The following is a 144,179-nucleotide window of genomic DNA, read 5'->3' as shown; positions in this document are numbered from 1 at the left end:
TAGGCATCGCAGGGTCATCCACTAGTTGTAAGGTTTAACTAAATATTGTTGGTATGCTTCCTAGTTTAACCTGGCCATTTGCCTAATTGCTTCCTCTTTTTCCTCTGTTGCCTGCCTCCACTATTGTTTGAGCTATTTGAAATTTGGAAGAAAACCTGGTACAATCTCTGCCACCAGGTTGACATTGTGTAAATTCTCATTGATTTTTCCAATAACATTGTTTGTTGCTGCTGCTGCGACCGTGGTTGCCTTTTCTACTTGTCTAAGCCGAGAATCCAAGTCTGGAAATAAAATTTCTTTATGTGATTCATCCAATTTATGTAAATCAGCCTTCCTCCCATCCTCTGAATTCTTCCAGGTGATGAAGTCGGAAACTCTTTTCAAGACTTCATCATATTCAAGTCTCATGTCAATGACTTGACTCGTTAACTTGTCACTAGTCTTGCAATAAGGACTCAACTGTGAGACCTTCTGGCATAGAAGTTATTTTTGGTGCATTAGATGGGAGTTAAGGCTAAGCACTTCAATTATAAACTGATCAATTTTTGGACTTTCCTTATACTTATCTATTATTTCTTGTATCTGTGCTTCCTTTTCTGTTAAGTTGGCTTGATGTTTTATTTTCATCTACTCGAATTCTTGTTGGAACTTGGCTATTTACAATTTCGCTTTTCGGTTAGATTTGTATTTCTCTAACTGTTCTTCCAACAAAAAAAAATTATTTTCCTCTGTTGTTTTATCAATTATCATTGTAGCATAGGCTCCTGCGAACTGCCACAGTCTAGTAAGGTTCTCATATGGATCGATGGGTAAATCTTTCCAAACAATATCCATTGATTCATTATCGGGAGTAGTAGCCACTATAGCATCCAACTTCCTCTTCTTTATTTTCCTTTTAACGGCAACTTTGTGGGTTGGGCTATAGAAAACATCTAAAGGAGGAATCTCCTCAATTCTCAAAACAATTTCAGAGGTAGGAGTGGCAAGAATGTGCTCTACCTCTTGAGTACTTACAATTTTCTCTGTTGTAATTTCTTGAGTTTATTTGTGTTGTAGAGTCCATAGCTCAGGTGCTTGTCCCCCTGTATGGATATTTTTATTAAAATGTTTCTATTTTTTCTCTAAATCAATCATTGGGGATTTTGTTGACTGGGTGCAGGTGGAGTGAATTTCAGCATTTTTTAGCTAAGGTTTGGTCAGCTGCCTTTTTTGTAGATCTAGCTGTATCCTTCTCTAAATCCTTACCTTTACTTCCCCCATTATTTGATTGTTTCTCAGAGTTCTTTGACTCCCTAGTAGACTTATCTTGGGACTCTACTTCTGAATCATCTTTAGAAGTTTCTTTGGATCTCTCTTCTAGGCTTACGTTGGTAGTTGTCTCCCTTATTAGTTCAAACTGTAATTGGTCCAATGGGACCTTTACCAATCTCCTTTCTCTATATTCATGAAAGGCTTCAAGCTCTTCTGGGTCAAAAAGTAGTGATGCCATGTGTTTCACATCTATGAATGCTTCCTTTTGTAGGAAGACGTCATCAAATGCATCTTCCTCATGAGTGAATGCCTTCGTGTTCACCAGGGTAGTGAAGGCATTGGCGGTGCCATTTGGGTCACACTGCCTTCTTAGGAATTTAGGTAATTTTAGAGATTTCATGATCTCTACTTCTTTGCATGCATGCCCAAAATTGTGCAGTGCTAGTGCTCCACACTACAATGAAAATGTAGGCCAAATGACCTTTTTTTGCTCCTTTAATCCTTTCCTCATCCCACCCTCACTCGCTATTTGGTAGGTTATCCTTCTAGCCGTGAATTTGTTGGGGACATAGTATGGGAGGGCAGATAGTGAGGAAATGCTCCCAAATACTCTGATATATTTGAATGTCTCCTCCCCAAACTATTTGGCCATTGGGAGGATATCTACTTCATCTTCCTTAGAAAACCTAGGGGAATTTTGGTTGTAAACCTGTTTATGGATATGAAGCATGACTCCATGATAAATTTTGTAAAAATGGGGTTGAAACTGAGACTCCCACATGTCCTTATGAGATATATGAATGGGAAGTGGATCCTTCACAGTCCACTTCCATCACATAGGCACTCATAAAAAATGGAGGGTAAACCCTCGAAGAGATACTCCTTTTCCTCCTATAATCGATTATTGCCTTTGTTAAATTATCAGACAAAATTTCAGCCTAATTCATTATGGTTGCATTTATGGCTGCATCTACTAATGGTAGACATTCTGGGGAAAATTTAGTGCTATCGAGCTTGTTGAATATCCTACATAGTATGGCTGCTGAAAAACTATGAGGGGGAGAAATAGATGTAGTAGAGTACATACCCATTTTGTCCTTCTTGATCTTGCCCTCATTTTTTGACTAGGTTCACATGACATCTGTTGGGTCCTCGTTCTATTTGGAAAATTTCTCAAGGAGTTGTTTATTGTAGAGCTTTTGTGGCTCTGGTAGGTTGTACATAAGTCGTAGGTTGTCTGGCGAGAAATATCCCATAACCTCTTGGCTACTATTCTTAAATTCTCTGATTGAGATATTGACTTGATCAATTATCCATTTGACCATATCTATATAAGGGATTATATTTAGTCGTGTGACTATGCGATGTATAAACAAGCACACTGTCTCAAAAATGGAGGCATTTGAGGAAACGTTACCGTAAGTTGTGACCTTTGTTTCTAAAAGTCTTGGTTTCTCTTCTTCTAATAAATCATACATGGTTCCCAAGTAGAGGTTCCTCCTTCTCTATTGCACATAGTATGTGTGAATAAAGGAGTCATTTCTGATTTCTCAGACACAACTGCCTTGGCCTTATTTGCCATTGCTCTCAAAGACTCCTTCTATGGCTTTTTCCCGACAAAGGAGAAAAACAACAACTATCAGATATATAGAGATAAGAATTAACATAAGATGGAATAATACAGATAACTTGAAAAGGTGATAAGAAAGGAGTTTTATTTGAACACAAGTGAGAAGATATTATATCACGTTGAATGAATTTTCACACATAAATGCCATTAACCTTTATTAAATGGCCACTAATGGTTCGTTATTTCTTAGCATTATTGCTCATTAATGTCTGCATCGTAATTCGGGAAGAAAGCTTCTAGGGTGGCGAGCCTTTAAATTGTGAAAATGTCGATTTTTTGATTGCGATGTAATATCACATATCGCATATCACATGATGTTTGTAAACTTTCCTTAGCATTTCTTTTGTTTCTACGAGATGTGAAATGTGAGTCACTTACTATCATTTCCACAATATATCTTATTTGTCAGGTTTTCTTGTGTAAAGCCCTTTTTATTAAGCAGCAAACCTAAATACTCGTTTGTAACGTATCTCGGGAGTGGGTCTGGGTCTCAATCGCATTTCGCAATCTCGTTGGATGGTAAGTTTGTGGTGTTCTTTTTAATGTCGGAAACATGATGCCATAAGGGAGATGATGTTATCGTAATTTTGCATCTTGCACATTTTAAGGTAACTCATTAAGGTGTGCCTTCAAAAAATAGCGATATGCGATGTGGGCCTTAGTTTTAATGAGAAATGCCTTAGGACTTAGTTTATATAAGAAATGTAATAGTTTTGAAGTGTTTAGTGTGGAGTCCTCTTTTGATCACTTTTCGCTAGTTTTGGTGGATTAGCAAGGCTTTCAATCATGCTTGATCGTGTGATATGCGGGAAAGGCAGACATTTACTAGTTTTTTGAAAAGGTGTTTGATTGATATCTTGTTTTATTCCAAAATTTAATAAGGAAGATGCCTAAATGCTAAACTTATTTTTGGAAGGATTTTTCTTAAAGGGTCCCCATTTATTAATGTAATATTGACTACTACTATTAACAAATGGGGGGTTTTTGAATAGCACAACAGGAAGAAAGGGAGAAAAGAAGAAAAACAACAATCACAGGAGGGGAAACTTCTCCAAAGATAGTTGAGGGAGATTTTACAGAGCTATAGGAGCCTAGTCCACAATCCAAATTGAACTCCTACTAGATGTTCATTGAAGGAGGCAGAGTGATCCCAAATAAATTTACAATCCCTCTCTTCTTTGAACCTAAGAAAGAAACAAGAAGGACACATTGATGGATGCAGATTTATATATCAAAGAAAGTGAAAGATGTGGACCTTATGGAAGGAAAAATACTAAACATGGGAAAGGAGTTGAGTGAATTGAGAGATAGAGAGTACACCATGAGGACACAACTACAGGCAAAAAACACATAGTTGAGGAGGAAATTGTAAGAAAAGGAAACCTAATTAGCCACCATGGAAAACCTCTCTATAGAGGCAATTCAATGTAGAGTGCCATCCAAATCCTATGCACTTTACCTCAAGGACCAATGGATGCAATTCCAAATTAAGAATTGGCACAGTAGAGGACAATGCCATTCTAGGATTACAGGATATTCATTGATTGGTGTGAAAAGAATAACCTTAATCGAGGTGGCTCTAGAGACACTCAGAGGTCAAAGAGGACTCATAATAGGTCAAAATTCAAAGTGGCCAGATAGCTCTCAAAATAGCACTAGATTGAAGTGCTCATTGCCCTGATTCCAATGGTGCAAAAAACACTCCAATTCAAGCTCGTATGAGGAAGTTAGAGAAAGTTAAAGTTGTGGTCAAAGTTGGCAATGGGCCAGGTTTAAGTGTTCTAAAATTTCGCTGACACTGGGGCATGAAAACTTAGCTCTAGACACCAAGCGAAATTGTCGAAGGGTTAATTTTTCTAAGAACCCCTAAATTCGGAAAAAATCAATATATATATATATATATATATATAGCTAATATCAAATAAGTGAAAAATCATATGGTTGTTAAAATATGTGCCTAGGTGGGGGTCGGCAAGGTTTGAACCCCCGATCTTCCTACCGCTATTCAAAGATTTCTGCCAACGGACCAAACGATACTCATTGTTATTTCCACCTCCTCACATATACTTAAGTCTTTCATTATTTTCACATGGAACTGGCGGAATGATGATAGAATGGAAGCATGCCAAGCCTATGGAATTGTGAGTTGCAGGAGGGCAGAAAATAGAGGCAATGTCATAATCATGTGGCACAGATTTCGAGATAGGAATATTCTGAAGGAATATTTTCAGAACATTTTGACCCTTTTTTCATAAAGAATGCAATGGTGAAGTTGGATTTGCCATCTGAGCAACACATTTGCAGGTCCCCCATAACAAAGAATCTTGAGGAATCTTTAGATTCCCTTGGTACCTAAAATTCACCACAATCAAAATGAAACCATGTTCATACTCAAAAGTCTCAGAATTCTACAAGGATCACAATGGTGAGATCAGATTTGTTGTTTGAGGAGAATGTTTCTGGGAAAACTAGTATTCCTAAAGAATGCTAACCCTCTAGGTTTGGCAGCTACCCTAAAAACAACAGTTTAAAGCAATTGAATGATTTCTTCTATGTGCAACAGATAAGAGAAAGATAATGGAACCAACCTAGAACTTTCGTTTAATCCCTTGCTTGATCTCTCTCCCCTTTAACAAAGCTTGCAACTCCTTCCTGTGCTTAACACGCTTGGAGAGTACCTACACAAGTACAGAAACAAAGAACCGTCAAAGCATCGTGATCTCTTACAACATAAACATTACAGAATCAGATATATAATGAACAAATGATAACATTCAAAATTGCACAATGATATGGAAGAAAACTTGAAGAGCTTTATTAATAGAAGGGAGATTTACAACCCAATTTTCTGATTTAGCATCATCCTCCCAGCTTCAATCCTTCTTCACCTTATGAAATAGCAATATCACTCCAACAATACAATGCTCTTTCCTCAATTACAAACTGTCAGCACTTCCTTGCAATTCACAATATTCCAGCCTCTAGATCTCTTGGATGAGGGATCCATTTATAGATGTTTGCAAGGGTGTGAGTCATCCATGGGGTTTGATTAGTGTCATTCCACTTGTTACAATGGGTTCCACAAGAGAATGGATTGGAGATTTCTTAGATCCCTTATTCATCCTTGGGCGAATTCAAAGAAGCAAGTGGCATAGCAGAAAGTTCTAGAAGATTTCATGAACAATCAACTAACAAATGCCCCGGAAATTTGTCCATCCTTGCCCATCACACCCTATAGAATGCCTAAACAGTATGCATCACACCCTGGTAGTGTAGCACTCAGTATGCATCGCAATTTGCTAGTGGAGCAGTCAATATCATTCAATTTAGGCAGTTTCTGGATGGTTTCTCATAAGGATCATTTGGGGAATGATGTATTTAGATGAATATGTTCCTTTAGGGTATGAAACAACTCTTTTAGGGGTTGATGAGCCCTAATACATTGACATATAAGTTTGGGGCTGATGTGACCAAATATGTCTATAACAGTTGCCCCCTAAAGCATGAGGTCATAAATATTCATGTCGGGTGAAATTCTTTATCATGAGGATCCGAAGTTTCGAACTGGAAGGTGACCTGCATAAGTTACAGTACAATATATTATCATAATATGATTTCCATGAACTAGCTAAGGGAGGCATTCCCATGTTGAGCTTTATAAACTTCATTTCATGTACATAGATTAGACAGTCGTCTGTAGATACAAATTTTTGATTCTACAGATATAGAGTCACAATCCATGGTTAGGATGACCATCTGTGTAGATTCTTTGTACATTTGATGTTTTTATATCCCTGAATATATCATAGCTCGGATGGATGAAACTAGATCGGGGTCTTCAAACTCGTTCAGTCTTTGCTTGATGTGCAAGTCAATCCATGTGAAGAGATGTTCTGAAGTTGAACATGGAAAGACATCGCCTAATTACCAGCCAATGGTGTGAGCTATTAACAGACACGAGAGGAATCACCGATAATGATAATGACCCTCAAGGTACGACAATACAATTCATGTGGTGCGAATACATGATCCGATGTCGAACACCACGCACAATCTTTCGGTCAAAGGACATTGATGTCAACCTGTCGCCGGAAGTGAGAAACTTGCCATTGATGTATGCAAGCTCCAAAGCACTAAAAGGGTTGTTTCTAAGTCAACTTCTTGGATAATGAGTTGATGTTGACAAGAAGCGACTTGTCGTAGGAGGGCCTTGATGTATCGCACATCTACGACATGAAACGAAGGAAATAATTTTCTTGAGGTGAAAAATGAACTGACAACACAAGGTTCAGGAATAGAGGTCATGAAAAAAATGAAGGGTGGAGGTATTGCAGTGGATGAGACATTAACTGGATGGTGGTTTCTCAACTGAATGACTTCTCTTGAACATGTCGCGACACTAAGATGAATTGATAGCTTTAACCCCAAAAGATGGATGGTATGAAAGACCAATGGTGAGATGACCGGTGAACAGAATAACCCAACCCAACTCAATAATGGTGACGAAGTGAAAGTGTCATGTTCAAGAGCGACTTGCTACCATAAATTCTTCAAGTTTCTTCCCCTTTTTCCCCAATCATTGTTGACCAATACCCCTTTACTTTTTTCAAGCTTGAGGAGGATAACATATGCTTGTTCTATAATTTGTCCTTCAGGCAAACCTGTCGTTATTTAATGTTTTAACTAGTCTAGCAATAATGAAACTCGGTCTCATCTAGATGGGCAAGTTTGTCGCTATTGTTTTAACGAGTCTAATGACAAGGATAACTTGATCCTTTTCATGTTTAGAGAGTTTGAAAAAGGGACGAAAAGAAAACTCCATAAGTTGTTTTTCGTAAAATAATCCCTCAGGTTTGAAAAAGGATAAAATAATACAGGAGGGATGACATTTCCAATACTTTAATGAGCTGGAAAAGACAAGTGCTCGACAATCTTTTCATATTTAACGAGTCTGAAAAAGGTTTAAAGGGGACTCTATTTTGAGGAACGAGTGGTGTCTAGGGCAGCAACTGGTTTCGGTGATGTTGGAACTTCTCAAAACATGTTGATTTATGTGGAGAGGCTGGCTAATAAGACCACTCATTGCAGTTGTTCCTCAAAAAAGGGTAAGACAACCAAGTGAAAGTGTATGATCGGCCAAAGAGATGGTGGTGATGAGATGAAAACAACCAAGGCTCAAAAGGCTGATAGAATGGCAATCACAAAGGTTGGAAAATGGGTTAATTTTTAGACAAGCCTGAACCATAGGGAACTATGCTTGGATTCAGTTTCATTTTTACACAAGCTTGAAATGAACAAACTATGCTTGGATTCAGTTTCATTTTTACACAAGCTCAAAATGAAAAAAATATGCTTGGATTCAATTTCATTTTTACACAAGCTCAAAATGAAAAAACTATGCTTGAAAAATGGTTCACATGCCCCCAGCATGATAAAAGGGAGAGTCTCTTGTAGTTAGATGGAAGTCACTGCGGTGAGGTAGGATGGTTATCCAACACCTCTTTGGTTTCATCTAGATAGAAAAAGGTGAATGGTATGATAGACCAATCAAATAACCTACAGGGAAGCTTATCTTTACCATTAGGTGCATTCCCCCCAAGCTTCATTACATTCACCAGACTACTCATGGCTATCAGGTGGATGGAATGAAGGTTCAGGTGATAGACTCAACTTGGAACTTGGGAGTGGGGATGATACCGTTAGTGTAAATGGACCATTTAGGGATGATGATTGACTTAGAGATATGTTTGGGTCAGGAAATGAAAGCTGGTCAACGGTGACAATTTTTCCTTCATGCGAGAAACACATCACATAGAAGAGTGTTGAAACAATAGCTTCCATGTTATAAACATAGTCACACCCAAGAAGTAAATTGTATTCTAAAGGTCCTGGGACTCCCATCACATTTAGATGAGCGGTCTTTCCTCTCAAACTGATAGGTAACTTTGGAAGGATCCCTAATGGTCGACTGGTTCCTCTGTTAAAGCCTAACATATTCTGTGTAACAAGGAGAAGCGGTGGCAAACCTAGCACTTTACAACAGGGAAATTTTAAGAACCCCCCCTAAATTTATAAATATAATAAATGGGCGAATCTCCATGGTATATAGGAAAAATGGAAGGCGATTTTGCCAATAATATAATATGTATATATAATTTTTTGGCGAATCTCTCACCAGGCATGGCGAATATTTTACTCAATTATAAAATCTTGTAAGATCTTGGCGAGTCTTTCACTAAATAATAAAACTTTGTAAAGTCCTAGTGAATCTTAGCATATGTTACATGCTGGTTTAATTCGCCCATTTAAATAGGCTACATTCCAGGTGAATACCATGGGTCAATACCATGTGCCATTTTGGTGAATACCATGGGTCAATACCATGTGCCATTTTTATTTTTATTAATTCTAATATTAGGGTTAATAATGGTTTTTTGCATGGTATTAATAACAATTTAGTCCATGGTATTTGTCCCATAGTATTTTGGCCATAGGTTTCACCTAAATATAACCCATTTTTTGAGTGTTCGTAAATATAAGGTGACTTATGGAGTAAATATAAAAAAATGTTTTATTTGTTTACCATACCTCTCGTTTATTTATATTTTTATTAATTTACCATACCTCTTTTACATATATGGTATTTGGCCCATAGGATTCACTTAAATAAAACCTCTTTCTTGAGCCTTCATAAATAGAACGAGGGTTATGGACTAAATATAAAAAGAGGTTTTATTTATTTACGATACATCTAGTTTATTTATATTTTTATTTATTTACCATACCTTTTGAGTAAGTATAAAAAGACGTTTTATTTATTTACCATACCTCCACTTTACTTATATTTTTATTTGTTTACACCCTTACATGTATATAAGGTGACTTATGGAGTAAATATAAAAAATGTTTTATTTATTTACCATACCTCTCATTTATTTATATTTTTATTAATTTACCATACCTCTTTTAAAATATGGTATTTGGCCCATAGGATTCACTTAAATAAAACCTATTCTTGAAAATGGGTGAATGGATTCACTTAAATAAAACCTATTCTTGAAAATGGGCGAATGGAAGTTTGTAAGTCCTAATTTCAAGGGCTAAATTTACCTTTTTTACCCTCTCCCTTAAAATAAGGTGGGCTATTTGAGGTGATTTGTAAAAATGTACTATGATACAAAATATTCGCCCACTAAAAATTTAAAACCCCTTAATTTCCCCAAAGGGCGAACATTCGCACCTAAAATTATCCTTGCTTTCCAAGAAGTTGAGGAAAGGATACTCACTTATGCCCCTTCATCTATAATAATGCCAGAAACAATCATTTTACAAACTTATACTATGATCTGGAAAGGCACATAATAAGGAAGGCGGGATCCTACCAGTCGATTCCAATCGAAGGAAGTGATTAGACTACTTGAAGGGGGTACCAAGAAACAGGAGAATTAACCCTTTGTGCTACGAGAACTAGAGGACTTTCCTTTTGTCTTGATGGAACAAGTGGATTGCCCCCAAGCTAATTAGAATCCGAATTAACAAAAAGAACTTGAACGGTATCATTTTCACTCTCTTCGGGAAAGGTACGATTAGCTGAAGGTGAAATTAGGTCAACTGTTACCTCGACCTATTTATTTTGGTCAGGTATAGACTCAATGGATGCACTTTTAGAGAGAGTGGTTTTGACCGACGGTTGATTTAAGTCAGTCGGTTCTTCAGCTAGTGAAGAACTTATGGAGAGTTTCCTGTAACCAAATGGAAGTCGTTGTGGTGAAGTAGGACGATTATCCAACACTCTTCTGGCTTCATCTAAAAAGGGACAAAGGTGAAGGGAATGATTGCCTTCACATAACCTAGATGGAATCTTGACTTTTCCTTTCTATCCATGAAATTTATTATCACTAGTTGATGGTGTGTTACCAACATGATCTCCAGAGGTTGATGACACGAGATGGTGCAAATGGGAAGACCATTATGTCAAGATCCAAGGAAAGAAAGGACAATTTCGATGAAAATGGTCTCTTGCACAAATTATGCATGGAAATTTGGGTTTGGGAAACTTAATAGACAGATTTTCAATAGATGTTGCATTCAGAGCAATGGTTGCTTGGTTGCCCCCTTGCTGAATTGACTTCTTCTTCTTCTCCTGCCCTTTCTTCTTCTTCTTAGCCACCTGGTTACTAGTATCAATATTTTCACCAAGCGAAGAGGAATAAGGGGAAGGAGAAACAAATGAGAAAGAAGGCGAAGGGTCAAATTCAAGATCAACTTGAGGTTGATTTTGTCCAGTTGAGGCTGTACTCAATTGAGGAGAAATCATGACATTTTGAACCGCAGAGGTTGAAAACAGCCATACTGGCAAGCCAATGGTAAGTCCCTGAAGAGATAATGTAGCCATATAAGGAGCACTAATATTTCCGAAAGAAGGAAAAGGACTAGGATTCCCATCGAAAGGGATTCCTTGATTAGTGGACTCCGAATTTGTCGCCATATGTTTCAACCTAAGATCAAATAAGGGATAGGGAGGTTATTCTGAATTCATTTAATTTTAATGACGCTTTGAAACAACTTTGCTTTTTTAGTTTTTAAGAGTCGAGAGAAAGCTAAAGATGACTCTAGTCTCCTTCAATTTTTAATGAGCCTGAAAGGACTAGTACTCAGATGGACCTTTTATTTTAAAGAGTTGAAAAGGAACGAAAGTGACTACTTTGGAAAATATAGATAGAGGGATTACCAAACCAATCAAAAAACTGCAATATACACCTTGGTGATATATAAAAAAGAAATTACCAAGGACTTATGTACAACAGTCAATCTTCCTGAATGCTATGTTCAGTGCATTGCAATCGATAAGGAAACAGACTCAGTTTCCTATAGATAAAGGATATAAGCCTATTGTGGTCTCCCAATATATATGCGACGGTCTGGGGAGTACAATTCCATGCTAGTACTTGTCATATCAAGGAGGAGGAATCACCCAACCTTCCACCAAAATGATAGCCACTAGTTTTAACGATGTTGGAACACGTCTCTAGCCTAGACCTCTAGATATGTTGCGTTAAGTTCCAAAGCATTGTTATGTTCATTGAAATTTATTTTAAAGTTGATCTTGTTTAGAGTTTTCCTTTCAATGGTTCAATGCGCGATGATGATCTGAAATTCCTAAGATGCAATCTACAATGATAAACAATCTTTGTTTATTTGAGCAATGAAAATCCTAGCTACTAGGGAAAGCAAATAACTGTGCTTTTGAGCAAAGAGCAAAGAGCACCCACCAGTGCATTTCCCTAAATCATATTTTTGCACACAAACCAAAAAAATAATTCTAAATGCAAATACATGTATTTGTTTTCGTTCTCCTTAATGTGAAAAATGCCAAAAGGAAAACTCAATGCAGCAAAGATCTGAAATATTTCTCTCAAAATGAATTTCTTTTCAAAAGAGAAAGGAAGACTCAAAATGACACTTTTCAATTTTGAATAAAAATGCTTTCGACACTTCTAATATAAACAAATAAAATCAAAACAATGAAGAAAAGTTGAATCGATTATCAAGGGAAGGAAGAATTCACGACACTTCTTTTTTCGATAGAAAACAATAATTACAACACTTTTTGTACCAAAGCGACAAATCGATTTAAACAAATTTTTGACAAAGGATTGTAAATGATGAAAAAACACACAAAAAACAGTCACTAATCCTAATGTAATTGAGGCTGATCTAAGTGATTCAAGTAAGTTTCAGTAAAGAGGCACTGTTCATTTGCATCAAAACAACCAAACAAAACTGAAAACAAGGTCAAAAACCCTCAATTTTTGGAATGGAAAAAGAGTTCAGTCAATCATCCAACCTTGTCTTCATAGAAACAGAGATGCATCACACTTACTACACTTGGGAGGTGCGATGTATGCTGAGTCACAGTGGAAGACAGTGCGATGGTCTAGGGAGCGCAACTCAAATGGGTTTTGGCTCAAAAGTGGCGTTGCTTTCAATGAGTTAAGGTGGGTTTTGATGAACAATAAAGAGGAAAGTGTGATGGAATGTTTTGAGAGGTTACTGAGCTACCAAAAAGGGCATGTAGATGTGCTTGTTAGTCAAACGTTGAATTCATAAACTAAACTAGAGATTGACTGAAGCAGCATTCATCTACTATGCAATTGCAAAGCAAGAGCAGTTCGAAGGCTACCTGGCTGACTTTAGACTCTGTCTCTAGGTTATAAAACTAACAATAACAACAAATAAACATCTGTTCATTCCCTAGCAGAGTTGGAAATTTGTTTCTGGGAAAAAAAGTACTCCTAAAGAATGCTAGCCCTCTAGGTTTGGTAGCTACCCTAGAAACAACAGTTTAAAGCAATTCAACGATTTCTTCTATGTGCAACAGATAAGAGAAAGATAATGGAACCAACCTAGAACTTCCACTTAATCCCTTTTTTGGTCTCTCTCCCCTTTGACAAAGCCTGCAACTCCTCCCCATACTTAAAATGCTTGGAGAATACCTGCACAAGTACAAAAACAAAGAACTGTCAAAGCATTGTGATCTATTACAACATAAACATTACAAAATTAGATATATAATGAACAAATGATAGCATTCACAAATGATAACATTCACAATTGCATAATCATATGGAAGAAAACTTGAAGACCTTTATTAATAGAAGGGAGAATTATAACCTAGTTGTCTGATCTAGCATCATCCTCCTAGCTTCAATCCATCTTCACCTCATCAAATAGCAAGATCACTCCAACAATACAATGCTCTTTCCTCAATTACAAACTATTAGCGCTTCCTTGAAATTCACAATATTCCAGCCTCTAGATCTCTTGGATAAGGGATCCATTTATAAATGTTTTCAAGGGTGTGAGTCATCCCTGGGGTTTGATTAGTGTCATTCCACTTGTTACAATGGGTTCCACAAGAGAAGGGATTGGAGATTTCTTAGATCCCTTATTCATCCTTGGACGAATTGAGAGAAGCAAGTGGCATAGGAGAAATTTTTGGAATATTTCATGAATAATCAACTGACAAATGTCTCGGAAATTTGTCCATCCTCACCCATCGCACCCTATAGAAGGCCTAAACAGTATACATCATACCCTGGCAGTATACCACTCAATATGCATCGCACTTTGCCAGTGGAACAGTCAGTATGGTTCAATTTAGGCATTTTCTGGATGGTTTCTCAGATGGATCTTTTGGGGAATGATGTATTTAGATGACTATGTTCCTTTAGGGTATGAAACAACTCTTTTAGGGTTTGATGAGCCCTACTACATTGAAATATAAGTTTGGGGTTGATGTGTCCAAATATTTCTATAACAAAGAAGATCTCCAATCATCCCATGGAGTGGAATCTTTGGAGAATCACAGGAAATATAAAAGATTCCTAAAGGCCCAAATTTTGATAGTGTCATAATTTGATGAATGGATAGTCGATTTTACACTACCTGATGCCAAAAATTCAGTGGTGCAATTAGTTTTTGCAGCTAATCCTTTCATTTTTTGGTCCAATTTAGAAGTGACAATACATGAAGCAGTCATGTTATGTTTCCTTTCATTATTGCAGAGATGATGTATTATTATTGAGATCAATGTTTGCTACTATGTTGAGGGGTCATTATATAGGTCATATTTCATTAACTTTTCATGTTGTTTATTGTTTTTGAGATCCCTTTGTAACTATGTTGAAGGGGATACTCATTGCCACATTATGTGAGATATTGTGAGTTTTTCATTCTAAAGGAAGCACATTTTGAGTGAGAATTCCAGTAGGGAGAAAGTCTCGTGGAGAGATAAGCCACTCTTATTGAGGGAATATGAACTTTTTATGCCAAAGAATATTCCATGTACATCATTCATCATTTCCATCATTATATGAAGTGGCCTCCACCATCTTCACACCGCACCCGGAGACTTAGCCTACACTAAGTGAACTTCGTTATCAAATGTATCGTGTTCTTTATTTTCCTACTTTTGTCGGGTTTCCTCTTGTTTAAGCATGCAAATGTGGTTCTTTTATGCTATTTTAAATGAAATTCTAAAAACATCACAAAAGTAAAAGATCTTGGATAATTCTGTAGCTGAAGGATCTCGGATCAAGTTTGGTATTAAAATGGTCTTCTCGTTGATGTGAATTATGTAACAGCCCCAAAATAAAAACATGTAATTTATTAGATTAGTCATGTGATTTATAATCAACACGCAATTTATCAACTAATTAACATCAAATTTAAAAAATGAGTAGAGAAACTTACCTGTGGTGAAGATGTTTCTCACTTGTGATTTCGGGTTGAACGCTAGTTGAATTCTGCTAACTACAACAAAGGTTTGGGGATGAATCTCCACCCAACCATAGGCTCAATTGCACAAAATCTTGCTACAATTGGTTGCCCCCGAGTCCTCAATCAATGTACTACTCCCAGGGAATCCTTTGTCTCACAACACTGTTCTCCCAAGAGAATGGATGATGGAATCATGGAATCATGGAATGCCTCTCATCTTCCTCACCATCTATTAAATAGAGCAAACGTTGGAAGGGGAACCACATGCACTCACTCCATGTGTCAACATGCAACTTTATTTCTTTCTTGTTTTATTTCTATTTATATTTATTTATAGCTTTATTATTGCTATTTACAATTTTATTATTATTTATTATTTATTTACTATTACAATTATTTATTTATTGTTTATTATTTATTTTTTTGTATTTTAATATTATATTATATTATTTATTACTTATTACTTTTTATTATTATTTATTATTTATTATTAAGGGACATTACATACTCCCCCACTTTAAGGAACTTCGTCCCAAAGTTAAGTTGAATTATTTAACATTTTATTTTGTTATTTATTACTTCATGTTTTACTGATGCCCTCTGCTGAACTAGTATAACCAGTGGGCATCGAAAGTTTCACAACACCCGGGAAATACCAAGGAATCTCTGTCCTTTTTCCCACTTTCGGAACCAGACATAAGCCTCTTCAGTCTGTATCCTAGTCTAAGGCTGGCCCCAAGGCTCGCGCCTGAATCATACCTCATCTACCCCAAGGCAGGCATCCGGTACGGTACTCAATGACTCTGGGCATCTCACAAGGTTGGCCCACTCCCTCCACAACTCACTAAGGTGCACAACCCCAGGCATTGAAGTCCTTACACCCCCACCTGAATTCGGCATCCCAATCCAATAACACGCACCTAGCCTAGAACATCAGGCACTTGGCCTCCTCAAGATGGTCCCATAGCCCTTCAAGAGCTACACAAGACAAAGGAACCACTAGCATATGTATTGTTGATTGAGTTTGTACCCAGCCCATATGGTGTTACTTATTCTCCCTCATGCATATGGGCTCGCAGGAGATCATCAAATAAACCAGCCCTTTCGGCCCATTTTTGGAGTCCTATCAATCATCACACCTCAACATGCAACCGATGCATTAGCTATACCATCATAGTATCATAGAAAATAATCCACATGCCAAGTCTTGTACATTCATCATTGTTAATTGCAAAATTATGAATAATAACAAATTGCATGCTCATGCATGTAATAAATTTGTATGTAACTATCACATGCTTCACCTCATGAAATACCATCATTAGTTAGAACGTCAACATATTAGCATCACAGGCATATCATGAATTCACATAATAAATGAACCACATGTCAATAAACCTCATATTATAGCATCATAATTCCTATGCCATGTTATGCATATCATATCCGTCATGAGTATTCAACATTAAATACCTGTCATCACATAGTAAATGAATATGTCAATATACCTCGACATAACATCATAATGACTATGCATATCATCATCATCATAAGGATACATCATCACTATAAGAAGCACATGTGCATCATTATCCTCCTACCATTATATCACGAAACCTCATGTAACATTTACTCAACATCATAACAGTTAATTAAACTAAACTGAAATCATAGTGTATGATTTAGATGTATCATAAAGTTTAAACAATAAAATATGATTTAGATGCTCCATAAAAGTATCTGTCTTAGCTAAGTAAGCACACCTAATTAGTTCAACACATCTTAATCATCAAGGATTTGTTGTCATCATTAGAAGATCATATTTAGAGAGTTGTGTTCTTGCAATAATAGACTAGAGAAATGCCAAGCAACTGTTATCGCTAAAGGAAAATCCAACCCAAATAAATAGTGAATAATATGATCAGCCTTCAAGGAATGTTATCTCTATGTTTTTAAATCAGATTAAAATCATAAAATAATGAACATATGCAAGTGGGCAAATTCAACAATTTTGCCACATAAACAACAATCATCTAAAGGTAATAAGTTATCAGAGTTTATACCATTGTGAATTGGAATAGATTTCACTATTTTAGAGCACTTCAAATGGTGACGATATTACAAACGTCAACATCAATTATCCAAAAACTGTGTTGTAAAATGAACTGGTGGTGAGTACTTTAAGAAAATACACCAGTATTAAAGATTTTCTCCTCCACAAAAACATGTCAATATAACATATCAATAGTGCTCAAAATTTTTAGGTAAAATCCCATCCAATGTGGATCGAATCATGTCAGTTGGTGTCTTCTTCAATCACAAGAAATGAATGTTTAGGATGTGAAATTCAGTTGTTTTAAATGACCATAATTCAAGATATGTTTAACATCATAGCATGGTATCACAGGATTCTCAAGGCAAAATTCATGTGAAAATAAGCTGATAGACAGAAAATATAACAATATTTTAGAGAATTATACATCGTCAATTATGGGTAGATTATCACCATCCACGAGTTTATTACGTGTGACCATAAATCTAAGCAAGAATTTAGAATTTATAGCCCATGAGGATGTAGGAAAGCATGCACCTCAACTACCCTTTTAATGATTCGTAAATAAAACCAAATCATTCACAAAAAAACTCTCATACAGTGATTCAACAGGTCTAAGCAAACATCTCTAGGATTGTGAGAACAAACTATATGACCTTGACTTTTTTTCTATTCCTTAGACTCAGATGTTGCAGTCCTTAAAGAAACAAACAGTCACTTGAACCAATCAATTGTTAGTATCCATTAAAAGGTCATTCAAGCATTATAGGGTCTGTTTGATTCTTAATGGTGTTTGGATGGAAGATGTTGCTGAAAAGTATGAGCTAGAACATGAACATCCATTCAAAAATAAATTACTGAGCTCAATGATGAACAAGACCAGTATTCACCATATGTAACAATATGTAACAACAATAAATTAATTCTAATGAAAATCAAACATTTAATCAAACAAAACTCTTTCAAATCTTAAGCCAAACAATAAAATGATTTCATTCCTCGACAAACAGCAACACTGAATGGCTTCAATATACACCAAGAAAACACCCATATAAGACTCTCAAAACATTTTATCTTTGTTAGCACAATAGAATATCAAGAATTTTACCAACTAATACCAAGAGTCTCTGTCGAGATGCATCAATTCAATGTTCAGTGTTTCCTGTAATAGATAAGATATAGCACGCATTATGGGCTTTCAATTTCATTACGACAGTTGTTATAATACATACCTATCGCTTGTTAGTTCAAATAATGATTAAATGAAGTCGAAGGAACTGTAGCATGACTAAAAACAATATGATAAGTTCTACCAAGCCAGAAATGGCTAATTCATTATGGAATTCTAAACATTAAATCACCCTTAAACTTTAATACATAAAACTAATCCAAACACAACAGTGCCTTTGGGACTACGTTAACAGAAACTGAAGCAAGAACAGAACAAGATATGGGTATAGGGTTTCAGGAAATACAAGACATGAACATCTTGCTCCCTTTGTCCATCAAATATTATTAAGATAAAATTGATTAGAAGCACACTGATGTAGTGTCAATACAGGAATTGGCCCAAGAAACAAGTCTTTTGGATTCGAGGACTGGAACACTCCACTCATTCTCAATCTAGCCCCAAGAGGTCCTGAGTTTGATTCTCGGAATGCCCTAGAATGACAAGAAAATAATCATAATGTTGAAAAATAACAAGACCCAAATATACGCAAATATGCAAAAATAAACACCAAAAGGGGCAGATATCAATACTGGTCAAGTATAGAACTTTTGATACATTAAATGATTTTATGAAGCCTTGAAGCTCTTAGCATTTTATAGATTGAGATGCATTAAAACAGAGTATTAATGCCTTCAAACTTTCCAGGCATTCATACAGGACATAAAGCCTTCAAACCCATTAACCAGGCTAATATGGTCAATTCCAGAGAAGATCTATGTGGAGCAGTTTGTTCAAGGCCAAAACTTGACAAAACAGTGGATCTAACATCTCAGAGAACAAATCTTTCCAAGGACTGCACTGATTAAACATGGAAAACAGAACAGGAAGAAAGCTTCAAACAATTTTACCATTCAAAACACTTTAGAAGCGTTAATAAAAGCTTCTACAGACAAACCACCAATCTAGGCACAAAGAAGACAAATCCTCATATAGCTTTGGACAAAAAGAGTGGAGACAAACAAAGATCCGATAAGATTAAGGATTCAAGAAAGAAATCTTGGCTTACAAATTTTATGACCAAGGTTTATAAATATAAATAAAGAAAATTTATCTACTATCTTAAAAGTAATTGTATTACAGACGATGTCACTACTGGATTGGCTCATGGCAACCGGAGGGGGTATGCCTGAAAGGCATGAAGCCTAAATTCCTGGGGAAAAAATGCTAAAAACCTGTGATAAAGTTGGTGCTTCTGTTAAACACACATGGGCAACAAGAGAATATGAAGGATAAAACATGAGAGTATGATTTTTATTAACAAGAGATATACATTTATAGTACATTATGTGACTGTTGGGTTCCACATCCCAAGGTCTCTTGGATTCCATTTGTCTATTCAGCTTCCACACTAACCCATTGGGGATTAGGTGTCCAACATTCCCCCCCTTAATCCGAAGGGCTATGTATGAGTCCAAGACGAGAGCTTTAATACAAAATGTGCAAAAATGCATGACAGCACTAGGCTGAATGTGCTCTCCGATATGTTGGTTTATAGGGTGGTGGTTTAAGGATGACCACCAACACTGGAATGCTTAGTGCAATACCCGAAACTCTTCCAAAATTGGCAAGAAGCTGAAGTCTTCTGCTAGAGGAAGTGCTCCTATTTTTTTGAAGAAGGAAACCTTCAACCATGAAAGGGAGGTCTCACCCCGAATAAAAGGGAGAACTTCAACTTGAAAAGGGAAGTCTCAACTGTGATGGTTTAAGGATGACCAACAACTCTGGAATGCTTAATGCAATTCCTGGAACTCTTCCAAATCAGGCAAGAAGATGAAGTCTTCTGCTAGAGGAAGTGTCCTCAATTTCGTTCCTGGAATTCTTCCGAAACTGGCAAGAAGCTGAAGTCTTTTGCTAGAGGAAGTGTCCCAGATTACCAACTGAAGGCATGTTCACGGGAATCTTTGTCTCTGGCTACAACTTTAAAACTGGTGTGGTAGGTTGTGGCTCAGGCTCGCTTGATGTGACTTTGAAGCTTGTAGATGACCATCATTTCCCCCCCTGTCAGATACAAGGTGAGATGATGGAGAAAAGTCAACTACAAGGCTGTTCAATACTCTAGAAGAAGTTCTGACATGTGATTGGAATATCTTCTTGGCTGTTGATGCCCATTGCCAAGAAGTGATCCATCCAAGATGAATCCTTGTTCTTGTAGGATGTTTGTTTTTGAAGCATCTGTTTGAATAATGACTGGTTTTATGACAGTGCTTACATGGATGAATATCAAAATAATGATCTTTCAGATGGCCAACTCGGTCACAGTGTTAGCACTTCATAATCTGTTGTTGTTGTTGTTGCTGTGGAAGAGGGGCAGAATATGGAATAGCTGGATGTGAGTTGTCATGAGGAGCAGGTGAACTATCATGAATGAATCCAGCACTCTAAAACTGAATGGGCTTTGAGTAGTCTGGAATATGAAAGGACAAGTCTTTGTCATATCCAAGACCAGTTCTGTGCTTGTTGTGGACAAGCTGTTCCCAAGGTCTGATGATGGGCTTGGGAAGTGCAGATTGAGTTTCTGCATCTGCATGTACAACTACTGCTTTATTGGGTACTAAATCTGAACCAAATGTAACATTATTGACTTGCTTTTGATCGGTTGCAGTCTCAATGTTCTGAACAGAAACATGTTCAAAATGATGATTCCTGTTTTTTAATTCTTCTTGCTGGAATTGAGATTCTAGTTGCAAAAACTTGATCTTTTCCTGTGGATTATGTAGGTAGGTCTGAATGTCTCAGAGAGTGTCTTTGTTGATGTTTACCATCCCATCAATAGTGGAAAGTATTAGGGTGTTCAGTAGCTCTAATATATCATCAAATTTGGTCATTATGTTAACAAAAATAAACTCCTCTCAACGATCTCTTCTTTACACCATTATATATACAACCTTTATGGAATTCAGTGTATACAACTAACATATAATAAAAATGACCATGCTCACGGTCTTCACAGAATTTTCAACAGAGATCCAACGATATCTTCAGTGTTCAATCAACCAAAGCACAAACTACACACAAATGCACGACAGTAATGACACTCGTTCAATGTAGTAATGACCCAGTTGCAAGAGCTCTGCACTAGTTAAAGGATCACTCCACACGTTCAACACAAGTATCAATGCACATTAATGAATGCACCATACACTGCTACTAGATGGAGGAAGATTAATAGGAAGAGAACTCACTTTTGATCCTTATAGCACCTGTGGGAAATTACCATTACAAAGTTGGACAAGGAAACAAGTTCTTTGCATTACCAACTAAGTCAAGAACGCAATGAATGATGTCTTCTGGAGTACAAGTTCAAAAAATTACCATTGTTGTAACTGCCAGTGGCATTTTTCTATCAACTTTCTTCTCATTTGCAAGAAGTTTGCCAATGGATTGACATTGTTGATACCTTCAGGCTTCAGGAACAACAAGTTCTAGCGTTTATTAAGTGATACATTAAGAATCTTGCTACCAAATTGTTAGAAGAACGCCAGGCCAAATTTAAGAAAAACATGGAAGCAGCTGCCAAATGGCTGGTTTCTAAGTTGAGCGACCTCCATTTTTTTTCGGAGAGAGCATTCATGATGACGGCTCTATGGTTTTTTCATACTACAAGGAAGGGGCTACTGATCTGACATTTTTGTACTTCGCTGATGGCTTGAAGGAGGTCACGTGTTAAACACAGCTTCTGAGTGAGGCGTTGTTGTCATTAAAAGACAATCTTTAACTACCCAGAGCCTTGAAGCGGCGAGAGGAGACTCGAACCTGGGACGCCCGCATCAAGATGCTTCAGAGTCTTATGCCAGGTCTGGACATGCCCACGCTGTTGCAAGAGGTGGCTGACTATATTCAGGCATTCAAGATGCAGGATGTTGCCTTCGCGTGCAATGGTAACATGCCTCCTCTATGCAATGGATACCCCTGCGACCTTCAGCCCACTATTGAATATATGAACTTAACACTAGCGATGAATGGGAATTCTCCTCAGTGGTTCGAGCCGCCTCAATTTATTCAGCATGCAGTGATTTTACCAAAGTACATGGGTTCCAGTGCGATGAGATATTTAATTTAATATGCTTCTGTCAATGCGATAACAGTCGGCCTCCCTGTGTAGCTCGACTTTCTAGATTTTATGCTCATACAACTCTTAATCCATCGCTCTTCCTGATGGAAGACTCTATCTCATAATCGATCTTTACTAGCTTCATTAATCTGGATCGGTGACTGGAAGGGACGGATTCTTGGCCCTTGATAGAATTCTGTTTGCAGTTTGATCCCCATGCTGGAGATGTTCTCAGCCCTAGATGCCACGATTCTGGAATTCGTTGCTCCAAGGGACAATAACAATCCTTAGCAGCTGCTCCTTCTGAAATGAGAATAACATTCGACCTAGTTCATCTCCAATACAACACTCACAAAACCAAACACCAAAGCTGACCACACTTCAAACAGTGATTCAACATTGGAGGAATGTAACGTTTGACGATTTCAGGATTGTGGGTGTGCCAAAAAGGTATAAAGATATCCGAATGGTGCACAGAATTTTAAGAGGAACCCAGTGATCAAACTATGATTCAATGTAACACATAGGTTAGAACAACATGTAGATGGACCCCCAATTGACCTCATATAGTATATGCACAGAGAAACAACCACATTAATTAACAATAATACAGTAACATGAAAATTGGTGTAGAGAAGCATTAAACACAACATTCAACAGAAGACTGAAGCAACCAGCGGACTTTGGTATGGCAGTTCAACGTACGGACAGTGAGTCAGAGACAAAAAATAGAGACCTGTGGATTTTAGAGGTCAGGAATGTCAGGGATGGTAGGATAATGGCTAAAATTGGTCTTTCTTCAATGCATAATACAACTCCAATAACAAAAATAGTCGCTCATATCAAGAATTACACATGGATGTCACCAGGTACTAGGATGTTCAAAACATTTAGAATTCCTTTAACCAGCGTATAGAGACACAACGCAAGGAAAAATCAATTTTCCATTCCAACACATGGATATATATGACTTCAAATGTTTTCTATTCACGTGAATTTTGCTTAGACTTTAAGCTCAACGCCAACACATGAGTCAATCAACCAGCAATATAACTACACCGAGAGTTCACAACCCACATAACATTAATGGTCAATGCATAGGTTTGGTAAAAGAAACACAACAAAAGTCCACAAGAAAATAGTGACTTAAATATGAGCAGGCTAGAATTCGCTCGCTCTGATACCATGTTAAACACACATGGGCAGCAAGAGAATCTGAAGGATAAAACATGAGAGTACGATTTTTATTAACAAGAGTTATACATTTATAGTACATTATGTGACCGTTGGGTTCCACATCCCAAGGTCTCTTGGACTCCTTTTGTCTATTTGGCTTCCACACTAACCCATTGAGGATTAGGTTTCCAATAGTTTCCTTCAAATGTGGAATTAATTTCTTGAAATCAGAAAAGCTAAATTGTAGATTGATGATTTAAATTGTCAAATCAGCTCGAAAAAACATAAATCCGTGAAATTCTCCGCTTGTTTTTCTTCCAAACTAATTTTAGAATGGCAAGTTTGGTGCCCTATAAATGGCGGATTTTCACTTTAATATCAACAAATTAAGGTGAATTTCTAATATTAGTGCTGGTCTTATTAATTCCGGTACTTTGCCTTGGGAAATGGAGTCAAGAAAAGAATAAAATTAGTAAGGTGAATCTGTCAAATCTCACTAATTCGAACAAAACACTCAATTCCAAATTGAAAACTATGAAAGCATTTAGAAGATGAATTTTTGCACACGTAAACAATAGTGCACAGTCAAACTATGTGATTTCCATTATCTTGAATGAAAATACGAGTACAATGTCCAATCAATAACAAAATTGAATCAAATTTTCTCTTAAAAAACCAAGAAGGGTTACTAACAAGCTCTAAGTAGTTAAATCCAATCATTCATCCATGCAATAGTATGGATCTCTGTGAAACCTAGTGTACATGTGCTACCTTCAAGTCAGAGAGTAAGTGTAGTAGAAAATGGAGTGGAAAATGAGGAGGAAAATAATGAAGGAAATACCAGAGTTCAGAAAGTAATGGAGCCCCCCTATAATTTTTGAATCTATATTAATAGACTAGTCCTCACCAAGTGATGTACCTTGCTTGGCTTTTTTTTCTTTCCTTTTTTAATTAGTACATCCATGCATCTAAATTTATTTAATATATATATATATATATCTATATATATATATATATATATATATATATATATATATATATATATATATATATATATATATATATATATATATATATATATATATATATATATATATATATATATATATCTATCTATCTATCTATCTATCTATCTATCTATCTATCTATCTATATATATATATATATATATATATATATATATATATATATATATATATATATATATATATATATATATATATATATATATATATATATATATATATATATATATAAAGGTTAGATTTGTATTTATTTCTCTCAAATTTAGTTTGACTAAATTTTTCTTGATCATCACAAACAAAATAATTGGAAAAAATAACTTAATATTTTTCTCAAAAATTTTACTTAGAGGTCACACAGAGTTGAAACCTGCTCTGATATCATATGTCACAACCCCGAAATAAAAACATGTAATTTATTAGATTAATCATGCGATTTATAATCAACACATAATTCATCAACTAATTAACATCAAATTTCAAAAATGAGTAGAGACACTTACCTGTGGCAATGATGTTTGTCACTTGTGATTTCGGGTTGAATGCTAGTTGAATTCTGCTAATAGAAACAAAGTTTTGGGGACAACTCTCTGCCCAACCATAGGCTCAATTGCACAAAATCTTACTACAACTGGCCACCCCCGAGCCCTCAATCAACATACTACTGCCAGGGAATCCTTTGTCTCACAACACTATTCTCCCAACAGAATGGATGATGGAATGATGGAATGATGGAATGCCTCTCATCTTCCTCACCATCTATTAAATAGAGCAAACATTGGAAGGGGAACCACATTCACACACTCCATGTGTCAACATGCAACTTTATTGCTTTCTTGTTTCATTTCTTTTGTTTTTACTTTCTGATAGCTTTACTGATTTTTACTGCTTTCTTGTTTTATTTCTATTTCTATTAATTTAGAGTTTTAGTATTGTTATTTATTATTTTATTATTATTTATTATTTAGTATTTATTTACTATTACTATTTTTTTATTTATTTATTATTATTTATTTTCTTGTATTTTAATATTATATTATATTATTTATTATTAAGGGACATTACAAATTGCGAGCGTGAATGATTGAATGTCCAACAACGGAGGATGAAAAAGAAATGTATGAGGCCTTTCTCAAGAATTTCAAAATGGTGGAAATAATTTATGAATTTAATGAGAAGAGAATAGAGGAATAGGAGAAAGAGGGAGCAGAGGATGATCCTCCATCTCCATCTACCCCCTCAAGTGAACATTCATTGCCTTCATTTTCTTCATCGTCTTCTCATCATTCAAATGAGGACAACAACCAGAACCTTCAAGTAGAGAACGCCAAAGTGAAGAGGCTTCTATGAGAATATAAAGAGGAGAAATATAGATTGCAGCTTCAGTTACGAGCCACAAAAGAGGTCATTGAGAACTTGAAGTGCATGAAGGCTCAAAGAAGCCATCATCACCTTTTTCAGAATCAATAGTTGAGGTAAGGAATGTTGATTGTTCTTTATTTCACCTTCACATGATGTTATTTCTGTTGGAAATGTGAAGGTACCCATTACAAGAACTCACATGAGACTCCTTACGAAGATGGGGTATAAAGGAGGAGGACGTGGTGTTAATGGCCAAGGCATGACTCAGCCATTGGAGGTAGTCCAAAGACCTCAATTCGTAGGTTCGGATACACTAAAGGAGAAATCTCGAAGTTGTTAGAAGATTCTGAGACATCATTGAAACCATCGAGGAAATATAATGATGGGAATATATCACCATCATCCTGTTGAGGGCCCTGAAATCGAGTCAACAACAAGGGGGATACCCACCCGGTCCGGAACCTGGTTGGCAGCTCCTTGCCCGTTTGGTGTAGCGGGTCCGACTGGGGATAATGGGACCAGCTTCCAAATCTTAAAAGATGTGTGTGTGTGTGTGTGTAGATTTTGATGATGCTAATTTAGAGATAATTTTAAGCTAATTTAATTCTAAACTCTAAACTGACTCTATGCTACTGTAATCTAACAAAAAACAACACATCTAATCTATACTAACCCGGGGTAGAATTCTTTCATTATGCGATCTAAAAAGATTTCATACAATAACTGGTAATAAAGATCATTCAGCTATCATAAGCATATAAATCAATTAAGATAAACCATTCTGCATAAGAAGTTAGGCAAAACAGTTGTGAACAGCATATCGCAGAACAGTTTATTCATATGTCAAGCACAAATAAATGACTCCACCGTACAAAAGTGCCAAATGGTAACCCACACATTCATACATTAACATATAAACAACTCAGCTGTATATCACTCTCAGAATATAAGCAGAAATTAATCAAGAGATAAAAGTACCATTTATGACTGATTTCACTCACAAACTTCAAGCAATAACGATTTATCTCTACTTACTTCTAACATCTACTAAGAGTACAGAAGTGCAACATCAGTAGCAGACATTAAAATGCAAACATAAATAAATCTCGATCCATCCATTCATCAGACACCCCCTCCAAGGGTGCAAAAGTGCATGTTCTGAGGACAAGTTTTTTGACAAATTTCCGGACCCTTCTCCAAATGCCATGAGAAGGGTTAAATGCTACTAACTAACTAATCTTAATTACACAAATTTAAGGAACGGCTTCAAATGACCGCCCTTTTACTAAAACAAATTTATTTCTAAAAATTGAATCTAATTTCTAACCGTTTCTGTATCTGCTCCTTAGTGTTGTAAGAAATGCAAGGTTCGCCTGGAAAGAGTCGGCTAGTTGTCTTTTTCTTCTTCTCGAGCAATAAAAGTAGAAATAACAAAAGCTGGCACCTCTTTCTGACAAACTAGAAGATATTTTTGAAAATCTTCCTCTGGCTGGGTGTATTTGCTGTGTGTATACTTAGTATAACCCAGATTTCTTTCAAACTGATTGTGTTGTTGCTATTTCGGTTTCCGGCCGTGCGAATGACTCAATGAGTTAGGGATTTCATTGCCTGAACAATCCTCCGTATTGAAAATTGCTTTCGTTCTTTGTTCCAGGCTTTTCTGGAGCGTCCTCCCTCTTTAGCGTTTTTCTTTTTGCTTTACCCAGTCTGAGCTCCAGGATTTTTTGCAAACATGCTGCTTTTGTGCGCCTTTGACTCTGAGTCTTGGATAGTCTATTTTCATCAGTGTCTGTTGAGTGATACTTTCGAATCCACGGCTCTGCTACATGCGGCATCCATTTGCGAAGGCATCTCCTCTCTGTTCTTCAAGTATTGGCGCTTTCCCCTTTTCCTTAGATGTTTCCTGCATATGGATTTATATTAGTTGCTGCCTTGCAGTTTACGCAAAGGAAAAGAGAAATGACGAAAAGATTGACATGAAAGCTTTAAGTTCTAATGAATGCATAATCATGACACTCATAATGACTTGACTCTTTGAAAAACGCAACACGATCATCCTTGGATACTCAGACGTGCAATCATTAATTTCCCTTAAGGTGCGCGCTCAATTTTGGGTTTACAGATCATGCCGAAGAAACTTTGCGATGAGTGGTTTCTGCGATTCACATCACAGCAATTAATAGTCTCATTCATCGCAGATCGCAAATCGCAAGATCGCATTTTGTAAGATCGCAGATCGCAGATCGCAAGATCACATTTTTCATTTGATCATTGCACGCTGCTTATGCGACGTTGCGATATGCGACGTCGCATATCGGCCATCGATGATTCCTTATGTTTTCTATTTAATAGCACTTCCAACATGTGCGATGCGATGAATGTCGCATCGCTTCTTTGTAGCTTATTTATGCGCATAGGAAAACGCTTCACTCTCTCTTTGTGATGCGATATATCTTTTAGGGAGTTAAATACAAAAATTTTGATAAAAAATATTTTTGGGATTTTTTGTTAAGGGTCCCCCTTTGCTTGATGTTATTGCTAATACCAAACAAAGAGGGGGGTTGTTGGTGACCACAACAATGGCGATTCACTGTGAAGAACCAGTTATCTCTGCTTTTCTATTGACATTTCCACTTCCGAAACAGAAAAAATTTTCATATGTCTAAATTTTGTTATGGACAGATAGAGTAGATTACCCCTTATCCTGTCAATGATACTTTGTCTCAACCTTTCTTTTATTCCAATTGTCTGCTTCCTTAGGCTTAGTTCTTACATTCATACCAGACATTACTCGGTCCTTTTTAAAGATAAAATAAAGTCTTCTCTACGTACTGGCTTTAAAATATGCTCATTTGTCGTAGGTAGAGCCTCTGCTGCCCGCAAGCGTCCATAGCCTCGACAAGGTTACCATGTTATCCAGCATTGATCCTTTTTCCTGCTTGCGGTTATTTACAACATTTCAGAGAAAAATCCTTTTTGAAACTTTTTCCTTTTTTATTCTCTAAAGAACAATGTCTTGGTTTGGTGGCCAAATTATGACACAATCATTCACTTGATTTACACTTTTGCTGAACAAGCTGGCTCGTGATGAGACCCCTTGTCTTTTGATTGCAACAATCTTTGAGTCGTTTCCCTGTTTTGGTAGACAGTATTGGCAAAGTCAGCAAGTTATAATATCTGTGATCATGATAAGTCGGCTCGTGATGAGACCTCTTATTCTTTGAGATATAGTGTTTTCTCGGATTGTTTCTCCGAATGCTGCGGTTTCCTTTAGCAGGGAGGAAGTCATTGTTTTTCCTTAAGAAAGCTCTGGACGACAATAATAGAGTTTGAAAACAACAGCTTTACAGAGAATATTTATTTTATTATTGATGACACCTTTCATTGTGCTAACATAAAACAATTTTTTACCAAAGGTTGTTTTCATCAAAGTTTTTTCTGAGGTTGAAACTAGTATCAAATCCAGGTTAAAGTTAACTCTATTTGTCAATAATAAAACTCAGATTTTTCGAAAAGTTTTGCTATTTGTACAAGTGAAATCAAAATCTGATAGAGAGTTGGTGTGCTCTTTCATGAATCCTTTTCAATGATCATTTACAACCGGTTTTATTTATAAGAAAGAGAAAAACGAAATAAAAGAAACTAAAACTATCCTACAAAAATAGAAGAATGATCTTCTATGGAAAATACATTTTAAGAATCTGTCTATTCACAGGCAAAGAATCTCTTCTACCTGCCAAATCCTGCAACACAAATGTCGATGGGCCTATGACTTCTACAATCTGAAAAGGACCAAGCCACAGCTTCTGAAATTTCGTATGTTTGCCCTTTTCTTCATGAGCCTTATCCCATTTCAAAACTAAATCTCCCATCTGAAAGGTTTTTCTGGTCATTATGCTTGAGTCAAAAGAGGATTTTGTTAGCGCTTGGTGGTGAGCATGGGTTTTCTTAGCTTGTTCTCATCGTTCTTCTAGTTTGATTATCTCCATTTGTCTCAATTGTAAAGAGGAAGTAGATACTTCATCAATGTGTTGTACTAAAGAAAAAGAGGGAATGACTAAGTGAGTTGGAAGAACCACTTCTTTCCCATAAACTAAATTAAAGGGAGAAGTGCCGATTGAAGCTTTCTTCATGATTCTATCTACCCATAAAGCATTTACCAGCGCTTTGTGCCAATTCTTTTGGTTTTGGTCGACTGTTCTTTTGATAATCCTGATTAGGTTTTTGTTTGTTGATTCAGCCAACCCATTACCTTGCGGATAGTAGTTGGTTGAATACTTCAGTTTGAACCCTCTTTTAAGTGCGAACTCAGTCATTGTATTTCCAGAAAAGTATGATGCATTATCAAACATTAAGGCCGTTGGCAATCCAAACCTAGTGATGATAAATTGATCTATGAATTCAATAATGTTTTCAGAATTAACTGTCTTGAGAGGAACTGCTTCTACCCATTTAGTAAAATAATCTGTCGCCGTGAGGATATACCTATGTTGCTTAGAAGAGTGAGGAACGATCTCACCTATTATGTCCAAGCCCCATTGGCTGAATGGTTGCTCAATGTTAACCGGCTGTAGTGGCATGGACGATTTCTTTTGTTTCCCTGCAACAGTTTGGCAGATTTGGCATTTCCTTACGTAATTGTATGAGTCTTTGAACAACGTGGGCCAATAATATCCTGCACGTAAGATCTTATGCACAGTAGCTTCTCCAGCATAGTGTCCACTTGCTGGTCCATCGTGGAGTTCCTGCAAAACCTTTTCGGCTTCAGTTTTCTCAAGACACCTAAGCAGTACAGAATCGTAATTCCTTTTAAATAGAACATCATTTATGAGCTCGTATTGTTTAGCTTTCAATATCAGAGCTCTTTTCTTGGTCTGATCCAGATGTGATGGAGCATACCCGTTCTTAAGATAATAAATGGTGTCCGCATATAATGATTCTACGTCGTTTAGGCTTACCTCATACGTGTGTACCTCTTCAGATGAGTTCTCAGGAATTTGCGATGCTCCAGCTAACATCTTGCAGAAGCCTTGACCTCTTACGATGTTTGCTGGCTTGATCTCAAGATCGTATTCTTGTAAAGCAGTAATCCAATTTGCTCTCTTTTCGCCCACATCCTTCTGTACCAACAGGTTTCTTACCGCTGGAAACGGTACTACGACTTTGGTATGGGCCTTAAGTAAGAAAGGTCTGAAATATTTGATCGTTTCGAAAACAGTATATGCCTGTTTCTCCACGTCTGAATAATTGAGCTCAACACCTTGTAAGTTCGAGCTAAAGAATGCGATTGGAGCTTCTGCCTTCTCTTGATTTGTTTGAGTTAAAATCGCAGCATAAGATTTCTCTGAGGCAAAAGTGTATAAGATAAAAGATTCTGAAAAATTTGGGGTAGCTAAAGATGGAGCGTTGATGATAGCTTGTTTGATCGAGTTGAATGCTTCGTGCTCATCTTGACCCCATTTAAAATTTGAATTCTTTTTTATCATATTTTGTAAAGGAGAAATAATACGTGAAAAATCTGGGACAAACCTTTTTACAAAATTGATTTGTCCAAGGAAAGATTGCATGGCTTTTTTGTTATGGGGCATGGATATTTCGGAAATTTCTTTGATTCTGTCAGGTTCAATGTGAATACCAGATTTCGACACTATGAATCCAAATAATTTCCCTTCACTTAATGCAAAAAAAGATTTCTTTGGGTTAAGTGAAATCCCATACCTTAAGCATCTTTGAAATATTTGTTTCAAATCTTTGAGATGGTCGCTTCGCTTCTTGGAGTACACTGTTATATCATCCAGGTAAATCACTACCGATTTATTGACTAAACCTTTAAACGCGATGTCCATGGCTCTCTGAAAGGTAGTGCTGGCATTGATCAGACCAAATGGCATCTTCTGATATGCGTATGTGACCCATTTGGTTCGGAATGTGGTTTTCAACTGATCATCAGGATGTACCAGCACTTGATTGTATCCTGAAAATCCATCCAGGAAAGACATTAATTCTGAGCCCGCTACTGCCTGTAGTATTTGCTCCATAGGTGGGAGGGGAAGATTATCTTTCTGACAGGCTTTGTTGAGATTCCGGAAATCAATACAGATTCTAATATCTCCGTTTTTCTTTCTAACGGGCACCATATTGGATACCCATTTGGAGTGTCTGACGGGGAAAATTATTCTGGCTCTCAACAATTTATTTAGCTCAGTCTTTATCTGATTTTCTAAGTTGGGGTGGATTTTTCTGAGCTTCTGCTGGACAGGTTTTTCATTGTCAATCATAGGGATAGTGTGTTGAATGACAGGAGTGTTGTATGTCTTCAGCTCATCGTAATTCCATGCAAAATCGTTTTTGTATTGTCTCAGAAGACGTATATATGCTGATTTTTCTTCAGGGGCTAGGCCGTGGCCCAGGTTAACGTTTTGCGGCTTCTGATCGATTCCTAGGTTCACTAATTCATAATTCAGAGTTGAACTGTAGAGTTTAGAATTGGCAGATCTTTTAAAACGACTTTTCAAATCATATAAATCTTCTAACTTAACCACCGATTTAGGTATAGCATTATCAGTGCTATTTTGCTGAATTTGGTGATCATGTTGGTCTTCGTCAATTATTTGATTTGAGTAGGATCCTTCAGAAGTGAGGAAATTTAAAATGTCAGGATCATCGTTGAATACTCTCCAGTTGGTGATGTTGTCAGGGATGGATGGCCTAAAGATTAATTCTATTGAGAACCTATCGGGACTAAAATCTTCGGAGGGAATAAGTCTAGAGGCTACATTAGCTAACAGGTTTGCGCTCGCATTTTGGAGTCTTGGGATTGACGAAATATTGAATGCTATGAAATGTGAAGTTAGATCTTGTACTAAAGATTGATAGTGCTTTAAATGACTTGACAGGCAGTGTATGGTGTTACGTACCTGTTTGACGACAATTTCAGAATCTCCAAAGACTTGAAGATACTTAACATTCAACCCAATTGCTTTGTATAGGCCTTGCACCAAGGCTTCGTACTCCGCTGTATTGTTTGTGCAATCGAACTCAAGTCTGCATGTAAGCATGATCTTGTTTCCGTCTGGGCTAATCAAAACGCATCCTACTCCTGCTCCCTCGTTAGATTTAGAGCCATCAAAATATAATTTCCAAAATAAAGATGTATTTACAGAGTTATCTAAAAAATTAAAACACTTTGAATCATCAGTTTGGGAAAAAATTTCAACTTGCGACAAAATTGAATTTTCTAAGTAAGGTGAGGTGTGAGCATTGAATTTGCCGAGGAAAGAATCTACCGAGTAATTGCCTATGATACTACTATTGTATGCTATTGCTTCATTCTCTCCTTCCAATTCTGTCACTATGTAATTTTGGTGCAACTCTCATTCAACCTTTGTTTGATTGGGTTTACCGTTGTAGGGTAACCACATGTGCGACCAGTCGGTTGAGAAATATCCGTGGAGTTTTTCGGACCAATCCCTGCTAAGAATTAAACCATAGAATTCAGGGATATCAGCTACTAGAATGTCGATAACCTGACATACTTTTGGGTTAGACGACAATCTTATGGTCACCTGGTTAAGTTCACCAATCACTTCGACTTGAGATCAATCAAGTTGAACTATGCGCACTGCGGATTTCTGTGGCTGAACATTCAATTTGGCACATATTGATCTGGGTAAAATATTCGTTGAAGCACCAGAATCAACCAAGCAATTGTGCACGTTTTTATTGAAAATTTCATAAGTGAGAAGAAAAGGAGGAGTATGGGATCTTGATCTTCCTCCAATCAATGCAATTTCATTCGGATCAATCTTATTGATCATGTTGGTTGGAGGTCTTCCCATGTTGTGGGAAGCTACAGCTGTAGGTAAGGATGTAGTAGGCACGGCATGTAATTCTTTCATCATTATTTTCTGTTGATGTTTCAATTTGCTCAATTCGTAAAGAGTGATATTAGCTCTAGTCTTTTTCATGTCATTGATAATGTTATACTCCATTTCATCCGACACTATCAGTGTTCTTGATGGAGGTGCTTGATCTGATTGGACAGGGCTAAATTGGGTCGCTCTAGCAGTTGTTTTCTTTGTTGCGACCTTATCTTTTGTTGCAGGGCTTGCGCCCTTCTGTTTAGGGGTAGTTTGGGGAGGATCAAGTTGATTTTTGCTTCGTGTGCTAACCGGAAATGCTTCTTGATCCTCTTCTTGTGGGAGGATGAAATCCCACATTCCTTGTAGTTCCACAACTTCTTCATCATCGGTCTGCCCTTCAGTGGTATTCTCTTCTTCTTCTTCTTCTTCAGATTCGACGTTTGAGACAGCATTGGGTGGTTTCACCTCCATGGGAGGATTTCTTTTAAAAGATCTGTAGGGCTTTTTTGAAGAATTTTTTGCTACTTGTTTTCTTATGTCAATCATCTCATTGGACATGGCCTTTAACACCTTTTGTAATCCTTCCATATCGAAAGGATCTTTCGTTTGCTTCTTCTTGGTGTCTTCTTTGAAAGAGATTTTCTTAGATTTGCGTTCTTCTATTGCAGATCTCTTTTCTAGGGAAACTACGCGTTTTTCTACTGCTAACGCCTCAGTTAAGTTTTCAACTAAGGTCGTCTTGTTTGCCCTATCTACGAAGATAGCCAAGTTTGATGGTAAGGCCGTGATGTACCATTCACATCTTACTTCCTCGCTGGGTTGAGAAGCAGCGAGAATTTTGTTGAGGATTTTATTGAACCGTAAATTGAAATCTTTAATGGGTTCTCTAGCCTCAGCTTTAAGATTAGATAGGTCATTGATCAATGTCGCTGTTGATCTATCATCGCCAAACTTGGTGAGGAATTGACTTTGAAAAATGTCCCAACTTGTGATGGACCCGGAAGGTAACGAAAAGTACCATGACCCGGCTGTTCCTTGCATTGTATAAGGAAAAAGTCGGATGACAGCATCTTCGTTAGTAACTCCGTTGAGATTAACAGAAAGCATGAAATTATTGATATGCTCTTCAGCTAGCATGCCTGTTTCTGGATTGAATTTAGGTAGCCATTTCTCAGGATGGGCCGGTATTGGGCTTAGGGGTGGAGGCATTAAAACCGCCCCAGGATTGTTCCATGGAGACTGGGCCATCATTGAGCTACTAGTTAATGAAAGTGCAGAAGATAGTCCCTGATGCTGAGAAGGTGAAGATATTATGATCTTTGATGATTGAAGAGGAAGGGTTGTGGAAGATGGATGAGTGATTTGGGGTGAGGATGTGGGTGGTTGACTTCGCGGTGAGGGGGTTGAAATGGACGAAGTAGATGAAAGAGTCTCACGGTCAGACTCTGGTGGTGTTTTCCTTGCTCTTTTCCTAGTAGGGAGAGGGAGTTCACTTGGTTGAATACCAAATTTTTCACTCTTCAATCTGGTAAGGGGATGAGCAGGATTGTACTGCGAAGTCACGTTGCTGTTAGATTTATCAGACCTATGAGAAAAATAGAGAATCCCTGGAGTTTACGAATCAAAGTTTGAATTTCAGGGGGTTCAATGATGAGTTGGTCTGATATATTAGAGTAGGTAGCAGCGGTGGATATTCGAGCGACTTCTAACTCCGGGTTTAACCGTACTGGAGAAGTCGGGGGAGTTGATGAGGGTGATTTACTCTCAGAATGGCATTTAGATTTTGACTTAGTTGCCATTCATAGTTCGTGCCCTCCTTCTAGTGCCAAATATGTTGAGGGCCCCGAAATCGGGTCAACAACAAGGGGGATACCCACCCGGTCCGGAACCTGGTTGGCGGCTCCTTGCCCGTTTGGTGTAGTGGGTCCGACTGGGGATAATGGGACCAGCTTCCCAATCTTAAAAGATGTGTGTGTGTGTGTGTAGATTTTGATGATGCTAATTTAGAGATAATTTTAAGCTAATTTAATTCTAAACTTTAAACTGACTCTATGCTACTGTAATCTAACAAAAAACAGCACATCTAATCTATACTAACCCGGGGTAGAATTCTTTCATTATGCGATCTAAAAAGATTTCATACAATAACTGGTAATAAAGATCATTCAGCTATCATAAGAATATAAATCAATTAAGATAAACCATTCTGCATAAGAAGTTAGGCAAAACAGTTGTGAACAGCATATCGCGTAACAGTTTATTCATATGTCAAGCACAAATAAATGACTCCACCGTACAAAAGTTCCAAATGGTAACCCACACATTCATACATTAACATATAAACAACTCAGTTGTATATCACTCTCAGAATATAAGCAGAAATTAATCAAGAGATAAAAGTACCATTTATGACTGATTTCACTCACAAACTTCAAGCAATAATGATTTATCTCTACTTACTTCTAACATCTACTAAGAGTACAGAAGTGCAACATCAGTAGCATACATTAAAATGCAAACATAAATAAATCTCGATCCATCCATTCATCAAAAACCCCCTCCGAGGGTGCAAAAGTGCATGTTCTGAGGACACGTTTTTTGACAAATTTCCGGACCCTTCTCCAAATGCAATGAGAAGGGTTAAATACTACTAACTAACTAATCTTAATTACACAAATTTAGGGAACGTCTTCAAATGACCGCCCTTTTACTAAAACAAATTTATTTCTAAAAATTGAATCTAATTTCTAACCGTTTCTGTATCTGCTCCTTAGTGCTGTAAGCAATGCAAGGTTCGCCTCGAAAGAGTCGGCTGGTTGTCTTTTTCTTTTGCTCGAGCAATAAAAGTAGAAATAACAAAATTTGGCACCTCTTTCTGACAAACTAGAAGATATTTTTGAAAATCTTCCTCTGGTTGGGTGTATTTGCTGTGTGTATACTTAGTATAACCCAGATTTCTTTCAAACTGATTGTGTTGTTGCTATTTCGGTTTCCGACCGTGTGAATGACTCAATGAGTTCGGGATTTCGTTTCCTGAACAATCCTCCGTATTGAAAATTGCTTTCGTTCTTTGTTCCAGGCTTTTCTGGAGCGTCCTCCCTCTTTAGCGTTTTTCTTTTTGCTTTACCCAGTCTGAGCTCCAGGATCTTTTGCAAACATGCTGCTTTTGTGCGCCTTTGACTCTGAGTCTTGGATAGTCTATTTTCATCAGTGTCTGTTGAGTGATACTTTGGAATCCACGGCTCTGCTGCATGCGGCATCCATTTGCGAAGGCATCTCCTCTCTGTTCTTCAAGTATTGGCGCTTTCCCCTTTTCCTTAGATGTTTCCTGCATATAGATTTATATTAGTTGCTGCCTTGTAGTTTACACAAAGGAAAAGAGAAATGACGAAAAGATTGACATGAAAGCTTTAAGTTCTAATGAATGCATAATCATGACACTCATAATGACTTGACTCTTTGAAAAACGCAACACGATCATCCTTGGATACTCATGCGTGCAATCATTAATTTCCCTTAAGGTGCGCGCTCAATTTTGGGTTTACAGATCATGCCGAAGAAACTTTGCGATGAGTGGTTTCTGCGATTCGCATCACAACAATTAATAGTCTCATTCATCGCAGATTGCAAATCGCAAGATCGCATTTTGTAAGATCGCAGATCGCAAGATCGCATTTTTCATTTGATCACTGTGCGCTGCTTATGCGACGTTGCGATATGCGACGTCGCATATCGGCCATCGGCGATTCCTTATGTTTTCTATTTAAGAGCACTTCCAACATGTGTGATGCGATGAATGTCGCATCGCTTCTTTGTGTAGGAATTTACAGGGTAAGTTCCTTAGAAAGAATACCAAAAGGACACCGCTCACAACCAGATCTCAAATCAATACACCAGTATTTTTGACATGGTTAAAACCCTCAAAGTGCAAGGAGGGAAACAGTCCACGGCCTGTCCCAACGTGGGTACTATAGGCAATTTATTAATCAAAGAATGAAAATTTACATAAGCTTCTCTCATGCACGGATTACCCGAACAATGACCCTCCATGCGCTTTAAATAGAACTCATGGACCAATCGGGTGTCAAGCCATGGATCAAGTGTCGGTAATACCGAGGTGAGAGTGAACCGTCGGATCACTACATATCGTGACCGTCGGATTGTAAGTTACAAAATGTACAACGGTAAAGAAACACACTTTACCTAACTCTATACTAGACCAAGTTGAACTTAACTATATCCTATGTGTCGGAATATCCTAACATACCCCCTTAAGAACAACTTGGGATAGGATTGAAGGATTTACAAATATGACACAATAGGAGAAGGAAGGAGGCACTAGAGCCTATCCCCCCTTAGTGACAACTTCCTGAACTCCAAGCATATATCGAAGTTTAGTGAACTTCGCCTCTGTGAGAGCCTTTGTGAAGATGTCTGCAACCTGATCATCTGTTGGACAATATTGCACTTCAAGAACATGGTCATGAATGAGCTTTCTGATGAAGTGCATGTGTAGTTCAATGTGTTTGCTGCGCTGATGCTGGACTGGATCTTTGCATAGCTGAATGGCACTTTGATTATCACACCAAAGTGTGGTTGGATGCTGCTGCTCAAAGCCAAACTCTGATAGGATCTGACGAAGCCACAAGGCTTCCTTACTAGCTTCCACAGCACCACGATACTCTGCTTCTGCTGACGAAAGAGAAATGGCAGCCTGTTTCTTGCAAGCCCATGTAATAGGTCCTGAACCAAGAGTGAAGACATAACCGGCAGTAGACTTCCGATCATCAGGGTCACCAGCCCAATCAGAATCAGTGAAACCAACTAACAGAGGAGCTGCTTTGGCACTGTAATGAATCCCAAACTGTACTGTACCTCGAACATAACGAAGTATTCTTTTAGCTGCTTTCCAATGACTTTCACGGGGGTTTTGCATAAAACGAGAAACAAGGCCAACAGCAAAGGAAAGATCAGGACGAGTATGGGTTAAATACAAGAGTTTTCCGACAAGTTGACGGTATAAGGTAGCATCAACTTCAGGAGAAGTACAAGAGACTGAAAGTTTGACTCCAGACTGAAAGGGAGAAGGGGCTGGCTTACAGTCTTCCATGTGAAAATGACGAAGAATATCACAAGCATACTTGGACTGGGAAAGGAAAATACCCTCTTGGGATTGCAAGACTTGAAGACCGAGAAAATAGTGTAAGTGTCCTAAGTCTGTCATTTCAAATTTCTTTTTAAGGCTGGACTTCACATGGTTTATAAGGTTGGGATCACTACCAGTAAGAATAAGATCATCAACATAAAGAACAAGGATGATAAGAGAGTTGCCCACTTTCTTGGTGTAGACAGTATTGTCAGAATGACACCTAGAAAAGCCAGATTCTAAAAGAAAGCTATCCATTTTGGCATACCAAGCCCGAGGAGCTTGCTTGAGGCCATAAAGGGATTTCTTAAGTCGACAAACAAGGCTGGAGTCTGTTTGTATGAAGCCAATGGGTTGTTCCATATAGATTTCTTCCTGCAAGTCCCCATGCAAGAAGGCAGATTTAACATCCATCTGATGGACTTCCCATTTTAAAGAGGCAGCAAGGGAAAGAAAAAGGCGGATAGAGTTCATTTTGGCAACAGGGGAGAAGGTTTCAGTGTAGTCAATGCCTTCAACCTGTGAAAAGCCCTTAGCAACGAGACGAGCTTTATGTTTATCAACTTTCCCATCTGGTCCATACTTGGTTCTGTAAACCCATTTACATCTAACAAGTTTGCGTCCCTTTGGTAGAGGAACAAGATCCCATGTATCATTTGTCATCAATGAATGATATTCTTCATTCATAGCTGCTTCCCAATGTGGATGGCCTGAAGCTTCTGCAAAAGTGTCAGGATCATGATTTACTGGAGCTTGAGCCAGTAAAGAAGAGGCTCTTTCAAACTGAGAACGTGTACGTCGCTGATCTGTAGGATCACCGGCAAGATCACCTGCTGCATCCCGAGTAGCACGGACCCATCTTGGAAGTTGAGGATCCTGAGAAGGTGGGGGAGGATTATCATCCTCACTTTCATCATCTGAAGAAGAAATGTTTTCAAAAGTAGAAGAGATAGGAAGAGGTGGCACATCCGCCGGACTAGGCTCGCAGGCCGATTTATTTTCATCAAATTTTACATCTCTTCTAATGATAACATTTTTGGACTTAAATGGAATAAGTCTATAACCTTTTACATCTTCAGAATATCCAACAAAAGTACATTTCTCACTCTTAGGTTCTAAAGCTTTATGCTTTTCATCTGGAATATGGGCCCATGCTTCACTTCCAAACACACGAAAGTGACTTACATCTGGTTTAATGGAACTCCAAGCTTCTTCTGGAGTGATATTCTCTAGAACCTTAGTAGGAGTGCGATTGATTATATAATTTGCACAATTAATTGCTTCGGCCCAAAAACTAAGACTGAGTCCTTTAGATTGCAGCATACAATTAGCCATTTCCTTTAAGGTGCGATTTTTCCTTTCAGCTACACCATTTTGTTGTGGAGTGTATGGAACAGTATGTTGCATTTGAATTCCATTTTCAGTGCAAAAGTTGATGAATGTGTTTTTAACATATTCTCCACCATTATCAGTTCTTAGCTTAAGAATTTGATGTCCAGATTGTTTTTCAACAAAGGCTTTGAAGGCCAAAAAGGTGTTAAATACTTCGCTCTTGAGTTTTAAGAAGTATACCCAAGTGCGTCTGGAGAAATCATCAATGAAAGTTAAGAAGTACTTGCAGCCAGAGAATGAAGCAACAGGAAGAGGACCACATAAATCACTGTGCACAAGCTGTAAAGGGGCTGAGGCGTGCCAAGAGGCACGTTTTTCAAAACTGTCCCGATGATGTTTTCCGAGTACACATCCGGAACAAACACCATCTCTGCAAGATACCATAGGAAGACCTGTCACCATATTTTCTTTACATAGATGCTGAAGGGAGCGATAGTTTAAGTGACCAAATCGCTCATGCCAAAGTTTGCTCACTTCATCATTATGAGCAATAAATACTGAGGGAAGATGTGATGACCCCAAGTTGTGAAACTTATACAACCTTTTGGAATCATCAGCAAGACCAGTAGCTAGAATCTGTTTAGGATCTTTTAGATCCTTGATTACAACATCATGAGGTGAAAATTCAACAATTTTACCTTCACCTGAATGAGTTATCTGATAGACAGATAGAAGGTTGCAGGATAAGGTTGGAACACATAATACATCATTAAACTGACCATTGTCTAGATGAACAGTTCCAGTCCCTACAACATTAAGAGATCTATCATCACCAACATATATATTTTTGGTGTTACAATCATTTAAAGAAGAAAACATGGCTTGGTTTTTGGCCATGTGACAAGAGGCTCCAGAATCAATGAGCCACTCATGAGAATGAGAAGAAGAAGAAGATACATTTAATGCATAACCAGACTGAGATGATTGAAAATGACATGCAGAAAGTGCCATTCCGGAAGTTGAAGTTGAAGTTGAAGTAGGCTCCACATGGATGTTATGTTTCTTCATTGCGGCTTCCAAGGCTTCCATCTTCTTAAAGCATTTAGATTCTAAGTGGCCATCTCGATTACAAAAGTTACAATGTCTATCAGTCTTCTTCCATTTGTTTTTATTGGTCTTATCATTTTGCTGAAATGATCTTTCATTTTGAGGCTGAGATGGTTTAGGACCATTCTTTTGAGGATATGACTTCTTAGGATTCTTTGAATTTGGTTGCTGCTGGGCGGCTAACGCTTTCGTGGAAGAGTTTCCAAGATTAAGAAGACCAAGGTGTAAGAGTTTTTCTTGTTCTCTTATTAAGGAATCACAAAAGGAGTCAAAGGAAGGGGCCTTGTAGTCTTGTCCTTGACAAATGAAAGCTTCCCTTGTAGAATGGAAGGTGGAAACAAATACAGAGTAGGCTGGTCCCAACTTAGTAAGGATGGAATAAATAAGGTTACCATCTTCTTTCTTAACTTTAACACCTTCCAAAAGATATCTAAGGGTCTTGAATTTGGACAAGAAATATTCAATGCAAGAAAAATTATTAGGATCCAAAGTAAGCAGCTCATTTTCAAGTTGATGGGCTCTAATTTCATTTTTAATCCCAAAAACTTTAGCGAGTTTTTCTAATGCTTCATGAGGAGTCTCAAGTTCTGCAATGTGGAATCTAAGATCAGGAGAAATAGACATCCCTATCAAACCACGTGCTTGATCTTGTCTATTTTCCCATTTTGCAGCCTTGTCTTCATCTTTTGGTTTCTTCTCTTGGTCTATGGCTATTCTGTAGAGACCTTTACTTCTAAGTAAATCTTCCATGTAGGCTACCCATTGGAAGTAGTTAGTGCTGTCAAGAATGACTTGGCATGGACTTTCCATTTTTTTTTTGGAAAAAACTGAAGCTGAAGATGCTGAAAGTAAGTGTTCCAATGGATAGATCTCGAAAAAATAGGCGGTTTTAAAAAAAAACAGCTTTGAAAAAGGCTTCCGGATGAAGAAGTTATGGCTTTTTGAAAAAAAAATTTGTTGAAGTTGCCGACAAAGTGCGCGAATGTGCGGGAATGAAAAAATCCGCCCCCACAAAATGGAGACTTGAACCCAAGACCTCTACTCTCTTAAAATAGTTTTGAACCAATTAATCTATACAAAAAATCTGATAGAGAGAGAGAGAGAGAGAGAGAGAGAGAGAGAGGGGGGGGGGGGGCCTTGATTTGCGTGCTTGCCTTGAGAAAGCTCTTTTTCCCTACAAAACACAAAACACAAAACCCAACACGAATATGCAAAGAAAAACGAACCTTGCGGCTCGAAGTTAGCTTTAGCCAAAAAACTAGAAATTTAAAAAAAAATCTCAAAGTTAGCTTTAGCCGAAATACTAAATATTTTTCTCAATGTTTCTGATTTTCCGAGATCACACTAAGGTGCAGGGAAAAGAGCATACGCATGAGAAAAATCCTTCCTTTCTGTTTCTGATTTGCCCAGATCGCACAGAGTCGCAGGGCAAAGAGCATACGCAGAAATGAAAGGTATAGATCCGGTTAAAAAAGAGGTAAATAAACTGAGACCGAAATAAGCAGAGAGAAAATAACAGTAAACTGCAAAAAACACTGTATACCTCCCGATCTGAAAAATGACGCAGCTAGGGCTACCGGAAACCTTTTCGTGTGAAACGAAAGGGGTTCCTCACTGGAACAGATGCTCCGAACGCAACAGAGCAGTCCTCTCGGCCCGAAAGCAGTCAGAAACAACAGATCTAGGAAACGACAGCCGCATGCAGTTCTACCGGCTTCAGATTTGGATCACCAACGGACGCGGCCCTCAAATAGCTCTGATACCATGTAGGAATTTACAGGGTAAGTTCCTCAGAAAGAATACCAAAAGGACACCGCTCACAACCAAATCTCAAATCAATACACCAGTATTTTTGACGTGGTTAAAACCCTCAAAGTGCAAGGAGGGAAACAGTCCACGGCCTGTCCCAACGTGGGTACTACAGGCAATTTATTAATCAAAGAATGAAAATTTACATAAGCTTCTCTCATGCACGGATTACCCGAACAATGACCCTCCATGCGCTTTAAATAGAACTCATGGACCAATCGGGTGTCAAGCCAGGGATCAAGTGTCGGTAATACCGAGGTGAGAGTGAACCGTCGGATCACTACATATCGTGACCGTCGAATTGTAAGTTACAAAATGTACAACGGTAAAGAAACACACTTTACCTAACTCTAACCTAACTCTATACTAGACCAAGTTGAACTTAACTATATCCTATGTGTCGGAATATCCTAAGACTTTGCAGCTTATTTATGCACATAGGAAAATGCTTCACTCTCTCTTTGCGATGCGATATAGCTTTTAGGGAGTTAAATACAAAAATTTTGATAAAAAATATTTTTGGGATTTTTTGTTAAGGGTCCCCCTTTGCTTGATGTTATTGCTAATACCAAACAAAGAGGGGGGTTGTTGGTGACCACAACACATCCCATGACAGTGCACATTGCAAAGGAAGAGCTAAGGCAAGATCTCATCGCTATAATTGCACTAGAGACAACTAGGAAAGGTATAACAAGTCTGAGTATTCTAAATTTCATTTCAATTAAAATCATGTGGTTAATGACAAATGTAAATCATGGCATTGAAGAACATGTAGTTTTTGTTCTTTACATAACCATGTGATTGTTGAGAGCTGGAAGAGAATGGAAACATGAAAGAGGATGATGCGTGAAAGGCCTTCTCCACATCAGAGAAAGAAGTAGGTTAAGAATATCTGGAGGAAGAATACTTATTTCAGTCATTTCAATATATGTGGTCATCAAAGAACCACATTTTGGAGGATCCATCCAGAGTAGCGCCTTAAAGACAAAGTGCCCGTGCATGAACTAGTTGAGAAACATGATCGACAAGCGGATATGCCAGAGGGGGATGACCCATTCACTTTTATAAGTGAGAGATCGTTTTTCTAGATGTGTTAGATTGTCATGGATGTATTTTTGTAAATCATTTGTTTCAATTTACATTATAAAAGTGATGATGTGTTTTCCATCACTTATTGAAGCAACAATGATGTTTTGGCCTTGTATTTATAGTTGGGGTACTATTTACATTTTGATGTAAACTTGACCACATAGTATGTTTTATAAACTCATGACAAGTATGGGATGCTTGGGTCATAGTTGGTCATATAAATAAGCATCTAATTTGCAAAATATTGTACTACAGGTTTGTAGAGGATGCATGTGTCAGCTCATCACTATGGCTCTGAAGAACAAATTTTAAGAAGAAGGAAGGGTGATCTGTGAGGACACTTGTGTTTCAAACAATGTACATGATAGTTGCATATTATGTTCATTCTTTTGGTGGACCAAAGGCTCCTCGGTAGGGAGGAATGATCCAGGTGTCTCTAGAGACACTCAGATGTCAAAGAGAATTCAAAATAGGTCAAAATTCAAAGTGTTCATATGTCTCTCAAACCAAGACTAGATCAAAGTGCTCATCACCCTGCTGCCAATGGTGTGAATGACACTCAAATCTAAGTTCATGTGAGGAAGTTAGAGAAAGTCAAATTTGTGGTCAAAATTGGAAATGGGTTAGGTTTAAGTGTTCTATAATTTGACTATCATTGGGGCATCAAAACTTAGCTCCCAAGAGTGGGCGAGATTATTGAAGGGTTAATTTGTCTATGAACCCTTAAATTCGGAGAAAATAAAAATATATATAGCTAATATCAAAACAAATGACTGTTGAGATAACAAATGTAACTATTTCATGCCATAATAGTTAGTGCCAACACTTAATTTAAGTGAAAAATCATATGATTGTTAAAATATGCTGCTAGGTGGGCATTGGCAGGGTTGGAACCCCCAACCTTCCCACAGCTATACAAAGCTTTCCGCCAACGGAACAAATGATCCTCATTTTTATTTTTGCCCCCTCACAAATACTTAAGCCTCGCATTATTTGCACATGGAACTGGCAGAACAGAGACAAAATGGAAGCATGCCATGCTTATGGAACCATGAGTTGTAGGAGGGCAGTACTAGGAGCCAATGCCATAATCATGTGGCAAAGATTCTGAGAACGGAAAATTCTGAAGGAATATTCTAAAAATATTTTGACATTTATTTTCTTAGGGAACGAGATGTTGAAGTCGGATTTGCCGTCTTAGCAGCACAATTGCCGGTCCCCCATAACAGAGAATCTTGAGGAATCTTTAGATTCTCTTGGAGGCTGAAATTTGCCAGATTCAGATGCATCCAGTTCATACTCAAAAGTCTTAGAATTCCACAAGGATCACAATGGTAAGCTTAGATTTTTTGTTTGAGTAGCAGATCTCCATTCAGCCCATGGATAAGAATCTTTTGAGAATCATGGTGAATCTAAAAGATTCCTAAAGACCTAGATTTTGATGGTGTCGAAATTTGATGAGTGGATAGTTGATTTTACACAACTCAACGCTAGAAACTCAATGGTGCAGTCAATTTTTGTACCTGAGCCTTTCATTGTTCGACCAACTTTAGAGGTGAAGGTACATGAAGTAGTCATGTTATGTTTCCTTTCATTTTGTTGAGATGATGTATTATTCTTGAGATTCAGGTTTGATACTATGTCGAGGGATCTTTATTTAGGTGAGACGTCATTAGCTTTTTATGCTATGTGTTGTTGTTGAGATCCCTATGTAACTATGTTGAAGGGGATACTCATTACCACATTATGTGAGATCTTGTGAGTTTGTCATGCTAAAGGAAGCCCATTCTAAGTGAGAATTCCTATAGGGATAATGTCTTGTGGAGAGACAAGCCACTCTTGTTGATTGCATATGACCTTGTTATGACAAAGAATAGTCCATGTACATCATCATCATTTCCAACATTATATGAATAAACCTCAACCATCTTGACACCGAGCCCGGAGATGTAGCCCACACTATGTGAACTTCGTTATCAAATGTATCTTTTTCTTGATTTGACTATTGTTGTCAGGTTTCCTCTTGTTTTATCATGTACATGTCATTATTTTATGATATTTTAAATGAAATTCTAACAACATCACAAAAGTAAAAGATCTTGGATAATTCTGATAGCTAAAGAATCCCAGATCAACGCTTGAAGACAAGGCCAAACTATTTGAATTCTACCTACATAACCTTGCCTTAGTAGACCTAAATTTTGGGACCCAAATGAAAAGTTCGGAGACTTTCAACTAATGGCTCTTTCATCATGGTTGAGTCATGAGGATGCTAAGGCTGAGGAGGTGAAGGGAATAGTAGAAAAAGGGGAAATGAACCCCTCTACATCAGATTAGAGAAAATAAATTCAAGTGTTGTAATTAGTAACCACATCATCATTTCCAATGATGCTCAACTTTCACCAAGATACTTGGCTACCCAAGAAAAATCCATCTCCCATTTTGAGGACACTCTAAGAATATTAGGGACTAAGAGACAAGAAGCATGCCAAAGAAGATGGAATTACTTGCCACATAGTCTCAGGATCAGGGACTATCACTCTCCTAAGAGATTGAGGAATGCATTAGAGAAAACATCCCTATATTGAAATGCCATGCAAAGACTGAAGGTCAATTGGATTGGGCTTAAGCTCATTCCACCTTTCCTGTTAGGTTTGCTGGAAGGTAGGAATGAAGAATAGTAAAGAAAACAGTGAGAGGAGATAGAGAAAAATGCATGGTTCTATTCTTAGGAAGAGACACCATCCACAGAAGCTTGGGACGTTGTGGAGGCCATTAGGACTATGAAGGTCATGGATATAGATGACTAGGTTACTCAAAGGATGAGCAAAAATTTCAGTAGGGGGGTGATGATGAGGCTCATCAACAGGTAAACTATATGGGCCACAATGCCACTCTCCAGCTTATTAAATTGCCTTTTCTCACATTTGTTTATAGATTTTATTATATATTTCTTAGTGAGAAGAGTAAAATTGAGCTACTATGTCCTATGGCCTAATGTACGTTAAATGCAGGAAATTGGAGCAGTTTTGGTTTGACTTGAGTGCAGGGACTTAGTGTAGGCAATCAAGGAGAGATTATAGGAAGTGGTCTCCCTCCTTAACTCCTCAAATCAATCGAAGATTTGTCCCACCATCTCATCAACTCGGTGTCATTGGCAGCTAGGCCAGTGCCAGTCAAGGAAAAGTATTCTTGAGTTAGCGAGCCTAGTATCCCTATTTTCAAGGGAGTTGTTGGTAGCTCCAATTTTGTATAAAGAAGTAAGATAAGGGACTCATTAGGATTCAAATTTTTATTGTAGCCAAGATGTTATTAAGATGAAAACAATTTGGCTATTATTGTTATGATTTATTTGATATTTTTATGATAATGAGAAATTTTGTTGTGATCTAGCACTGAGTTGACTGAAAGGGATGAAGCTCCTGGGTTAGGGTCCAACCCTATCGGCATAATTTATAGTCTTTTGTACTTGTATTCTTAGCTTATAATGTTGATTTATTTCTGAAGGTTATTTATGTTTTTTGTTTATCTTAGTAAGTTGACCAAAGTTGTTTCTTATCCATTCTTTCATTACCTTAAAGAGTAGATTAGTGTTGTAGTTTAGTAGAGGAAAATATACCAGAAAATCTTGTGACAATGACCCCTATCCCATCTTGTTGTGTCCCTATAATACTAGTGATTACCCCATTAATATTGTAGTTGCATCCCTTATTAATATTGTTGTGCCCCTATTATCCCCATATTGTTATTACTATGCCCCATATAATCCCTCTATTGTTATTTTTGTGGCTCTATATTATTATTGTTAGGTCGGCTAGGTTATATTGTGACTCCTTAGACTCCTATATATAGAAAGGAGGTTTTGTCATTTGAATCATCTAAGAATTGTTCATTTATGTAATGTAAAGGAGGTTTCCCCCTGAAAGAGGCTGAATTCTAAGACGTTGATCTATCTTTTATATCTTTTCTTGAGCTGGTTTCATAACATTTGGTATCAGAGCTTTGGATTCTAGGGTTTCGCTGCTCAAAATAGGTCATCGTGGAATTTTCGCTATAAATTTTTTCTGTGATGTTTCAGAAGCTAAAAAAAAATGCATTTGAGAAGAAATAACACTGAACCTCGAGACCGAATGCTTTTCGCACTATATTTGCAGAGATATGATCTAAGGAATTTGGTGTTTTTGCAAACTCTTGAATTACATTCCAAACAAGTGACCTGGGGAAAATTATCATAACTTTCTCTCTGAGCATCGGATTGAAATTTCGTAAGAAGGTATAGAAATAGGACGGACTGTAGTTTCTTGTATCTATTGTTTAGAGTGAAAGGTCGAAACAGTGACTCGTGGAACATCGTACAAGTTTGCTCTACTGAACCAGTCTATAATCAGGTCACTGTGGGAGATTTCGCATAACTCTTCCTTGGAGAATCCAATTTGGATCAGACTAGTGCCATTGGAAAGAGGACACAAAGGGCTACTGCAGGTCGCAATTTTTGAACTGGATGATTTGAAAGTACAAAGATACATTAGAGGCAATATTGAGCTCCTACAAAGTGAAAAAAGGTGTGTAGATTTTTTTAAATTTTTGCTTAAGATTTGTTTGAAACTTTATTTTGAAGGAATTCAAAGGGATTAGTAGAGAATTATTATCGGTAACTGATGCCCCAAGGAAAGAAAATGCAAACACCTAGTAAGCAACCTGAAAGCTCTAGCATGACTGATGAAGAAGAGGAAGAAATTCTACATGATATATGAAAATTACAAGAACAAGAGCAACAAATGTCAATCTCACAAAAGCTAACAAAAGCTAATATAAATGGTGTGGAATCTAATGTAAATGGTGTGGAAGCTAATATGGATGATTTGAAGATAGATTTGAAGATAGATTTGAAGAGAGACATGGCAGATTTGAAGACAGATTTGACAAAATTTCTACAAGAAATACTTACTAATGGTGAAAAGGTAGTAAAGGAAACTCATGATGAGAACAAAATAAATGTTAATCATGATTTCATAGACTCTAATGTGGGATCGAAGACCCACCGTATTCCAAAAATTGATATGAGGAAGTTTGATGCAAGGATCCCGCAACATGGATATTATAGATGGAGCAATTTTTCGATCTCAATAATGTGCAAAAAACACAAAAGGTACGTATTGCAACTTTATATTTGGAACCAAACCAGATTGTATGGTGTCAATGGCTTTGCTCTCGTAAAAAAATTATCACTTGGGGAATTTTTATGGAATAATTAACAGTACATTATGAGGATACAAAAAGCAACACTTTTTTTAGCCAATTGATAAGTCTCAAACAAAAGGGTTCAATAATGGAGCACATTGAGGAGTTCCAAAAATTGAACATAAGGGTAAAAAATATTCCAGAGGAGCATAGGATTGATTTGTTCGTAGGTACTTTAAAGGATAATATCCAACATGATGTTTACCTTTGGAAACCTGATTCATTAGAGAAGGCATTCAGGTTAGCAAGAAAAATGGAAAGCAAAATTATGGCAAATAGGAAGCATACCACTCACAAATATAAATATGGAGGTGTTGTTTACCCTAGTCTTCCACAACCTATAAGGTAGACACCACAAAAATTGGAAGAAAAAAGGGCAAAAGGGCTTTGTTACAGTTGTGATAGCAAATACACTAAAGGTCATAAGTGTGCTGAGAAGAAATTATTCTACATAGATTGCGAAGAGGAAGAAGAAAAGGAGCAAGAAAGGTCAAAATAAGAGGATATCTCTAGGAACAAAGCCTAGATAAAGAAGAAATGAATCTGACCATATATTTTAATGCATTGGCGGGAATTACCACTCGTCAAATCATCAAGATAGAAGGACAAATCAAGAAGAAAAAGGTAATAATGTTGATTGATTCAGGAAGTACCCACAATTTTATTCATTGTAAGGTAGCAAAAGAATTGAATTGCTTCTTATATCCAACACTAGAGTGTCAAGTGATGGTTGCAAATGGAGGAACAATAAATTGCTTCAGAAATTGCCATAATATCAAGCTAACGATGGGAGAATATGTATTGACTAGCCCAATGCTTTCCATTCCAATGGGAGGTGCTAATGTTGTACTAGGAGTCCAATGGCTACAATCCTTGGGTACAATAGTTTTTAATTTTCAAGAACATTTCATGAAGTTTTTTGTGGATGGAAAGGAAGTTGAATTAAGGGGTATTGTAGGGAAACCAGGAAAGATAATCAACTCTAACGTATGACAAATATTCTAAAAAAGGAACAAAGGGGTGTAATTGCACAATTATGTTCAATAGATATTTCCACATTGGAATCATCTATTTCTCCAGATCTCCAAAAAGTCTTAGATAATCATTCCAAGGTATTTGAGACTCCCAAAGGCCTCCCACCTATTCCTAATCATGATCATGCTATTCATCTGATTCCAGGAAGTGTTCCTCCAAACATCAAACCGTACAGATATCCCTATTCCCAAAAGAGTGAAATTGAATGTATGGTTGCAGAAATGCTAGAGGCTGGTATAATTCAACTAAGTCAAAGTTCTTTCTCTGCTCCAATAGTATTAGTGCACAAGAAGGATGGATCATGGCGCATGTGTCTGGATTATAGGGAGCTCAACAAGCTCACTATTAAAGATAAGTTTCCCATTCCTGTCATTGATGAATTACTAGATGAATTGCATGGATCAATTTACTTCACCAAGTTGGATCTTCGTTCAGGATATCATCAAATTAGAATGAAGACTGAAGACAATTTGAAAACAACATTTAGAACTCATGAGGGTCATTATGAATTTTTTGTCATGCCTTTTGGCCTTACCAATGCACCTTCAACATTTCAAGGTTTGATGAATTCCATTTTCAAACCATTCCTTAGAAAATTTGTGTTAGTATTTTTTGATGATATACTAATCTACAACAAGTCTTGGAAGGATCATGTTTAAAATGTTGACAGGGTGCTACAACTATTGCAGGAGAAACAATTATATGCAAAAAGATCCAAATGTTTCTTTGGAGTAAAAGAGGTGGAATATTTGGGTCATATTGTATCTCATGAAGGAGTTAAGCTAGACCCTAGCAAAATTAAAGCCATTAAGGAATGGAAAATTCCCACATCCATAAAGCTTCTGCGAGGATTTCTCGGGTTGACAGGGTATCATCGCAATTTTGTTAAGAATTATGGGAGAATAGCAACACCTCTAACAACATTATTGAAGAAAGATGCATTTTCATGGACTCCAGAAGCAACAAAGGCCTTCGAACATCTTAAAGAGGCAATGTGCCAAGCACCGGTCTCAGCTACACTAGCCTTCACAAAAACCATTATTGTGGAATGTGATGCTTTAGGAAAGTTGTTTTAATGCAAGATGAAAGACCCATTGCTTTTGAAAGTCGTCCAATCAAGGGAAAGTTTTTACACAAAGCTATTTATGAGAAGGAAATGTTGGCAATACTCCATGCACTTAAGAAATGGTGACCCTACCTAATGGGAAGACACTTCAAGGTAAAAATGGATCATGATAGCCTTAAATGCTTCATAGAACAAAGATTATCCTTTGAAGAGCAACAAAAGTAGGTCACAAAGATGTTGGGTTATGACTTTGAAATCATCTACAAAAAAGGGAAGCAAAATGTGGTGGCAGATGCACTGTCAAGGAAGGATGAGGATGTGGAAGCATTTTTGTGCGCCATTTCTATTATCCAACCAGATTGGATAAATGAGGCAAGGGAGGAATGAAATAATAACGAAGAAGTGTGGGAACTTATTCAAAAGTTATAGCAAGATTCCAGTACGTCTGATACATTTAGCTGGCAAAATGATTCTTTATGGTACAAAGATCACTTATAACTCTGCAAGAATTCCCAACTAAAACAAAAGATTCTTGTGGAATTGCACACTACTCCCTTAGGAGGGCACTCAGGATTTTTAGAAACTTACCACAGGGTTAAGAAGGAATTTTTTTGGGATGGCCTTAAATCGGATATTCAAAAATTTGTGGTGGAATGTTTGGTTTGCCAACAAAATAAAGTTGAAACAATTAAGACATCAGGTCTATTACAACCTTTATCCATTCCAAGTCAATTTTGGGAGGAGGTTTCAATGGATTTTATCGTAGGTTTACCCAATTTTGAGGGAAAGACTGTCATCATGGTGGTAGTTGACAGACTTACCAAGTATGCACACTTTTGTGCATTATCATATCCATTTAAAGCCAGTACAGTTTCTACTGCATTTATGGAAACAATTCAAAAGCTACATGGAAACCCAAAGATTATTGTAAGTGACAGAGAACCCATTTTCATTGGAAAATTTTGGACAGAATTATTTTCTTGTCTTGGTACTCAGTTAGCTCATAGCTCATCTTATCATCCTCAATCTAATGGGAAAACTGAGATAGTAAACAAATGTTTGGAAGGATATCTTCGTTGCTTTGTATCTGATAAAAAGACACAATGGTTCAAATGGTTGCCTCTAACTGAATGTTGGTATAACACTTCCTTCCATACAGCAACAAAATTGACCCCATTTATGGCACTTTATGGATATCAGCCACCATCCATCACATCATATTTAAGAGAAAATTCTAAGGTTCAAGTACTGGAACATCACATCGAACATCAACAACAAGTCCTCCAACTCTTAAAGGATAACCTTGTGTTGGCACGGAATAGAATGAAACAACAGTCAGATCAACATTGCAGTGAAATAAGTTTTGATGTAGCTGATTGGGTAATCCTACAGCTACAACCATATAAGCAAATGTCCCTCAAGCAAGCTAAGAAGGATAATAAACTATCACCAAAGTATTATGGTCCGTAGAAGGTGTTGCAAAAGATTGGTACTATGGCATACAAATTGGAGCTTCCTGCAGCTTCTCGATTGCACCCGGTTTCCCATGTTGCATGTTTAAAGAAGGTTATAGGCGACAAGCCCCCAGTTCAAACAATATTTCCAGAACTTGATGAGGAAGGAAAAATTATATTGGAACCGGAAGCAGTCACAGAAACAAGAACTCGACAGCTACGAAATCGATCAATTTCGGAGTATCTTATCAAGTGGAAGAACTTATCCGTTGAAGATTCCACATGGGAGGAGGAGAATTTTATACAGAAGCATCTAGAACTACTCAAGCATTGAGAACAACACTTTTTTGAAGGAGAGGGACATGTTGTGTCCCTATAATACTAGTGATTACCCCATTACCATTGTAGTTGCATCCATTATTAATATTGTTGTGCCCCTATTATCCTTGTATTGTTATTACTGTGCCCCATAGAATCCCTCTATTGTTATTTTTGTGGATCTATTTTATTATTGTTAGGTCAGCTGGGTTATATTGTGACTTCTTAGACTCATATATATAGAAAGGAGGTTTTTTCATTTAAATCATCCAAGAACTATTCATTTATGTAATGTAAACGAGGTTTCCCCCTTGAAGAGGCTAAATTCTAAGGCATTGATCTATCTTTTCTATCTTTTCTTGAGCTCGTTTCATAACACATCTCCCTTATGGGATCATGATTAGGGGACCCCACTCTCATAGCCCAAAAACACATTTTTTCCTTTATTCATTTCCTAGGTTAAGTTTCATTCTTAGTTTGATAATTTTTTATGATTCCTAAGAAATATTTGTAGTTGTTAGTTTTCTTCTTAATATTGTTGGATCTTAGAAGGTAATCTATTCCACAGAACTAGACTTTAACAATATTTATATCACACTTTCTAAATTCAACTCATCTTTTCCATGTTGACATGTAATAATTTGTAAATGAAAAGAGAGACAGGTTTTATTGCAGGGATTGTTGATCTACAAGAAGGGACACCTCCAACTAACTCTACCTAGGTCTCCTTCACCTTTTGTTGATGCTTACTAGCCATATTCCAACCCTCTGTCTTCTAGCCAACATGAGCAAGTTGTCTTAGGCAAACCTAACCCTCTTGTAGTGTTGGGCTTGGCCTAGGGTAAGGTGATGTTCACCTCCCCCACACATTACACAATTGGCATGCACCTTTCCAACACTTCATATCACCATTATTTTCCTTCAAAACCTATTAGCCAACTTCCTATAGCAATACAAGACATCCTGTAGCAGTTTTTGGTAGCAAACATGTAGTTGCATGTTTTGACCTGAATTGGTAGTATAGATTAGTATAAGAGTAGGTTAACCCCTCAGCTTGGACTCCATGACCAAAAGTAGCACCTAGACTAGCATTTCCATTCCTTTCCCTCTTGTAAGATCAGATAGAATTATATTTTATATTTCTAAATCTAGAAATTAGGACTTTTATCTATTTTGCAAGTGGTAATGAGATGATTAATGCATGCATGTTTGGATTTTGCAATGATAGAATAAATTCCTATTTTCAAGCAGTTTTGGTAGCTAGATGATCAAGTGCAAGGTTAACATAGTCTCCATCCTATAAGTGATTTGTGTCATTTCATAGCTAGATGAGTTATGCCATTTCACAGCATTTGCAAGTTAGCTACTTTCATTTCCTGAATTGATAAGCATTTACTTTTCCTGCACTAGAATTAGTTTTGTGTTCCACTATTAGTAGTTAGACTCCCTTTAGTCTAATAGATGAATAGTATGGAACCTTCATGGTCAAGTACCCCAGTTGAGAAGTGATATGAGTATAATGATGCATCTGATGTGTCTATAGCACTGTCACCTCCAAGTTTGTATGAAACCTCAGGTTGATAAAGTAAAGTCGGTAGTCCTAGGAGTTACAACATTCTTGCTGCAATACTAAGGCTCATCACTTTTTTGTATTGTTGTCAAGGAGGTGTCTAGGCCTCAAGGACCTCATCCATACTAGCAGGACATGCAAGGTGCATCTTACTCTTATTATCATCCCAACTAAAATGCACCCTCTCAACCCTGGTACTCTTACACTCATCCATCATGGTCCACACCTCCTTCTTGCCCTTATGCTCCTCAGTATCCTCCTAAGCATGTCAATCAACCATTTTAGCCATATGCTCCCCAACCTCCTTTATGGAACAACCCATCATAGGGGTGGAGGCCTCAACTCAAACAACTGCCTACTCTGCTACCTCCACCTCAGTCTCAAATGCAACTCACTCATACTTCTCCACCCAAGTAACCTCATGTCTGCTCAACCCAATATGAACCCAAGTAAAAAGAAACCACAATAGGTCTACAGTGGAGAGACATCTTACCTTTCCCATGATGTGGAGATTCAAGAGATCAACCTTAGGTCTGGAAGAGTTCTTCCAGATAACCATCCACCATATCCACCTGAATAAATTTAAGGGGAAAAGGAAGAGAGTACCCCTTAAGTAAACCCACCTCCTTTTCCCAAGAGATTGGTCCGCCCTAGCCAGCACACCCTGGAAGTGATTGAAATTATAGGATAACTGAAGAACCTGTGTGTTAAAATACCCCTTTGTTGGGCCGCCAAATTAACATCAATTTTCACTCCATTTTCACCTTTATCCTCATTTTTTCACCTCATTTCATCATATTATCATTACATAACCCTATATTTCCATTACCATATGAGTTTATATTTTCATTTTCCAAAGTTATTAATTTCATGTATTTAGAGTGAATTTATGATTAAAAGTTAGATAAATAACATGTATTTGCTTATACCTAAAAGTGGCTTGAGTTTGATGACATGTGTAGATCATTTGGAAGTTTCCAAGGCACCCTTATGTGGCCTCCCAAGATCAAATTCGAATTTCAACTCAAGAGGTGGACCATATTCCAAGGAGAAAGATCATGGAGATTTTGATGTGTCATGGGATTTGTATCTAGTATTTAGGGATAAGTTGAGACAAGTGTGGGTCTAGTAGATATTTAAGGGATCTACATTTATTGAGTAGATATCCCTAATTCATGTATAAATAAGAAGAGCATCCTTCAAAGGAAGAAGGAGGAGGGAGAGAAAACAATTATTAGTTCTTCATTAGCATTATATTTATGTTCATTCAACATGAATAATACCACTTTCTCCAAATCATGAGTTATGAGTGTTGTTTGATTCTTAAGGTGTGATAGTTTTTCATGTGTGCTCATTGAGGAATGGAAGGATCCCCATACTGAGATAAGTGCACTTTGTTGTAAAGCAATGTTGTGAATATACTAATTTTAATTATGATGTTCATCTTATTTCTTTGTTGTAAATACTTGCAGATAATTTCAGTATGAATTCATGTTGTGGCCATGTTTTGTTGTGTGAAGGCTGATCTCCTTTCAGTAGCTAGTTTTGATGTGAGAAGGACAACCAAGAACTCCTAAGTTAGGAGTCTCTTCTCCATGAGCTAGATTAAATTGAAATAAGATTTACTTTCTCATATGCTTTCCTAGATTACATTTATGTGAATATTGATTCCCTTTCAGTATATAGTTTTTATGTGAGAAGGGCAATCAAGTCCTCCTAAGTTAGGAGACTCTTCTCCATGAGCTAAGAATTGAATTGAAAACAATATTTACTTGCTTTCATTTATATGCTTTCTTTCCTGCTTTCTTAGATGTTTTCCAATGTTATTATAGGAAGATTGTAGAAGGACAATCAGGACTCTTGAACAAGAGACTCTTCTCTATCTTCTAATGTAAAATAATTCCATTGATCAAACATTTTTATGCTTTCATAAAATAGATCTAATAGTTTAGATTTGTAATATGCATTTCCATTCTAAACAAACTTCCTACACATGTTTCATCTAAGGTCCCATATATTTTGGTTTGCTTCTAAGTTTACGATACCCCAGATTGATAAATTAAATGATACGGATTTAGCAGACAACTAAATCGCCCAACATTTTGGCGTCGTTGCCGAGGAAGCAAACTTAGATGTAAGCTAGTTAAGAAGATTGTTTAGGAAGAATTTTTATTTAGGATCATTTAGGGTTAGTTGCATTTTGGAATTTTCATTTAAGTTTATTCTCATATAGAAAACATAGAAATAGAACACAAATCAAAAACCCCCCATTCCCAAAAAAAAAAACAAAAAACACAATAAAAACGATGAGTATAAGTTTGGAACAACTCGCTCAGATCCTAGCAAGTGTTAGGATCTCCTCTTCTTGCGAAGAAGAGATCTTGACAGCAGCCAAAAGCTTAACTACTCCTCTAGAAGAAAACAATGAATTAACATTTGAAGAATCTTGTATATCTGACGATGAACAATTATTTGAACAGGAAATTGAGGAGGACAAAGAGAAGTTGCAGCACGATCTGAATCAGAGTGGAAATCACGCCTATGAAAGCCTTATCAACAAGTGGTTTCGATGGTTTCAAACAAGTACGAGGTTAGATCGATTTTGTTTTTATTTCATTAGATCATACTCACAAAAACTAGATTCGATCATCCTTGTATATTTTCATTTTAAAATTGCGAAATTGAAAATGAATATGTTTTTACTACTATTGCGTGAATGGTTACACTTAATTACACGTAATAGTTTGTAATTTTCAATTAGCATAGAGTAGGTAGGATCATATTTTATGTTTCGAATAAGTATGCTCTCCTCCTACGTTTTCACACAATCTCGAGGATCAAAAAGTAGAATGTTTATAAATGTTTTTAGGGTTGCAATATGCTTGTCTCCATTTGCTAAAAAATTTCATCTTAAATCAATAAAATATATTAGGTTGTTTTAGGGTTAGAATAAAATTTAAATTCTTTTTAAAAGGATTTCAATTTTAAAGCAATATAAAAAAAATTAAAAAGAAATTTAGGAATGAAATTCAATTTGTTTTTAAAGATTTTTAAAATAACATAAAAATTAAAAAAAAATCATTAAAAATATAATTAATTTCTTTTTAATTTCTTTATTCATACAAACAATGAATAAAACAATAAAGAGGTCGAATCATATATTAAAAAGCCCATGCATAAAAACAAACATACAAAATCCCATACGGCATTGAAAAAAACCAAAGGCCCGAAGTTATTCGCCCTGGAGAAATTTGCATTACGAGTTGCAATTAGATTTATGTTCTCGTTCCGCCTCTTTAAACCTGCAAAACAAAAAAATCTCTGCGCTATTCAACCAAGCGGTCGAGGGGGACAATTTGAATTAAAATAAAAAATGCGCTAGTGAAGTTGGGAAGATCCACTCTTTTGGGGAAATCATGGGCTCAATCACAGAGAAAATCTCGGGAATGAGGCGAAAATCCGGCAGAAATATCGTCATCCACCATCTATCATTTTGTTGCGGCTTATTCTGATCCAGAATTTCGATTTCTCCGGCATGAGAAATCTTCAGCTCCAGAATTCATTGAACATTCGGCGATGTAGGTGAAGTGATATGGCTATTTCACATTCTTTTATGGTGGTTTTAACTGCCCACAATTTTTACGCATCCACTAAACTTAATCAGAGAAAAATCCTCAAAATTCATGTAAAGTCGGCCTCTCGATTTCCTGTGATCTCCTGCCGATTTCACGCGATTTCCTGTATCCCCATATCCCAGGCTTTAAGGCTGATGAAGAATTCGTTGGATACGTCAAGGGCTACCAAAGAATTTTTTATTTAACTTGTACTGATCACCGTGGGACTCCACGATCTCCAGCTCGGACCTATACATTGGAAGCACAAGGAGTCGTGAAGAGTAAACCCGAAAGAATAGAAGGGGAAGGAGGCATCGACAACATTGTTCCTCCTCCTCTCCTCTTCTGCATTTCTCAAACTCAAACACCTCTCCTCTGACAACCATGGAAGGCGGGGTCGTCTTTGAAGCTATGCAAAACCCACTAGATCGCCTGAACACTGGAAAGATGGAACATGGTTGCGCCCATTACAGGAGACGATGTCGGATTTGGGCCCCTTGTTGCAATGAGATCTATGCTTGTAAGCAATGTCACAATGAATCCATGAGCCATTTAAAGGACCCCTTGTTGCGCCATGAGCTCCCAAGATACAAAGTTGAATGGGTTATTTGTTCTCTCTGTGACCCAGAAAAATGTCAAGCAAATTTGCGAAAACTGTGGTGTTAAAATGGGGGATTATTTCTATTCAACGTGCAAGTTCTTTGATGATGATATCTCAAAGCAACAATATCATTGTGATGATTGTGGCATATGCAGGGTAGGAGGACGGGATAATTTTTTTCCATTGCCAGAAATGTGGTTGTTTCTATACGGTTAGTTTGCAGAAGGGCCAACCCTGCGTAGAGAACTCAATGCGCCACAACTGTCCAATTTGTTTTGAGTATCTTTTTTATTCTTTAAAGGCAATAATTGTTCTGCGTTGTGGTCATACAATGCATGGGGAAGCTTTGGCTGTAAATTTTCCTTTGCAGCTCCATCATATGCCTGATGAGAGTGTGAATACAAGTAATCATCGAGATCGGCTTTTAAGAATGGTCAAAAGCTTGTCTCCAAATGTGGTAACGTTGGTGGAGCAAGAAGCCAACACTAATACTGCACCTTTCTTTCCCAGGTTCATGGAGACTTTGAGTTATTACACTGCTATGTTTGAATCTTTGGATGTAACTCTGCCAAGGGATAGCAAAGAGCGTGTCAGCGTGGAGCAGCACTGCCTAGCACGTGATATGGTGAATGTTATTGCCTGTGAAGGTGATGAAAGAGTAGAGAGGCATGAGCTTTTTGGTAAGTGGAGGTCCCATCTGACTATGGCTGGCTTTAAATCTTACCCGCTGAGTGCACATGTTAACTCCACTATCAAGGTTGTCTTGAACTCCTATAATGAAAATTACAAAACAATTAAAAAAAATAAAAGTCAAAAAAATCAAAACAATGCAAAACATTTTTTTAGATTTGATTTAATTATGTTTTATTTATTTCTAGTTTTTTAATAACCATACAAAACAAATATTAGTTTTAAAGTTTTTAATTAAAAAAAAAAAAAACCAAAACAATAAAACAATAAAAAAAATAAAATATTAAAACAATTAAAAATAAAATTAAAATTAAAAGAAATCAAAACAATGCAAAACATTTTTTATTTTATTTTTATTTTAATAACAATCCAAAGCAAATTTTAATTTTAACAAGACAATTAGAAATTAAAAAAAAAAATTAAAACAATTAAAAAAAAACAAATAAAAAAAACAAAGCAATTAAAAAAAAAATATCAAAACCATTAAAAAAAAACAAATTAAAAAAAATAAAAAAATTCAAAAGATTGCAAATGGACATTTCATAACAGCTGAAAACATTTTATGCTAACTTGTCTTGTTGAAGTTGGGAACAAGCGCGCAAAGGCAACAGGTAAAAAAACTCATTTCATTTTATTTTGGTTTCTAAGCATTCATACTCATTCTTGCATTTTATATCTTTCAAAGAGCTCTTAAAGTTTTCATGCAGGATTTGTACTAAGCTTTTATAGGCGTGCGAAGATCCAAGTTCATGCAGATGTGATCTCGAGAAATCACATTCATTATTGAAAGCTTGAAGGACTTAGTTACATATGTTGTGACATTTTTCGCTACACATAAATCTTTTGCATCATGATATGTTTACCCACACTTCTCCTTCAAAGCATCATCAGTCATTCATGTTAAAGTCCATTGATTCATTGCCTTATCCATCATGACTTCATACATGTCTACTTTTTTGAGTCACATACATTTTCGCCTCCCTTCAATTCATCTTTTTGCCTCATGAATTAACCATCTATCTCTCTACATTGCCTTGCTTTCCTTACCATCAAAACTGTTTGGCCATAACATCTTGTATCTATAGTCCTACTAATCATTTTGTATGAACTCGCGTTGACTGATGTGGGATTCCTTAAGGCCCACCTTTCAACAAGTCTTGACCCATCGACCTCAACACCTTATCTGGGACAAAGACTAGAGTCATTATTAGTACCGTGAGGCTTGCATGCCCTAATGGCAAGTCTTCTCGCCAATGAACAATGGGAATACATTAATGTCTCTTGTTTGTTGGATCTTGCAACTGGCCCGACATCAGCTCATCCACTTGCACTTCGCAAGATGTACTTGGGTACCTTGGCACTCATTGACATTAATGGTGAGTTTGCCTCGCATTGGTTAAAGACATTCATCAATGGTTGGTAATCCAATGACTTCTTTCCATGTTCGATGTCGACACATTCATTCACATGGAAAGAATTGTGCCACGATATGGGACGAGATGAAGACTATATGATTCAGGCTCAGATTCAACAGTAATTTACACTTTGGAACAGATTCAGTAGCAGTAATCAAGGATCCACATTCCCGACTTCATCCATATATGCAACCAAGACACAGATCACATTCTTGTATTCTTCATTCCATGATTTAGCAGCAGAAGCTACACTTTTCTACATATACACAGTTTCTCCACTCAGGTAAGTAAAGGTATGTTCTTTTCTAGCTTTTTATCATAAAATTTCTTTAATACTAAAATTATAATTTTTGGAAAATGTTTCACCATGTTCATATTCACATTCATACTCCATTATCACCTTCCATATGTCATATATGTCCTTTCTACACATATAATCCTAACCAACATACTTATTCCAAACAACTACTGTTGCATTATGATTCAAATGTTACATGTTTTGCAAATAATGATCAATGAAAGAATGGTTGATTAAATGTTTTCAAAGTCTTTTGTTGCAACACAAAAACAATGAAAGTATTGTTACACAAGAACCAATACTAATCAGATTTTGGTTATCACACAAGAACCAACCAAAATAATATGTTGCAATCAAATGTTCTTAAGAGAGAAGACTTTGCAAAAAGGAACAAAGTTTTCAAAAAGAAAATTATGTGAAGTTAAAAAAATCGATATCAACCAAAGTCCATGTAAAAGCAAGACAATTCAAAAGATCAAATCATGATCAACGTAATAGATTGCATGAGGACATGCAATAACTTAAGTTGGGGGGTATGTTGGGATGCCAAATTAACATCTCACTCCATTTTCACCTTTATCCTCATTTTGTCACCTCATTTCATCATATTATCATTACATAACCCTATATTTCCATTACCATATGAGTTTATATTTTCATTTTCCAAAGTTATTAATTTCATGTATTTAGAGTGAATTTATGATTAAAAGTTAGAGAAATAACATGTATTTACTTATACCTAAAAGTGGCCTGAGTTTGATGACATGTGTAGATCATTTGGAAGTTTCCAAGGCACCCTTATGTGGCCTCCCAAGATCAAATTCGAATTTCAACTCAAGAGGTGGACCATATTCCAAGGAGAAAGATCATGGAGATTTTGATGTGTCATGGGATTTGTATCTAGTATTTAGGGATAAGTTGAGACAAGTATGGGTCTAGTAGATTTTTAAGGGATCTACATTTATTGGGTATATATCCCTAATTCATGTATAAATAAGAAGAGCATCCTTCAAAGGAAGAAGGAGGAGGGAGAGAAAACAATTATCAGTTCTTCATTAGCATTAGATTTATGTTCATTCAACATGAATAATACCACTTTCTCCAAATCATGCGTTATGAGTGTTGTTTGATTCTTAAGGTGTGATAGTTGTTCATGTGTGCTCATTGAGGAATGGAAGGATCCCGATACTGAGATAAGTGCACTTTGTTGTAAAGTAATGTTGTGAATATACTAATTTTAATTATGATGTTCATATTATTTCTTTGTTGTAAATACTTGTAGATAATTTCAATATGAATTCATGTTGTGGCCATGTTTTGTTGTGTGAAGGTTGATCTCCTTTCAGTAGCTAGTTTTGATGTGAGAATGACAACCAAGAACTCCTAAGTTAGGAGTCTCTTCTCCATGAGCTAGATTAAATTGAAATAAGATTTACTTTCTCATATGCTTTCCTAGATTACATTTATGTGAATATTGATTCCCTTTCAGTATATAGTTTTTATGTGAGAAGGGCAATCAAGTCCTCCTAAGCTAGGAGACTCTTCTCCATGAGCTAAGAATTGAATTGAAAACAATATTTACTTGCTTTCATTTATATGCTTTCTTTCCTGCTTTCTTAGATGTTTGCCAATGTTATTATAGGAAGATTGTAGAAGGACAATCAGGACTCTTGAACAAGAGACTCTTCTCTATCTTCTAATGTAAAATAATTCCATTGATCAAACATTTTTATGCTTTCATAAAATAGATCTGATAGTTTAGATTTGTAATATGCATTTCCATTCTAAACAAACTTCCTACATCTGTTTCATCTAAGGTCCCATATATTTTGGTTTGCTTCTAAGTTTACGATACCCCCGGATTGATAAATTAAATGACAGGGATTTAGAAGACAACTAAATTGCCCAACACCCTTCTCTAGGCTATTAAGGATGTTCCCATCTACAATAATCTTATCAAGGAGAAATGTTTCAAACACCCTAAGAGAATAAAAAGAGACACCCCGACCATCAATGTCATTGGTCAATTATCTAATTTGATTCCGGGGAGAGTGATTTGTTTAAGTTATTTAGACCCTGGAAGTCCAATAGTAGATGTGAACATTAATGGCATCATTTTCCCTCATACCCTGATTGATATTGGGGTTGTCATGAATGTGATGACTAAAGAAACCATGATAGAACTAAATCTCCAAGGAGCTTTGAGAAATACCACTATCACGCTGCGACTTGTAGATAGATCTATAGTATCTCTTAAGGGATTTGTTGAGGATGTCATGGTATCCATCGACTCTTGGGATTATCCTACTCACTTCTTGGTTCTCCAGCCCAAAACCAAGTTCAATGGCTATCTTCTCATCTTGGGAAGGCCATGTTTATCCATTTCTCATGCTTGCATTAATTGCAAGGCTAGGGACATGACCATTAAGAATGGACATTTTTATAAACAATTGGTATTGTATCCTCCTCCTGAGCCATCCATTGAGCATGACTTACCTTTGTGGCTAGAAGAGGAGGAGGAAGATGAAGTGTATCATACAACATCCTACCCAATTTATACCATAGATACTATTATAGGAGGGGGGAAACTAGATGAAGATGACCTCATTGACCATATCGTTCAAAGTTGTATAATTTGGCCCATCTAGATCCTTGAAGATTAACCACTCTCTCTAAGCCAACCCAGAAGAAAAATTGTGCAAAATGTTGATAGGACACTTAGATGCATTTTCCTGGAACTATAAACAAAATGAAAGGGGTGCATCCCTTGGTTTGTAATCATCACATCCACATCAAGGAGGGATGAAAATCTCTGCACCAACCTCAAAGGAGAATGAGCCCAACCCTCAAGGACATAGTAAAGGAGGAGTTACAAAAGTTGTTGGATGCAACGTTCATATACCCCATCTCAGATAGTGAGTGGGTGTCCCCTCTAGTTTTAGTCCCAAAGAAGAATGGGAAGTAGAGGATATGTCTGGATTATAGAGAATTGAACACAGCCACAAAGAAATACCATTTCCATTTTCCTTTCACTGATCAAGTTTTAGATGGTCTTATAGGGAAGAAGTTCTTCTCTCTCCTGAATGGATTCAATGGTTACAATTAGATCCAGGTCAACCCTAATGACTAAGACAATACTACATTCACATTTCCTTAGGGTACCTTTTCTTATACGTTCCTTCCATTCAGTCTATGCAATGCCCCTACCACTTTTCAAAGGGTAGTTTTGAGCATATTTTCTGAGCTTGTCCATGACTATATGGAAATCTACATGGATGATTTCACTCCCTATGGGTGTGACTTCCTAAAGGCTCTCTCTAATCTTGGAAGAGTCCTGAGAAAATTCATTGAAATGAACCCCTCGCTTATTCGTGAGAGATGTCAATTCTTAATTAATGTAGGGACTTTCCTTGGCCATTCAATATCCTAGGAGGATATGCAAGTGAACCCAAACAAGATTTCCATCATAAAAAGGGTCCCTACTCCTGAAAAGCGGAGGGTTGTTAGAATTTTCTTGGGCTTAATTGGATATTACAGGAAATTCATCAAGGATTTCAATAAAGTGGCTTCACCATTGTTTGGATTGTTGGCCAATGAATCAAAATTCTATTGGACAAGTTTCTACCAAGAGGCCCTTGAGATATTACAAGAGAAATTGACCATTTCACCCTTACTTAAGGGTCCCGATTGGGCCTTTCCTTTCAATATCCATACCGATGCATCAGAAAATGTTGTGGGGTCATCCTTGGGGAAAATAGATGATAAGCTACCCTATTCCATTTACTTCATTAGTAAAAATTTGTCTAAGTCTTAATTGAACTACACTCTCACTGAAAAAGAGCTCTTAGTTGTTGTACACTCCTTAAACAAATTTAGGCACTACATCACTAGATAACAAAATTTTGTGGATATTGATCATTTAGTTATTAAATATTTGATGAATAAGCCTGATGTGAATGTTAGAATCATTAGGTGTTTTTTATTGTTACAACAGTTTGATTTGACTATCATGGAAAATCCAGGAAAAGAAAATGTAGTTGCAATTTTTTTTCTAGACTTACTTTTCCTACCGGTGATGAAGGGATGGTCAATGATCCACTTCTAGGTGAACACCTCTTTTCTATATCAGTGCTCTCTCCCTAGTTTTCTGACATAACCAACTATCTAGTTTCTAGGAGATTCCATCCAAATCTATCATCAATTTAAAAGAGCATAATTGTAAGGAAAAGTGCCCCTTTCACTTGGATTGGGAGCAATCTTTATATGTTGGGACCAGATTAGATCTTAAGGAGATATTTCAAGGAAGAGTAAGTCTTTGGCATCCTCTCAGCCTACCATGATGGGCCTTGTGGGGGTCATTTTCCTAACAAGAGAAAAACTTTCAAGGCTTTACAAACTTGATACTATTGGTCCACTCTCCACCAAGATGCAAGAAGGTATACCAGTAGTTGTGATTAGTGTCAGAGGATAGGAAAACCCACACCGAGGGATGAAATGCCTCTACAACCTCAAGTGGCCTTAGAGCCACTTAACAGGTGGGGCATGGACTTTATTGGGCCAATCGATCCACCGTCATGGCAGAAAAAGTACATCATTATGTGCACTTATTACTTGACAAAGTGGTGTGACACAAGGGCTATCAAAGTAGAAACAGAGGAGAAAGTGGTTGATTTCTTAAGGGAAAATATTTTCTACAAATTTGGGTACCCAAGGGAGATAGTCACTAATCAGGGGGCTCAATTCACATCACATCTGATTGAGAATCTCCTAAGGTAGCATCATATCAAACACAGAACATCTACTACCTATCATCCTCAGGAAAATGGGAAAGTAGAGGTTACAAATAGGGAATTGGAGAGAATGATCACCAAGGTTGTGAGCAACAACAAGAGAGAATGGACAGACAGATTATTGGAGGCCACTTGCGCCTATAGCACCACTTGGAAGATAAGTATTAGGTTCACTCGATGTGAATCATCTAGTTTATGGGAAGAAAACTCTTCTTTATATTGAGTTTGAGTATAATACTTTTAGAATGGCATACCAATTGGACTTAGATGTCACCAACGGATAGCAAGAGAGGCTACTCCAATTGAATGGCCCGGATGAGTTTAGAATGCAGGCTCTCCTCCACACTAAAGTTGTACAATTGTAAAGGAAGGTCTGGAATGATAAGAATATCAAGAAAAAGGTTTTTCAATAGGGGGATTGGGAATTATTATATGATTCTAGGTTCAAAGATTTTAAAGGAAAACTGATGAAAAGATGGTTAGGCCCATACCTGAGAGAAAAATGTCATGACAATGGAGCTTTTCAACTAATGAAAATTGCTGAGGAAGGGGTCCTATTGCTTGCCAATGGTTACTGGTTGAAGTTATACATGAAACTTATTTCTAAGGAAGAATTCATCAATAAAATCAGCAAACAAGTCAATGTGATTGAGAGTATCATAGTTCCTAGTCCACAAAACTCTTAGATATTTTGTTGAAAATAAGTAATAAAAAAGGAGAAAGGATTATATGGAAACCTTTATGAGGCATCTGCAACCAACTCCTTGGTTGAAAACGTCTTTGAGGCAACACAGGAGAAAGAAAAGGTAAAAACTAATAAAGATACCTAGGTGAAAACCTCTCTTAAGGCACTTAGGGAAGAAATATAGGTTGAAAACCTCCTTTGAGGTATCTTGTGAGTCTCAAGAAAAAAACAAAAAAGAAAAAGGCCACAGGGAAATGATTTTTACCATGTCTACTGACCTTTTTGACATTTTCCAGGATTATATACATTAGCAAATTCCATGGCTACAGGGGAAAATTCTCAAGATTTTCTTCATTCTTCCATCCGTACACTTCCTATCCATCATCTGCACTCATGTGATCACCTCTCTCCACCATCCCATTAACCCAAAATTCAAGTTTCACCCCCTCTCGAGACTGTGACAGGAAGGACCTGTAATTGCTACAGGAAGATCTTGTAGTGCTATAGGTGGGTTCTGTAAAGCTATAGGAGGGAGATATGAGGACAAGGACAGCCCAATAGGTCCCATATGACCTTGAGAATGATGAATATGTTTCCCCCATCATGGTCTATCATCCATATATCACTCATCCATCCCATTTCACAAAAGAAAAATCACTCTCTATTCAACCACTTTGTATTACCCCTGTTAAAAAAATAAAAAAACACACAGAAACCATTATCTTAATTTATTCAAGTATACACTACTCCCTCATTGTCCTAAAATTATCCACAATAAATGTTACAACTTCTTTCATCACCCTCATACAGATTGAAAACCCAGAGGAAAAGGAAAGGATTTCTATAGGAAGAAATGCAATAGCATGTGCACACACCACTGAAAGCACTGATCTTGTTTTTTCTCATTAGTAGGGAGGGTGATGGAAACGTATCAGACAACTCTGAAGAAGTCATATCATTCCCAAGAGGACTCTCCACTAGTGGTAACATCTTGAACAGCAACAATTTACCTGTACACACAACAAACATAATACTCAAGTATCATGAGGAGAAATGAAAAATACATACGAAATAAGCCAACAAGTCAACTCCCTTGATGCTAATGATGTGGTCCAACTCTAGCACACAAATCCCTACAATAGTTCAATCAAGAGGTAGGCACATGTAGGGAAAAATATCACCTCCTCCCTATGTGTGAATAAGGAAAATGTGCAAATGTCGAGAGGGGATGTTTCAATAAGCAGGAGGTGGCTAGTTAACTTGGCCACCCTTAACTAGTAAACTAAAAGTGATGGTAAGCACTCATGAAACATGGGGATGTCACATCAACCCAGTTAGGATCACAAATAGTGGGTGGTGGTTACGAGAAAAGTAGAAATAATTACTCAGAGTGGGGACAAGGATCCAAAAGAGGAAACCCTGTGTGACTTCCAGGTCACCACAACACTCCAAGCCTAAGCCAAAAATGGCATATTATGTACTAGGGCTCGAGTTCTTTTTCATAATTGCTCATTTCAAAAATATTTAGGGAGAGGACAAGCTCAGGATTCCATTGAGGAGTTTTGAAACCCATTCTGCAATTGCTACAGGAAGGAGCTATAGGCAAGCCTGCAACTCCTACAAGAGGTCCAAGAAACTATTACAAGAAGGTTGAGAAGGTGGAGGAAAGCCACAAAGGTTTGAATTTGTCTCCAAATTACCACGTTCATCCCGGACTACTTGATAAAAAGTAAGTGTTTCCATCTCCTTCATCCGTCCATCAGATTACATGTAAATTTCACTTCAAATTCTATAGGCGGTGGCGGTCTAATTGTGATATTAAAAGGTATTTTTGAGTAGTAAGGTAATAGGAATGTAGGAAATTGTCATTAACAAGGAATTCTTAACCCACTTCTACCATTGAATTACACATTAAAGCTATTGAAGAAGCATCTCTCCCTCACATAGTTAAAATCATAGAGAAGATGTGGGGGGAGGTTTAACATAAGGGAGGCCTCTAATACCAAGAGAATCCACCTACACCTCCCCATGGTAGACATTTTTAGAAGACACTGGTGACTAGGATTCTTCGAGTTGTTGGAAGGGTATGATGATGACCTTGCCTTTGAATTTGTCGTGGCTTTGAATTCACAAACACAGGACAGTGAAACCAATGTGGTGAGAGGATTTCCTATCTCTCTCAGCCTTGAAATAATTAGAATAGTAACAACCCTACCCCTAGGAATAAAGTGGAGAAGAGAATACAAAGCCACCAGTCTCATTGCTAAAAATAATTTCTTCATTGCCAATGAAAATCCTATTGAGGACAAGAATGGAGTTAGGAGGGAAATCCTACCTTATCCTTGGGATGAGGTGCCCTACCATATTTTAAAATACATATCTTGTGATAGAAGAATGAGTGTGGTATATTCTTACCACTTTAGATTACTTCATGAACTCATGTTCTAGGTAGAATTACCTCTTACTCAAAGACTTAGTGCACCATATTTCCTCCTATTGTCCATTTGGCACATGATTCAAAAAGTGAGAGAGGGAAAACACCAAAACTTAGGCTGATCCAGGTGGATATTGGTGGCCACCCACCAATTCCACTTGGACCCACACCATTGTTTCTTTAAGTTTTTTAGTTTCCTGAATTGTAGCATAATTTACTATTTTTAGTAGTTTTTTGGGGGCCTAAACTTTTGGAGTTGTTTTGAGGCCCTAGACGACATTTTTTTGGAAATCTACTACGAGAAACATTTTTTTTACATTTTTTTTGTCGTATTCCACAAAGAGATCTTTCCAACGGGGTATCATGTGCATGAAACAGAGATTATATGACCAAGCCACGACCCGGGTAAGTTGGCTGCCCAACTAACCCCAACGAGGCCCATAAACTCTTCGTGTTACATCTCCTCGGGTTATGGTTTTGGTTGTTTCGGGTTTTCTCGTATTGTTCAATAATAAAAAGGTCCTTGAGCCTCATTGTAACATAGTTTAGAGGCATGTAGCTGCCACATCTCTACTCAGAGACAAGCTACCATCGCTTGAGCTAGTTTATTTTCGTTTATGTTTGTAAGCATATTTCAGTATTTTACATTAATGAAATGAAGTATTATTTATGTTTCATATTTGTATTTATGCTTATTTCTATACTTTATTGCATTCCTACATAAATCCAGATCAATGGTATCAGAGCATTTTTCTCTTTCTTTGTTTTTCTTTGCATGTCCCCAATGAGGTCAGGATATAAGGAGTTGGGGCTCGAACTAGTCGAACCTTTGCAAGACTAGCCTTGTAAATCCTGATGGCCTCCCATGGAGGAAGAAAAGAAAGAAATATTGCTTGAGGAGGCCCTCGAGAAACAAAGGAGCACGATGATGGATAACTTTGCCCAGATCCTTCAACGGTTGCCCACTTGTGGCACATCCACATCCAACAACCACTCTTGAGGCTCCACACTTTTTAAGGTGCAAGTAAACTTTGACATTCCCATATCTTAGGGCCAAATATATGAAAATGTCATAGATAAATGGTTGAATCCATTAAAAGGATATTTTTCTGTTCATGATTTTTCTAGTCGAGAAAATATTACTTTTTCTCTTCTCAAAGTCGCCCCCCACATCAAGGACCGGGGAAACCTATTACGAGCAGAAGGATGAAAGTATGAATTCATTGTTTTTAGCCACTCCCACTTGGAATTCATTCCGAGATGCCATCAAGGAGAAGTACTACCATTTCAGGAGCTATGAGGACAAATACATAATGTTGACCACACAGCAGCAGGGAAGGGACCAAGATGTGCCAAAGTTTACCAATATTTTTCATAAGCTGCGCACGAATTTGTGCATCAAGGATTCTGAGAAACATTTGGTACTCAAGTACCACGGCTACCTACATAGATACATCCAGGATGAGATGGAGTTACTGGACATCTCCTCACTCGGCATAGTGGACTAATACGCCATCAAGATCGAGCAGAAGTTTAAACAAAAGAAGTGAGACTTTGGACCTATGAATCTGAAGAACAAAGGATGAAATGAAGGTGGGATGACCCATGACAACCCGTTGAAGCCGCAAGAAAAGAAAAACACCACAAAGTCGAAGAAGGACATAGTAAAGTGGTGTGAGTTCCATGTTAGTGTCAGTCTTTGAAGCCTTCCATCAATGATCAAACATGCTCTTACAAAGTGATTTCAGGGTGTCAAAGTCAAATTTTGTCATTTCAGTGAGTCTTAAAGTAAAATTTGATCACCAGGTCTTAGGTCTAGGATTTGTTTCCAAAAGTTTTCCAAGTGTCTCACCATTTAGCTGAGTGTACCATTGTTCAAATATTTACCATCATTTCAGGTTCCAATGGGTCATTTTACACCTTGTTCGTGCTTCAGTTGTACTTGGGTAAGACCCATTTCCCTCTCCTAGGGTTTTGAAGGTAAATTTTCTTGGATAGCCAAATGATCAACAAAAATTGTGTCCTACTGTCCATACACCTTCCCCTATCCCTAATATACCTTCTTAAACAATTCCCATCACTCATATCCCTCAAATTCATCCTTCTCCCACAAACCCTAGTTTATTGCTACAATTTGACAATTTTCTAGGCTAGGCCTGTGTTTTGCCCTTTTGGACCCCTTCCCCTCACTCAATCTTTGAAATTCCACTTTCCCCTACTTCCTAACATCCCTTCTTACTTCCAAAAATTTTCTCAATAATTTAGAAGCCCCTAATCCCCTTGATTTCCCTTCATTTCTACAAATCCCCTGTTCCACATATCAGGATAGGTTTTCTTCAACCTCCGTTTTTTAGCAAGATGAATTTGGAAAAAGTGAGAGAGGTTTTTTTCCATAATTGACCCAAGAAGAAAAACATCTTTCATTTTTTACACAGGTTTCATGGTTTGGAAGAAATTTCAAAAACATCATTGGCCTCAGGAGTGATGCACTTCTAGAGTGGCATTTGGAAAATCAAGATTTCACCTAGCTGGGATGTTCAAATGACTTTCCTGATTATTTAAATGATATATAGATAGAGACGGATTTCCAATGAGCTATCATGAGCTAAATTTGGAGTTGAGAAAGACCTTCAAAAGTTGACTGCAACAGCACTCTGCATTTAGGCAGCCTCATTCTACACATTTTGACCAGTCCTAGGAGATTTGACTTTTGACAGGGAAAATGAACTCCAAATTGAAAAATTCAATATTTTATAGAAAGTAGACTCGATAAGCTTTCCAAAGATCTATCACACGCTAAATTTGAACACAAGTAAGGGCTTCAAGAGTCATCTGCAAAAAGGCACTACGCATCAGGGAGGCGTTGCGCATTAGAGGGTCGGCGTTGCGCATCGGAGAGGCACTACGCATCAGGCAGTTTTCTTTAGTGTAAATTTACATTGGCGCTGCGCATTAGAGAGGCACTGTACATTGGGCAGGTGGTGTTGCACATTGGCCAGTAACACCTCAAAACCCTCAAATTTCACCTCTAATCACTGTCATTGCTGCATTTCTCCTCCAAGCAAGTAAGTAAACTCTCTTTGATCTCACATAGGGTTCTTTATGCTTTGATGGTGGTTTTAGCATCCTAAAATTCAAAACCCTAATTTGTCTCTAAAACTACCTCATACACTACAAATTACAGTTGTTTATTTGCCCAAAACCTATCTCCTAAACCCCATCCTCCCTAACTCATTTTCCTTTCTCCTATCTCCCAAAACCCTACACTTCACATATCAAACCCTATACTCATATACCCCAAATCTTACCATACTCCCAAACTTTATCATTACTCCCAGACCCTACATCATTCATTAACCTTACTCATTCCCCACATCCCTTTCCAATTCTTGTTCACCCTCACCTGCTTTCCTTTTTAAATCCCTTCATACTTCTCTCAGTCATCACAAGGGAAACAACTATAAAGTATGGAGAGGGATAGTGAGTATGACTATGAGAGAGAAACCCTTAGTGATAGTTCCATGGAGAGACTTAAGGAGGAAAAATGGGCATGATAAGCTAAAGATCTTGGTTGAGGCTTCACTAGCCCAACAAAGCAGTCAATGAGGGACCCTTGTGCCAAATTTGGGCAAGTTTTGAGAAATTTTTGTCATTTTCAATTTTTGAAATGTTACAACATAGGAAATTCTAGCTGATGCGCAGTTCCACCGGTGCTACATATTGAATTGGTGCATTCTCTTGAAAAATGGATTGTATATTTGGATTCAGCATCAAAAAATAAGTAAACCCATAAAGTTTCATCAATTTTGGAGGAGATCTTGGCAACCAAAAGGGAAAAAACCACTCAAAAAATGCCCTCTCTACCACCTTTTGGACACACAGGAACCAATATTGGGAGAATCCACTTTTGAGGGGGAAGATGACCTCCAACTCAGAAAATTCAAAGTGTTCCAGAAACTAGAGAGGTAGTGCTTTCCAACAAGTTATTTTGGGCATGATTTGGTGAAGTGGAAGGCCTCCAAAGTCAGCCTTGAAGTGGCGCTGCGCATGAGGCAAATTTTTGCCAATTTTGCCTTAAAAACTCAAAGTTTCTCCCAATTTGACTATCAGTTGACTTTTTCTCTTCTCCTTGGTAAATTTGTGATGGTAAATGATGTAATATGATGTAAATTTGATGAAAAATTACTTGAGGAGGTAGATACATCAGTTAGAGGTGGTTTGAGGTTGAATGAATCAGTTTCCATAGTTTTAGAGGCAAGTTGTTCCATTGCCTATTTTCTATTTCCTAGTTTAGATGTTTTTGAAACAGCTCCTTGACTCATGGATTCGACCCCTGATGGCTAGCATAGGTGGTTTGATGCCTATATTATGTACTTTCTTAGTCATTTGTAAAGGTTGGACTCTTGTGGATGCTTTGAGCTTCATTGTAAATCACTTCTATAGTTTGGCAAGGAAATGAACCAGGGTTTTGTAGCATTTTTTGGGATTCTTTTGGTAATGTGTCTTGGCATTGTTTGTTCCTTTTTTATTTAGTTTCTCTTATGTGTATATGTGCCAGAATCTATTTCTTTCTTCATAACTAAATGAATCAAGATAAATAGGTGGAATCCATTGATATTCAGTGCTCTGCCTTGAGGATACAATTAGTTTTTAATGTTTTATGTTGTTTGAAGAGGACTCATGAACCTTGCATGCCCTCTCCAACTCCTCACCAGTATTAGACTTACCATCACACCCAATTCAAAGTGCCAAAACAGTTACCTACCTCACCCCACAAAACCTCTTGCAAATCTGAGTTGATTTCCTGGACCCAAATCTTCCTTCTTCATTTGATCTAACAACCAGTCATCAAAACCAAACAAAATCCTCTGACCTAATATAAATAGCCTAAAATCAACATTTATTTTAAGTAATCTCAAGCCCTAATCGCCATATTCTAATTGAGATTGAGAAGGAGAGAGCCCTCTCCCGACCTGTTAGGGCTAACTACCAGGTTAAGTGTGGTTTGATGTTACCCTAGGCCTGCCTTCCTTCAGCTTGAGGTTGATTTAGGCACTAAAATTCCACAAGAGCCCCACTCACAGCATGGGTGAGTATCGATCCAAGCAGTCACTGGTGGCTGATTTGAAGGCTTCAGAATTAGATGCATGTTCCGACCCTCAGTCAGAACCTGACAAGAGGAATCACAAAGGGAAGAAGATCATTGATGTGGACCCAAGTGCCACTGCTGGCACCAATAAGATCCAGAAGAATGACCCTGAATATCTAGAGGAGGGGGAGCATCTTTTCCACTCACAAATGTGGTTGAAGGATTTGCCACTACAATTCATTATTGAAAGTGGGAGCCAAAAGAAAATCATTTCAGCATAGGTCATGAAGCAAATGGGAATATCAACCATACCATGCCTGCAAACATAGAGCATCGGGTGGCTTCATCAAGGACGAGATATCCGAGTTGGCCAGTAGTGACACCTTCCCTATAGCATCAAGCCCTTAATAGATGAGGTATTGTGTGATGTTCCACCTCTTGATGTTTGTGATGTATTATTAGGCCAACCATACTTCTGGAAACGACATGCTATGTATGAGTTAAGACCTCACACTGTTATTATTTCTTTGTGTAATACATTACATAGGATACCAAAGCTAGCCCCACCTACCACCACTTCTTTGATCTCTGCTAAGAAAGGTAGTAAGATCATCTCTGATACTAGCAAATTTATTTTTCTTTCCGGTTCACTCTCAAAGTAAGTGGAAGATCATAACCACATCCATGGCCCCTGAGAAAGGTTCCTCCACATAGTAGAAGCAGGTGGATGCAATCATGAAAGGGTACAGGGACATCCTCTTCTCACCAATAGGGGTACCATTACACTTTTAGGTCAAGAATTCATTCGATTTGACTCCTGGAGCACCTCTAACCAACATGCTAATATATCGTCGTTGCATTCTAGAAAATTCCAAGTATAAGAAGTGACATGATTAACATCAGGTGTCACACAAGTTTCAGGTGAGCAACAAAGTTTGGTTGCACTGGCAGAAACAATGCCTTACCAGAGCCCATCAGAAGTTCATACCACTCCAATATGGTCCTTTCACCATTAACAAATATGTGGCAAATAATGCTTTGGAGCACAACATTCCCCCATTCCTTGGCTTGCACTGAGTGTTCAATGTGGATCGCCCTCGACCATGCTTCCCACCAATATTGGACACATCAGAGATTGCAGAACAACTCACCAGGGACCAAGTTCAGTAGAAGTTTCCCCATATCATGGAGGCAATTAACACAATGGGGACCATTGCTTTCTAAGGGGGGAGGAATGTTCTAGGTGGATATTGTGGCCACCAGCCAATTCCACTTGGACGCCCACCATTGTTTCTTTAATTTTTTGAGTTTCCTTAATTGTAGCACAATTTACTATTTTTAGTCATTTTTCAGGTCCTAAACTTCTAGAGCCGTTTTGAGGCCCTAAACGACATTTTTGGCAATCTACCACCAATGACTTTTAATAAGTCATTTTTTTCATCGTAGTCCTCGGAGATATCTTTCTAATGGGGTATCATGCACGTCAAACAGAGATAATATGACCAAGTCACAACCATGGAAGTTGGCTGCCCAACTAACCCCAACAGGGCCCATAAACTCTTGGTGTTACATCTCCTCAGGTTAGGGTTTTGGTTGTTTAAGGTTTTCTCTTATTGTTTAATAATAAAAAGGCCCTTGAGCCTCATTTTAATATAGTTCAGAGACATGTAGCCACAACATCTCTCCTCGGAGATAAGCTACCATCACTCGAGTTAGTTTATTTTAATTTTTGTTTGTAAGCATATTTCAGTATTTTACATTAATGAAATGAAGTATTATTTCTACCACATCTCTATATTTATGGTTATTTCTATACTTTATTGCGTTCCTGCATAATTTTGGATCATAGGCCACCTTGGCCTCATTAAACTGATAATGTGGTTTCCTTGAGCAATTTGAGAATCCTTCTCCTTTGGTCCAAATTCATAGACATGGATAGAGAAACCTTCATTGAGAAACAGACCCCACCACTATGTGAGACTCCAACCTCTAGTGTTTTGGGAAGAGAGGGAACGACAAAGGAAGAAGATGAAGGGGCAAGAATAGGAGAGGAAGAAGCAGTAGGGTTAGAATAAAAGGAAAGAGAAAGAGAAGTAGAAAGGACAGTAGAAGAAGTAGAAATGAAAATAGAGGAGGAAGAATGACAAGAGGTGGAGGTAGGAGGAGAACGAGATGTAAAAGAAGTGGGGGACAGATAGGAAAAATCAAGTCCTGAGAAGACTACTGAGCCCAAAGACATAGAGATACCCGCCAAAAGACAAATTTGTCTCAAGGAACCACTGAACAAGAGGTAGCTGCAACTTTAGCTACCTTAAGCACCCCATTCAAACCTAAAAAGAAGAGACAAAGGCAAGTCCCCCTATATTTTAAGACCAAAAAAAGCACCAGGATCAAGAAAGGGAGGCCAAAAACACCCACAAAGGTCCCCATCACAATTGAGGAGTCCCTAAGAAATAAAGAGGAGGTGGGACCAACTAAAGGAAAAATCGAAGAGGTCACCTCTCCAAAACCCACAACAAAGACTCCTATAGCATATGTAAGGAGGCCCACCACTAGATCAACCTCCTTCAAAAATCCGAAGACACCAACCACCCTCAAACAAAAATAAAATGGGAAGCTATAGGAGGAATAATTTGCTACAGGAGGGAAAGAATGAGCTACATGAGGGGCATAATGTGACACAACATCTACAAGAGGTAGAAACCTCCCCAAAAAAATTGAGAAGGACTTCCCAGAGCTCCAGAAGCCTAGTCCACAACCTAGCCTAAGTTCATACTAAAAATTCATTGAAGCAGGGAGGATTATTCCCCAAAAATTTGTAGTCCCACTTTTCTATGAGCTAGAAATAGAAAGAGAAAGAACCCACAAGTGGATGCAAATTGATAAGTCTAATAAGGTAGAGGATGTGGGCCTCATGGAAGAAAAGTTCCTTGAAATGGCAAAGAATTAAGTGATCTAAGAATGAGGGAGTCCACAATGAAGGAGCAACTATTCACAGAGAATATGTGGTTGAGAGAGAGGCTGCATGAGAAAGAAACCCAACTTTCCAACATGCAAAGCCTCTCCATGGAGGCATTACAGAGCAGACATCCACCCAAGTCTTATGTAGTCATTCTCAAAGAACAATGGTTGTAATTCCAAATCAAAATCTTAGCACAACATAGATCTACACCATTCCAATATTATAAACAGTTCACTAAATTTTGCAACTAGGCTGGCATGGAGGACAAAGAAAAATTGGTTGAATTTTACATACACAACCTCAATCTAGCTGACATGAATTTTGGAGATCCCAATCCAAGATTAGGGGACACAGTTGATGGCCTTAGCACCCTGGATGACTCATGAGGAGGAAATAGGTAAGGAAGTGAAGAGAGTCATGGCAATGGAGGAAAATGAACCATTATATATCAGGGCAGAGCTAGTGAGCCCAATGGATGTCATTAGCAATCATAGCATCATCTCCAATTATGTTGAATTAGCACATAAATTCCTTGAAAAATCAGGAACAAACCATCTTACATTTTTAATACACATTCAGGTTGTTGGGAATTGAAAGCCTGTAAGCCTACCCAAGGAGATGGCATGTGTTACCCCACAACCTCTAGATTATATGATATCACTCTCCTAAGAGGCTAAGGAATTCCTTGGAGAGGAAAACCCTTTACAAGAGTACCATATGGAGATTTAAAATTAAGTGTATAGGACTCAAGCTTAGTCCACCCTTCTTGCTACACCTATAGGAAGCAAGAAATGAAGCAGAAGAGCAGAAGGAATGTGAAAAAATAGAAAATAATGCGTGTTTCTATCCACAAGATGGAAAACCATCTTAGGAACCCTCGAATGTCAGGGAGGCCACCAGGGTCATGCAAGAGATGCACATAGATGACTGAGTTTCTCATAGGATGAGTAACAATTTTAGTAGGGGGGTGATGATGAGGCTCAACAATAGGTACATTATAAGGGCCATGATGCCATCCTACAGCTTTAGAACTATCTCTTTCTCACATTTATTTACAAATTTTGTTATATTATGCTCAGTGAGAAGGGTAAAAGTTGTTTTCTATGTCATGTATCCTAATATGGTTTAATTGTAGGAAATGGAGCATTTTTTAAATGATTTCTAGGTAAGGGCTCGGAGTAGACAACAAGGAGAGATTCTAGGAGGTTTTCCACCTCTCGAACTCCTCCAATCAACCCAAGATCACAACATTCTCTCTCAACAGCTCAAGGTTCATTGGAAGCCAAGCAAGTGTAGTTAATAAGGAACAAAGTCCACCATTCTCGAGTTGTGGGAGACAAACATTCCTATTTTCTAGGAAGCTTCTAGTAGCTACCCTCTTGTATAAATAAACATGTGAAAGAGCTCATTATGATTTGAGTTTTTGTTCAACTAGGTAGCTATTGAGCTCAAGTACTTGGCACTATTATTTTTTACTGGTATACGCTGTATTAGATGTTGATCCAATGATAATGAGAAGTTTCCTATTGGTTCATAACTAAGTTAGTTCTATAGGGCTAAGGCTTTTGGGTTTGGGCCCAACTCCAGTGGCTTAGGTCCCTCTTGTGCATTTGTATCTCTTCTTAGTTCAGAGTGCTTATTCATTTCTTGTAGCTCCTTAGAGAATAATCCATCAAAAAATTGTGACTACAAACTCTACCTCACCTCTCTCATGGGAGTATGAGTAGAAGGGTTTACAACCACAATCCAAAAATATTATTTTTATGACTTCTTGGAAGAAGATATATGTTGGCCATCTTGTTTTCCATATTCCTACCATAACTTAGGAGTTTATTTGTTGATTAGATTAGAGTGTTGGCATAAGGTTAGATAGCATTTAAATTCAACTCATCTTTTCCACTATTGATTGTTTCATTTTTCCAATGATAAATGGCATATGCATGTGAGGATTGCATGGTTGTTTGGATCTGTAGGCAAGGGAAGCTTCACCACCTCCATCTTGGACTACCTCACCTTCTCTTATGAATCCCAATTATTTTCCTAAATATTTTTTTCATAAGATCATTTTCCTAGACCACCATGCCCATCTCTCCTAGTGCAAAATGAGCCTTCAAAAGGCTCTGAGCTTAGCTAGGGTCTTTAGCCAACCTTCATTAATTTACCTCAACCTCTATCCACTTTTCCATACCTTGAACCCATCATTTCCACCTCCTAAACTGTCTCAGCAGCCTTCCTGTAGCATTACAAGCCTTCTTGTAGCAATGCGGGGCACCTGTAGTAGCCCCCTATAGCACACTTATAACACCTTGTTCCCTCACCAGTTTTGACCTTTGCTAGAATTTGGACTTAGCTTAGAAGTGTTTTGACACCGAGTTGTGACTTCATGGTCAAGGGTAGCTTCTAGGCCACTCCCAACTCTTATTTTCCTTCCCTACAAAACAGAATAACATTGGTTTGTTGATCACAAATTTGGCACAAAATGAACATTGATTCATATGAAAATGTGAGATAGTTAGATGATACATAGCATTTTGAGTTATGATTTGGTAGGTTAGATTCTTGTTTGCAAGTAGATTTGATAGGTAGATGGTTGATTACAAGTTAATGTAGTTTCCTTTCTGCAAGTAGTATAACTCTTTTTTCATGAACTGATTCAATAACATTTGCAAGTGGAAGTTAATAGCATTTCCCTTAGAGGTAGCTTCTAAATTTCACCATCATTAGCTAGTTTTCATTCTAATTCAGTAGGAAGTGTGGTCTTGGAGCATTATTGATTAAATGTCCTAGTTGAGGGTGGCATGAGTGGAATCCCATATACTGTGCATATAGCACTGTCACCTCGAACTTTGTATGAACCCTAGGTTGATAAATAGAGTTGAGGAGCCCTTAGGAGTTGCAACACTCTTGGTGCAATACCAGGGCTCAGCAGCAGTGGTTCAAGGTCTAAAAAAATGGAGGCATTATTTATTGTCTAGGAAATTTATTTTATGTACTGATAATCCTATCCTCCAATATATTATTGAACAGCCTAAATTGAATCAAAAAAACATTAAGTGGGTTGAGTACTTGAAAAATTGGTCATTTTTTTAAAGAAAATTAGTATATAGTTTAATAAAATTGCAGATGCTTTGAGCAGGAGATAGTTATTGCTACAGGAAAGTCAAATTCAGGTGTTGGGATTTGATTTTATGAAGGAATTATATGAGAAGGATGCAATTTTAAAGAATCATTTGAAGCTTGTAAGAATCCAGCTTTTAAAAATAGAATCCCATGTCTTGATTACATCACTAGTACAAAATCACTATATAGTTACTAAAAAAAGAACTAAAATTTGCATATAAATGACCATTGTTCAGTCGATGACCAATAGTAGCTAATTTACAGTGTCTTATAATGAAACCAACTTTTAGTCATTTTTAACTTATTCATTAATTGCTTTCCTCAATTTTACCATCTACTTGTATATTTAGCCATAAATTTTGTGATAAATTTTTCATTGGTTTAGTCATTAATTGTCGCAATTAATGACCACATATACAACAAAATATATTACTATATGAATCCTTGAGAAAACCAATTAATGACCAAAGAAATATGACCAAAATGTTGGTCGTGTTATAAGATAATGTAAATTAGATACTAATAGTCATATATATGCAATTTTTAGTCATCATTTGAAACCAATTAATGACCAAAGAAATATGACTAAATTTTAGTCGTGTTATAAGATACTGTAAATAGCTACTAATAGTCATATATATGCAAAATTTGGTCATCATTTCAATAAAAAATTTATCATTTGAATTAGTCATTTATCTTTTCTTGGTATTTTCAGATTCATTATATAAACGACTGATTTAGCAGTTTCTATTCATTTCATTCATAATCATTAAAAATGACTAATTTAATCATATATTCATTTTATTCATGTTCATCATTAATTAATATAAACTACTAATTTACTAGTTTCAGATTGATTTTATGTGTTCATTATTAATCAACATAAATTAATTAGTATGATTTTGCGACTAAATTTAAAAAAAAATGTCATACAATGTGCATGTTTATCTAATATGATAACGAAAAGTTACATATGTTTATTACAAAACTAAATAATATCAAGTGCAAATAAAAATAATTTCAACCATATAAATTTTATTATATAAAATATCAAGTATTACAATATGAGTTTCCAACTTAATATCGGTTGCACTATAATTTACACATAAATATTGTTTTATCATTTCAAAACATTATCACTGTGTTGCCAAAGCATTGCAAGTGAATTCACCAACTCTGAAGGCTTGACCATCAGTCTCTATGAGTGTGTTTTATGCAAGATATTGGCTCTAAGGGTATCACTAGATAGATTCTCTTCTCTCTCTCATTTTGAATTTGTCCCTCCAATCTTATTGTTCTCCTCTTTCTTCAATTGTTGCTTCTTACCATCAATATTGAGTTCATCTCCTGAAAATGAAATAAGATACAATGCAGAGTATAAGGCATGAAATATGATGAATACTTGAATATAAAATAAAGTAGACTATAAAAGATTTATACGACATATACCTCAACATTCAATATTGACCACTATGTGGCTAGATGACATATATAAACAAAGAAAATAAAACTTTACCATATAAAATAACATCTTAGGAACTTAGTATTCAACTTTCAACAAAACCTTAGGCACAATCATACCAACTAAATTACATGTTAAAAATATCAGGCAATAGATAACTTGAGAAAACAAATGGAAAAAAAAGATCAGTATTAAAAATATCCTTATTGCTTGTTCTAAAAGAGTCATGTTCCTTAAATTTGGATATTCTTTTGCCCACACTAAAATTTCCTCACTATTATGACCTATGTTTTTAGGATCATGAGATTGATCGAACATCGTATTAGATTGTGGAGACAAAATGTTACAACTTTCCATGATGAGTACCTCACTTGATTGAATGAAGGTCCTAGTTGTGAGTAGTGTCAGAACCTTAGGGAAGAAAAACATTAAGGCGTAAGAAAACATATTTCCACTTGTCCAATGAAAGAAAAAAAAATCAATCCCACAATGGCCTCTGGGAGTACATTTCATTGCTTGGATATCACACTCTAAGAGATGATTGACTAATACACTGAGAAGTGTACATATATTATCACAATGCCTATCACAATCAAACTCTATAGTTGTGTCCTATAATATTAATCATATTATACTATTTAGTTATAAATTATGACTATCAGATAATTATTATTTTGAATAATTAGTTTGAAATTGCGTTTTTTGTATTTCTATATACATGAAAATATTCGGAAAAAAAGGGGTTATCTGCTCATTTTACCAATTGCTCCCATGTCCTCTATTGCTTTTGGTGAATTCCTTTCTGATGATGTCTAATACCAATGCAATAGACATTTATCCTTGGTGTTTTTCTGAGGCAAATGGAATTTCCACAAGTAACAACCAAAAAGTAGCCTCAAATATATTATTGGCAGCTGAAATGCAGTAATTATATGACAAGCCAAGGAACACTGCACCTTAATCATGTTCCCTTTAATATTGATTAATAATTTCTTTGCATGATCATGTAATACTAAAGTGTCAAGTTGGGACATTTAAAGTTGGTCATCCATCAAAATCACCTTTGAGAGTGCTTAGTATTTAATACTTCCTATTACACACACAATAGATCACCAACTTCAAGGATAGCAATATAAACACAACAAAAATGAAATTAAAAGAAATGCTAGGAGGTCAAATACGACTAATATTGAGTTAATAAAATACCAATCCCTTCACATTAGCAAGGCATTCTTAGGCACCAAAACAAAAAATCCTTCCATTGCATCATTTTCACCTTTTCTTTAATTGAGAACATAACTTTCAAAAAAAAAAATCATTGGAAAAGGTCTCAAAATCCTAACAAATACTCGAGTGGTTTTTGGATCAATTAAATAGAAAGGAAATCATTCGATATGCTTTTAACTTGCGAAATATATTGAAGAATATGAAGCTTTGTCATCCCTTGCTCCTAATCAAATTGTAATCTGTGGGTTCCAATCAAGTAATCAATTTCCCTCCATGATAGTTAAGAGATCACTTTGGAGAAGAACTTCTAGAAGCATTGGGCTAGTAGAAATGGAATTAACTAGGAGGAAAATGAAGAACTTTAGTGGGTGCTCCAAAATATTTGAATGCAACTGAAAATTATTTTACACTCCCTCCACACATTTTAAAACAGAAACCATTCAACTGCATCTCATTTATTTTCCACCTTTATGTAATATTTAATTCTTTGAGCAAGAATAGAGCATTCATATATATTGTCATGAAAGAGGACTCTTCATAATCCTAATAAGTTGGGCTCTAACAAATAAACAATTTCATGTAGTGAATAAATCTTACATGGTAGACTTCAGTGATTAAAATGACAACTTTATTCTTAATCTCATTGCAATAATAATAAATTCAACCCTAACTAGGTAGGATCTAACAAATCAAGAATTTCATGTAGTAAAGTAAACTTACATGGTAGATCCAAATTATTTTCAATGACAACTTTATTCTTGATCTTATTACAATATAGATAAATTCAAGAGTACATACATATTTCCTTTTCTAAGATAAACTTTGAACACAATCCACGATTTCATAGAAACATAATGATACGATTTACCTATAGGACATGAGAAAGTTATCTACGTCTAGCACCTGTCACTGGACAATAGTGTTATTAAGACACCATCTCATGGCATTAGAATCATGTAGATAGATAGTGTTATAGAGATACCTTGCAACACCTATTCAACACTACCTTCAATCTTCAAATTCATCAATTGATTTACTTTAGTAGCAAATTCTAGTGGGTTTTCATTAAATACAACCCAACAAAATTTATGATAGCTTTCATTTCCTTCTTTGGATCCAACCCCCTCTAGAAATAGAATAACTGACATTCCCCAATTTTTGAGTTACTTGCTTCATTATCAACATGGGCTATTGGGTTCTTCATGTGGAAAAGGTTGCAAATATTATATGTATAATGGAAACATGCATGCAATTCAAGGTTGCTCCTAAAGTCTCTTGGGTGAATTATAAAACACCATCTACTTAAAACATGATATATGGTAGTAACAAAAACCTACCCAAGATCCCACTTAAGAATTCAAAATGTTGCAAATAGGAGATGTCTTAAACAATATCAACTATTTAATTGCATAATCACACTAAAATAGACAAATCCTTAAAATGTTGAAAAGTGTGAAAAAATGGAGTTGGAATATTATAGTTATGTTAGGGTAGATATAGTTATGTAAAATGTAACTTCTATCTCAAACATATAAATGTACTTCTATAGCTACATGAAATGTAACTTCTATATAAAAAAATGGAGTTGGAATATTATAGTTACGTCAAGGTAGATATAGCTACGTGGAATGTAGCTTCTATATTACATCCTAAATATCCTTTTCCAGTCATTTAAGAGACTAACATTTTTTTTATCTTTGCTTAATAACTTAATACTCCATCAAAAATAGCATTGAACTGGTTCTTCACCAACCAAGGGAGAAATTTTAAACCATTTTGAAAATCCTTACTCATTCCCCTTCCATATTTCTATTCACAATAAGATACAATATACATGAGTTATAAGTAATATGACGTTTACCTGATATATAAAGAAAAAAAAATTCTCATCTCATCAACTCTTATCTTATACTTGGTGATGGATATAGGATTTAAAACTATGATTCATCCTTGTCATATCTTATATTTAATGATGGATATAACTTTTAAAAGCATCAACCTTGTTTGTTATTTTATGTACGGTTAATTTAAATGGAAGTGCTCATAATTTAATTCAATATTATCTTGTAGAACTAGAAATAAAATGATGTGGGGGTGGTGTTTCTAGTGTTTTTCAAACTTGTTTTAATTACCTAAATTTAGCCTATTTAAACTAAATAGTTGCATTGAAAATATTATCTTCAAGTTAGTAACTTTTACTGAGGGCATCTTCATGACATCCACCATCTCTGAAAATTATGAAATATTAGTAGTATCTTACACTAAATAGATAATGTTGACATCAAATATCTTATTGTGTTTTTTACTCCATGTCACAAATATATTGATATTTTATGGTTCTTGGTTTCGATTTCCATTCTAAGACTGGATTCATCATGCATGCTAGGAGTTTTAGTTGTGCACATATCAGATTTCTCGCTTATAGTTGTATAAAAAAACACAGAGTGTGCACAATGACATTTAGAGACATGTGGGTGTCTATTTTACTTAATGATATGCTTGATGTTTTAACCCATTCCAATCCTACCACAATGAAATTAAGAGAGACAAGGACAAAAGAAGGACTATCAATAAATGAAATTAGAGACTTTAGAATGAAACTCAAATGGTACCTGAATGTAATGATAAGTATTTTCTGCCTGGTCAGTGATGAGCATCGAATCACACTATGAAAAATTCCTTGCATTATGAGAATTTGGTTGCACCTGCACTAATCCTATGTAGTAGTTCCTTGACTTGCCTATAAATATAATTATAGAAACAATCCTACTCCTATAATTCTTCCCTATATGGATCATCTTTGTCCATCCCTATTGATAGATATTTTTCAAGGCAACAGAATAGAACTCTTCAATTGCAACATCACCTTTCAAAATAATGCTTGAGTATTTCCAGATGATTGTCGAACCAGTCTCTACTTAGGTCCACGAAATCCTTGATTTGTCTCCATGGCAAAAACCTCTATTTGTAAAAAAATTATAAATCCCATGTCTATATTCCTCGTCCCCAACATACCAATTTTTTACAGTGGAATACTTTATCATTGCTCCCTTGGTGCAATATAGATCCACTACTATGGCATGGAGATGATTGGTGTCATAAAATGTTGTAGTGCATCCTTCAATATATGTCACAGAACTCCTCTCACCCCACAAAATGCCTCACATCTACAACAATAAGAGTCCTATTAAAATGCCTGGTCTCCATCTCATTCATCCTGAAATAAGTGAATATTTCCATCAGTGACAAAGTGTGCTTGGAATTTAATAGAAAGAGCTATCACTAAAAAAAATACAATGCAGCGTGATAGTTTTGAGTAGGAGGAAGAACCCTGCCAAGCTACTTCCTAACTAGATCATGGTACTCCCGAATTACCTCTTATAATGAACAAAAGATAACCTCAACTTCCTATAAAGTCTACCTATGCATGGTAGCAGTGAAAACACTGTCAAAAATAACATCTACAACATCGTTGGTCAGTCTCTTCTTCTAGTCAATGGCATCCCAACTTTTAAAAAGTATCAAGTATGTAAGGGTCCACCTCATCCATGCTCCTCTTCTTTTCTACTCTCTCTATTTAGGTTCAAACTAATAGTAAAGGTCTTGGAAATTGATGGGTGGGTAAAATTTATCAAACAATTTGGGTTCTTCCTTTTTTAATCATTATCTAAATTGCAAAAGCCATTCAGGTTCCTTCCTTTTAGTTGAAATTAACCTAAGATTCAGAGAGTTGTAAGGTTTATTGGATCTAAGTATATTCTACTTAATATATAGTAACATGGTTTAAAATTGTAGGTATTAAGATTAGAATCTAAGGATGAAACAAAAAATATTTTATATTCATGATTACAAGAAATTTTAATTTGATGTAACAAAGTTTGAGGAAGGTCTAGTATCTACATCCTAATAGAAAATTTACTTGCATCACTCGAGCCCTTTGAATTTGGGCATGGTAGAGTCCATTACATTAACACTCAACCACTTAAAAAAAAGGTGAAAATAAAAGATAAAAATTCATGCATTCTGGCCCTAAAAAAGTTAGGGAGGAGCGAATTGATCTCTATAATAAGGACATGCAAAATGCTTAGTTGTCCAATGACTTTTGATGAATTGTTGGCCGCAATCAATATCTGCATTACCATAATCATTAAACCCTATGTACAATAAGTACATGCAAATTGCGTACTTGTGCATTGTCTTTTGATGAATTGTTGGCTGCAATCAAGATCAGCATTATCATATTCATTAACCCTTGAAATTGTTTACCCATAAAAACAAAAATCATCTTTAGTAAAAAGGAAGAACTCTCTAGAGTCCAAATTCATACCCATGTACAAATGGCCAAAATCTCCATGCCCAATTACCTTGCCCTTCCTCCATCTAATCATTGATGCTCTCCTAAGGTGTTTCCCCCATGCAGATATCAACAAGGCAAAGAAAAATGTAGTGCTACAATGTGACGTTATAATATGTGAATATTTTATTTGAACCCAACGCTAAACTGGAAATGAAAAAGAAAAGAAATATTTGTAACGGAAAAATAAAAGAAAAATTTATAATATAAATTAAAATATATAAATTTCAATTGGGTTAAATGATTTATTTTTAATAAGAATTTGTTATTTTTGCATAAGATGCTAAATTAAAAAGAATAAGAAAAAGTTAAAAGTGATATTGGGATGCGTGTAAACATTTAAATATGGCCTCAATTAATAATAAAAAGTTAAATTAATAAAAATAATAAAATTCAATTTGTTATATTTTGATTTTGTTATTAACTTATGAATAGGCTTTGTTACAATACCATGGGCCAATACCATGGATTATCAATACTACAAGTCCAAAAACCATAACTTATTTCACAACCAAAATATTTTATAACAATATGATAAGATTCTTAACCGTTGATATTCATTCCCACATTATGGAAGATATTATTAACTTGTAAAAAATAGCCTTTGTTACAATACTATGGGTCAATACCATGAATTATCAATACCACATGCCCAAATAATATAAATTATTTCACAATCAAAATATTTTATAACAATATGACAATATTGTTAACCATGGATATTAACCCTCACTTTACCATGGATATTAACTTGAAATAGGCTTTGTTACAATATCATGGGCCAATACCATGGCTTGTCAATACCACATGCGCAAAAACCATAACTTATTTCATAGTAAAAATATTTTATTTTAATTTAATTTTACAACATTTTTTATTGAATCTAAAAGGGAAAATGTTACAATTTGAGATATATTTAAACCCTCTATCCTCATGCCTACTAAAAATATTCCTATAGAAATTAAATTAAGGTTTTAATAAAATTAAGACAATATGGATCTACGTCGGTTCTTTATATGTATATGTATATGTATATGTATATGTATATGTATATATATATATATATATATATATATATATATATATATATATATATATATATATATATATATATATATATATATATATATATACACGCATGATAGCTTAGGATCCAAGGGATGAGAGCAAGCAAATTTACTAATTATAATAGATTAAATATAATGCATGATTTTTTAAAGTTTTTCATTATTTATTTTCTTTGACATGATTGATCCAAAATATAGGTTTAATATTTTACAACCAATTAAGTTTTTTTAATTTAAATATTTTCTTAAACACAATACAATGTGATCAAATTTAAGAGAGAGTTGGGGAGGGGGTGGAGAGAGGGAGGGCACTCGATAGTGAAAACGTTGGAGGGCATAGAGAGAGAGAGAGAGAGAGTGATGGGTGGCAGAGAGTGTGAGGTGCCAGAGAGAGGGAGTGAGAGAGAGAGAGAGAGGGATGGAGTTGGAGTGGGAGAGAGAGGGAGGAAATAACAAAGACATAGAGAGATAGAGGAGGAGAGAGAGAGGAGTGAGAAGGGAGAGATGGAGAGAGAGAGAGGGAGAGAGGAGAGGAGGGAAGAGAAAGAAGAGGAGAGAATAGAAGAGAATAGAGATAGGGAGAGAAGGAGAAGGGAGATAGATGGATACAAAGAGATGGAGAAGGATAGGGTGGGGGGTAGATAGTGATAGATTTGGACAGAAGAGAGAGAGAGAGAGAGAGGGAGATTGATTTGTGGGGGAGAGATAGAGGGAGGTGGGAGGTAAGGGATAGAGAGGAAGGGAGATAGAGATGAGGAAATAGATATGGAACTAGAGGGGGCAGGAGAGGGAGGGAACAAGAAAAAAATAGAGGGATAAAGGTGGAGAGAGAGGGGGTGAAAAGGGAGTCATGGAGAGAGAGTGAGGGAGAGAGGAGAGAGGAAGGGAATTGAGAGAAGGATATAGATAGAGAGGGAGAGAGAGAGTGTGTATGTTTGGGAGGTGAGATAGAGAGAGGGAATAAAAAAGAGACACAAATACAAATATAGACATTATATAGTATTATATAACCAACCTAGATCCATATTAACACTATAACTATCAAATGCTGAGAGGGATCCATTCTCTCGAGGTGCAAACATTTCCTCAAGTTTTGCACTAGAAAAAAAAGTTTGCACCTCGAGATTGGATCCCTCTCGACACTTGATATATATGGGGTTAAGATGGATCTAGGCCTGTTAATATGAAATTATAGTAATTTTTATTTGATATTGTAGTCTTAAAAAATAAAATTGCTCTTCAAATTAATTTCAAATTGGAACTAGATCCAATTATATTCAATGAATAAATTTTTAAAAAATACATAATTTTTTTTTATTAAAACATATATTTTAGAAATTACAAATTACTAGAGATAAATAATTCAAAGTTGGATCACCTATATACCATGTGAGGATGAAGAAGTGTTTAAGGATAACCTTTCAACCAACCTTTAAGAGTGTTTCAATCCCCTATCACTTGTAAGTTTAGATTGCTTGACACAATTAAAATGACTAACATAAAAAATTGATGCACATTATTGTAGTACTTGTTAGGTAGTTGTATTTTTGTTCTTAGACTAAATTAGTCATTCATGTTAGTCATTTTTAGTTGCATTACTTATTATCTAGTCACATATTTTTACCCGTGATTAAATTAGTGATTTATGTTAGTCGTTCTTAGTTCGGTCACTTAAGATTGCTCATTTTTTGTAGTATTTCACTTGGAAAATTTGTGTTGACTAACTTTTTTAGTCATCTAGTCACTAATTTCTCATTTTCTACTAGTTAATGATCCAAGATGGACTTGTATTTAAAAACAACTAGTTTTGTATTCCCAATTGTTCAATGAGAGAAAATTTAATTAAGGAAAAACACTATGAAGACCTTGGCAGACATTTCTAGCAAGATAAGACTACTGATGTATTAAAAAGACATTATTACTAGCTACTGGCTTGAAGGGACTTGATCCATGTTCAATGTTAATTAGCCAAACAAATCCATACACTACTGGCACTTTCAGCATCAACCTACGAAGCGCGGATTGAAGTCTCACCAGAAGTAGTATGGGGGGATGCTGGAACCACGTTTCCGCACCCTGAGATGGTCGTAATGTCGTTTAATTCCCTTTATCCCTACCTTCACGTAGGTTTCTTTGCTCTAGGGATTGCAAGACAAACCCTTTGTTTCGTTCTTCAATACCTCCATGAAAGGATATGATTGTCCTTCGCGCAGCCCGAGCCTGCTACTTAGGTACTTTCATGCTGCTAGGGCAGTGTGCCGTATAAATTCCCCAATTAATCTAAGTGCCTTTCTTATCTTATCAAACAATTATAGTTATCCCCACGTAAATAGATATTCGTATATGCATTCAATTATTTAATGTAATTGCATTCATTCGCACACCATATAAACATAATAAAGAAAATTCATACATAACATATCAAGATGCATCAAGAGAACAAAGACATGGAAATTGTAGAATATCTCTCTTTATTAATATCTTCTAAGTGGTTATAAATTCTGTCTGCCCTGTGCACACAGCTGTAGGGGTCCGCACACTCAGCTGTGGACTTCTACCCTAGGCCTTTGCGCACTCTACTGCAGAGCCTTTACCTACGCTACAACCCAAGACTTAGACTTCTTGCTCTAAAGCTATGATTCTATTACATCATCCATCATTGTCTGTATCCTCCAGAATACTTAGAGCTTAGCTCTTTTTATATAATCCCATGGTCCACAAACCATGGGTATTTCTCTTACAGTTGACTTTACTTTTATAAAACTAAGGCTAGACTACCCTTTATGACACATAACACCTTCACACTCTGCAACCACAAATTGCAAAGTCTTTACAATAATATTACAAAAATTGACCTAAACCTCGGATTTTAGCCCCAAAACTGCCCTTGGGGATCCCGCTCCCAACAGGCACCCAACAAAAACATCGTGACTCTCCCTCGAGTCACTTGATAGGTGAAGAGATCTTTTTATGAAGCCCATCCAACTTGACCCTGATGACCGCAACTTCGGTTGTGCACTGAGTTGCTGCCTGCTTCATATATTCAACTATTTTCTCGGTTACTACCCCTATGCTGTCAACTTGAAGTTGTTGTTGTGTCTCTTGCAAAGTTGCAAGCTTGCCTTCAATGTTTCCTATGACTACGGAAGCTTCCTCCAGCCAGGGCTTGAGTCGTGCTTTCAGCACTGCTTCCTTGTGCAGTGATGCATCCACCTGTTCCTTCAGCTACTTGGCTTCCTGAAACTTGGCTAACCTCGATGTCAATGCAACTATTCGCGTTGTGTTAACTTCCATTTCTAGCCTCTGGATGGTTGGCTCCTCTCGCAAGCTGGTCAGGACCTCAAAAGATTATTCGAAGAACTGTGCGCATTCCACTATTATATTCTCCACTGTCGTAACCACTTCAGTGACAACAACCACCCGTTGTTTGTTTACCTATGGTGGTGGTGTTGAAGGATGGGCCCTCAATTGGAGCTCTGTAATATGTAGGTTCAGCTCCAACTGAACCCGTGCCATCTCTGTCCGAGCGTCGTGCACCCCTGTGGCCAATTTGCAGATGTGGACCTCAACTGGCTCCTCCTCCAAAATGGCCAACTTTGGGACCATTATGCATGCCTCCTCCATGACCTATATGATCCTCTTTCTTTGGTTGGTCGCCACAGCCTCAGCGACGATGGCAGTGTTCCTCTGCAAGGCAATCTGCTCATTGTTTATCTTCTATTCACTGATCACCTGGAGGGGGCAATGCTCATAGGGCCTCAACTCTGCATTACTCCATCCTATAAGAGGTGAAATGCTTTGTGTAGAAGCACTGCCAAGTTCAGTCCCACTCCCTTCAAACGAAAATCGTCAAAAGTGATTTCATTCTCTTGCATTGGGTTTGCAGGGGAGTCTTACTTTCATCAATGTCCTTTGGGACCTTGGACTTAGGCTTGTATGGAGGGACATACTCCCACAACCATGTAATAGGGTCCTCACCCTGGGCTTCAACCTCCTCTATGTCCACTCCCACATCCTCGTCGTCCATGGGGATGTCTTTGATATCTTCCTCCTCTGCTTCTAGGTTTATAGCTTTGGATTTCCTCTGGGTAGTGGGCTTTGGTGGGTTTCGTCTTGGTAACGCATGCACCGGTATGGATGGCTACTTACCCTTATTGTATTTCATAGTATTCTTAGTTGGGGTTGGCTTTGATCTTGGCATTCTCGGAGATTTAGGGACCTCCGTACTTTGGCCACTTCCAAGGCAGCTACTCTGGTGCCCATATCAATCTCTTCCACATTCTCCTCGATGTCCACTCCTTTCATGTCCATAGCTCCTGCACGTGTCGACATGATGCTATTCACTAGTGCTTGTGTCAACTTTGAAATTTGTTCAAAAACTGGAGTCACTACTAAATCTTGAAAAAATTCACAATTCATGTGCACCTGAGAGTGCAATAACTCAATTCTCAAAATGCCAAGTGTTTTTCGTTGGAAAACCACTAGTAAATTTATAGGGCATTTTTAATTCAAATCCAATTGTTGCCCCAAAAATTGGTTCATTAATGCCAGATTGGCAGAAGATTTTCAAGGATCTAAACCATAAATTTCATCTTCAATGTCAGCTGCCTGCTCCATTTGGCATCACTTCTACCGTCTTTTCATGAAAAGTGACATTGACGGTCACTTTCTAGCTGACCCGTGCAATTTCTCCCTGGGTAGCGTAGCTCTCTCCATGCTTCCACGAACCCAGTGGCACATCCTTGCTTCACGCCATTGTCCAATCATGTAGCTCCCCAACCTGGGTAGTCTATTTTATAGTCCTGTGCCTCCTTTCAAATTCCTGGAGTGCTAAGACTGTGCTTCTTTCATTTAGTCACATGGATGGACTGTGATGTATGGCTTCAAGCAACTGCCATTCAGCTTTCCTAAGAAGGGTTCTCCATTTAATTTGACCAACTGTATCGCTCCTCCATCAATAATCTCCTTAACAACATAAGGCCCTAGCTAGTGCATCCTGAATTTCCCTGGAATTTTATCAAACTTACTATCGTATAACAAAACCAGGTCATTTACGTTAAATGTGCACAACTTGATGTGTCAAACATGTCATGCCCTTTCGCGCTGATTTTGGACCTGCTGGTGAAATTCAGCCAAAAATATTTCTTCTTCGAGATCATCCAACTTCGTGAGCCTCTCATTCAAGGCTCTGCGATTCGTCATACCTGTGAGCATTGCTATGCACAGACTAGGTACGATGCATTCCATAGGCATTACCACTTCCATAGCATAGACAAGCCTAAAAGGGGTTTGTCCTATCAACTTCTTGCTTGTCGTTTTATAAGCCCACAGTATTGCAGGTATTCCTAGGTCCCAATCACTTCGCTGAGCATTGAAAACCTTGGTCAGCACATTTTCAAGAACTTTATTGAATGCCTCCACTATTCCATTAGTGTGTGGGCGATAAGGTGTGCTCTTCTAGTGATATACCTAAAATTCCTCCATCAGTGTGTTGATTGTCTCATTCAGGAAATGTGTACCATGAACACTCATCAAGATCTTCAGGCATCCAAATCACGTCAGTACATGGTCAAATAATAACTTCGTAGTAGTCACACTCGTGCAACCCTTCACCAGTTGTGCTTCTTCCCAACGAGTCAAATACTCCATCACAGTGATAATGTATCTTTCTCCTATCTTTCCTTGTGGCTAAATGGGTCCTACAAAATTGATCGCCCACTTCTCGAAGGGTTGCAACATCATTTGTGGATTCAAAGGCATTTCATTCCTCCACAATGGCCTGCCCATTCTTTGACATACACCACACGCCTTGCAATATGCTTTAGAATCCTGATGAAGGGTTGGCCACCACAACCCTACGCGAAGAATCTTCTGCGCAATTGCTCTCCCTGCATAATGTCCTCCCATGGCACCCCCATGAGCATTTGCGAGGATGCTGCTTCTTGCAAACTCAGGTATATATCGTCGCAATATCTCATCAGTCCCCATTTTGTATAGATGCCCAGCAATGACAAAGAAATCTGTCGTGCACACCACTAATTTCTTCTTTTGGTAGACGGTGTATCCTTCCAGTGCAGTTCATGTTGTTAGGAAGTGTATTATATCATCGAAGTGACCATATGCAACACGCTCCACAAATAGCTACGCGTCAGGCAATCCTTCTTCCAAGTTAGTAGGTTCCTCCCTTGTTTCGATGCATGATAAATGATCAGGTCCCACGTTCAACTATCCACGATTCACGACAACTTAAAAATCGTACTCCTAGAACAATAAGACCAATTTTCAGATTCTCCCCCGCAACACAAGCTTATTGACCAGGTACTTTAGCACAAAGTGATACATATTCATCTTAAAATGGCCTCCTAGAAAGTAGTGCCAATACTTCTCGAGCGCATACACCATAGCTAGCCCTTCACGCTCAATGGTGGAACAGTTCTTCTCTGCTTTGGATAACATGTGCTTGTGAATGCGATAGGATGGTCCAAGCCTTCTCCACTAGCCTGTGTTAGTACTACTCCCAGTGTTGTACATGACACATTGACATGTACATGAAACTCTTTCTTCCCATCCGGGAAGACTAGAATCGGTGCGGTAACCATATTTTCTTTTAATATGTCCAAGATCTTCTTACAGTCATCATTCCAGCAGAACGTGAAATCCTTCTTAAACATTTTCTCTATAGGTGCGGTGATCTGGAAATAACTTTTGATAAACTTTATATGATATCCCGTATGTCCCAGAGTAGCACGCAGCTATTTCACACTCCTCAGTGCTTCCAAGTTAAGTATCACCACAATCTTTATGGTCTACCATCAGTCCTTGTCTACAAACCACATTCCCCAATAGGTTTCCAAAAGGAATGCAAAATAGACACTTTTTAAGATTGAGCGCGATTTGGTATCTTCGATAGGTATCCAGTATCAAGTGCAAGCTTGCTACATGGTGCTTAACCATCCCAAATACAATCCAGTCATCAAAATATAACTCCGGGAACTTATTAATGAATTCCTTGAATGCTGCAAAAACCACGCGTGAAAAGATTGCATGCACATTCTTCAATCCAAACAACATTACAATGTACTGAAAGCAACCCCACTCAATTGCAAAGATTGTCTTGTTACTATCCTCGAGCATGATTTTGATTTGGTGGTACCCAGAGAACCCATTAGTGAAGGAATATGCTTCATGGCCGCCTACATTGTCCAACACTTCATCCATGAATGAAGATGAGAAAGGATCATGCACGCAAGTGTCATTCAATTTTCCGAGATCCACGCATATCCTTATCTCATCCTTCTACTTCTTCTCTTTCACCACGATTGGGCTTACCCAATCCAATTCTTCCACAGGCTCAATGATGCTTGCTGTGAGCATCTTGTCCCTCTCTAAGTGGACCTTCACCTTATATTTCAGGTTGAGATGGTAAGGCCTTTGCTTAACTAGCTTTGCGTTGGGCTTTAACGTGATCTTCATCATTCCTAGGTCCCTAATTATTCCTTTCAGATCCATAAACTTGGTAGGGAATAAGTCCTGGTATTCGTGAATTAATTCAATGACCTTATCCATGGTCACGTCGTCCGAGTAGTCTCCAATCTTCACAAATTTGGGTTCTGTCTCCATACCAATTTTTACTTGTTTCATTTTCAGTGGTGCAGTTATATCATGATTCTCAATCTATGGCCCTTGAACCTCATCGTGACCTTCTGTTTCTAGAATGTCAATCCTCCACGAATCCTCGTCCTCTTCTTCAGTAGTTACATTGTATCATTCTAGCGCGCGACTAAAGGATCTTGCAAGTGTAGTGCATAGTGCCTAGTCTAAGGCCTCGAAGTGCTCCTTTTCTGGCACCTCCCTTTCAAATGCATCCAAAAAGATATCTAACTCATTTAGACCATCATAAGTAGGAATATTTATTACCTCTAATGACACACAACATAGTGACCAGATCATCATGTTGCAATTTAGCATATTTACTTCATGTAACTGATTCTGCCAACGTTCTATTTCTTTGTTGGAGTCCGAAGTGCAGGAACTTTCGCGATCCCATGTAATCCTTCCATCCACGATGGGATTCAGCTAATCTTGGTCTCGCGCTGTTATCTTATAGATATAGTCTAGGTCATCATCACTCTCATAATTGCGGACAGGTTCAGTGCAGTGTGATTCTTCAGCAGGATCAAGGGGTATTATTACGCGCAATGATTTCTTCTCAAAGATAATCTCTCGCTTCTTTAGATTGATTACCACATTCGTATCAATAGCTTAGTCAATTCCTAGGAGCAGAGGATAGAGATTGATGTCATCCACTATCTTTATTACTTCAAAGTCAGCTAGTGCGCTCGCTCCCTCAACATCCACGGCCACCCCCTACAACGCCACATGGGGATGATCTTCTGCTGATTCACCATCCTTAGTTGAATTGGAGACCATTGCGGCGTGGGTCTCCCCATCCATTCCCAAGTTTGATTTGGTAGGACTTTCGCATCTGACCCGAGGTCCAAAATGACCTGATCCATTTCGTACTCTCCTATCTGTGCGGTCAGTCTCATCTCCCATCCCGTCATTGTTTTATGCTTGCCAATATTTCGTACTATGCACGAATCACCTCACGTGGTTCCAGCACATCTATTGATGAGTTCCTGTAATCCTTTCACAACCTTACTGTTTCACAACAACTTCATACAGGTTTCTAGAAAAGTTATGAGCATAGAAGGGTCCATCTCCTGCTCAGGTTTATCCTTGTTTCCTAAGGTGGAGGCCTCAGTGAAGTTCTTATTAGCTTCCATGAAGGTTTCACGTGCATGCTCCAAATCGAACTCAGGCTTCTTTTCCATAGCTTTGCAGACCCATGAACTATCTTCTGGTTGTTTCCATTTGTCATCTCCCATCATGATTCCACTTGAAAGCACTATATTTACATTTGGATCTTCTTCGCATGGCTCAAACCTCATCATTTGCAGGTTCGGAGTTGGCGTAGGTGGTAGTGCCCCTTTGTCACGTATCTTAGATATCAGCATAGGACAATCTTCTATTTCATGATCAAACAACTTGCAATACTGTCACGATGGATGTGTTTGGTTAGTGCAATCATGGGCTTAGTGTCCTCATCCCCCACAATTGTTGTAGATCAACTGTCCTTGACCTCTGCCAGGTCCTCCTCTGCCTCATCCTTGTCCACATCCCTAAAATCCTATCTGCACCATTCCTGCACTCTAGTCAAGGGGGCGTGTTTTGTCTTGAACCCTATAGGTAGGAGTTGCATCCATCATCAATTCATATTAACTCGTGAAATTATGCTCATCATGCCTTACCGATCTACAAAAGTTGTAGAACAACTGTTGTAGTGTCTATACATACTTATGCAACATATGATAGTTATCCATGGCATTTTTTCCTACTACCTTACAGATAGTGCACCATAATGGAGGCCCCGCGCTAGGTCTTACTTGAGCTTCTAGCCTTAAATGCATTGGTCCTCCTCCTTCGATATAGTTTGCAAAGACCAGGCTATGGTCTTTGTCATGACCCTGACTCTTACATTTTAGGCACCATACTTCCATGCGTACCTCTGGTCGATCTGTCCTATCTTGCTTCAAATTTTACATCTCAAGGCATAGATTCTTCAGTTGTGCATGGATCTACTTAACTCTTAGATTAGGATCTTACATCAGAGTTTCATGTAGTCTCATGGCAATCTCCAAGGCCTCAGCCTGAGTTGTTATATTTTGTTGTGACAGCACACTCCTTAAGTGTCATAGTAGCGAGGCCACAAACCACTCATGATGTTGTCCATCTGTCAAATTCATGCTAGCTTTGAGGGTTGTACATTTCAACCTCTGATCTAGTTCCCAATGCATCTCGCATGGTTGCATCGTGATCTCTTTGAATCCCACAATCGACTGTGCCTCCACTTTAGGCCTACTATATTCCCTATTTAGTGTTGTCTAGATGTCTGCCACTCCAGCATTTGGGTTGTCATTCGAGTACTTGATATACTAGGTTAATACGTGATCTTCTAGGGCACTAACCAATGTTGCCTTCTTTATATGATCATTTGTAACACCTTGTACTTCCCATACATCTTTCATAACGAACCAGAATTGGTCTGGATCCTCATTTCCTAAGCCTTTGAACAAAGGCAACTTTACTACATTTCCATATTGAACTGCGGTAGAGGTGGAGGTGGTATGGGTGAAGTCGGAGGAGATGGTGGTGAAGTTGGAGGTGGTGTGGGCGGAGGTGGTATTCGCAAGAATTTTTTTCTTATTAACTGATTAGCATTTCACATAGAAACCTTCACTATCCCTTCCTCGTCACCTCGTGGAGGTGAAATCAATGGACTATACTCTGGACCCTTTTGTCCTTCATTCCTGTAAGTTTTTCAGCTTCCCTTAGTTTCAAACATCAAGGTAGCTGCATGAACCATTTTTTGCACAATAGCATTTTAATCCAAGTATTCAAGAATTTCATGTACTTACCTTGCGATCATTTGAAAAAGCACCACTCTGTCTCTTTGTAGCTGACTGAGGTGTCGATCATGAATTCAATCACAAATCCTCTTATGACATGATTGAGCTAATGATCGACAGCGCAGGAAATTTTATCCTCCGATGCTTCCAAACTTTGCACTAGCTCCAAGTTCCACACAATAGGACCATCAAGTTTCCACCTTCCTTGGCTATCTGCTAGCTTCGCAATCCATGCATATTTATTTGAAATGGGGCCTAAAGGATTCTTGTCATGCTTACAACAACCTCTCCCACTCCAAAGCTTATATATATTCCAAGATCTATGCTTATGATTGATAATTTGCAAAATAAATAACTTGAAATAGGTGTATCCTTGTGTTTGTACTTTAACTGTTAAGTGCTTTAAGTTTATTTTCTTGAACTAATATAAAACATATAACAACAAATACAATGCAGCAATATGCAATCACACATAATAGCAATATAATATGGAGTTCACCCAAACTTCTTGGGCTACATCTCCTTGAGCTCTAATCAACTCGACTAGGATCTTTGGGATTATGGTAAAACTTCTTTTACAAGTTCCACACTCAAATCCATTGGTTTACAAATGAACCTATGGGTTTAGAATACCATATTTATCCCTGGCCGTTTGGCTTTCTAGCTCTCAGCTCTCGGCTCTAGATTTGGCTCTGATTCTCAGCTTTGGCTCTGGCTCTCGGCTCTGGCTCTGGCTCTGGCTCTGGCTCTGGCTCTGGCTCTAGCTCTTGGCTCTGGCTCTGGCTCTAGCTCTTGGATCTAGCTCTCCCTCACTCTGGCTCTTGGCTCTAGCTCTGGCTCTGGCTCTAGCTCTGGCTCTAGCTCTTGGCTCTAGCTTTGGCTCTGGCTCTGGCTCTAGCTCTCAGCTCTGGCACTTCTCTTGCTCTAGCCCTGGCTCTCGGCTCTGGCTCTAGCTTTGTCTCTAGCTCTGGCTCTCGGCTCTACCTCTCACTCTGGCTCTGGCTCTCAGCTCTATCTCTAGCTCTACCTCTTGCTTTGGCTCTCAGCTCTAGCTTTGGCTCTCAGCTATAGCTCTAGCTCTTTGAGCTTTTGGTTTTGCTCAAACTCCAAGTGATCTCGTCCTAATTGTGTTGTTTGTGCTATCTCTCGGCCTCTGCCTCTACTCGACCCTCTGTCTCTGAATCTATCAGGCTTTCTAGCTCTTGGTGCTCAAGTTCTTGGGCTCTCTATCCCTTCCTCATCCCTGAGCAATTCGCCCCCAACATCTGTTGGCTCCATGCCTCTATCAACTCTGTGGCTATGGGATGTTATAGTGTGAGCTCTCTGGAGAGAGAACTTCGCTAAAGGTAGCCTACTGTGAGCTCCTCGAAGGGAGACTAGCTTCACTTTTTCTACATTTTTGTGAGCCCCCTGTGAGAGTCATACTCTCTGGATTTTGTGAGGCATCCCTCCGACTCTGCAACTTCTTGTCTATTTCTCTATGTGTAATCATTCCTCTGCCTCTGCGTTTCTTCGACTAGCCCTCTAGCTCTCTAGCTCTGTGGCTCTATGACTGGCCATCTACTTCGTTGGCTCTATGACTTTTTGTATTACATAATGCATTCCTATTATAAAACGCCCACTTATAGTATGGCACAAGTGTGATTGTTATTTCCAAATGGAAATGAACCGGTAGGCACAAGAAACAGGGTCATTTGGCCTTCTTGTGCAGACGTCCCGCAAATAACCACATAACAGAATACATAGACAAACCGATGAAAAACACATCATGGAACATTTTGCTAGAACTCAAATAATATAGAATCACCCCCATAATCCTCTCGGGTCCATCATTCTATCACATATCGCAATCGCATTGTGTATGGCCAAAAACCCAATACACTGGAAAATAGAAACAAATCCCGTAAATCCAGATTTCAAATGATATGAAATTGCACTTATAAGCCTATCGGGTCCATGCCCTTATGACAAATCACAATTTCATATGTCAATGGCCCTTTCTATTGGGGATCCACTGATCGCTAATCATCGATATCAGTGCATCGCATATCACTATCAGCCCCATCACATTAGCATATCACTCTCGGCTCCCTCGCATTCGTGCTATCGTTGATCGGTGCCATCACATATGATAATCGTAATCGCTGGAGGCCTATACAACATCCCATGGACTACTCCGATGCGATATATATGTTGTCAATCACTGATCTGCTTCGTCGCAACTGCTCTATCAGCTCGCCCGGGTTTCGATATTGCATGGAAGCCTACCTCCGATGTGATATGTCGCAGATCACAATCGGGGATTCGTAAGGCCTGTGGTGAAGTCCTCCCTTTAAACCCTTTTCGATGTGACATTTACATAGAACTCCACCTTTGACCCTTTTCTTTATTCAACTCGGATTTAGAAAGGATTTGTGCCATTTAGAACCTTTTACCTCTTATATGAAGTCTCTTAGACCTAGAGGTTTATCCAAGATCCATTTGGATCACGCCTTCCCACTAAAACGATTTTGGACTCCAAAAGACTGATATATTGATCTGAACAGTAAATGAGAGTACCTCACCCTCTTCTTTCAACCTCCATGCACTTTCCTTGCATAGTGCCTTTGAACCAGAGCCTTTGAACACTCCCTTCTTGGATGTGCTTGTCCTCCTTGGAAGAAATGTCTTCCTCCTTGACTTCCTGTAGAACTCCTACTGAGAAGGTCACAGAAGGAAGTTTGAACTTTTCTGCCTGATCATTGATCCAAGGTGGAGCAAGCAAATGTGAAGTTACATCTTCTTCACAAAAATTTCCATTTGTACTTGTTACAAAATTTTTCTATTGACATCTTGTCAAGAACAACAGAATTACAAACAATAACTAGATGGCCTAAAATCCTGCTTCAACAAAAGAAATATATTTTCACATCTTGTAAATAGCTCCTTGTCTTTACATCTGCATACAAATGATTGACTAGATAACAAGTGAACAAACATGCCTTTAAAACAATTGACCCTTCAAGTCAAGCATGTAGAAAAATAACTTTAGGATTCTTTTTCAAAGATGAAACACTTCATCATCATCTCCATCTTGGAGACCAAATCAACTTTTCTCAAGTCAATATTGCATTACATGTATGTTTACAACAAAGTAATCAACCCTTCAATTTAATCACACATACATATTTAAATACAAGGAAATATTTAGCATCCCTGTGTTCATGCATATCATGCTTATGCATGCACTTCATCTTCCAACTTTCGCTTAAGCACACTGTACTTTCAAATCTCAAATGAATATAATGTTGCAGCAATAAAGTGAGTCTACCTACTCAACTTTTCCCATTCACCTTCTTAGTAAAACCATACAACTTTCATTCCATTAACAAAGAAATTCATTCTATTGATTTGATGCATTTTCAAAAGGCATGCAACCTTAATTGGATAAGAACTCTAACCATTTCTTACCAATCCATTTCAAAGGTCCTTCCTTTGTCTGCACATCAACAACAAAATGTGAATCATCCTAAAACACGTCAATCATGGAATCTTTCTTTCCATTCCTACCATTCTCTCTCTCCCACATTCTTCAAGTTTTGTGGAATAATTGTTGGATTCAGAGTCCAACATTTTTCAGCAATATGTCCTTGCTTATGGCAGTAAGTGCAACACATGTGCATCCTCTTGAAAACATGATTTTCCTTGTCCAGTGGACCTTTGGCTTCTTGCTTCCTTTCCTTCAAAAGTTTCCTGTATGTGGCCATTCTCTTCCAACATCTAGAAACATTATGGTTATCCAAAACACAAGAGAAACATGCCACTCATTTCCCATACTTATATTGGAATTTATCATGCTTAACATAATCAAAAGGAATTTGCTTAGAACCAAATTTATACCTTTCTTTTTCACCTTTATTACCTTCATGAGGAGGTGAATCAAATGAAGAAGTGGTTCTCTTTGGAACACCATCAATCTCTTCAATGCTTTCAGAGTTTCCACAACTCTTTGGTTCAAGTGTATGCTTATGAACACCTTCTTCTTGAAAGTGATGTTTCAAGATATTGCATTCCCCACAAATACAATCTTTACACTCTTGAGGTAGAAAACTTGAAATGAAAATCCTTCTTGGAATTGTTTCAATTGTCTTCATGGTAGCTTTGGAAATTTCTCCATAAGCTTGTCCATAGCCAAGACCCAAATATTTAGGCCTTTCCTCAACCATTATTGGCTCAACAATACCCTATGCATGTTTGCCCAAACCTTTTCCTTCATAGCCCATCTTGGACATTAACTTGGAACCTATGCCTCTGGTATGTTTTTAAAAAGAACCAATATAAACATTCTTAGAAGAATTCGAAGACAAACAGGAATTGTTTACCTCTTCTTCAAGCTGATACTTGACCAAGGCTTCTTTGGAAACAAGGAGCTATGTCTCCAACTCATGCATCCTTTTCAGGTTCATATTTGCAATATGAAGTTGCCTCTCCATTTCTTGCAATTTGTCAAAAAGCAACTCCTTCTCTTCCTTCATGGAATTCAACTGCTTTCTAAGTATGATGCTCTTCCTTCCATCCTCATACATTTCTCTCACCATATCCATCATGGTGAACAAGTCTTACTTCTTGTCTTCATCAAAGACTCTTGTGAAGAAAGAATAATTTGAGGACTCACTTGTAGAAGTAGTCATTATCAAAATGAACAAAAGAACTTCAAACAAGGTTAATGAAGAGCTTATTCAAGCAACCTTTTGCAACAAACTTCTTGTACTTCAAGGATTGCTTTAAGGTCCTTTGGGATAAGAAGAATGCCTTCAACCCTTCTTCCTTCTTGTCCTCTCCTGGACTTAGCTATCAGTAGCTTTCCCCTGACCTCTGCAAACTCAAACAACAGTCAATTTACAAACAATCAAACAACTAAATTATTTGTACTGTTTGAACACCTTTCAAGTCAAACAAGAATATAGATTACTCTATCAATCAAGCATCCTGATCTGATATCACTTGCATCATGATACAACCTGCTCTAGTATAACTTACTCTGATATAACCAGCTCTGGTATCACCTTCTTTGAAGGTGGGGTTAATCAACCTAATGCTTTGATACCACCTTCTTTGAAGGTGGGGTTAATCAACCTGGTGCTCCGACACCACCTGATCTGAAATGGGGCCTAAAGGCTTCTTGTAGTGCTTACAAGAACCTCTCCCACTCCAAATCTTATATATATTCCAAGCTATGCCTATGATTGATAATTTCGGAATAAATAACTTGAAATAGGTGTATGCTTATGTTTGTACTTTAACTATTAAGTGCTTTAAGTTTATTTTCTTGAACTGATATAAAACATATAACAACAAATACAATGCAGCAATATGAAATCACACGTAACAACAATATAATATGGAGTTCACCCAAACTTCTTGGGCTACGTCTCCTTGAGACCTAATCAACTTGACTAGGCTCTTTGGGATTATGGTAAAACTTCTTTTACAAGTTCCACACTCAACTCCATTGGTTTACAACTGAACTTATGGGTTTAGAATACCATCTTTATCCCTGGTCATTTGGCTCTCTCGCTCTTAGCTCTTGGCTCTGGCTCTCGACTCTTGGATTTGGCTCTCGACTTTGGCTCCGGCTCTGGCTCTAGCTCTTAGCTTTGGCTCTGGCTCTTAGCTCTAGCTCTGGCTCTGGCTCTCGGCTCTGGCTTTGGCTCTAGCTCTAGCTCTGGCTCTCGCTCTGCCTCTTGGCTCTGGCTCTGGCTCTGGCTCTGGCTCTCGACTCTAGCTCTGGCCCTCACTTTGGCTCTTACTCTTGGCTCAGGATTTCACTCTGGCTCTGGCTCTAGCTCTTAGCTCTGGCTTTGGCTCTGGCTCTCAGCTCTGGTTCTGGCTCTCAGCTCTGGCTCTGGCTCTAGCTCTAAATCTTGGCTCTGGCTCTAGCTCTGGTTCTCACTCCAACTCTAGCTCTAGCTCTAGCTCTCTGCTCTAGCTCTGGCTCTCCCTCTGTCTCTCTAAGATTCTGGTTTCACTTGACCTCCAAGTGATCTCTTCCCAATTGTGCTCTCGGTGTCATCTCTCGGCCTCTACCTTTTCTCGGCCCTCTAGCTCTAAAGCTCTCAAGATTTCTAGTTCTCGGTGCTCAAGTTCTCAGGCTCTCTGTCCCTTCCTCATCTTGAGGAATCATCCCTGGGAAATTCACCCCCAACCTCTGGTTGCTGTATGCCTCTATCAACTCTATGGCTATGGGATGTTATAGCATGAGCTCTCTAGAGAGAGAACTTCCCTTAAGGGAGCCTGTTGTGAGCTCCTCAAAGGGACACTAGCTTCTCTGCTGTTACATTTTTGTGAGCCCCCTGTGAGAGTCATACTCTCTAGCTTTTGTGAGGCATCCCTCTAGCTTTGTGACTTCCTGTCTGTTTCTCTATTTGTAATCATTCCTTTGCCTCTGTGTTTCTTCAACTGGCCCTCTGACTCTTTAGCTCTGTGGTTCTGTGACTAGCCATCTGGCTCATTGGCTCTATGGCTCTACGTATTACATAACACATTTCTGTTACAAAACACCTACTTATAGCATGGCATAGGTGTGATGGTTGTTTCCAAATGAGAATGAACCAGTGAGCACAGGAAACCCGATCATTTGGCTTTCCAGTGCAGAAGTCCCAAAAATAGCCACATAACAGAATACATAGACAAACCGATGAAAAACACATCATGGAGCATATTGTCGGAACTCAGATAATATAGAATTTCCCCCATAATCCACTCAGGTCCATCATTCTATCGCATATTGCAATCGCATTGTGTATGGCCAAAGACCCAATACATGGGAAAATACAAAGAAATCTCATAAATCTGGATTTCAAATGATATGAAATCATGCTTATAAGCCTATTGTGTCTACGCCCTGATTCCAAATCACAATCGCATATGCCAACGGCCCTTTATATTAGGGATCCACCGATCGCTGATATCGTCGCGTCGCATATCACTATCGGCCCCATCGCATCAGCGTATTTTTATCGGTGCTATCGCTGATTAGCACGATTGCATATTGCAATTGCAATTGCCCAAGGCCTATAAAACATCCCATGGACTACTCCGATGTGACATATATATCTATATCTATATATATATATAGATATATATATATATATATATATATAGATATATATATATATATATATAGATATATATATATATATATATATATATAGATATATATATATATATATAGATATAGATATATATATATATATATATATATATATATATATATATATATATATATATATAACCGATCATCGATCCGCTTCATCGCAATTGCTCTATCAGCATGCTCGGATTCTGATATCACATGGCAGCCTACCTCCAATCCGATTTGTCAGAGATTGCAATCGAGGATTCATAAGGCCTATGGCTAAGTCCTTCCTTTGAACCATTTCTGATGCAACATTTACATAGAACTCCACCTTTGACCATTTTCTTTATCTGACTTGGATTTACAAAGGATTTTGTGCCATTTAGCACCTTTTACCTCTTATATGAAGTCTCTTAGACTTAGAGGTTTATCCAAAATCCATTTTGGATCTCTATATACAGGTGTCTATCCAACCATTGTTCCTTTGCTAGTCATGGATTTTTTTGTTCTCTTGCGCCATGAATTCGTGGATTTTTCTATCCAACCAATCTCTAATCTCCTTCTTAGTTCGATTCCAATGGTACGACATCACACATCTCTTATGAAGATTCCGGTCCCAACAACGGAACCATTTGTTGGCTTGAGGGGGCCTGACCCAAGTTCATCATTAATTAACCAAACAAATCCCTACACTACTGGCCCTTTTGCCATCAATTCGCAGAGCACAGACTGAAGTCTCACTTGAAGCAGTATGGGGTGATTCTAGAACCAAGTTTCCGCACCCTGAGTTTGTCGTGGTGTCATTTAATTCCCTCTATCCCTGCCTTCCAGTAGGTTTCTTCACTCTAGGGCTTGTAAGACAAACCTCACACTCCGTTCTTCAATACCTCCATGAAAGGATACAATCATCCTTCTCGCAGCCCGAGCATACTGCTCAGGTACTTTCGTGCTGCTATGGTAGCATGCTATACAAATTCCCCAATTAATCTAAGTGCCTTGCTTATATTATCAAAAAATTATAGTTATCCCCGCATAAATAGATATTCATATATGTGTTCAGTTATTCAATGTAATTGCATGAATTCACGCACCATATATAAAGAAAATTCATACATAACATATCAAGATGCATCAGCAGAACAAAGACACAAAAATTGAAGAATATCTCTTTTTATTAATATCTTCCAAGTGGTTATAAACTGTGTCTACCCTGTGCACACAGCTGCAGGGATCCACGCACTCAGTTGTGGACTTCTATCCTAGGCCTCTGAGCACTCAGTTGTAGATCCTTTACCTATGCTACAACCCAAGACTTAGACTTCTTTCTCTAAAGCTATGATTTTATTACATCATCCATCATTATTTGTCTCCTCCAAACTACTTAGAGTTTAGCTCTTTTTATACAATCCCATGGTCCGCAGACCATGGGTAGTTCTCTCACAGTCAACTTTACTTTTACAAAACTAAGGGTGGACTACCCTTTATGACACATAAAAACTTTGTGCTCCACAACCACAAATTGCGAAGTATTTACAATAATATTACAAAAATTGACTTAAACCTTGGCTTTTAGCTCCAAAACTGCCCTTGGGGGATCCCACTCCCAACGCTAGCCAAAGTTGAGGACTGATGTGTAGAAGATTGTAAAAAAATGCAAATTATGTTAATATTCCAAAGTAAGGAGTTAGAATATTGGATTGTATACCCCATTGCCAATTCCAAAGAGGCCTTGGGACTCGTGAGTATGGGTTTTTTTTTTAGTATTGTCAAGAACCCAAAAAAGTAATGATTCTATCTTTGTAGTTGTAGATAGATTTTCAAAAATGACTCATTTCATTCCTTGTACTAAGACTATTGATGCTAGCCATGTTGCTAATCTATTCTTTGAAGAAGTTGTAAGATTACATTCAATTCCCTAGAGTAGTGTTTTAGAGTGAGATAATATATTCTTATGAAATTTCTAGGGAACATTATGGAGTAAGTTTGACAGATAATTAAATTTTAGTTCTATAAATCACCCATAGACTAATGGCCATACTGATGAAGTGAATACAAGTTTGGGAAATATTCTATGCATTTTTATTAGAGATCATCCCAAACAGTGGGACCAAATTTTAGCTCAAGCTGAATATGCATACAATGACACTCCCAGTAGAAGCACTAGACAAATCCATTTCCAAATTGATTATCGAATGAACCCAAGAGGAGTGAAAGAGCTCAAAAATTTTGGAAGAAAAGAATAGAGGAGTGCATGAGGAGAAGATTTTTCTACAACCATATGAGAAATCCATGACCAAGTCAAGAAGAAACTTCATGATAACATTCTTAAATATGAGTAGAGTAGATCTCAACAAAAGAGAGAATAATTTTGAAGTGGGAGATTTTGTACTTGTACACTTTCTAAAGAAAATATTCCCAAAGAGAGAGAATAAAAAATTGAAATTGAAGAATATAGGACCTTGCTGGATCTTGAAGAAATTCCCTGCTAATGCCTATGAACTTGAATTATTTCCTGGAGTTGGAATTTCACCAATATTTAATATATATATTTATATAAATGTGAGCCTAAGATAGAACAACCAACAATTGATGATCTAAACCAATAACCAATGCAGTGGGAAAAGTAGTTGTCAACAGTTGAACATTTACAACCTAAACGGATTTTGGACAAAATATTGATCAAGAAAACTAGGGACAAAGAGTATTTTCAATAAATAAGTGGAAAACCTTTTAGTTTTAGATGCAACCTGGATGAATGCCACTTTCATATAGAAAAATGGAAAATCTATTGAAGAAATCATGGACAGGAGTCCATGAAATCTTTGTTCCTTGGGAGTATCATGTAGGGGCATCCATAAAATTCCATTGACTAAGAGGTCAAAATAATTTACTAGAGGAGTTGGTTCCTCAATGAATGGTTTGTTAGGAGATAATTTATTTATATTGTTATGTAATTTTCTTAAATTGGGCAGATTGTTTCAAAATTGTTATAATTTTTTTAAATTTTGTTAATTGATCCTTATACCCTAAATTCATGGATCTGGATCAATATTCTCATGTAATATTTATATTTATTTTGATATTAATAAAGATAGTAGGTTAGAGTGTGGGTGAGCAAAAGCCCTTGATTTTATTACAACCAGACCTTTTTCAATCTATTACATTTTTAAACAAACTTATATTCCAATTGTGTGATTGTCATGTAGTTGTTTCAAAACTTAATTATTGCAGGAAAAGGAAACATAAAATAGATATATATATCTATATATATATATATACATATATCGAGTTGTAGGAGGATAAAAAATGGTTGTGAGAGAAGGCTCGATGAAGAGGTGCTTAGAAGAGTGGTGTAAACATATACGAGAGCTAAGAGTGAGAGGAATCAAAGGAGTCAAGGGGAGTCAAAATGAAAAATCATACATCTTCATCTAATCCGAAGTTGTGTCAACACATAGAGATTTTCATTTTCAATGAAGTTTGTCAAGTAACGAGACATGGAACCATCAATTAATGGAGACTGTATAAGGGATTGTCTGGAAGTTCAGAAGCCCATAAGGTTTATGAATTTCAATTTTAAAAATAATAGTTCACTAGGGATCTATCTATTGATAGAAGCTACAAGGGATGGAAATTTTCTTGTTGCACTAGAGTGTCAAGCCCAGAAGAAATTTCAATTGAGAGTTGAGTATTGCTAGTGGGCATGACATGCAAAGGTTCATTACAAGTGGCTGACAAGTGGAGAAGTGGGCCAGCATAGAGTCTAACAAGCCTGGAGGTTTTCAAATATTGAAGTCTCAAGACCTACAGGTTCCATACTAGGAAGGGTATCCCTGGAAGCAAGTGCCTGAAAGATGTAAAAAATTGAATTTTAATAAAGTGTGAGGGTTCGGGTTCGTAAGTATATGTATATGAATGCAGAGTCGAGTGAGGATAGTTATATATAAGTATTTTTCCATAATCACATATCTTTGGCCACAATTCTGACTCCTCCCACTTTATAATAAAAATTCCCATTGTGATTTTTAATGGGGTTTATATCCCAAAAGGGTTGAAACAAGGGCCAATTCAAGTATTTTTTTTGAGATTATATTGTTAAAGTGGTTGATTAAGAGAAAATCTAAGTTATATTTTCATCAACAAAACATTTACCTCCAGGAGGAGAAAACAATTCCTACGCAACCCCCTCATTAATTATGTACCAATAAAGAGCCTCTACATCACCTAAATGCTTTACACCTTGGATAGCCTCCACATTATCCCAGGTCCTCATCACCTCGACTGTTCCCTTTGTATCCCCATCCTTCAATTTTCCAAGGGAAAAAATTCTGGGACACGTTAACCTACCTCTATTAATAATAAATATCTAAACAAAACTTTAGTTCCAACTCCTACCCTTTGTAAAATGATGAACTTCTTTCAAGACCTAAAAAAAAACTGTGTTGAGTACTCTGCCTCTATACTCCAACTCGGTCTGGTCACTACTATTTCTTCTCTTCCACCATTTATCAACTCGCACAGTTGTTAAGTGATCATCGACCTACCTCTACCTCATGTTTTGGGATTTAAACAAAGCCTAAGGTGTAACACAGACCCCTGCAATGTTATAACATATATGCATGCAATTCTAGTGTTATCATACTTCTCATCTAGTCATTATAGCTGGAATTTGGATCATGAACAACTATATGTTTCCTTTTTTTTCTCAAATGTAAAAACATTAGTCATCCATTTGTGTCCATCATATCCTGAAGCCGGTGAGTTTCCTGTAGTCTCAGGATGAAAATTTATTGATGTTATATGTGCCCAACAACTTTTTGCTACATATTCTTTGGAATGTGATCTTACAGTGAAATTATTTCATTGTAATGATGGCCTATAGAAATGCTCCCCACCATATCATGTAATCCTTCAGCACTGTGAGTTGTATATAATTTTGGTATAAAAATGTATTTTAACTATGCCATATTAATAGAAAAATTAATTTTTTCCTTTCTCGAAAAAAATAATACTCTATTTGTCATAAAATAGTAGGTAGATCACTGCAACTGTAAATACTAGATGCATTCATTAACATTGAAATTGATTCTTCCAAAAATGTAAACATGAGATATTTCATAACATTAACAAATCAAATAAGTTCAAACATGAGTCATTCTTGATCACTTTTGTTTGTTTGAGAAACATTTCCTTATGATTTGAGGATTGTGTGGATTTTCTCAACCATTGTGGGGTTTACAAATCGGATAACATTAAACTTGGTTAGCGAGAAAGGTGTAATTTGTAAGCAGTCCTTCTTTTCACTTTGTTTGCTCTGCAACCTCACCATGCCTACTCTGTAATGATAAGAATATATGAACACGTTGATGCAGTGAAGTTAATGTAAACAATGATTGTGTAAAGAATGAATCTAAAGAAGGATTTTCAGATGGTTCAGAAACTGAGTGGGGTGGTCTCAAAGGAGAAACACAAGGCCTAGGAATCCTTAGATAGGTGAACATGGGATTATGGTAAATATTGATTTTGTATGCCCATGGTAAGCCTAGGAATCCTTGATCAATGAATGGCCAGATATATGGTAAATCCTAAAGGGTGGAGCCTCATTAGGCTTAGGAATCCTTAACCAGTGAATGGTAGGATATAGCCTAGAGGTGGAGATGGAAAAATTCCTCACAGTTTAGGTGTAGATATCTAGAGGCATCCATGCTTGTTTAGGGCATAGTGGTTTGGTAGGATTGCAATAAATTATGATTGCATTGATGAAGGTTTCGGGCCTAGGAATTCCTTTGTGGATATACAGCAAATCCTAAGGAAGCCTTGATTGTTTTTCTTGTGAGCCCCACATTCATTCTTGGAATATGGCACAGGGGTGATTATATGAAAGAAATATTTCGCTCAACCCAATCTATGGTTGGGTGGTTCATGTAAGTCCCTAATATGGTTGTTTTATCCATACATTAATAAGAACTTGTTTTCCATGGTATTTCATGTGTAAAAGTAGTTGTTAATATGCAAATTTTATTGTTGTTCTACTCTTTGTTATTTTGTTGATTATATATTGGTTATAAGCATGATCTATGACAGACTTTTGTTATGGCTCCCATCATGATTTGATTAGTACATGAAATGTGAATGAATATAGACCTAATAGATGATAATGAAGCTATTGTGATAAGACATCAACTGTTCTTGACAATTCTCAAATAAGTATGATACCCTATGCTCATATATGTGTTTATGACCTGTAGATTACAATTTTGTGATATGTTTAACGAACTGATTGTGATGGATAATAGGCGTTAGGTCAAGTCCTTGTACCAATGTTGCATTAGTAGCTTTAAATCATTGTTATTTATCATTTCTATAATTTTCATCAAGTTTTGGGCAGAGACCTAAGACCTAGCCCTGAAAAAGTGGCACAAAATCCAAGGTCATTGGCTCAGAACTGCCTGAGGAAGGCCATAGTCACATGCATTCCTTATTGTGGGAGAGAATAGAGGGTCTCAATTGCATACATGGCTTTTTATGGGAGGATCTAGGGGTCTAGCTCAACAAAATGACAAGTTGTATCAGGGGTTGAGCACTTGGAAGGGTTGGTTTTCTCCTGAAGGTTATGTATCTCCTGAGAAAGGTCAACTTCGTTTTTTTATTTTTCGATTCCACTTCCATAATTGTACATGGAGAGTTGAATCAAATAATTGCAACTATTCGTCACGTGTTTATCCCAGTGGATTGGTTAGCTTGGGTAAATGTGGGAGGAGAGTGTTATAGAGTGGTATTAGAGTATGGTTTGGCCCTTAGACTGGATGGGCGGAATGTGTTGGTCATGAATACATGTTGGTTTCATATGTTTTCTTTATGCTTATGGTATACTTACATGTTGTGTAGGTGTTTTCTCAGTTATGTCATCATGTGAAAGTAGATTATGTTGTTATTATATGTATTTGTTGTAAGTGCATGTCGGTTATGCACTTGTTATGCAAGTAAGTGTGTATACATCATTATGCATAGACATGGTTATAGATTTCATGCATGAGGTCATGGTATGTGGTTGGTATGGTCATGCACAGTAATTGGTTGATGGTTGGGATGATGTTTATATAATGCTATGATTATGTATATATATGTATTGCTCTAACCTCATTGATCTTACAGATGAGATATCCTCCCCTGAACTCTATTGAGATATGTTGATTATATTATGTTTTCATTTAAGCTTACATGGTATACTTGTAGGAAGAATATCAAAGATTACTGGCAAGATAGTAGAATACCGTTCATGAGACTCTCCCTATGGATCAAATGAGCAGCATGGTGGTGGGAACTCTTTTGACTTAGCAGACACTTTGAGAAGTTTGAAGGAGGAAATAAGAAGTTGAAAAGCAGATATGACAGAATCATTCAGGCATAGAAGAAACAAGAAGAAGTTAATGCATTAATCCTTCACATTTTGTCAGACTTGCAAAGACAGGGACCGCTTCAAATCATCCATGGGAAGGAGGATAGGACTAATGGGGCATATGACAGTAGATCTCATGGTGTATACAGGTCGGATAAACATGACACGATCAGAGATGGCATGTTCTTGGATACCACAGATAGGAGAAGTGTTGGAAACAATTTTTATTCTAGTTCTGGTTCTGATAGGTATCATGGTCATCATCATTATCATCCTTACATGAGGAGTGACAGGGGATATTTTCTAGATGGGTTCAAGAATTCCAAGTCACCTACGTTTGATGGAGATTTGAAGAAGTCAGAAGATGAAGAGGCATGGTTACTCGGGATGAATAATTTCTTTGATATGCATGATTAAACGGAGGACATGAAGACCACAACAGTTATATTCAGCCTCAAAAGGAAAGTAGATGAAGATGTGAAGCAGGTTAGAGACATCAAGACAAAGGAGTTGAGTTGGCATGAATTCAAGAGACTTTTCTAGAAGAAATATTTGTTAGAGAGGTGTTATGACATGAAATCCAAGGAATTTTATGAGCTAAATATGGGATCGGTGACGAATGAGGAGTATACGACTAAGATCCTGGAGTTTTTTAGGTATGTATCTTATCTTAAGGATGGAAAAGTCAAAGTTCAGAAATTTGTTAGTGGATTTCCATTAGCATTTACAGATTGGATTGAATATGATGAGCCTCGACCACTTGAAGAAGTCAATGGTAAGTTAAAGCACTATTATGAGCAATAAAAGTGCAAGACATATTCTTAGCAAGGTTGGAAATGAAAAGACAAGACTAAAGGTAAATGTTGGGCAAAGAAAACAAGACCTTAGAATGTAGGTGAAAAGGAAAATGTTGAACCTTACAATAAGTTTAGTGGACCTTGACATGGAGAAAAATAGAAAAAAGGTGATGGTAAGGGACATTTGCAGTGTTAGACATGTGGTAAGGAGTATATCAAGAGATATTGTCCACAAAATTAGGGTGGTAGGTGTTATAGCTCCAAATATCACCCTTAGTATTTGTGATGCTTGGTTTATGGCCTAGGGCAACCCCTCCTTTCAGACTTGGTCCAAATATTTTAAAAACAATGTTTTACTTCCTGTACGCTACTTTGCCCTATGATAAAAGCATGTGAATGTGGGTTAGACAATACCCAACCCACATATATGTGTTAAAACACTTAAAAAAAATAAATTTCCTTAACTATGGGCGAAGTTCATGGGTTTTACTTATTGATTACCTCCTAGTGCCCGTGGCCCAACTATTCCCCAACTAAAAAACTAATTGGTAGAATTATAAATGGACTTCAATGGGAAGGCCTTAAGGAGAAGAGAAGAGATAGAATTACTGTACTGAGATTATCCCCTGATTAAGTCTCAAGTATCCTTGTGCTTCAACCACTTCCCCAAGTTCAGGGAACCCTTGTTTCCTTGTGTTGATATTCTCCCACTTGCTTGAGATATCATGGTATTGGTTATGGAAGGAGGTTGTTGAAGACTGGGACTGGAAGGACGTGTAGGACGGTTCTGCTTGGAGCTAGAAGAAGGAGACTCCGGTGAACTCTTTCTGTGTTTATTATAGTTTTCTAAAATAAAAAGAAACGTTGTCTTGTTCCTGAGATTGAGCTTGTTTATGCATCAGATGTTATTGTAATTCATGTATGAATGATTATTTTGATCTATAACTAACCATTCTCTTATATGATATAAAATCGATTTCATTGAATGCTTTATCTATATGCTGCTATGTATGTTTGGATTGGTTGATTTATAGATTTGAAGATCATCAAGAGTTGTAGAGGGTTTGAACCCTACTAGGACTACCCAACTGAAGGACATTCTAGTATGTTCATCCTTACATAGTTTGTTTATTTAAGCATGTTGCTTGAGTTGTATGTGTGTTTCTTGCTGAAGATTACTCTTTTTCTGTTGGGGTTCTAACCCAAAGCCCTAGGGTACTTATTCTCGTAATAGAATTGGTGATTCTGCTGGGGATAACAATCTTGTTATTCCTAGATTGGGTTGTTTAGTGTCAATTAGGGCTTAATTCTTGGGTTGCTTACTGTGATAGTATTTCCTGCTCCTGTAGGAACTCAGACCTCAAATCTAATCTTTTTCATCAGGGCTTGTTTTTTATTTTTCTTGCAAAATTTAATATACGCATCTTTGTCTGTTTACAGAAGCGTACACATGCCTCTTTCTATGAAGTGAAATTGTTTATACGTGAGTTTCTTTTGTCAGAAGCACGTGTACACACACTTGTGTTGGAACACAGTCGCGTATACCATTTTTTGCATGCTTTTTTCAAATCTTTCAGCCTAGAAAGGTTTGTTTCTTGGTTTGTGAGTGGTCAATTTCTATCTTTAGAATCTAATTATTCAGTGAGCTTACTATTTAGAATTCTCTTCTTCTTTGAAAATTTTTGGCCTAGGTTTTCTTTTAAGTGAGTTTTATGATTTGTGTTCGAATACACAAGACTTCTTAGAGAGGTTCTTGATTGTTCTAGTCTTCCAGAACAGGAGATTGTTTTCAATCTTTGTGTCAAACTTCATTATTCGTCTACTTGCTTCACTTCCTGTCATTTTTGTGGCCATACACCTTTTCTCGCTTTTAGAAAGTTTCTTTTTGATGAATTTGAAAGTGTTTCTTTCCCGATTTCTTGGTTAGTTTCTCAAATCTCTTTTGCTACTTTTGGATCGTTTAGTGCAAGTTGAAACCCTTTTTGTTCAAGTTTTCATTCATGTTGAATTGGTAACTTACAAAGTTTCCTTATGCTTTGTTTCCGGTCTTTGAGTCTTTGGTGGCATTTTGAGTGCTTTTGAAAATTTCTTTTTATTGCTTCTTGAGAAAGAAAAGTTCTTAAAAAACATTGTTTTTTCTTTCTTTTGCCGAATTTGATTTTGTTTTCTTTGGTTTTGCGAAAGTGAATTGTGATTTTTTGAGATTTGCCTTGCTTATTTGGAGGAAAATTTGTATTTGAAACTTGCATTCTCTTCAAACACTTAAGTTTTTTTATTAAAAAAGTTTTAAACAATTGCTTTCATTTCTTTTTAGAGTAATCTAGAATTTTGCATTATCATGTACAATCTACATTAGGGAGTTTTGCATTATTAAATCATCAATAGTCTTTTTAGTTTCTGTGAGTGTGAAGTCTGCTATAAGGAAAGAAAAGGAAAACGTTTTTTGCTTTATAGAAGTTTCTTAGAACCCAAGTAGAAATTGCTTTTCATCGAAGAACAAACAAGTGCATTTCGTATAAGTTAGATTTTCATTAATTTTTTTTGCATCATACAAACACCATCGGTTTCATTTCCATATTATCCCTTTGACTTAAAAGAACAGCCACTTAAAATCAAGCGCTTAATAAAATAAACTAGAACTTTTTGTACTATCAATCAGAATACACCAGCAAGTTTTAGGTTTATTTAGGGCCTTGGATTAGGCGAGAGGAGAGTAAACTCTCCAATGCCACTCTAAATTGTAAAACATAGAAGTCTTATTAAAGAGTGAAATCCAATAGCATTAGGGATACCAAGAAAGCTCTGTGATTGGGAGTTAAGGATGAGGGTTCGTGAAAATAAGGACGAGAGATACCCCCTCTCTTACTTGTCAGATCCTACCTCATGATTGTTTGGTTTCTTTAGTTTCCTATCTTATGGATTTACACAAGTGGCTGCAGAGGGGAATCCCATGGCATCTGAGGTTGATGTTGCATCATGTTCAACAGTACTTCTGGAGGGCACCCTTGTGAAGCTTGGGGGCTTGCACCGGCAAAGGCTATTGTCTGGAGGTCAGCGTAACTACCTCTAATACCTTCACTAGTAGACATGGGGCATAATTACCCCAGTCTATTTTTGAAAGACCCTTATTATTAACTTTCTTGTATTTTGGTGTCTGGTCCTAATCACTCAGAGCGGAAATAATTGGAAGTTTCTTGATTGCTGATCTCTTTAGGGACATTTTTAGAGTGTGTTCTATGCTCCTAGTCAGCCTAACCTTCAATTTTCTTGAGTCTTTAAGTATATCTTATAAAAATAATTCAAAGTGGCTGACCGACCACCTCGACGGTCCTGTAGACTTCATGGGCTTTCACCTGCGAGTCCAAAGCATTCTCCTAGAAGTCGTAGGAGAGATACTACCAGTGGTTTTCAACCAATGGCAACAGGCGCATCGGAGATTGACCCTCAGCTTGGGGCCATTAGTTTACAAGATAGACTTGGTACTACTACAGAGTTAGAGAGGAACACACTAGTTCTTTCCCAAGTACTCTTCCAGTCAAAAGGTAGTATTGAAGTAGAAAAGCTTTCAGAGTCAGTTGCAACTCCGAATTATCCTCTCCCTCCTAATCATCCAGACGTATTGTTATACGTTGGAACTTTGACTCACAGTCCTTCAAGCCCAGGTCCACACACATATATCCCTTCGATGACCACTACTGGAAGTGTGGCATCCACCACGAGTGTTGCGAGCATGCAGACTCCCATATCTGTGCAAGGGGTAGAAACTATTTCCATCCCTTCTAACGCTCCGAGCACATTCTTATTTGGGTCTACTTCCAGTCCGTCAATGAGTGGAATTTCTCCAGCCAATGCATCCAATTTTGGATTCTTCCCTTTTAGAGTGTCCTCTCAATGTATTCCTTCAATTTCATTGAATGTACCATCAACTGCCTCCACATCCATGATGAGTGGATCAGCTTCTTTTCAGGGTTTCCCATTTGGAAGTGGTCATATGCCACATTCCAATCCGACAGCTGGGTCTATGCATTTTCCTTTCACAGGTCAGGGTAATAATCCCTTTCAGAGTTGGACAAACCTTGCGGTTAGTGGGATACGAACTGGTAATCAGTTTTTCGGCCAATAAGGGAATGTTTCGTATTCCTTAGTTAATTCATTTCAAATTTTTCCACCCTTAGCTAATGCTTGGAACCCTTAACAGGGGTTGTCATCTCCTTAAAATACTTCGTTAGGGGGAAACTTTACTGGTTACGGAGGATTTCCAGCTAGAGTTGGTCAAACTCTGAACTTTTCTAGACCACAAGTGTCACCTTTTGGTTCAGTAGGTTCTACCAATTAGTTCAGGCAACCTTGTGCCTTTCAAAATCCAGGTCATTCTTTTAGACTTTTGGGAACCCCACCCCATCTGGGTGGAATCCCCAAGGTCCTCCACAACTTCCTTTTTTGGCTACACTTAACCTACCAGACTTGACTAAGTTGAAAAACAATCCAATTAGATGCAATCCGGCTTGGTCTCCAGTCCCAACCAAACTTCCATCAGATATTCCAAAATTTGAAGGGAAGAGTTGTGAAGACGCAGGCGACCATGTAGCCACGTTTCATTTATGGTGCTCATCTAACTCCCTGATCGATGATTTGATCAGGTTAAGATTAATTTAGCGCACCTTAAATGGGAATGTGGCTAAGTGGTATATAGAGTTGCCAGGGGGCACCTTTACTTCTTTCGCTGATTTGGCTAACATTTTCCTAAACCATTTTCAGTTGCTTGTCCGTTACGAAGCCAGAATTGAGCTTCTGGCCAATTTTCATCATGACACAGCTACTCACATTTCAAATCATATCCAGGAATGGAGATGGAGAAAAAGGCTTATCAAAGCCAAAACTCCACCTAATTATATCTCGAATGGTTTTTAAAATCATTATAACCTGAGATCTCCAAGGATGTTTCTATGTTCGGCGTTTATTCGGAAGAGCAGGCTATCTTTCGTGCCCAGCAGTTAGAACTGATATATTCTCAGTCTGGGACTCTTTAGAAAATCTTTCCTGATGCTCCTAGGTCCACGGTTGATGTAGACAAACCGAATACAAGCCCTCACGTTGATGGTATAGTTGGATCAGTTGAAACAATTACGGTGAACCTTTTGAGCCAATTACAGTAGTTGTCTCTACAAACTGCTTCTTCTAATCAGGCTGCACCGTCTACTCCTTCACCTTCCCAACATTCTTCCATAAATGGTGTTCATGCCTCTAACCCCAAAGGAAATCAAAATTATGATGGGAGCAAGAAGGGATGAGGTAAAAAGAAGAATCAGGATGGGAAGGGTAAGGCGAACAAGCCTGGCAACAATGCTAGTGAGGGTAGAAAAGAGTCTAAGAAAAAGGCTAAATTTAGATGCAATTTATGTAGTGGAGATCATTTGACTCATCTCTGCCTGAAAATTCAAGATGCTCAGCACTTGTTAGTGTGGCAAGGGTCTTTTAGCTCACAAGCTGTCTTAACTAACCCTTTCCCCCAAGGGCAACAATTACTTACTGGCGTGAACTCAAACCCTGGCACCTTTGCAGGGGGGAACCAGGAAGGGAACAATTCCTCAAATGTTTTCATGATGATTTCTAATGTCAATGTGGCTACATGGTCACGTGATTATGGTGAAGTAGAAACATCTAAGGATAAATCTGCTCCCGGAACTATGGATCCACTTCATATTGAGTGACCCTCTGTCGAGTCTATACCTCAAATATCGAAAGGTTCTGCACCCTAATGCTAGGGCTGCCCAAAACTACTCCATTGTAGAAGATCTGGCTCAAAGCCCTTGTGCTATGTCTACTTTAGAGGTACTCTAGTCGTGTCCTACTCAATGAAGTGCTTTTCTTTCAGTGATCAGGGAAGTTGATCCAAACAATTCTTTAGTGCTCACTTTTGATATGCTCAATTTCAAAAAGAGACTTCCTCATCACATGGCTTTTCAAATAAAGTCTACTTACCGGAAACTAATATTTTTTGAACAATTATAGATGAGGGAGCTTCCACATGTGTAATTTCTATGTCATGTTGGAAGGCCATTAGATCGCCTTCAACTGTTCCTTCACCCACTCTCTTGATAGCATTTGACGAACATTCTCATAGGCAACACAGGATTATCCTGGCCTTTCCTATATGTGTTGGAGGAAAGGTCGTTAATATCGAAGTAGAAATCGTTGATGCCAACCTAGACTACAATCTCCTCTTAGGACAGAATTGGATTTATGAAATGGACACCATAGTTTCAACTCTGTTTCACATCCTTTGTTTTCCTCATGAGGGTAGAATTGTTAAAGTTGATCAATTGGATTATTCTCCAGTTGAATCTCATGCAACTTTGGATTCTACCTTTCCATTGGTGGATAACTCCCATAAACCTATCAAGAATCTAGGAGTTGGGATGTACTCTTCATTGATGGGGACATTTTATCTTCCCACTCTTATAACTAGAATCAATGCCATTTCGTCTTCCAAAGAGTCTTCACTGGAAGAGTCATTTCGAAATCATTATTTTTCAGACCCTTGGACCTTACCTTCACCTACAACTACATTAGATGAAGGGAAATTTGGTGGAATGGCATTCCCTATGTCTACAACAGAGCTTAGATATCAATCTATCGTTAACTCTACAAATGACCATCCTACTCCTTTTTCAGAATAGGATTTAGATGGTGATGTGGCTCTAGCTTGGATGCTTGATTCTACTTCTGCTATAGATTACTTAGATATGGTTTTACCATCTGAGAAAACAATTTTAGAAGCAATCATGGGTGTAGATCGACCATGGAAATATTTACACCACCGTTCATATTTTCTTCCCCCATTGCAGGAAATAAAATCTAGGTTCTCCAATCTTCTTACTATAGATGTTTGTATGGTTTCAAACCCTTTGGCTCTAGCACACATACGTGCTAAAGGTAATATGTTAGATATTTCAAAAATTGTACCCATAAACATCTCTAGGAACCCTAATGTGATAGAAAATGTCTTCATCGGAGCCGAATGTTCCCCTGAAGAGATTCAAATTTACACTGACCTATTTAAAGGGTTTCGGGATGTATTCATTTGGTCTTATGAGGAAATGCCTGGTATTGATCCATCCATCATTCAAAATGAGATCAAGACATATGAAAACACTAAGTTGATTCGTCAGAAGCTTCAGCCGGTCAATCCTAGGAAAGCAGCAGCTATTAAAGCTAAATTAGAAAAGCTGCTCGAGGTGGGTTTCATATACCCCGTTCCTCTAACGGATTGGGTTTCTAATCAGTCCCAGTTGCTGAAAAACAAGGAACGATCTGCATGTGCATTGACTTTAGGGATTTGAACAAAGATTTTCCAAAAGACAACTACCCCACACCATTTATTGATCAGATAGTTGATGAATGTGTGGGTAATGAGATTTTCTCCTTCATGGATGGATTCTATGGTTATAATCAAATATCTATCTATCTAGAAGACCAGCATAAGACAAATTTCATTTGTCCCTGGGGTACCTTTACATACAAAAATATGCCTTTTGGTCTTAAAAATGTTGGAGCTACATTTCAGCGGGCCATGTCTTACGCTTTCCATGACATCAAGCATGTCATCGAAGCATACTTGGATGATTTAGCTACTCTTTCTCAAAAAAGAATTGATCATCCTAGTCACCTTCGGTTAGTTTTTGAGAGATGTCGATTTTACAAGATCCGATTGAATCCAAATAAGTGCATTTTCACGGTTACATCTGGTTGGTTTTTAGGGTTCATTGTATCAACTGAAGGGATTTGAGTTGATCCCTGCAATAATTCAGTTGCCTCCCCCATCTTCCATTTGACAACTCCAAATTCTTCAGGAGAAGGTAAATTTCTGGAGACAGTTTATAGTAAACTATGATGAGATAACTAAAGGATTTATGTGTTTGCTGAAGAAAGGAGTTCCATTTTTATGGGACGACTTTGCGCAAAGATATTTTGATGCCTTCAAGCAGGCGTTAATCTCTGACCCGCTTTTCATTCCACCAGATTATGGTAGAGATTTCCTTTTATACGTTGTAGCCATAGAATCAACCATAGGTATGGTTCTAGTTCAGGAGATGATGCTCTCACGGAGCATGTGATTTAATACTTGAGTCGAGGCTTGGTGGGCCCTGAACTATGCTATTCTCTGGTTCAGAAATTGGCCTTGGCAGCAATCCATGTTGTCGAGCGGCTTCATCATTATATTCTACTATGAAAAATGTTCATCTTAGCGGTAGTCAATCCTTTCCAATGTGTCCTCAGTAGGCGAGTGATTGGGGGCAAATAAAATCGATGCATTGTTATTCTACAAGAATTTGATCTCGAGTTCTCGTCAACCAAGTCTAAGAAGTCATTGGTTTTTGTGGAATTAATTTCCAAGATGCCTTGTGAAGAAGATACTATTTATGAGGAAAGTTTCCTAGACAAACATCTATTCCTCATCTCTTCACAATATCCTTGGTATGGAGATAGCATCATCTATCTTGAGACTTCAAAGTTCCCTCTTGCTTCCTCCAAGGATGAACATCGAAAATTACGTCACCTTGCTAAGAAATATATCATCAACGGTGATAAACTATATCACCGAGGGGTTGATTCAATCCTTGGCATTGTTTAACCTTAGAGGAATCAGAGTCTATGCTTAATGATTGCCACAGTGGAGCTTGTGGTCGTCATCTATATAGGCTTGCAACAGCCTAGAAGATCTTGTGTGCCGGCTACTTTTGGCCTTCGATTTTCAAAGATTGTATTGAAGTGGTCAAATGTTACCACCCTTTTCAAGTCTATACTCGGAAGATGCACGCACATCTAGCTCCTCTTTTCCCTATTATCACTTTTGGTCCTTTTACAAAGTGGGGTATTGACTTTACTACTTGTAATCTGCCTTCAGTGGTGAATCAAAAGTACATTATAGTGGCTATAGACTACTTTACGAAGTGGGTTGAGGCCATGCCTACTTATAAAAACAATAGTGAGACAGCAACATTATTCCTCTTCAATCAAACTATTTCACATTTTGGTATCCCGAGAAAGATTGTCACTGATCATGGCAGTAATTTCCAGAACCAACTAATGACCGAATTCGCTCTTAAGTTGGGCTTCTGGTAGGAGCATTCATCTCCGTATTATCTTCAAGCCAATGGGCAAGTTGAAGCTGTGAATAAGTCCCCCAAGAAAATCCTGCAAAGGACAATTGACAAAAATCACTCCAATTGGCATATCATTTCATATCCGGCTCTCTAGGCATACCAAATCTCGATAAAGACTGCCACCGGTTTTACACCTTTTTAGTTAGTTTATGGGCTGGAATCCATTTTTCCTATTGAGTGTGAAATTCCATCCCTTAAGCTAATTGTTGAGCTTCTTCCAGAGACCTCTAGTCTCAAAGAGCACCTCATTCATTTGGAACATCTCAATGAGCAGCTTCGAGATGTTGCCGTAATAAAAGAGGTTCATAAGAAAAGGGTTAAAACTCAGTATGGTAAAGTTGTCCATCCTTGAGTCTTTTTTGAAGGTGACCTTGTTTTGGTCTATGACCAAGATAAAGATGCCTTGGGGGCAAGCAAATTCAATTCTATGTGGTATGGTCCCTTTATAGTGAAACGAGTTTTAGGAAAAGGGGCTTATGAATTGGTCGATTTTGAAGGGAACAAGTTGGCAGAGCCCCGAAATGGGATCTACCTCAAGAATTACTTTGCTCTGGTTATGGCTGAGCAATGGATTTTTTGTATATTTTGTATTTTTGTGATTTTTTTTATCTTCTTTGGTAGGTATTTATGGATGACTTGGTCTATTTTGGATTTGCCGATGGTGCTAGTCGGCACACTTGGAATCTCGCTTCTGTAGCTTGGACAATTTATTATCCATCTGGTTAGTTGATGGTGTCAAGGGGACTATGTATTGGTTCTGCGTCAAATAATATTGTCGAATATACTTCCATCATTAATTTACTATTCGAAGCTATTTCTTATGGAATTGATTTGTTGGTAGTATATCTTGACTCATAATTGGTAGTGTCACAATTAAATAACATTTATCGGGTTCGGGATCCTTCTTTATATCTCCAATTTTTTAGAGTGAAGGTGTTGCAATGATCATTTGTTTATATTAATTATTTGCACATTCCACGATGTGAAAATTCATTAGCAGATTCTATCACTAATCAAGTGTTAGATTGGAATATCAATCATTCATCAAAATAAAACCAAACATAAAAAATTTGGAACTATATCTATATCTATATATATATATATATATATATATATATATATATATATATATATATATATATATATATATATATATATATATATATAAAACTGCCTCTGTGTACATAAAGTGTTTCAAAAATAATATACAAAATCGGAACTAAATGCCCATAATCATGTCTAGTTTATCTATTGACCCAGCTCAGGATGAGCAGGTAAGAAAGTGACTACTGCATTGGCCACACACTGAAGGATGCGAACCCAGTCTCATGGTACTCCTACCACGCGACACTACATCTCCTCAGGTAGGTCTTCTATGGCCACCATCGGTACTTGGTGATTCAATCCCACCAGGTTTCTTTGGAATGCATATAAGACTCTCTCTGTCTCAGCAGCCACCTCTTTGGCACCTCTTTTGCGACACCTGTGCCATGGAAATCTGTCTGGTCTTACCGGACCCACAACTAGAACATGATCATTATGTCAGTATTTTAATCGCATCAAAAATATTTCTAAGTTCATACTTAAAAAACATAAAAAAAATCTTAAAAATTAATAAAAGCTTAAAAAATGGTTACTTATCTCTCCCCATGCTCTGTTTGGTCACAGCAACAGGTCTGGATCTCCTCGAAAATCCATGCCAACATAGGGATAGTCGTCCACAACGATGATTTGTTATTCCCTCCAGGAGAAGAAGTCATCATCAAATGTAGTGCTTCGCACGTCCCCGCCTCCAAGGTGTTTCATCAGATCGGCCCACCTACCGATCCGAGGATTTTGGGGACTACTGATAGAGACTGATACCTTGCGACATACCCAGGCACCTTCTCAAGGAAGGAGCATAAAATAGTCCCATATACGAAATTTTTGGTTTTCCCTTTCTGAATAGAGGACAACTGACTCTTCATATTGGTAAGAAGAGGTGTACACCAGTCAAAAACAGTGGTGAGACATTCCAAGGCCAAGTTCATAGATACTCACGACGCTTGTTGCAATGAGGTTGATCCGTTTAGCCTGGCTATGGTGAATAGTACAATCCTCGGGGACAAACTCTCCACATGTTTTATTGGAATCTGACTTCCAATTTTTTTTGGATGCCCAAGACAGTATATATGTATGTAGTCTTCCACTGAAATACTACCTCGTGTCTGGCCCGTTTAATGTACTACTTCTCCTCTTTGAGAGAGACCAATGATAAAGTAAATATCTTCCACCTCTATCCTCAAAGGCATCTGATCAAGTATCATCTTTGACATTCCAATAGTGGATTAGCATTTCAAGCAGAAGAATGTTGGCTTTCATGTTAGGCATTTTGAAAATTTTCAACAAGCCACATCCCCTCAATGCATCTAATGCTTGTTGATCATTCATAACTTCATTATCAATTGTGGTATGTTCCCTCTCTCTCCATGTGATTGTCATCCTGAAAAAAATCAAGTTTCAACCGTCAGCTTTTTGTATTTAAATTTCAAACCACATATATCGGGTTCCCTTTACACACATTTGCATGTAGGTTCGTTGTATACGCAGGTTGATAACATCCAACCCACATATACACCGCATTGGAATTTTTAACATAAATTCCTACAGTTAAACCTTAATAAAAATTTCTAAAAAATCACAAAGTAATGCAAGCTTGAATTGAGGGTTACCTTATGATTTTGATCCAATTTGAATGGTCCAATTCTTTGGGGGGAAATTTTGCTCTTTTTTCTCCACATCTTTTTCTCTCAACACAAATGACACAAATGGTGAGTCAAAAGGTCATTTTATAAGCTTTGAAATTGTCAAATATTTTAAAAACTTGAATTTTTCGTCTCATGAATCTTTTAACTTGTGAGCTTGGATTGTCAGGAATAGGTTGTTTTTCAAGGAATTTTGAATGCTTCTTTGAAATTTCATATCGATTCCATGACCATTCACCTGTCATGGCAGGTATCGTTTACTCACTGGAATATATGTTACGGAAACCATTTTTTCCATTGCATCTTGCATACTAGCCTCCATTTGTCGATACACTTGCCATAGGGTCAATCCCATCGTGTTATGGTTAGTAAACCATGTTCACTTGCTGATTTTTAAATCATGACACGATGGTAGAGCCATCCTTTACATGGGCATTGTAGTTAGCACCTCACTAACATTTGTTTCCCATGCTATTATATTGAGTAGGCTAAGGATTCATCTTTAGTCCCACCATGACTTGTGCGTTGAAGACTCATTTCTCTTTGCTTCTTCACTTCATTCTGACCTTATACCCTAGAGGTTCCTTTGTGTTGAGTTGTACTACTACATTGCATTTTTACTATTTGAACCTTTTAGCCTTGAGCTGGCTTCACTTGGACTCGCGTTCAAGCCACTTTTTGACCATGTCTTCTGCAAACTCAAAATTGCAATCCCTTAGCTTCTGCAACTGGACACACCCTTCGACCCGTGGAAGGAACATCCCTTTAAGTGTCCTTGACTAGTTTTGCCCCCCTACATTGAGCATAGAATTGTTCCCATCCTAGGAACTAGGTCATTTGTTTCACTGACACTCATTCTTTCCACTGTACTATATCATTTTTTTCTTATTTTTCCAACTTCAAGAAAAGCACAAAAAAATTACATATTCCAAAAAAGAGTGGGAATGGGACAACATTTCCATATATTGTTGGTAGCTAGAGTCAGTTGTGTCACCTGGTGGCCTCCAATATTGCAGTAATGATGTTGCAACTCCTGGGACTCCCTTCTTTACTTTTATCAACCCAGTAGTTCATAACAAACTTGGAAGCGATGATGCTATATGCACAAGTACTAGCTCTCACTGCAGGTTGTCACTTGATCAGCTGGCACAAGTTCGGTAGCAGATTAAGCCAACTTCTATGAGTTCTTAGAAGAAGCTTTTAACTGTGATGGATGAAAACTAACTCTAAAGAGGATAGTCTACTTACATAAAGAAGTTGAAAGCTGAAAGGAAATGCAAGTCCAAGCAAACCCTAGTTTTACCGACCAACCTTATTGGTGCAAGAAAAGAGAAGAAAGCTACTGAAATGGATGCCATTGACTCTTGGAAAGGTAAAATGCATGTGTCTAAGATACTTCTGAAGGAAAATATGGAAAAAGCATCTTTTTGTATTTTTGAGTAATTTTATGCAGAATTATTATGCATGTGATTTAACTATTTTTCACTGTGCAGAGGTTTATTGGCAAAAGAAAGTGGAGCGGGCATCTGCAGGAGGTTGGGGAGGTGAGAAGAGGACCTAAGGGGTCCCCGTCACCCTTATGGAGAATTTCACAGTGATCAGATCTCGAAAAAATAGTCGCATAAACTTCTACAGGAAGTCTGCAGGTGATCTACAGGAAATTCTACAGGAAGTTCTACAGGAACAGGACGAAAGTGGTTTTTAGAGGGTTGGTGGTGGAAAAATGGTGGGAAAGTGGAAATGAAGGATGGATAAGGATGTTGAGGGGTCTAGGACCCAGTAGATGAAGCTCAGGAGTGATGAAGATGGTTGGATCTGTTCAAAGATGAAGGAAGCAATGTTGCACAAAAATGTAGAAATTAGGGCAAGTTGGGAAAGTATGGTGAATGGGTGAAGGAAGACTTGAGAGGGAGACTGGAGTAGGTTGTATGATGGAGGAAGAATAGGCTGGAGTGTCTTATAGATTTTCTGCACGCTACTTTCTAAAACTGATCCAAGCAAAGACTAGAAAAACAGAGATTTATCTACTTTGACCTAGTCTGACGTAAAAACCAGAAACATGATGAGCAGAAGTTTATAGACAGGAAATCATGCAAGATAATGATGGAAGCTGAGCAAGAACAGATGAAAACACAACTAGTATCAACTTTTCCAACTTAAAATCTAACACTAGCAATTGCATTGGAAGGAAAAAACAATGTTTTGTGGCAACAAGTATGCCTTGGTCTCAGCTCATGGTCCCAAGGAGGGAGAAATGAGATCAAGAATTGTTTGATAGCCTTTTTCTGGATCTTTTCTTGTTACCAAAATATCAAATCAACTTGAAGCATGAACAATTATCTTAATCATCGAAATCAACCTAAACAACAAAGCAAGATTTACCCTATATAATAGAAATTATCCTATGAATGCAGTAAAAAAACATAAAAGTACACAAAGGAGGTATTAGCACTTGGGTTGGGCCCAACCCCAAGAGCTACAGCCTCCTAAGAAAGCTCAGAGCTAGTGCAAAGAGAGATTCATCTTCATTAATAAAAAATAATAGTCATGTCACAAAAATGTTTACAGAAAGAGCTCGAAAACGAGTTGAATGCAGAGCTGCACTAAAGTGTGAAAAATAAATTGTTCAATAGCTAAAATACCAAGGCTTGAAGCCTTCCTACCTATGCAAATGAGGACTCCCAACAGCCCTCCTTAACTTTAGGAGCTTGGCTGCCCAAAACTGCAGTTAATCAGCCACTTCTCTAGACCTGCTCGTCTGCCCCTTGAAATCATCTTTGGTGGGTTGTTGAACTCCGAGTTGATGGTGGAGAACTCAAGGAAGGTGTCATTTAGTGCAGGAGACACCCCTCCTATAAATATTCAGCCTTGTTTCTTCGTATTTGGCTACCAATTTGCTCATAAATCCCTGATCTTGGTCCAAAATTGTCCAAAAATCTGCAATAAGCACGTATTAGACTTTGTGGTCAAGTGACTATTCCCATTCACTCAATTAACATAAATACATTCAAAAGCATCCATAAAACTATAGATAATGGTGGATTAAATGAGAATAATAGGAAAAATGAGCCCATAAAGTTACCAATTTTTGGGGGTCATAATCACCCCCCTGCTGAATGTGTTGCTCATCCTCTGAGAAACTAATCCAGTTCATCATCTTTGATTGCTTTGACTACCTCTCTGACATCCCAAGCCTCTGAGGTGATGTCCTCTTCTTTGTCATGAAACCCTGCCTTTCTATCTACTTCCTCCCATTGCCTAAGTTCTTCTTCCTTGACCCCTTCCAGTAGTCCTAAGAGTATTGGAGGACTAAACTTTAGGCCAATCCAGTTGGCCTTTAGGTTTTTCATTGACTATTTATAAAGTGGCACTCTTGCCAAAGCCTCCCTCATTCTGGTTAGGGAGTGGCACTCTATTATTTTAAGACTATGGGACAATGTGTCCCATCTCCTTGTGCAAGCATGAATGCAATTATCACCATACAGTCTTTCCACGTCTTCAAAGTGAACAATGGCCTGAGCTTGCCTTTCAACGTAATCTGGGAGAACTTGAGGGTTGTTGGCAAGGTGTTGATGAGCATATACTAAAGCTGAGGAATCTTTTGGTTCTGCCTTGATCATGAGTGGGTCACTTAGCTCCATGTCCATAACCTTCTGAACTTCTATTGCCCTCTTTTCCTCATGCCTTAACCAAGAATCCATAGCCATGAGCTGTACATCTCTCAATGCAGCATTGGGGTCCCATAGATTCATGTTTCGAAGTGCCAAGGTGTAAATAGAATTCTACTAACTTGGCCTTATCTTGAGCTGAGCTATTATCACATAAATACATAAACTGATTGTAATTCTGGAATGGAGTGGTGCCCCTTTGGGTCAATGTGTTAATTTGAAATTGCAACTATTGGTCTTTAAGATATAATGCATAGGACTTAGCAGGTTGCCTACATTGTAAGGCTTCTACTTCCCATCTAGACATGCAGGCCATTTGGGCTTCCTTTTCTTGCAACTGTTGTTTTAAAACCTGTATTTCTTCTGCTGCCTAAGACTCCTTTTCTTGTAGCAGTTTTGCTAGCATCTCAACATTAGCTTATAGCTTTTCCTCTCTCTGTTGTTTCTCGATTGTTTCATTGTCTACTAGAGGTCCTTCTTGCTGCCGCTGCCCTCCCAAAATGGACAGCCTATCTTCCTTATGACCTTCTATAGCTGCAACTACTTTTTCAGCAACTCATTCTCCTCCTGTAGCTGGGCTCTTTTACTGCTTTCTATGTGCCTCACCATGGCCAACTCTCTTCTTGATTCTTTCAGTTGTTCTTCTAGGTGGCCTATGTCTGCAACTCCCTTGGATTTGGCAATTCTCATCCAAGTGTGAGTCCTAACCCATTCCTGTTCCAATGCAAAGAAAAGTGGTATAGCAAACTTCTGTGGGATGATCTTCCCACTTTCTAACAAGTTGTAATATGAGCCCAAACTAGGATGAGGGCTTGGTTCTAGTATCTCCTCGATCTTTTCTTCTCCTTGTGATTGTTTGGCTGCCCTCTCGTCCACTTTCTCAGTCTCTTTTAACTTGGCTAGAGTTTCCTATATAGATGTTTCAACTTTCTTTAGAGCTACCTTTGAGTCCATCATCCTAATTCTCTCTTTCCATGTGGAGGTTTTTGGGCTTCCTCTTTCATAGGTGATAGATATCTTGGAAGGAGACTCTTCCTTCTTTGTAGTGGTTGTGTCCTTAATGAAAATTGGTTCCTTTGATGGTGGTTGGGGTTTGCCCACTTTGATCCTTGTGCTTCTTCTAGATTTAAAGTACATGGAGGTTTGCCTCTTTCTTTTTCCTTATTTTTTTGTAGGTGCGCTTAATGAAGCAAGCACGGTTGTTGCTTCCCATGCCAATGTTTCACGGGATTTCTCTTGTTGCTCTTCTTTTCCTTCACTTCCTGTAGAAATCTCTATGCCCACTATTTCTGCCTGTGTCCTTGATATCTCAGGGTGTGTCTTTTCCTTCTCTTGTTGGGTGCCTGCTTTGGCTGTGGTAGTCTTCTTTTGGGATTTCTTGGCCTTTTTCTTTCCAATCTATGCCCTTTTCCTCTTCTCTGTTCTTGTTGTTGTATCCTTCTCTGTCTTAGGTTCAGCAGTCTTGTCAAATTCGTCTTTTTCCATCTATTCTTCCTTTGTTTTTCCCTCTGATTAAATGTCTTGTGCTCCCTCATCATTGTTCTTCTCAATTTCTTCAGTTTGCTCCTCCTTATCACTGCTGGATGGGCTGATGTTCTCAGCCAAAGTTCTGATGTCATCATCCCTAGACATATTTCGGAACATTTCCCAAGCCATGGGGATGGCATAGGTGTGTAAACCATATTCCACCAATAGTTTGATGAGCCCATGGTGGGCCAACTGATCTGGGACCCCTTCATTTAGCTTTGTACCACATTCAATTAAGGACTAAAGGAGGAAATACAGGATGTTTAGTTTTCTAGTTGGAGGCAAGTCCATCCCATACATTAATTCATGTAACAACCTGAAATGATATCCATAAATGACGTTGAACCTCCCTTCACATGTGATATACTTCATTATTTGATAATTGACTTCACTCCAGAGAGGAGGCAAGCTTGTCCTTCTAACCCCGTTTTTGTCTTCTACAAGATGCTCCTTAAGCAGAAAAATGTTTTCTTAGCAACTTGTCCCAATGATCTCTCCTTTTTGCTCCAAGGGAGCCCCAATGGTAGAACAATAATTCTACTGATGAGATCAAGTCTAATTTCTAGTGTCAAACCTCTAAAACTAACTGTGGCATGTGTCTTCGAATGTGGTCTTAGGGGCATCAAAAACTCTTTAGTTATCTCCTCATCATAACCCTGGATTCTGTCAAAGAAGGATATCCAGTTTGGCCTGTTGAAAAGGTCCACCACCTCAGGATGCTCGTGCAATTTGCTAGAGTCTAAGGGTTATTTCCTTATGAATCCTCCTGGCATGGTGTTGAGTGCTATTTTTATGTTTTAACTAGAAAAGAAAATGCTCAGGTGGGAAAGAGCAGTTAATCACTGAAACAGAGGATAACTGAATTCAGTTTTTTCTGAAACCAAGAAGGAATTTCCTGGGTGCTTCTTTGCAATATCAAACGGCAATAATTCTCCTGTTTTAAACTGCTGCCATCTTGAATTTGACTTCCTTGTTTTGAAAAGAAAGAATTTTTTCTACAGAACAGAGAATAAGGACACGGGTTCTTTTCTCAGCACGTAGATAGATATGCACATTCGTTTTTTTAAACACACACACACAGGCTGGCCTTTACTACTACATGTATCTTTCTTACAAGAGAATCTAAAAAAGGATGGGGAGATTTCAGATGCAGAGAGAAAAAGCAACTGTGTAGACTCGGGGAAATATGCAGGCAGACTTTCACTTTTTTAATGCACAGGCAGACTTCCACTCTCTTTTTCAATCTATTACCGTGTTCAATTTACCACCTTACTCAAATAAATCATGCACAAAAAAAATTTCCCAAGCCTACCTCATTTTGAACTTCAATTCCAACAAAAATCTTGAGTTTTCTTTCTGCAGAGCTATTCTTTGCCTTTCCTGTAGAACCCTTCCTGTAGAAATCTCCTGGTTCCTATAGAATGAAATTGTGCTTCTGGTAGAGCCCGATAGGCAGGAGATTTTCAAAAACAGATAGAAAAATGGCAGAGGATGACTGATTAGTTGCTTTAGAAGTGGTAGATGCATACTCAAGTCATGAACATCATGAGTATAGAATGAACAAAGGGTGGTGAAGTTTCAACTGAGCTGTCTTTTAACTATAGGTGTGATTTGTGGTGAGGAGATGAGGTGGCCAGACCGGACCGTTGATCCTTCGTCAAGGTCATAATGTTTTTGCATGCCAACTTACTACCATCACCTCCCTTACTTTGTTATCCACCGCCACCACTACCAGTTCCAGATATTTCTTCTCGAATGGACATTCCACACGTGATGGTTGCGTATCTGATCGATAGTTTTGAATTTGACGGGGCTCGTTTGGATTCCACGAGGATCTGTAACTGACCAAGGGTGGCCATTTAACTGGACACCGATTCCATTCAATCCGAACCATTCCCATAGTCACACAACCTTAAAAAATGATTTCTGTAATTGAGGAATGGATTTAGGCACTTACCTATGTAGTCGCGGCCGTGTTATGCATATTTCGGATTTTTGAACCCATTTTGTCATTGCTGTTGCAGCTTGTGCTTTGCATGCTTGGCCTCGGGCTGTTACTGATGTTCACATGTTCAAATAGAGCTCCATGCATGTTTCATATGCCATACTTCATTGTCCCTACCTCTGGAGTATATCTTTCAGGGGGATCAGCTGCTATAGGAATCCTGTAGGATTTCCTGTAGCTTCTTCTCCTTCTGAAATTCAAGCTAAAATGAGTAGGGCTACAACTGGTGACAAGGGTATCAGCTGATAAAGAACCTATATGGAAGGTATTAGGTATGGTGAGTGGAAAAACTATTTCTTTGATTTTTCATTGCATTTTTTTGTTTGCAGCATGAAGGAAACAGGGTTTCTGTGTGTGACTGAGCAGGGACATAAAAACGATTGCAATGAAGGTGTACAGAGATGGAAAAAGGGCGACATATGGCGATGGGTGGAAGCAGGGAGGTGTACAAGCCTCATAGATAGATTCCCAACCCTTGGGTTCTCTTCTAAGATCAATTTCGGCTTTTCTGTAGATTCTACAGGATCCTCCTGTAGAAGATATAGAGTTTCCTGTAGGAGGTAAAATTTCAGACCGAATGAGACCAAATCTTTGGAAAGGGTAATGGTCATGGAGGAATGGATGGTGAGGGATGTATGCAACCTGGTCATGACCTCTGTCTTTCTCTTGTGCAATCCTCCTAAATCCTATAATGACCTTCCTGCAACCTACAATTTATTCAATAGAAATTAGCTTCATTTTTTCTCTTCTTTTTTCTTTCTCTTTTTTTTTTTTGAGACAGCCGGGGTGCCTCCAGGAGGTTTTCACCCTCACTCTCTGCCCTAGGCACCTCCAAGAGGTTTTCACCCAAATATATTTTATTCCTTTTTTCTTTTTTTCTCCCTTTTTTTGTGTTCAAGGTGTGGGTGGAGTCGAGACAGGGACCTGCTCTACTACCAGCACTAATTTACCCAGAGTTTCAATGAACTCCTACTTAGAAAGGGGCTTCCTGTAGATTTTCAATTGGTGCCTATTGATGAGCATGGGGATGGCTTCTTCATCAATGGTCCTGATAAGGACTGAACCATTTCCATTTCATTTCTACACTGTATATGGTCCCAGGAATCTTGTGCTCAGCTTTCCTTTGAAATCCTTTTATCTTGAATCATATAACAACGCCCAATCTCTTGGCTGAAATTGCTTTTCTTTGAGGTGCCGGTCATGCCATATATTTCTTTGAAGTTGGACTACCTCTGAGTGGAGAAGGGCCTGCATTCTCTGTTCATCTAATCCATTCAGCTGAAGTAATCTTTCCTGTTGTGCATGGCTGAGATCTAGGTCCAGCTGAGCTGCCAACCTCAATGTGTTATATTCAAATTCTATGGACAACAAAGCCTTCTTCCTGTAGACCAGCTCATAGGGTGTGAAACCTATTGTAGTTTTCCAAGTAGTGTTATAGGCCTAGGTGGCCTCAACCAATCGATCTGCCCAATATTTTCTACTGCTACTCACCGCTTTAGTCAAAATCTCTTCCAAAACTCTATTAGTGACTTCCACCTATCCATTTTCTTATGGATGATAAGGGGTGGAAGTTATGTGCTTAATCTTGTGATGAGTGAGCAGGTCTTCAATCAGGTTAGAAGTAAATTTACTTCCTTGATCTGTGACTAATTCTCTTGGGTAACCAAACTTGTAGAAGATATTTTCCCTCAAAAACTCAGCTACTTTTTCTTCTGTTTCTACCTTAATTTCCTTTGTTTCTGCACACTTTGTCAGGTAGTCCATGCACACAATGATGTAAGACTTTTGTTTTGAAGGAGGGTTGATAGGACCCACAAAATCCATGCCCCACTTATCAAATGGCTCGAAAGTCACTTGAGGTTGTAGGGGCATCTCATCCCTTGGAGTTGGTTTCCCCATCCTTTGACATCGGTCACATTGGCTCATGTATCTCCTGACATTTTGATGAAGAGTGGGCTAATAGTACCCTGCCTATAGAATTTTGAAGGCAGTTCTTTTTGCTACAAAGTGGCCTCCACAGGGCCCATCATGATAGGTTAGGAGGACGTCAAAAACTTCCTCCTCCCTGACATAATGCCTCAAAATTTGATTTGGGACAAGTTTAAATAGGTTGCCCCAAATTCAAGTGAATGGGGTGCTTTTCCTCACGATCTTGCTCTTCTCTTTTGAGGATAGGTGTGGCAGAAACTGTGCTGAAACCAAGTAATTTGCTATATCAGCAAACCATGGAGAGAGTACTAAAATAGCAAATAGGTGTTCATCTAGCATTTGATCATCCACCATCCCTTCTTCACCTACAGGAAAATCTAGTCTAGACAGAAAATCAGCAACAATATTTTCCTTAACTGGCTTATCAACAATGGTCAAATCAAATTGTTGCAATAAAAGTAACCATCTAATGATACGAGCATTTACATCAGGTTTATTCATCAAGTACCTAATTGCAGCATGATTAGTGTGTAAAAATGTTGGATAACCAGTGATGTAGTTTCTGAAGTTGTTTAGGGAATGGACTACAGCTAGGAGCTCTTTCTCAGTTACAGTATAGTTTAACTCAATCTTGGACAGGTTTTTACTGACAAAATATATGGCATACGGTAGATTCTCTTCAACTTGTCCTGATGCTGCTCCTATGGCTTTGTTCGAGGCATCTATTTGAATGTGGAAGGTTAGGGTCCAATTTGGACCTCTCAAGATTGGGGCAGTTACCATCTTACCTTTCAACATGTCCAAAGCCTCTTGACAGTTGTCAGTGCATATAAACTCAACATCTTTTCCCAAAATACCAAACAATGGAGAGGCTAGCTTACTAAAATCTTTAATGAATCTTCTATAATATCCTGCTAAGCCTAGGAAACTACAAACATCTCTTATGTTTTGAGGAGGTGGGACCCTTTTGATGATGGAAATCTTGTTGGGATCCACCTGTAATCCTTGATGAGAAATTGTATGACCTAACACGTTCCCTTCAGTCATTAAGAATTCACATTTTTTAGGACTGAGGGACAGGTTCATTTCAATACACTTGGCTAAAAATTTTCCCAGGTTAGTCAATGCTTCTTGGAAGTTGGACCAATAAGGAGTAAAGTCATCCATATAGATTTCAACCGAATCATGAACCAGCTCAGCAAATATGCTCACTACTGCTCTCTGGAAAGTGCCAGGATCATTGCATAACTCGAAGGGAAGGACCCGGTAGGTAAAGGTACCCCATGGACAAGTGAAAGTGGTCGTATCTAGGTCTTCCAGGCTAATTTGGATCTGATTATACCTGCTAAACCCATCTAGGAAGGGAAAGAACTTCTTCCCTGCTAGGCCATCTAACACTTGATTTATGAAAGGCAAAGGGAAATGGTCCTTCTTGGTAGCTTTGTTAAGTTCTCGATAATCTACGCAAATTCTCCACTTCTCGTTTTTCTTGGGCACAAGCACTAAAGAAGAAACCCACTCGTTGTCAGAGATGCGATAGATGAATCTTGCATCCAGCAACTTTTGCAGTTCTTCTTTGGCAATGTCCTTAAGGGTTGGATTCATTCTCCTCTGAGGCTGCCTGACTGGTTTACAATCCTCTTTAATGTAATTGTGATGGGTATAGACTGAAGGGTGGACTCCTTTCATCTCCTTATAGCTCCAAGCAAAAGCATCCAAATGGTTGTTCAATAAGCTACACAGCTCCTTCTCCTGAGAGGGAGATAGGGATGAGTTGATCTTCAAGGTTCGTTCAGGGCCAAATTCCACATTCTTAACTCAAAGAGAGGCTGGATCAGCCACACAGAGATCCCCTAAAGCACTGGCTTGGGTGTCTTCTACCAACTCTTCTAATGGAAGCACACTGGGAGGTGCATTTTGAATCAAATTCTCAATATGGTCATCCTCGGTTTGAGGATCTCCCCTGGTGGCTTCCACTGTGCGCAATGGTGTAGAGTATACTTCATCCTCATCTTCCTCCTCCAACCAAAGAGGTAAGTCATGTTCTAGCAGAGGTTGGGTAGGAGGATATAGGACTAGTTGTTTGGACATATGCCCATTTTTAATGGTCATGCTCCTAGCTCGACAAATGATGTAAGCATCTACAATAGCTAACCAAGGCCTTCCCAAGATGAGGGGGTACCCAGTGAATTTTTCCTTTGGCTGAAGGACCAAGAAGTCCGCAGGGTACTCCCAAGAATCAATGGATACCATGACATCTTTCACAATCCCCTTGGGGGTCACAGTGGAGCGGTCTGCTAACTGCAGTACTGTCGAGGTCTTTCATAAGGAGCCCTGAAGGTTGAGCTTAAGCATAGTGTCCCTGTTCATCACATTAATGGAAGCCCCTATATCAATCAGGGTGTGGGGGATTATGGTTCCATTGATGTGCACATCAACTATGGGACTCCTAGGGTCCAGATATTTTGGACAGATTACTTGTCCCAACATCAAGTCAGACAATTGTCCTATGACATTGATAGTTGTGGAATATCTCTTGTGCCTGCCTGGGTGCTTGAAACACTTCTCTTTGATCAGCTTGTTGTAGATTGTTACATTTTTTATGGCCTGGAGAAGTGGTATTTTTACACATAACTTTTTAAGTTCTCCCAGAAGTTCAGTCTCTTCTGGGTTTGGTTGTGTGGTTCCGGTTAGTCTCTCAGGAAAGGGTGGAGTGACTTTTGGTTCACTTTCTTGTTTCTCTTCTTCATCCTCCTTAGGAGGAGGTTGGTTGTCTGGGAGGACCTTCCCATATCGTATTTTGATCTCCTGAATCTCCACAGCATAGGTAGGGCATGTTTTCTCTCTAGTATATACCTGCTGGGCCTATTTATTATTGCGGTTCGGGTTCGGTTGAGTAGATATCTGGGCTTGTCTTCGAGGAGCATGAGGTAATGGTTGTGGTTGAGTAGGTGGTGGAGGCAAAAGAGTGGGAGGAGAGTTGTATTGGGGCCTCCACCCCTGATAAGGTGCATTCCACTGAGGTTGTGGCTGAGTGTGAGAATGAAACGAGTGAGTAGTTGGTTGAGTATGGTATTGAGGGGGATACGACCAAGGAGGGGGTGTGGACCAGGAAGGATGAGCAGGGGGACCCCAAGAAGGTATGGAAGTGGCTTGATTGGGGTTGTAATAAGTCTGGAATGTCCCTTGCATCCCCTGCTGGTAAGGTCTAGGTCCATGCAGCCTCCTTTGGTTCATGAAGTAGAGGTGTTCAATGGCTCCTTCAGCCCCTTGGTATATATCTTTACATCCGAGTAAGGATGGGCACTGATTTATAGGATGGTCTACCTCACAAACAAAACACACCTCTGTAGAGCTAAATGGACACTCATTCCTAGGATGCTTTCTAGTGCATCTAGGACAAAAGATGGCCAAAGCCCTCTAAGCTTCATCTTGCTTCTTCTGGATTCAGAAGGTATCCATTTTCATGGAAATGGTCTGTCTCACCTCACTTTGAGGTCTTCCATCTAATTTGAAAACTTGTTTTTGGATAAGGTGGTACTGGCTGAAAGTTGACTCCCCCTACCTCTTTTCTTGGCTACCCTAGAATGGTTTCTAAACAAAGTCTTTATGTCATCATAAGGTAGCTGGTAGATGTCTCTCCCAGCCAGCAAATGGAGGGTATCTATAAGGTCTTCAGGGACTCCTCGGAGCAGAACCAACTTCAGAGATTCAGGGTCATGTGTGCACTTGGCATTTTTATAACTAAGTTGGAACCTTTCCTCATAGTCTTCTAAAGATTCATCACTTCGCATGGTCATCCAGAAGATTTCTCCCTTTGTTTCCTTTGACCTAAAGTAATCCTGGTATTTTTTGTTAAAGGCTTGCTGCATCTGAGCCCAATTTGTGATACTGTTTCCAAGTAACCCCATGAACCAGTGGAGTGCTGCATCCTTGAGGGTAAAAGGAAAGAGTTTCCAAATTTTGCTTGTCTTCTGCATAGTCATAAGTTTGACAAAGGACAACAAACTCAAATAAGAAGGTATCAGGGTTTTCAGTAGTCAGTCCATGGAAGTGAGGTAAGGCTGAGGGACTTATGTTTTTCATTTTTATGTCCCCATTGGTTTCTTGGATGGGAAAGGCACCTTCTACTCTCTCCCCATTTCCTATACCATTTCTATGTTTAGCCATGGTCTCAAGAGGAATGTTTTCTTACTCTTCCTCTGTTATAGGATCTTCGTATATCTCTGGAGGTTCACCTATATGCTCTTCTGAATCACTGCCACCAAAGAAGAGAGAAGGGTGACTTAGTGATGTGTTGGGGATGTTGGGTAGGAATTTTCCTGAATTGTCTCTATTCCTACGAGGCATGAAAGGAAATATTTTTGGTTGATTTGTGTTTTTTTTCTCTGCTTGTACCCACAAAACTGAAATTGATTGAACAAAAAATTGCAAAGAACTAAAATAAACCTTGCCGGAATGAAAGTTGCAGAATTGAAATGAAAGCAGGAAATGACTAATCTATGTTGCTGAAATGAAATTGCAGAATTGAAATGCTGATCTATGCTTGCTGAAATGAAATGGAAGCAGGAAATGTCTAATCTACTTTTGCAGAAATGAAATTGCAGAATGGAAATAAAACAACTACTCTACTCTTGCTAAAATAAACTACTTAGCAAAATGTTGCAGTAGAAAATAGAAGAAAAGCAGTAATAAAAAATACTCTGATGATTCCCCTGAAACAACGCCAAAAATATGGTGGCCTCCGGTATTGCAGCAATGATTCTGCAACTCCTGGTACTCCTTTCTTTACTTTTATCAACCCGGTAGTTCGTAATGAACTTGGAAGCGACGATGCTGTATGCACAAGTACTAGCTCTCATTGTAGGCTATCACTTGATCAACTGGCACAAGTTTGCTAGGAGCTTAAGCCAACTTCTATGAGTTCTTAGAACAAGCTTTTAACTGTGATGGATGAAAGCTAACTCAAAAGAGGCTAGTCTATTTGCAGAAAGAAGCTGAAAGCTGAAAGGAAATGCAAACCCTAGCAAACCCTAGTTTTACTGACCAACCCTATTGGTGCAAGAAAAGAGATAAAAGTTGCTGAAATGGATGCCATTGACTCTTGGAAAGGTAAAATGCATGTGTCTAAGCTAATTCTGAAGGAAAATATGGAAAAAGCATCTTTTTGTATTTTTGAGTAATTTTATGCAAAATTATTATGCATGTGGTTTAACTATTTTTGACTGTGCAGAGGTTTATTGGAAAAAGAAAGTGGAGTGGGCATTTGTAGGAGGTTGGGAAGGTGAGAAGAGGACATAAGGGGTCCCTAGTGCCCTTCTGGAGAATTCCACAGCAATTAGATCTTGAAAAACTGCTCACGTGAACTTCTACAGGAAGTCTGCAGGGGATCTACAGGAAGTTATACAGGAACAGGCCGAAAGTGGTTTTTAGAGGGTTTATGGTGGAAAAATGGTGGGAAATTGGAAATGAATGATGGATAAGGATGTTAAGAGGTCTAGGACCTGGTACATTAAGCTTAGGAGTGATGAAGATGGTTGGATATGTTCAAAGATGAAGGAAGCAATGTTGCACAAAAAATGTAGAAATTAGGGCAAGTTGGGAAAGTATAGCGAATGGGTGAAGGAAGACTTGAGAGAGAGACTAGAGCAGGTTGTATGATGGAGGAAGGATAGGCTAGAGTGTCTTACAGGTTTTCTGCACACTAATTTCCAAGACTGATCCAAGCAAAGACTAGAAAAACAGAGATTTATCTATTTTGACTTAATCTGACCTAAAAACCAGAAACATGATGAGCAGAAGTTTATAGATAGGAAATCATGCAAGATAGCTGACCTGAATTTGAAACTACCTGTAATTTGTTTGCAAGGTATTCAATTCAGAATTATACATGTTTAAAATATTTCCATGTCTTGCAGAAAGAAAACAAACGAAATTTTCAGCTATTCATGACCCATTTAAGCATAGCATATTTATTTCCTTTTACTGTTTAACACACTAAAATGAATTTGTTCTGCAAAATAACTTAACCACAGATGAAAAAGAAGTTGATAAAGCAGTTCACCCCTCCTGGGCTACGTCTGTTGCGTCCAAAGCTCCCAAATGGGCTTGTCCTTGTTTTCATTAAATGCTCAAATTGAAAATACATCTGAATAGAAGCATCTACAGGTGAAATAGATGGTAAGAATGGATTCAAAACACTTGAATCCTTTAGGATTGACTATTGGATCACCTCCAATGGATACCTGCAACCCTATACAGTCTTCACAAAACTGGGCCCTCGTGGCTCCTAGAACTTTCACTGCTCCAAAACCTCTACAAATGACCTCTGATGGCTGTGGGACCTACACCAATGGCTTCAGAAGGTTGAAAATACCCAGAATCAAAAAAAAAAATCATCCAAAACCGCCTTTCCTAGCCAAAGTTATGGCCATTTAATGATCCCCTCTAGTTTAGCCTAAAAGAACTCCAGCGAACTTTAGTTAATGTCCAATTAGGTCCGCCAAATATGGCGGGCCTGCCAATTTTGGCGCTCCTGCCAAAATTTCCGCCAAAGCTGCAGTTACATTTAATGTTGTCTTCGGAGTTCGTGCTGGCAATTTGGGCTGGTGGTTGGGGCTTAAGCCCTTGGTTCTGGGTCGTGGTCATATGAAAGGGGGGCTGGCCCTTAGGGGCTGGCCCCCTTTGGTTTCTGCCCCAACCAACTTTAACGTTCAAGTATCATGTGCTTCACCCATTCAACAACAACTGACCACTTGGCCTAACGGTAAAGTGCTTGGCTAATAGGTTGGAGGTTGCGGGACCAAACCTCACCGCCACCCAAAAGTTTTGACATGTGCCATTGAGCTTGCTGACGTCATCTGGGGGCCACGTGGCGGCCTCCGGGCCTGCCACGTGGCAGCCTATGATTGGTTGTTGAAAAAGGAATATTCCCTGGAATATTCCAAGGAATATTCCTTGGAATATTCCAAGGAATATTACCTAGAATATTCCAAGGAATATTCCCTAGAATATTCCAAGGAATATTCCCTGGAATATTCCAAGGAATATTTTGCAGAATATTCTTGTTTTAATTTTTTTTTCAAAAATTAAAATTTCCAATGTTATTGACAAATTCTTCCTTTTGCCATAACTTCCTCATACGGCAACCGTTTTTCGAACTGTTTGCGGTGCCGAAATCGGGAAGAAGAGAACTTTCTAGTTGTTCAACTTTGAACCAATTCTAAGCACTTTAAATTTTGAGCATTTTATGACACTTAGGACATGAGCACCTGATCACGCCTCCCCATTGGGAAGCTTTTGGACCCCAAAAGCCTTCAACTACCTATTAAAGAGGTGAGAGTACATCTCCCTCACTCTGTCCACCTCCATCCACTTTGCCTTGTTCGGTTTGCTGCCTTTGAAACCAACCTGAACATAATCTACACTGCCCATTCTTGAAGTGCGTGTCCTTCTGTCAAGGATTGTATCTTCTTTCATCTCATCTAAGAATTCTGGCAAGAAATATTCTATAGATGGCAGCTAAACATCATTTTCATGATCAGCAATCAAAGGAGGTTCATACAAATGTAAGTTCTCCACATTGACAACAGAATACATTTGCATGTAGGAAGGCAAATCTAATTGAAAAGCATTATTTCCAACCTTCTTGAGGATTTTGAATGGACCATAACGAATAGGCTTCAGCTTTTTACCTTCTCCTTGCATCCTTTCCTTACTAATGTACAGCCATACCTCATCCCCTTCTTGAAACTTGTGATCGACTCTATGCTTGTCGTGTCTTTCCTTGTACTTGCCTTGACTCTTCTCAAGCTGTTCTTGAATTTGCTGATGTATTTGCTGAATTCTTTCAATGAATGAACGAGCTTTGTCAATATCACTATGTCCCTCAATGGCAACATCTTTCTCAAGAATGAAATAAAGAGGTGATTTTGGCAAGTAACCAAAACAAGCTTCAAACGGCGAGGTGTTTGTGGAAGAGTGCTTGGCACGATTGTAAGCATGCTGTATGTAGTGAAAATGTTCATCCCAAAACTTGGGATGCTTGCTGCAATATCATCTTAAGAGGTGCACAATGGTTCTGTTCACAACTTCGGTTTGTCCATCTGTTTGCGGATGGAAAGCAGTACTTTTCTTCAACTTTGTGTCCATCATCTCCCATAGGTTGGACCAAAAATTCCCCACAAATCTGGAATCCCTGTCACTAATAATGGAATTAGGCAAACCAAAGTGAATCCATACATGATGAAAAAATAATTCAGCAGTTTGTTCAGCAGTTATAGTTTTCTTACAAGGCATAAGTATACACATTTTGCTGAAACGATCAACTACTACATATAAATAATCATGTTGCTTTCTAAATTTTGGCAAACCTCCTACAAAATCCATAGAGATGCTCTCCCATGGTTTAGAAGGTACCGGCAAAGGAGTATACAAACCAAGCTTCATATTGCTAGGCTTGC

At 37.9% G+C, this 144,179-nt stretch overlaps 1 pseudogene; it reads left to right on the top strand.

The window, feature by feature from the left end:
- The first annotated feature begins 59,085 nt into the window (after positions 1-59,085).
- LOC149212849 (scarecrow-like transcription factor PAT1) lies at positions 59,086-128,149 on the top strand (annotated as a pseudogene).
- Positions 128,150-144,179: the final 16,030 nt, after the last annotated feature.

This window comes from Pinus tabuliformis, chromosome 1_1 (genome assembly GCF_031772625.1).
Source record: "Pinus tabuliformis cultivar Carrire ecotype Pingquan chromosome 1_1, CPIR1, whole genome shotgun sequence".
Taxonomy (NCBI): domain Eukaryota; kingdom Viridiplantae; phylum Streptophyta; class Pinopsida; order Pinales; family Pinaceae; genus Pinus; species Pinus tabuliformis.
Note: the sequence above shows the minus strand (reverse complement) of the source record. Positions and strands in the feature narration are given on the sequence as shown.